General features: G+C 40.5%; 5 protein-coding genes across 19 annotated transcripts; 1 reads left to right on the forward strand and 4 right to left on the reverse strand.

Annotated features, from left to right (window-relative positions):
• Nucleotides 1-769: 769 nt before the first annotated feature.
• Nucleotides 770-95,233, reverse strand: hspg2 (heparan sulfate proteoglycan 2). 15 transcript variants are annotated; one of them, XM_080899654.1, is made up of 88 exons: nucleotides 94,783-95,233; nucleotides 65,528-65,657; nucleotides 65,188-65,238; nucleotides 53,438-53,544; nucleotides 53,226-53,284; nucleotides 52,759-52,931; nucleotides 52,596-52,634; nucleotides 51,449-51,574; nucleotides 51,112-51,303; nucleotides 50,913-51,032; nucleotides 49,698-49,829; nucleotides 49,192-49,336; nucleotides 48,466-48,623; nucleotides 48,202-48,342; nucleotides 47,902-48,065; nucleotides 47,648-47,827; nucleotides 47,258-47,454; nucleotides 46,802-46,949; nucleotides 46,182-46,309; nucleotides 45,866-45,952; nucleotides 45,580-45,638; nucleotides 45,261-45,328; nucleotides 44,957-45,097; nucleotides 44,610-44,783; nucleotides 43,533-43,712; nucleotides 43,325-43,443; nucleotides 43,110-43,221; nucleotides 42,347-42,460; nucleotides 42,039-42,166; nucleotides 41,838-41,924; nucleotides 37,328-37,395; nucleotides 37,137-37,198; nucleotides 36,888-37,028; nucleotides 35,901-36,092; nucleotides 35,516-35,554; nucleotides 34,917-35,021; nucleotides 34,131-34,409; nucleotides 33,976-34,026; nucleotides 33,249-33,332; nucleotides 32,422-32,514; nucleotides 32,246-32,335; nucleotides 31,726-31,956; nucleotides 31,522-31,635; nucleotides 31,301-31,428; nucleotides 30,802-30,888; nucleotides 30,574-30,632; nucleotides 30,240-30,404; nucleotides 30,023-30,133; nucleotides 29,693-29,793; nucleotides 29,411-29,591; nucleotides 27,019-27,078; nucleotides 24,377-24,499; nucleotides 24,020-24,172; nucleotides 23,663-23,823; nucleotides 23,344-23,421; nucleotides 21,204-21,339; nucleotides 20,907-21,058; nucleotides 19,689-19,833; nucleotides 18,594-18,737; nucleotides 17,553-17,687; nucleotides 17,255-17,436; nucleotides 16,917-17,112; nucleotides 16,538-16,717; nucleotides 16,144-16,404; nucleotides 15,856-16,018; nucleotides 15,117-15,214; nucleotides 14,755-15,021; nucleotides 14,522-14,634; nucleotides 14,239-14,386; nucleotides 14,019-14,135; nucleotides 12,436-12,520; nucleotides 12,180-12,324; nucleotides 11,980-12,082; nucleotides 11,767-11,876; nucleotides 11,573-11,681; nucleotides 11,358-11,456; nucleotides 10,962-11,183; nucleotides 10,303-10,547; nucleotides 10,042-10,213; nucleotides 8,845-8,976; nucleotides 8,483-8,539; nucleotides 3,131-3,206; nucleotides 2,955-3,033; nucleotides 2,554-2,601; nucleotides 2,216-2,286; nucleotides 2,037-2,120; nucleotides 1,643-1,746; nucleotides 770-1,079 (listed from the first exon to the last, which is right to left on the reverse strand). In XM_080899654.1, exons 1-88 carry the CDS (start codon nucleotides 94,849-94,851, stop codon nucleotides 907-909), a joined length of 11,235 nt encoding a protein of 3,744 aa, XP_080755780.1. In that variant the 5' UTR covers nucleotides 94,852-95,233; the 3' UTR covers nucleotides 770-906. The 15 variants fall into 15 exon arrangements, with proteins under 15 accessions (XP_080755780.1, XP_080755773.1, XP_080755782.1 ...); XM_080899647.1 differs by having other exon boundaries at nucleotides 33,976-34,029; XM_080899656.1 differs by lacking the exon at nucleotides 35,516-35,554 and having other exon boundaries at nucleotides 33,976-34,029.
• A 4,921-nt stretch (nucleotides 95,234-100,154) lies between these two features.
• Nucleotides 100,155-104,035, reverse strand: agmat (agmatinase (putative)). The gene is made up of 7 exons (XM_080900014.1): nucleotides 103,661-104,035; nucleotides 103,048-103,250; nucleotides 102,778-102,826; nucleotides 102,175-102,370; nucleotides 101,628-101,807; nucleotides 101,394-101,478; nucleotides 100,155-101,283 (listed from the first exon to the last, which is right to left on the reverse strand). The coding sequence occupies exons 1-7, from the start codon at nucleotides 103,963-103,965 to the stop codon at nucleotides 101,210-101,212; spliced, it is 1,092 nt and encodes a 363-aa protein (XP_080756140.1). The 5' UTR covers nucleotides 103,966-104,035; the 3' UTR covers nucleotides 100,155-101,209.
• A 271-nt stretch (nucleotides 104,036-104,306) lies between these two features.
• LOC308407258 (tubulin alpha-1B chain) lies at nucleotides 104,307-107,721 on the forward strand. The gene is made up of 4 exons (XM_080898815.1): nucleotides 104,307-105,131; nucleotides 106,095-106,317; nucleotides 106,404-106,552; nucleotides 106,646-107,721. The coding sequence occupies exons 1-4, from the start codon at nucleotides 105,129-105,131 to the stop codon at nucleotides 107,624-107,626; spliced, it is 1,356 nt and encodes a 451-aa protein (XP_080754941.1). The 5' UTR covers nucleotides 104,307-105,128; the 3' UTR covers nucleotides 107,627-107,721.
• A 345-nt stretch (nucleotides 107,722-108,066) lies between these two features.
• On the reverse strand, nucleotides 108,067-112,522 carry pink1 (PTEN induced kinase 1). Its single transcript, XM_080898835.1, has 8 exons — nucleotides 112,051-112,522; nucleotides 111,254-111,529; nucleotides 111,025-111,128; nucleotides 110,743-110,925; nucleotides 110,391-110,554; nucleotides 110,153-110,280; nucleotides 109,655-109,885; nucleotides 108,067-109,440 (listed from the first exon to the last, which is right to left on the reverse strand). The coding sequence occupies exons 1-8, from the start codon at nucleotides 112,402-112,404 to the stop codon at nucleotides 109,156-109,158; spliced, it is 1,725 nt and encodes a 574-aa protein (XP_080754961.1). The 5' UTR covers nucleotides 112,405-112,522; the 3' UTR covers nucleotides 108,067-109,155.
• A 2,211-nt stretch (nucleotides 112,523-114,733) lies between these two features.
• On the reverse strand, nucleotides 114,734-117,239 carry LOC308408022 (trypsin-3). The gene is made up of 6 exons (XM_080900072.1): nucleotides 117,196-117,239; nucleotides 116,812-116,883; nucleotides 116,247-116,403; nucleotides 115,964-116,102; nucleotides 115,636-115,887; nucleotides 114,734-115,350 (listed from the first exon to the last, which is right to left on the reverse strand). The coding sequence occupies exons 2-6, from the start codon at nucleotides 116,867-116,869 to the stop codon at nucleotides 115,198-115,200; spliced, it is 759 nt and encodes a 252-aa protein (XP_080756198.1). The 5' UTR covers nucleotides 116,870-116,883; nucleotides 117,196-117,239; the 3' UTR covers nucleotides 114,734-115,197.
• Nucleotides 117,240-119,956: the final 2,717 nt, after the last annotated feature.

Consider the following 119,956-nt stretch of genomic DNA (forward strand, 5'->3'; position numbering starts at 1 on the left):
TTAATGTCTCACCTTAGCACCAAGATTTCTTTCTTTAAAAATAAAAAATATATATAGACAGAAGACAAAAAGCACTGCAAATTACTAGTGAATCAACAATAAGCCAAGCTGAAGCAGCGGTACTTATATCCTTAGCTTTTAATCCTTTGTATTTGACGTCCTGAGTTGTGTGCTGAAGCTGCAAGTGACTGTGACCATGTGCACTCCTCTCCCAACGGTTCAGGAAAGACTGTAAGCATGCTCGCAATGAAAAGGTTCCTCTACAGAAGTGAAGAAAGAAGGCCTAAAAGTCTTCAGGTATTAATACAGTTAGGCCTTTAAAAAGCCCAGGACACAGAGTACTAGAACCCAGAAACAATTCTAGGAAAGATGAAGAGCAGTTATGGTTAGTTTGCATGTTTCCCCCCACAAATATAATATATATAATCATATGTATATAAATAAAAATTCAGTGCTGTAAAAACATCTCCACCTCCTTAGGATCTGACCCATCGTAGAAGGCCTAATATGTTTTACTTTTCTCATGGCTAATTCTACTGCTGGAAGTATGTAAACTGTACTGGTTTTCCTGTGTTAATAGTCCTTCATCAAGAATACAACACCGAGGAAGAGAAGACGTGTTAATATTGTCTGAATTTTTCTGTCTTTTTTTTGGTTTTACTGCACACAGATAAATGCATCTTGTTGTGTAATCTTTTTTTTTTGGTAGCAGCAAAGCACCAAGTATGTGTCAGGCTCTATTTGTGTAAGTCTTTTTGTGTAGGTTTGCTGTGTGTGTGTGTGTGTGTGTGTGTGTGTGTGTGTGTGTGTGTGTGTGTGTGTGTGTGTGTGTGTGTGTGTGTGTGTGTGTGTGTGTGATGTTTCTTCAAAGTCTCTATGTGTGTTTGTGTACGTGTGTGCAGCAGTCTATGAAGAGCATGGCTGCACGTTGATGCCATGGGCCGCGTGGGCTTGCAGGTCAATGGCCTGGGCTGGCTGCTGTCCTGGCCGAGCATTCATCAGTGCCAGGTTCCTCACACAGCCCTTCATTCCTGATGAAAACTTCCCTCCTGTCATGGCAGTCATACCCGGGGCTCCACCTGTTGCATGGAATCACACCCACATAGGTAACTTTATTGATTTGCAAATATTGAAGAAAAGCATGTCTGAAACTGACATACTGGAATAAAGCTAGATGATAGATAAACACAGTGAGAAACTATTTCCATTGTAACCAAGAAAAATTAAAAGGTAACGATAATGCTATGAAGGCTAAAGAATTGTGTGAAAATTGTTTGCATGCCAGGAAAAATATGTGAACTACTTTGACACAATAATGCCTCTGAAAAGCTCAATTTTTTTCAGGGAAACTAAGTAGCCAGAAAATCCTCTGACTTGTGTTACAACTCATTATTTATCTGACTGTCTTTGAACAATGACAGCTGGGATAAGTGGCAGCCCCCCTGTGACTGTGCACTGGACAAGCGGTTAAGAAAATGGAAGAATGGATTATTATTTATTATTAATTCATCACTATTCATGTATTATTTAACTTATATTTGTGAATGAATGTATTCAATTGTGCAGTATTTTAGTCCTGTTTTTTCAAATAATCCATCTATATTTTGTCACTTTGTGGACTCAATCCTGCCATTCTACGCACCAAGATATATACTGCCTTTGGTGTTGACCATGAGGCTTTTGCCTTTAGATTGTCCATGTAGCTTGGCTCCTCCATCAACCTGGATATAGCCATCTTTTCCAGTTCTGTGAGAAAAGAGCCACACAACACAAGTTAATTCAAGAAATTATGGAACTCCACAGGTTAATAATCAACCTTTTCAACAACAGATAATCTGACAAAGTTACAGAAGTTACAAGTTATAGTACAAAAAGTATACGTTCATTTGATATAAATAATAGATGTATTCTACTGAGACAGAAAATTAAGTAGCTATTGATGAAAGAAGACAACCACAACTCATAGTGCTTTATTTTATTAAATACATCTAGAATGTAAAAGCAAATGACTGCAGGATAATGAAATGCAATCATACCTGACTGCTGTGATCTTATGCCATCTGCCGTCATTGATTGACCTGTCGGAAAAGATTTGTGCCTCTCCACTTCCCAGTTGGTAACTAGATAATACAAATCATGACCATAATTATGAGTTGTAAACATTTTTTCCTAATCTGCATGTCAGAAGATTTAGAGAATTTCAGAACAGACCTACCTGAAAACAAGGCGTCCATTCTGTAGGCCGAGGCTAATAAAGTCCTTGCGTTTGCCATGTTCTCCAGGTTCCTGGAATTAAATATGTTAGGTCACAACAAGGTCACAGCTTGTTGTGTGACTGTGTATGAATTGCTGAACACGGACCAGCTGACCTGTGGTCATATTGCAGAACAAGCGCTATAACAGCAAACATGAACCAGTGTAGTGAGATCATTCCTGGCAGTGACACAAAATGTTCCATGCAAACTAACAATGTCAAAAGAGGACTGATGATATAGTACCTTACAAACAAAGATACAATTCATTTGGCACAGATGGGAAAAAAAAAGTGGATACCTTTTTAATAGCATGCACCTTTCGCAAAATGCGTGCACCATTGGTCTCCTGAGGAAAATTGAGGGGGTGAGTTAGAGAAGCAACATGCATTTATTTAGTGGTGTCAGAGGGTGCCAGGCTTACAGTCAGCATGCCTGACAATGACATAGCTTCAGCAGAAGATTTGATAGTGTAATGATGAAAGATGTAGTAATGCATCAGTTATGTATTACCGACCGCACTGAAGTCTATAAATGACATGAAATGCTATGAAAATGGCAGCAATTCTTTTCTTTTCTTTTTTTTACAGTCACAGTGATGATTAAGAGTGCTCGAGTGCAGTAGCAAAGTTAGGTTGGGAATGAAAACATGGAGGAGAAATATGAATATAAGGCACAGAACTAGGCAGAACCAGGACTCACCACTCCCTGCCATAGGATCAGGCCATCAGAGGAGCTGGTGTTGATCTCCATTTCAATTGTTTCTGGTGAATCGTGGGCACTTAAACAGTAAAAAACAACAGCACCACAATAATAATTTCACTTCATCATTATATTAATTCATATAAATTCACTAAATGTGAAAACAAATTATTTACCTTCTTGGGAAAATGGATTTAGGAAGTGCAATGTATCCATTATTGTTGAAATGAGCTGCATACTGATAGGGTGAATCTGCAATAAATACAATAAAATAAGCATAAAAACAGATTCAAGTCACAGTAAAGCTGGTTCACCTTCACTTGAACTTATGGTGCCCTCTAGTGGTAAAAGTACAGAGAATTCCTGGTAAAACAGACTTGATTAGATGCAACATTTCTAGACAATTTCTACAGTCCCATTCTTCGACAGAAAAAAACACTATGTAACCATAGTGTAACCACAGGCTTTTTTTTTAAAAAACTGTCTTATTTGTCTGGTAGATACAGCAGCTACTCAACAATGAGACAAACCCAAAAACAGGGAATTTTTTTTCTCACTGACATTTTTTGCCTCTTGATTTAAATTTTATTTTTTTAGTTTTCATTTAGCGCGATACCTCGACTGTACAGATGTTGCACATGTAGCCCCACTCATCTAGGATGGCACAGTACATGTCATTGCTAGGTTTGTTGCATCTCCAAACACAGTCTCATGAGCATGCAGGAGACTTTAGGAGACATACAGTTATTCTAGGAGAGCTTGACAGTGCCGTAGAAAGTCCCTAAACCATCACCAGGACTGGTATCTGCTCCTTTGTGTAGGAACAGGCTGAGCACTGCCAGAGTGCCCTAAAATGACCTCCAGCAGGACACCGATGTGAATCAAACAATGAGAAACAGACTTTATGAGGATGGTCTGAGTGCCCGACATCCACTTTTGGGACCACTGCCCGATTGGCATTTGCCAAAGAATACAAGAATTGGCAGGTCCATCACCGCGCCCTGTGCTTTTCACAGATGAGAGCAGGTTCACCCGGTGCACAGTGATGGTCTTGGGCGGCATATCCATGGAGGGATGCTCTACAGCAGGGGTGTCAAACTCAAATACACAGTGGGCCAAAATTCAAAACTGGAACAAAGTCGCGGGCTAACATTAATATTTATTGAAAAAAAAATCTTCCTCCAGATATAAGAATGAATCTTTTCTTATGGACTCAAATAAGTTTTGCTGGAAAACTGAATATGGAACAAGCAAAGCTTAATACCAAACAATATATATATTAGCTGTATAATACCAGTAGGCCAGCTCTAATAGTAATTTGGTATGGCTTCGCGGGCCAAATGTAATTAGGCTGCGGGCCAAATTTGGCCCGCGGGCCAGAGTTTGACACCTATGACTTATGGCAAAGTTAGTCTCAATGTTATTCTTTATTTTTTCTCAGTGTCTTCTTGAGGGACAGTATGTGTATATGTGTACGTGATATTAAATGAATGTTTAAGTGCAGGTTATTGTGCAGACTCAGCACAGAGCATCAAAGAGTTGATTTGTAGTGTGTCACATCAGTGTGGTGGCAGCTGTCCTGGCAGCCATTTTTGGAATTCCTTAAGATACTATGATTCATATCAGAATGTCACACATAAACACATTGTATTGAATGACACAAAAACAGAATCTTATGAGAATTATAAGCTTCTGCTAACATTCTGTCCACATTTGATAACCTGCTTAGTGATGTGAAATCATCATCAATGTGTGTGGGCAAAACAGAAGCAACTTTGGATTTCTAACTACAAATCCATTCTCTCTTGTTTCTTTTTGTCTTTATCCCACTCTAAAAGTTGGATGTAACAGTGAGACTAAATTCACAACCCAATAGAAACAGATCCAGGTACATTTACAGCAATATTCAAACTGAATACAGGCTGCTGGCCATTGACATGTAGTATACTTGAAGTCACCTGGAACTGTAGCTGTGCTGTAAACAAATAATGAAGCACAGTTTGACCAGAATAAGAACTAGAATCTTTAACACACTAAGATAATAAAATACACAAGCTATTTGGCTGGTAACTGGCAATAAGCCAGAGGACTAATGGCCCAGAAGGCCCAAACGAAACTAGTAATGTCCAGACATCTAGCCTATATTACTTAATATTCATTAACCTATTTAAAAAGCACTTTTGCTCTGTTTCAGGTAAAGTGTAAATCTGCACCTCTGATTTGTGTGATTACATTTTCTCTTTGTCTTTTTCTGCTGCAGCAGCCAAAGTCTGATTTATTAATGACAAACCAGTGGTAGAAGCATCATAACATCAAGAAAACTGGACAGTTAAAGGATTTTTCTTTTTACATAAAAAAGAAAAAAAATGTTTGATGATCTGAAATGTTTAAGTGTGACAAACATACAAATAAATAGGAAAACGCTTTTTCACACCATTGTCAAAAGACTTACTTCCTTCATTCTGTTCATTGACCCCATTGTGGACCACTAAAATTTTGTATACTATGTAGTATATACCTTATTTACTTTATTTATTAAGTTTTGGGTTTGTTTTGTTTTTTTTGCGCTACATTAGACAACATCAAAATAGCGTTGTCAAAAATGACAATAGCGTTGGCATTTTTGTTATTTGTGTTTTGTAATCTTTATAAAAACCTAGAAAAAAACACCTCTTAATCTTTGGTATATGGCGAGGTGCGGTGGACATCCAAGTTTGTGATTGTGTCGATTTTTCAAATCAATACCATGGTTGCATCTACTGAAAATCTCTGTGAAGCTTAAAGCTCAGTGACCTTGACTTCAAGGTCAGAGGTCAACTTTTCTGAAAATCAGAGGAGTTTCACATTTATAACACAGGTATGTCTACTAGGAGGCTGAAGGGTATATATATTTATAAACAATCAAAAACAACAATTTAGTTCCAATTTGTATGGAATTTATTTCTGTAAACATGGTGTTTTAGGTCGGATTAAAGGACTGATGTGATGGTAAGGTGTCCGCTGCTCTGCTTTGAATATTGGTAGGCTTTTTTTTTTTTTAATTTTCACAAGAATTGCTAGTTCCCCCAGAGTTTTGGCCACCCCAGCAATCAGAAGATTCCCTATGAGCAAGCATTTAGCGACAGTGGGAAGGAAAAACTCCCTTTAAAAAGGAAGAAACCTTCGACAGAACCAGGCTCAGGAAGGGACAGTCATCTGCCGCGACTGTTTGGGGTGGGGGGAGTGAAAATTAAAAAAAAAAAAAAAAGCCAAAGTGATAATTATTGGAGCAGCTTAATTAATATTTCCAGTGTAATTTGCTGTTAATATCCTTTTCCAACCCCAGTTTGTGTTTTTATGACTTTTGTCCAGGGTGGAAGATGCCATGCTGGAGAGTTGACTCTGTATGGTCTTTCAATGTTGATACTTGGGAACCTGTTGGAGAGGCCAGGGTTGAAAAAGGGATGCCGTAGAACCTGAGAGGGTGTTATCCGCTGGTGTGGATCCAAGGCCAACATCTCTTTAATTAGTCTGACAAATAAGCGTTGGCCATCTTCTGGTCCTCGTCTAAACATCATTATTTGTTCGAGGTCATCCAGACGTGTCAGTTTTATGTATCTTGTCTCCAAAGATTCATATCCTGTCTCGTATTTAAATTGTTGGGCGGTCTTAAATGTCCAGCGCTGTTGGTTGTAGTTGTAGTTGTCTTTTGTGAAATAGTCTTCAGTATACACGCCAGAATCGAGAACATGATCTGGTGGCTGACCCTGAGTCTCTATGATGAATTTCAAAACATCATAATATTTTTTTCCAGGGTAGAGTGGCACCCCTGTAACAAGCTCAACAGCCACCAGCCCCAGAGACCACATGTCACATGCTTCGTTATAAGGAAGGCCAAGCATAACCTCAGGTGCACTATAACCAACCGTCCCCACACGGTCACCAGGCATCACTGCAGACGCAGGACATGCGAGGCCAAAGTCTATAAGTCTGACTTTGACTGGAGACTCATAGCGTTTTACAACCATGATGTTGCCAGGTTTGAGGTCAGCGTGCACTATTCCCAAAGAACCCAGGTGGGACAGAGCATTTGTGAGTTGACCTAAAATTGGCCTGACTTCGCTTATGGGGAGACGCCGGTTATCCGGGTCCCCTATGTAGTCCCACAGGCATTGATCTACGTAGGAGTTCAAATTTCAGGCAAACTCGCTCTCTGTCAAGGAAAAAGCCGTTCCATTGAACAATGTTGGCGGCATCTGGATCCAACCTTTGCAGCTGCTCCAGGATGAAAATTTCCTTTTTTGCCTGTTCCAGAATATCAGTGCGGTTCTTGTTCACTTTAATAGCCACAGCTTGGTTGGTTTTAGTATCACGGCATTTGGCTACAATACCAAAGCCCCCTTCTCCGAGGAAATCCTCTACCTTGTAGTGGTTTCCCAAAAAGCTCCCTTCAACTATTTCAAGCTCATCTGAGCTGAAGGATGGGCTGGCTGATGTGTGGACGAATACTTGCTGAGAAAATTCAACAGAGTTTTGAAAACTGCAGTTGATTTTCTCTGATCTCTTGCATTTCAAGTTTGAAGGGTGCTGAAAGACCACAGGGTTTTGTGGTCTTTCAGCATGTCAATGCAAGGGGAACTCGTAGGGTTGAAAAAGGGATGCCGGAGAACCTCTAAGCCTTTCTAGACCTTTCTAAAAGTCACACTTTAACACACCTATGCAATGAAATGCCACTGCTTAAATTTCATTATGTTCTCAAAGATGAGAAGATAATGATGCATATGCAAATACTGCTTTTTTAAAGTGTAGAACAACAAAACTTCAAGATGCAGACTTGTGTCAACACTGGCCATCACATGAGTCAATTATTGACCGTTTCTTGCTCTTACGGACAAAAATCTTCACAGCCATGGCACCATGCACATATGCCACTGAGTACATAATATGCTTGAAATACATTCTGACTGAACCAAACAATGATCACATTGTACTTTCAGCAGACACTTTAAGTTGTTAGTGAGACCACAAATATTCTGACATGGAGCAGACTCAATGACCTGACTTAGTTTCAAAGAGGAAACAAGTGTTTTGCTTTAGGTTTTTTTTTTTGGTGTGGTTGTACAAACAGGCAGGTTTTTAGTTTACAGAAACAAGATTGTATTTGTAAGTATCCATCTTACAGGCACAGGCATAATGAGAGTGAAAGAGGAAAAGAAAAACAAGGGGAATTCCACATTTCTATCACTTCCAGAATGAAAATGGTGCAACTCCAATGCAGAGTGCATATATTAGTTTAGCTCCCAAATGCAGGCTACCACCCTATTACCCCTTAGTTTAAATGCAGAATTCCCCTCTCCCAACTTTCAATGGGAATGATAGCCTCAGTTGTTGGTGAGAATAAAGACGCTTGGATTGTGTTTTTGTGGGCATGTATGTTAGGTAAAAGACAGTTCAGGTGGAGCTTTGAAGGGACATGGGGCCCCTCAAACTCAGACAGGGCCCTGTTAGTCACGGTCGCATCAGGCAGACTGAATATTTAGATACTGTACCATTCGCCTCGCTAGACTCCAAATTCCTCAGGGCCTCTGGGAAGCTGACGACCTGGCCTGTGTGTGCAGGATATAGCGGTGAGAGTGCAGGAGTAAGACACGTGTAATCATTTAGGGTTAACCCTCCCAGCACTGCATGCTGGGAGCAAACTGTTTGATGTATAATGGGCTTTATTTTTTGGAAAATTTGAATCACATGTGCTGTATGTTTGTGACTGTGTGTGCAACCATTTTTGCTTTGATGATGTGTGGCTTTGTCTAAAGGATATACATTTGTGTACTAAGCAGTGTAACGTGAGAAGATATGAGTCGCTTTTTGCTCCTGGTTTAGACTGGTTTAATGACAACATGCAGTATTTCACCTGATAATACTTCCTCACAGTTGAGACCTGTGTACCCAGGTGTACACACACACTGGCTGTTGATGCAGATGCCTCCATTCTGGCAATGAAGATTGCTATGGCACGCGTCCTTCACTATCTCGCACCGTTCACCTGCAGGGTCACATATCAATCATGAGTCAAGAAAGGTCACAGGTCAAACAGGTTACTTCTTCAAAAAAGTAACTGAGTTTTGCAAACAAAGTTTTTTGCAGCTGTTTCCCTAAAAATAAACATTTCAAACTATTTACAGAACAATCAGGTGTTCTGTTCTGCATCAAATTTGATGCCACACAAATTATTTGTGCCACTCCCAAAAAAGATTTCTGTCCACTATGAGATAAAGGGGAACATCACAAGCCTGATACCTGCAGGCCTGACAACAGGAGATGTATCACTCCTGTAACACCTGTAACATTTAGCAGTCGCCTCATTGTTCTGACACACACAACAAAACTATTGACTACACTACACACTAACTTCACAAGAAGCTAAACGTTGCAAATCTCTCACATCTCAAAACACCGCTGCAACTCCTAAAACTTCTCTCTCCCTAAACAACTAAATGCCATGTTGTCATATCATTTTTTGATTGATAGTACATTTTTCCACCAATAGGAAAGGCTGGGGGGGGGGGGTTGCTCACAGGCGGAGAGCGCTTTCAAGCGTTTTCCTTATAAAACGCCATTTTTACCGTTTCTTCCCGCAGTAAATATAAATAACGATAGTATTCAGGAAATAAACAAACACGGCATATATTTTTTTATCATAACTATGGTTTTACGTGGCCTATCAACACAATTGAAAAACTGTTATAGTTTTTCAATTGTGCTATAGTCCACACTTTCACATCTCCAATGGTTGTACACGTCATTAACGTGGCTTCACTCCACATCAGCCACGCTTTGCTAGCTAAAATACCGGTGTCGGCACATAAGGATGCTGTCATAGCCTGCCAACGACGTTGATTAGCTGCGTATATACGAATGTGAATCGCATTATTGGCTGGACTATGGGATAAGGTGATATCGTTCTAAACCCATACTGGAGCAGCCAGTCACTTACTGACTAACACTATTTATTTTAATTTCAATTCAGGTTAGATTTCTTTTTGTGCGCAACACAGCTTAGAGGGAACATTGCATGTGACATTTGCTATGTCTTCTTTTAAGCACTCACCTTCAAATCCATCCTTACAGAGGCACTGGTACTCATACTCAGCACTAGACATGCAGTGACCACCATTCAGACAGGGCCGCCGGTCACATGGGCTTCTGTCCACACATTTACTGATAGATCTACTCTCTGTGAAGCTGTAGGACAAATCCACCTTCTTGTTGTTGATGGAAACCTAAGCATGTAATACAAACTAATTCAAGCTTCCACGTGTTCAAATATATTGTGTAACCACATCTCATTTTTAGTACACAGAGATCTCACCTCTCCTATGCAGCCCTTAAACATGTCACTGACATTAGCAGGCTTAGGCAGGATGTCCATGTTGGACACTCCTCCTATGTACATGAGGGTGTGAATATTGAGGCCCTGGGCTTTGCCCGGAGATGTCTTTCTCTCCACTGGACCTTGGTCGACCCTCAGGTGGCCATCCCTCTTGTTCCGCTCAGCCACAACTCTGTGCCACTGCCCCAGAGAGACTGGCTCAGGACTGACAAGTATCGCCTGGCCTGAAAGACAAATACAAAAACTATTAAGTTTAATTTTATACTAATTACAATAAGAAAAGAGTGCCACTTTTATTGATTTAACATTTCTATAACTTCTATATATCATGGAGTGATATTTACAATCAATATCTATATATTATAGCTACTTTTCTAAACTTTTAATCAACTGTAAAACAGTTTCAGTTTAAGTGTTGTTTTCAAGAAATTGCATGCTCAAAATTTTTTTGTTCTCACTCCCATTTCTTCTTGTTGCACATTGAAGCTCTACTTGGAACCTTGTGAAGATCCAACCATGCAAAATACGATTTTTTGCCATTTTTCAAGTAGACTTAAACTTTTAATCGGGACTGTATCACTACCTAAATTGTACAGTTGCTTATTTTGAAATAAAAAATAAATATGATTTCTCTTTACCTGTGCCCAGTTCATATCTAAACTCTACATGTCCCTTCACCATGGAAATGGCGACGAAATCCTCCACCTTCATTTTTTTCCCACCACAGAAGAAGATCAGGCCATCTCTCTGCACTGGCTTGAACTCCAGCTCAACACGCAGGTCATCATGGATGTTGGTCAGAGGAGGATAGGCGATGTATGACTCCTCACCATCAAACAGTGGCGTGGTAACCAGTTCCCCTAGGAGGAAATTAATAAAAAAAAAAAAAACTTAATTTCTTATAGCAGTGTTATAAATAATTATATCTGCATATCACTATGTACCTTACATTTTCATCATGACCATTGTAAAAATATGTCATAACAGCTAGATTTTTCTGTTTTTATAAAAGACAAAGGTATATTTCAACTTACCATCCATGCATTTATCCCCAAATTTGCCAAGATGGCAGCGGCAGTCGTAGCCAAGGCCATTCAGGCGGTTGATGCAAGTAGCATCTGGTCCACAGGCCTCTGAAAAAGGTGTGAAAAATGATGAGTGCAACACTTTTATTCGTTTATAATAATTCCATTAGGAATATTCAGATACTTTGATTCAAATGTGGGGTCAATTAGTGATTCACACCTACCCGAGTGACAGTGGAGAGAAGAGTGGTGCTGACAGTTGCTGCCTGTAAATCCTCTGGGACAGCTGCACTTATACAAACTAGCCTCTGAATCCTCACACATCCCTCCATTCTAATTCAGGATATTACAATTTGTTTTACTAGTTATAATAAAATAAAACAGCAAACAAAGAAAGATGTGGATAGATTTAACTGACCTGACATGGTTTATCTTCACAGGTAGGACAGTTTGTCACACCAGTAGAGCTGCGGTCAAGGTCTTTAAAGATGATTTCCTCACCCTGGATGAATAGCTGACGAATACAGCCTGCATGGTACCAACACTCAGTAAGGGCAAATCATCACACATATATACAGAACCTTTCTCCACAATGTAGTTCTGTTATTTAGTAAAGCATGGGATATCTTACCCACAAAACCAGTCTTAATTCCAGCAGTTTTGGTGAGGAGTGTGTAGTTGGGATAACCACCCACATAAAGCTCCTCATTGAGATCCAGACCCTGGAACTTGCCCTTATTAACAGAAAAAAGACCACATTAACTTGCATTAAAAATGAAGTGCAAATAGCGGATCAGCTGTCTTGCTCAGCTGTCACTGAAACGACAGTACCTGTGAGCTGCCATTGATGGGCTCTCCTCCATCTACAATAATATATCCTTGGGTGAGGTTGCGATGCAGCTCAACTGTGTGAAACTCTCCCAGTTTAATAGGGTGCGGGTCACGTATGGTGGCCATGCCAGAGCCCACATCAAACCTAAGATAACAGAGATTTTAAAAATCCATACATCTTCTTAAGGTCACCTGTCCATTTTTAAATTATAGCAATAGTATATATGATAACAAATGTAAATTGATTTCAACTGACCGGAATTCCAAGCGGCCACCCACAAGCCCCAGAGAGATAAAGTCAGCTCCTGTAGTCCTTCTCTGGCCATTGTAGAGAATCATACCTGCACAGCAAGAAGACACAACACTAGTACAAAGTTGATTCTAGATAATTTTCCCCACATCTTAATCCTTATCCATCTTAATAAGTCAAATAAATCTACTAGATTTATTTAAACACATGATGTTATTTCAAGAATATCCTTGTCTCAGTGGTGCATAATTTCTCTTTTCAGCTGTGCCTTCATTTAATGGCACTGCTTTCAGAGTATTTACACGATATGTAAGTGACTTGTTAGGATGGATATTGGTTGCAGTATCATTCACACAGGAAGTGAAAGAATCAATCCAGTGAAAGCTGGATGGTAAAGCAGCATGCTAGGGCGACACGAGTATAAAGCCAACCAAAGCCATGTTACAAACGGTCCTCCTATCACTAGGCTGCAAAATGGAACCAGTCACATCATAATAGCATATTCTTCTGTTTTCTTTCTCTATATGCTGAAAATATACATGCTTATATGAGGCTCATGGTGAAATGCGAACATGCAATCTTGCATGTCTACCTTTATCTTTACCGAAAATGGATGATCAACATGTTAAAAAAAAATAAGGATACTGTAAAACATGTAATTAATTGTTATTCATTTGTCATTAATCTGAGGCTGCACTTACATAGTTTTAAGATCTTGTAAAGACCTGATCATTTTTATTAATTCCTGTTATGTAAAAACTTTACCATATTTGATCCTCTAAATATATGAAAGCAAAAGATTTTAATAGAATGGTCAAATTGTTCTTGCAGTTTATTTCATTTTGGGTTTTTTTGCTTTGTTTTTTTTGCTACAATTTGCTACCTGATGGGTGGAGCAAAAATCTGTAATGTCACATATAAGTTGCAAAAGATAAAACTGGCAATGATGAAAATTAGAGCCAGATAGATTTCCATCAATGCTGAATTATTTCATGCCCCATTCATTCAAAAGAGAGAGTATAACTACTGTACTTGCAAAAGCAGCTTGACTTTAGCTTCAAATGTGCATTTGTAATATTGTTCTTCCTTATACATACAATCATTTGAAGCACAGCTGATTTGTACATAGCTTTGAAGCGGATGAACAAGACTGGGATGTGAAAGCAGACTTGTAAGCTTTTTTAATACTGATCACATCTAATATTACCAAATGTGTTCTTGGAATCACGAATGAAAACTCAGTACAAAAACATTGGCCATGCACCATGTCGAATCTGTTTCACAGCCCCAAAATCAGCTCTGAGCTGGATGCATTATGGGAAAATCTGATGCAGCCAAAAAGCAATACTGCCAACATCAGCCTTGAGTTCCTGAGATTCTCAAGCACTGAGACTCACCAGCGTACAATATGAGACCTTCCCACCACACGGGTGAGATGTGAGAGAGATGGAAGGGACAGGAGACGCAGTGAAATTACACATGAGGAGATATGAAAAATATACTACACAACAATGCGCAAGATTTAACAAAAAAGTAATGCAAAATATACACTATGCAATTAAAGCAGATTTAAGTATGTACATCCTTACCATCAACGTTATCAGGTCTAAAGTTGACCTTAATATTGAAAGCTTTATAAGCATTTTTGATAGTTGGCAGGGTGAGGTACGACGAAGGTTCCTGGGCAAAATATGGCATCACTCTCTCTGGAAGGAAAAACAAGAAAAAGAATCACATTATAGTTAACGCAGGCTTTTCTTTGGTTCATACTCACAGCTATTTACTAATATCTCAACTCCCCACACTAACCATGGACTTCAAGTGTAGTAAAGGACTCCACTTTGCCCTGCTTGTTTGAGGCTGTACAGACGTATGTGCCAGAATCCTCATGGGTGACCCGAGGAACTGTCAGCACGTTGGCTTCTTGGAAACACTTAGCAGGAAGCTCCCTATCAAGCTACATAAACAAACAAAAAAAATAAATAAAAAGATTTGTACATAAAACACACTATGCACATATTTTTTAAATAAGGTTTTACCAAAGAGAGACTTTAGCCTCAATAATCTATCTTAACAATGTCTGCTAGGCTACCTTAGACCATTTGATATCAGGAACAGGATATCCTGAGGCCACACAAGGCAAGACTGCATCTGACCCAACCGCCACCTCCTTCGTTTTTGGCAGAGCAGCAATTTGAGGAAGGGCTGTGCAAACAAGTTAGGAATTGAAATGATGATGAGTGGGAGCTTAAGTCATTAATATGTTTGAAAGTGCAAGCATCTGCCTATGTGATGAAAGGGAAAAATGTCCCATTATGAACTCACACTGGACATTCAGGACCACTTGAGACTGTACTGAGCCCACATCATTGGTGGCTGTGCAGCGGTACTGGCCAGCATCGGCCTCTGTCACCTGTTCAATCTTCAGCATGCCACCCTTCACTACAATGTGAGGTGGCAGAGACCCACCGACTTTGCTCCACTTTACTGTGGGCTCTGGGTCACCAACAGCCTGGCATTCAAACTCCACAGAGTTCCCAATCATAACTGTCTGCACTGAGGTACGCACATTGATCATGACCTTTGGCAAGGCTGTGGAAAAAATAAATAACAAAGATGAATAAGGTTGGAACTGGTTTGGATAAAGCAGTGTATAGATTAGCGTATACACAAAGGACGTAACAGACCTTGGATTGTCAAACGAGCAGTGTCCTGTGCTTGACCATACACGCTGCTAGCTCGGCAGATATAAACACCTTCATTGCTTTGCTCTAGGTTCTCAATCCTGCAGGAAAAGGTGATTGGAAAAAAGTTTGAACACATATTATAGAACATTTAAGGGACTTGATTATTTTACTTTTGCTTCTCAGTTGTTGTAGAAAAAAAACATTACAAACATATCAACAAACTACACCGTCGTGTAGGAGAGTGTATTTATCACAGTGAACAAAGGCTCTGCAGTTTACTTTTAGCTCATTCCTTCTGTACTAACCTCCTGCCTGAAATAAACACAAGCACACCAAATCCACGTCTGAACATAGTCCCCATAAATTCATCATATTTTTTCCTTGATATGCAGTTTTCATAATCTGCCCTTTAAAATTAAAATCACATAATTGTAACTTGTTTTAAAAATGTTCAGTAGGAACAAATTTACCTTAACAGAGACAATATAGAAAACTCAAAATGCATTAAGAGATTGATTCATGTGATGACTGAATTGATGCACATTTGTTGACTTGTAAAAAATCCAAAGTACACAATATCACCTCACCTTTAGGTAGATCTTTTGAGTTTATTATGTTTAATTTGTTTTGGGAAGACTAAGATGAGAAGACTAAACTTTCAGGACACACAAACATCCACATACTGACACGTTTTTAATTATGACTTCTTTTCCATTTTCATCAATCCAAAACGAATTACCTGAGCACTCCATCCTTGATGTGGCTGTTTGGTGGCAGGGCTCCTCCTTCCTTTAGCCACTCAATCTTGGTTTCTACACCACCTGCTGCTGAACAGGTGAACTCCACAGCACTGCCCTGGGCTTTTACTTCAACCTGTGGTGCTACACGCACTGCCAACGGAGCTACAAAAAGGAAAGAAGACTGTCGTCTAAGTTTTGCTGTGACACAGCACATAACGGTTACAAGAAGAAATTTTCACAAGAAGAAATATGAGTGGTATTTATTTTAGACTACTGGCCTAACTCACATCTGACTGTGACTTTTGCAATCACTTCACTGTTGCCCACTTTGTTGCTGGCCACACACTTGTAGCTTCCAGCATCCTCAGAGGTAGCTAGGTTTATCTGGAGGTCCCCTTCCCTAACCTCAGCCCTTGGCGAGAGGTTTCCATCCAGCTTGGTCCAAGTATAGGTCAAAGGAGGAGTTCCATGGGCCAGGCATTGCAACCTGATCACCTCCCCAACCCGCACAGCCACATCATTAGGCACAGAGGTGGCATACGGAGGAGCTAGAGACAAGAGAGGAAAAACTCAGTAGATTAACTATAGACTGCAAAACTACTTTAAATCCATAGTACACGCATACCCAGACAGACTCTGAAAAGTGACTACAGAAGCAACAATGGAAATACAGACACTCACTCTCTACATCTAACGTAATGGTGACTTTAGTGGTGCCCATGTTGTTGGTGGCACTGCAGATGTACTCTCCAGAGTCTTGTCTGCCAACGTTTTGCAACACCAAGCTGTTGTTCACAAGCGTGTGCCGCCAAGGCAGAGGGGACCGCAGCTTGGTCCACCTGATTTCTGGGGCAGGGAAACCTACCAAAAGACAAAGCAGGGAAATAAATATATTCTTTTCAGCTCGGCTTGAAATGGACACTTTCAAACTGTTTACTTCTTGCAGTATTCACTTAAAATGAAGCTGATTTTACAGGTTTTACCTTTTTATAGTACTACAACATAAAAACTGTCAAAGTGTATTTATAAAAAGGTTTCAGATGAATTCAAAATACATTACCGTGGGCCTCACAGCGCAGTGTTGCAGTTTGACCCTCCACTACAATCATAAGCGGTTCAGGAACAAAGGCCCTGGGCACTGTAGGCAACTGGGATCCTCCCTCGACAATTACTTCCACCCTGGTCTCAGTAGTACCTTCATTGTTTCGAGCTGCACACACATATGTGCCACTGTCTTCTGGACGTGCTGCTAGTATCTGAAAAAAGGACATAATTAAAAGAGATAATATTAAAATAAACAGACAAGCACTGACTTGGAAGCTGGGTCTTTAACTAGGAAAACAGGTAGAAATCTGGATTGGTTTGAAAATTTTGACAGTGGTCTAAGAATATCAGTACCTGCATGACTGCGTTGGACTCCACGAGCACAGGACTGCTCAGCACTACCTTGCGGTTGTTGTCAAGCCTGTGCCATGAAACCAAGGGGCGGGGATCTCCTGAAGCTTGGCATTCCAGGTTAATGGGCTCACCCACCCTAATCTGTACAGGCCCGACAGGGGTTACCGTGGCCACAGGAGCCTCTGAAGGTACATACGCACAATATTGGTATGGAGTGCTGATATTTAAGCAGCCACTAGAGGGAACCATCGTGCAAACCAGTTTGAATAAAGTGCTGAATGACATGCATGCAGCTTACCCTTAACAATCAAAGACACTATGGTGTGCGTGATGCCGAATGGGTTGCTTGCCACACAGCGATAGGCACCATGGTTGATGGTGCGTGCATTGGTAATGGTAATAACAGAACCATCAGAGCTGACTTTGACATTGTCTGCAGAACACAGTGGCAAATGAAACATTAAATTAGCTTTAAAAACTGAAGAAGACATTTAAAAAAATTGTACTCAGTCTACAAAATCAGCAGTAGTAATCTCTTATTCACTGGTACAAAGAGGTATCTAATTACTTCTTTAAGACAGACAAAAGTGTGAACCTTTTTGGCGGTGTGGGGTTTGAAAGAAGTAAAACTTCACGGGAAAGGAGAGTGCTAATGAAAACTCATTTAGAATTTCTCTTTCAGGTTGGGGTGCTGTCTGAACATTTTCTACGTTTGTTTATCAGAAAATACTTTGTATTAGTCATATTTTTAATACTAGAAATGCTCTGTGTGATTTAGGCTAAGAAGCTGCTTGACGAGAGCATGGAGGACGAAGTACACAGAAGCTTTGAATTCAATGTCCCACCTTTGAGCAATCTGACATAATATGGACACCTGAAAGTTCAAAGTTCACAAACTTGTGAACTTTCAGGTTAAAGATTTTTTATTGTCCAATTTAACCGTGGTGGACATGTGGTAACATTTAGAAAAGTTCAGAACTATAGTAAATGTGTGAAAACACCCTGGTTTTTATCCTTAAATCTCAGAAAACTCTCAAAAACATTCAAATATGTTTTTCTAGCCCCCCACGTAAACCCTTGGTTTCACTGTAAAAGCTTTCACTCTAGAAAATATGAATATTTATTGATCATATTTATAAGCAAGTATCAATTTGTTATTACAATAAAAAGGACGCTTTCTCAAAAGCTCCCTGAATGAAGTTTAAAATTAGTGATTAAACATAGAATATATTATGGAGGGTGAACTGCAGCTGTAACTGATTGTAAATAATTATGTCATAAAATCAGTAGTTATTAAGAAGGTTTTGTTCTTTAAAGGCGGTTTGAGCACAGTAATTACCTGGCAATGGCTTGTTACTGGCCAGTTTCCACTCCAGTCTAACAGGCTGGGCTCCACTGTACACATTGCATTTGAAGCTGGCTGACTCCCCTACACGCACTGCAGCGCTGTGGGGTTCAATGGCAATGATTGGGCTCTGCTGGCCTGCAGCAGAAAGCAGTGGTTTTGACTCTGGACAAAATCTCTTTGAACAATCTCATTCATTTAACTGATATACTAGTCACAAAAACATGAAGCAACAGATTCATCATGGTGATGGGTTACACTGGCAGCTGGGAAAGTAACTCAAACATCACTGAAGTCAAGGAAGAAGTGAATGAGGATGAGATCATGGGATAGTTGCAGGGAAAATAATTCAATCTGAGGTCACACTGGGCAACACTGGAAACTGAAAATGGAAAGTTAATTCATGAAGTGAAGCAGTGAGAACAACACCTTCCCATGTAATGCCCTGTTTCGCCCAGCTGCTGACGGATGCTGGCAAATAAAAATCCCTGGTACTGTCAATCTCAAGCATGGTGAACACAGTGAGCTTAAACAATGTGAAAAAACCCAATGGGCTCTTAGATTACTTGAGTCTGTCAGTCAGTCTTTATAACAGAACATTGGAAACAATCAAATATTTAAACTGAGTCATTTTACTATTTCACAAAAAAATATTAGATCATTTGAATATAATGGCAACGGAAAATCAAAAAAAAAAAAGACTGAGCAAAGAAGACTGGAAAATTAAGTGTTACCAAAAAATAAAAAATAAACAGCTGGAAGAAAATTTTGCAACTAATTTGGTTAATTAGCAACAGGTCACTAACATGAGTGGGTCTAAAAAGAACATCTTTTCATAGATTCTCTGAAATAAAGAGGGATGCCAGTCAGCAGAAAAATTATTTGAGCAATTTCAGAATAATGTTCCTCAACGTACAATTCTGAATTCTGAATGTCTCATATTATGGAGGTGCATTAGTGCCTATAGAATGGGCAGCTTGCACATCTGGAAAGGCACCATCAATGCTGAAAGATCCATACAGGTTTTAGAACATGTGCTCCCGTATGATATCTTTTTCAGGGAAGGCTCTCAGTGCCACACAAACTTACGTGAAGAAGACGAAGTAACAGACACAGAGACAGAGGCCTGATGGACACGAGATCCAGAGCTGCCGGGGTTTCCTTGTACTCGACAGATATACTCTCCTGAGTCGTCTGCAGTAGCTGACAGGATTCGTAGCTGACTGCCCACAACCTGCACAAAGGAATCGAGTTGCTTCAACTGAACATCCAAGATGAAATTACCACCTTACATTTACTACTGGAAAAAAAATCAATACACTAATGAGCAAAACATTATAACCACTCACTAATGAAGCCAATATAATTGATTATTATGTCTCAACATTACACGTTAAGCTGAGGAATATATTCACACAAGTTACGGGAAATTTAATGATAGTTACTAACATAAAGTATGCTGTTGTATATAGGGCTGCATATTCACAGACCAGGGACTGAACTACATTTTAAGCAATTGAAGGAAGCCAGCTGATTCCCTTCTCTTTGAAATCGTGTGAACAGCTAACATTTACCAGGGGAAGCAATGCCACCAGGATGCACTGTGGGAAGGATGAACCCTACAGCTAATTTCCCCAGATGAAACTCAAACTGAGCATCTGTGAGCTGCTGTGGAACAACAAGTCTGTCATCACATTGAAACTTAGGGGAGTTAAAGGATTTGCAGTTCATATCTTGTTGCCAGATACCACAAGGCCTGAAAAGTCTATTTCTTGGTGGTTCGCAGCTGTTTTGACAGATGTGTCCATCTAGATTATTTTGTGTGACATGCTTAGTTTTGGAGATATCATTTTTGGAAATGTCAGCCTTTTCTTGAACTAGATGGCATAACTTTCTGGTGGTTAAAGCATTAAAAAAAGTCAGCAGTAATGTCTCGTTCCAAATCTTAAAAGTTTTTCTTACTATTTACTGTTTTTACAAAGTTCTTTTGTCTGAAATACATGCTAACTGTGCATGCATTACTAAGGATTATATATTACTATTACTATATCTGACATAAAAATGCTGACAAAACTGATATAATGGATAGGCACAAAAGTAGGTTGTGCATACACTGGACTTTGGCAAGAACCGCGATCCTTGTGATTGTATAGTATGTACTGTATGCATGTTGAGTGAGTCTAAGTCAAAGAACCAAATTTATGTGCAGTCTGGAAAAGATAAAGGTTATATAGATTATTTTCCCTTGCTAGCATATAAGATATCTCTTATCAAATGGAGGAACAATGACGCACAATGTGTGATTACCTGGTGATTGGCAGAGAGGTGTCCACTAGCTTTAGTCCAGATGACAGGGGGAGGAGGATTTCCTGGCGCAAAACAATTGAGCTCCAGATTGTGGCCTACTTGGACATCAGCTATGGATGGTTGGATGCTCACCACATTATAGCTATGATCAGCTGCAAGGCACAAACATAAATAGTTAAGCTGAACAGTGTTTTTATCTGTCAGAGTATTTATAGTAAAACACAATAAAATGAAATTAAAATTGAAAGTTGTGTCTGAGCCACTGATGACTTTAGTTTGACTACCATGCTGTCTTACCTTTGTGCACACTGACTTTAATGGGAGCACTATTTGAGCCAATGCTGTTGCTGCCGACACACATATAAGTACCCGAGTCGGCCACCTTGATATTAGGGATGAACAGAGTACCGATGTCGGTGCGGTCATTACGAGCCTGGAGAGGACATACAAAAATGAGACAAACTTAGAAACTACATTACCATTCTTTTGTGAAACAATACAAAACAAGCGTTATTTGACTTATATTTGCCTCATATTTGACAAAGATAAATCATAAACTGACAGAGCACATTACTTACCTGTGTCCCTTGAAACAGCACAAATATAACATTGCTGATTGAGTCACATTACTAGCTAAAAGCAACACAAAAGCGCTATAGCATAGGTCTTAAAGACGAGACAAGAGCTGTTATTACTCTAGTTTGTACAGTTGTTTATGAATTTGGTGACACTGTCCATCGTACATGGAAGTGTAAAAAGTAGTGCCAGCTTTACTACGATGTTATGATTTGTTAATAGTCCATGATCAGTGATAATTACAGCACTGTGCACTCATCTTGAGGACTTTTCTTTATATTTTGTTCCCAAGCTTCCAGCAGCCTTCTTGATTTTTTAGGTGGTCTCTTCTCCATTTTCTCTTATGAAGGTCTTTCAAAATTCTTTGAACATTGGCTGTTTTTTAAATCCTTTTAGACCATTTGCAAAGGAAGGATTTTTGTTTTTTAAGCCACGTACCACTTACCAGGCCTAAAAAAGTATCTAGAGCAAATAAACAGTATCTGTTTAGGAACAGATGCTTCAAACCGCTTCAAGAATTTACAAAGAAATGTTGCTTAAGAGCAATATTTCTTGTGTTGAATCATAAGCACAGACTGAACAAGTATTATTGTTCAGTCCCAATTCCCAATTATTGACTTTCAAGCTGGTTTAAAATTGAACAAACTCTGTTTTTGCCTTACATAATGTACCTCGATTTACATTTGCACATTTCAATAAATCACTGTACCTATTTTCAACTTTCCTAGCAAAATATAAAGAAATTTGGGGTGACTCAAAACTTTTTGCACAGTACTGTAAATTTACTACAGCTTACAGTTGTTGATCACCAAAATAATGAAAAAATTACAACATTTAGAGAAGACAGGTTGTGACAGTTAGCATTTTAAAACAGGTCTAAACTTTATATCCACCATCAAATATCTTAAAACAATTTCACCACATATTTATGAGCTCCTGAGACTTTTCAGCTAGCAACTTGACTTGTTTGTACTCTACTCCACATGGCAGTCAGATGCCCAGCAAAGCTGAAAATGAGCTTGTATTAAGTTTGGAAACACCTTAGATGGGAGGAGAAACAGAAAGGGGTTGGTCTGGGGAGGGATTACTGTATCCGGGGGGTGTCAGGGCATCCATGGACAAAGCTGCTTAGCTTCGGACCATTCAACCGTGAGGGAGGCTAAACCGAGCAGTGGCTGAGGCGGGCTGTGGCTCAATGTGTGTCTGAACCCATTGACAAGTTTTCAAAGCAAGCTGTTTGCTAGAGCATACAGAATTTCTGCGTGGTCGCACGGCAGAGCCCGGCTCCCCCTGGGAAAGGCTGACACAACGCAGTGGCTCTCTGAGGCAGAACTAAACAGGCCCCGAAGCCCTTGTCAAGCCGAGGAGGGCCGGTCAGAATCCAGACTAACACAAAACCCTCTGGGCAGGGGGGCAGAGGGCTACGCCTGGCATAGAGAAAAATATGTCTGAAATACCTACAGTACCTACTGTATGCTTAGTGCTGTTAATACACTCAATGGAATGATGGGGTCAACTGGGTGCTGAGAACCCAAACATTTGAGGGATGGTATGATATGGACAGCACAAAAACAGGACACCATGGAATGCCTTTATTATTACAACATAATTTAAAAACAGGTACTGCATGCGAGTACACTAAGAAGTCAACCGGGCCAAGCTAGTTGGTTTTAATGTATTTGGCACCAATGCCACAATGACTTAGTGAGCAGCTGTGACAAATTAACATAGTTTACAAAGTGTGAATCAAGGACACGTTTGATCATGCACTTAGTCGACAATGTGTGAAGACAAGGTCAGTAGAGGACAATGGATGTGAACTATGAGACAAAACAGACAGACGGTGGACAGATGGACAGACCTGCAGGTCCTCAATACGTCTCTGTAACACATCGAGACTGTTGCTTTTAAACTGATGGAAACCGTGAGAGGGAATAGCCTGAGCAAATGTCAGAACAGGGTAGGACAAAAAAAAGAAGAGGAGGAGACAAACAGAAGGGAGGGAAAAATAAAGTTAAGAGGTCAAAATGCTGAAACAGCCATAAACACTCTGATTACCATCGGCACTGGACTTACCTTGAGGTTTTAGATAGAGATAATACAGAAAGGAATATAAATGCGATTACCGTTTTTAATTAAATGCTGTTCTTTCAGGCATTGGAAAGATGGATATAGCTCACCTGAGGGGGGATTTGTCCTCCATTTTTCAGCCAGGTGAGCTTCGGGGTGGGTGATCCCGATGCTCTGCAGTACAACCTCAATGTGTCACCTTCTTGGACTTCTGTATTTTGAGGACTGACTTGGACTTGAGGTAGGTTGCCTAGACCGCTAGGGTTAGAGTCTAACCAAAGAATGCAACATGACATTCAAAGACACATATTGTGATCACAGGAAACTGGAATCATCTGTTAACTTAGAAAACCACTCTATTCCTAAACCCGAACATTGTATTTTGTCCCCAGATAGTTGTGAGTCCTCAAAATGTTTCTGTGGAAACATGAAATAAAAAGGCATACACACTTAAACACAGTGCATACTTTGGACAAGGAGAGAAACCCGCGCTGTGTGCTCGCCATGCGTGTTTAGGGCCTTGCAGGTGTAGTCTCCCTCATCAGCCGCGTCCACTGAGGTGAAGGTCAGTATGCCACCTCGTATCACTGCTCTCTGACTCATTCGGTTACCTGGACCTCCTGTAGGGATCACACAATTACACTAATGTCACTAATGACAAAATCAAAGCAGTGGGGGTAAGTTTTGTAGATTTCTTTTGCTGGACTAGATTTCCTAGAGACAAACACAACATAGCGGAATCTGGTCTTTCTACTTAAATAACTAGAAATAGCTCAATAAACCCTGCATTAAATAGATTAAGAATGAAATCCAACTTATCATACCAATCCATTCGATGGCAGGGGTTGGGTTTCCAGTTACTGTGCAGTGGAACTCTGCCCTCTGGCCTTGATAGACGTTCAGCACTGAGGGAGTTACAGTGGCCAGAGGCCGGGCCCCCTCTGCAGCTACAGAAGGACACAATTCAGTCAAGCACAGCTCTAAAATCTCGCCAGACCTAACATGGAGAAACAGACCTTCTAAATGAATCATGAATTTTTGTCAGGAGACTACAGCCTCTGCTTGACCATCGGGTTATTTTATTACAAACTGTGGAAATGTTTTTACATGTAAGGGAGTGATCAGACTTAGAGAGAAAGTGATGGCCTGTGCCTCAACCCACTTGGCAGCCTAAATCCCCAGTGCAGACAAAACAGATGAGATGTGGCATGCAGTCCTTGGCAGGGCCTCTGGGTATATTGCTGTCTACGCCAGTTTGGCTAGCTTCTGGACTGTGTATTCGATCCCAGGGTAGCAGACCAAAAGAAAGGGCTCTTTCAGTCGGATGGGAGGAGGCTATGTACTGTAGGCTGAAAACTGGGATTTTTGAAGCCTTGGCTAATCTTTGACTCTCTGACCCCAGTGACACGAACACTCCAGGGGGTTCACTGTGGGACATGAGGCAGGCATGACAGTCTGAACACTGGCTTAGCATCTATGAACTGATTTGATTATGACTATAGATGTATTTTATTATTTGTATTTGTTATGTTTTGTAAATGTCACGTCACAGCAAGAAGGCCGTGGGTATGAATCCTCCGTGTGACCTTTCTATGTGAAGTTTGCATATTCTCCTCATGCTTGCCTGGGTTCTCTCTGGATTCCTCCCACAGTCCAAAGACATGAGGTTTGGCTAACTGGTGATTCTAAATTGTCTGAAGGCGTGAATGTGAATGGTTGTCTGTCTCTGTGTGTTGGCCCACTGACAGACTGGTGACGTGTCTGTCACAGGGCAGACATGGTTGCCCCCCACCCACACATACCTGGATTGGATAAGTGGAACAAAACGGATGGATGGATGTAAATGTCTATGGTAGAATCAGTGCAACATGCAATAACACTTAAAATACCAAAAAAGGAAGAAAACCCACCAAAAAACTACTTCTCACATTATTAACATGGGATCTGTCTTAGCAGTTAGCTTTGGTTTTATCTGCCCAGTTTTTGAGATATAATTCTTCTCATCTTTTTTTACTCTGGTTATACTGTATTACAGTAAAGGTATTTCATTTGCTATTCAAAAAGACTAGCAATATCAGTAGTTCCATTAGTTTGTACTATTTTTTAACTAAATGCCAAGAAACATGTTAACCTGCATGTGTTTAGGAAATATATTGAATAATTTGCTAATTATCACATTTTAAGAAGAGCTCAAAAAGATTGGATGTTTTTATTTAACAAGTTTTAGGGCTATAAAAAATACCTGACACTCTCGGCCTGATGATGGTGCTATGTGAAAGGTTTACTGGTGTTTACAAACAGTTGTGAAAGGATGTGAATATGTGTAGTGCTGCATATTTCATGGCAATCCATAAAGAAGTTGTTGAGGAATTTTATTCAAAAAAACATAAACTGAGCACTGAGTGAGTCTGGAAAATAGTCATGGGAATAAGAGTTATTCTCTGGGCACCACAGATATTATATGGAAATCCATTCTGTTACTCGTTGAGCTAATTCACCTGTGGCCACTGCAGAAAACAACTATCTATAATCACACTAGAATTAAGATACTGCTTTAAGAAACAAATATTTTCTTCATACAGTGTTTGATTGTATGAAGCCACTGCAGTATAGTTTAGCCTAAACACTCACGGTGTTACTTGAAGTACACTTCCATCTGAGTATCTCTTCACACAAATGGAAGTGTGGACTCCAGTCTGCTATGCACATTTAGCTATGATGCAATGGGGTTGTGATGAGATGTATTAAGCACAGTATGATGTTTGAAGCCCAGATGACAGTATAAAAAAAGTTTAGCATGATTCCTGAAACGATAGAGGAAAGTGAAGAGGAAAAGAAGGTAAGGATGAAGTGACATTTCCTATATGACATTCTGTCATATAAAACATGCAAGTACACAACCAGAAAATTAGCTGGACAATTATTATTTTAACAAAACATACTTAATTACTTTGTCCACGTTATATTTCATCTTTTTTGGTCATCTGTAACTAGGACGATAAAGCAACTGAAAGGACTCCAGTGACTGAAAAAAATAGATTTTTAAAAGTCTTTTTCTAAATGATGGAAAGTAGACTCTACATTCACAAGGAGATGCCCATTGGAATGAACATGCACTTTTCCCAGCAGTGATGGATCCAAATGAACCAAAAAAGTCAAGTAGGAACCAGTAACACTCATGTACAATCTTATAAGCCTTAATTCTAAGGAGGACACAAAAAACACATTTTTAGCTCTAAATTCGACTTTTTTGATACTTTTTGAACACCACATAAGAGAGCATGTATGCTCCAGGCTATTATTTATGCAGCGTCTGCAGCTGTTGCTTGGGTGGTTGTACATGGATGTTACCAAATCACTAGCGCATCCATGCTGTGGAAGATTAGAGCATGCATGTAAAGGAGACAGAGAGAGGAGGGTCCTTCTAGGGAACCCTGTAGAAGAAATCATGCTCATGCGGACTTACTATGTCTGCGTCCTTCAAACATTTCATAGGATGTGTAAAACATCTGAGTCTGTGAGGCCTCTGGATATGAGGGAGGGAGGAAGGGATGAAGGGAACAGGTAAACTGACAGGTCAGCTTTCTGAAGTAACGGTGGTTTACCTCGCATCTCCTCAGAGACACTTACATCCGTCCTTGCATGTGAGTCGCCGTAGTTTTTCCCACTCGATTGCAAACATCATCACACACGATGTAAACATGTTAAAAAATCATGGGATTGAATTCAAATGGCACCACTTTGACATTTGTTTTTCCATTTCAGCTTGTGGTTTTTTTTAAATTGTTTAAGAATTTGTCACTCGTGGTGCCATTAAATAGCTTCATGCATTCAAATTAATACTTACCTAATACATATTGTGTGAGTCAAGATAGTTTCCAAAATGATGCTTTGAAATGTATCAGTTTTATGCTTATCTAACAATGAGGAAAACCCACTTAGACTTTAAAGTCTGACCACCACATGTGTAACAGACAAAAGAATCATGAAACATACAAACACACAGACACACAGACTCAAAGAGCATCACTATGAGAACTGTTCAGCAACACAAAATTAAGATATACAAAGTAGCCACATGCAGGTTAGTAGCAAGAAGCTGTTTTAAATACAGAAATTTCAGGTGCTAAAAGCCAACATACAGCTTGTGGTCACCCTGAATCTAAAATATATTATAGATGTAAATGAGTGAGGCTGTAAAAAAAAATCTCTTTGTTCTATATGTGATACTTTTAATAACTTTTTTTCTTTTAAACATATTTCACAGTTAATATAAATACATTGTAGTGTACATTACATAATTTTGGTGTGTTTTAAAAAGAAAGTAAAAAAAAAGGAGAGTAAATTAAAAAATATATTTAAAAGCACATTTGTGTATACATGCTGACATGTAGCCTTTGAATTAATAAGAATGAAAAATAAAGAAATCTACTCAGTCGACTGAAATAAAGCCAAAAGACAACATTTAAAGTTTAACCTGTGAAATTTAAAAGTATTTTTTTTTAGTAAAAATACTTAAAATTGTGTGAATGTAAACAAACATCTTGCCATGTAACTGTGTCCACGTTGCCTTTTTTAAAGGTTCCTTTAAAAAGCCACCCAAAATCTACATTTCTTATATATTTGATTTCATGAAAACATTCTAGGCTAACAAATTTCAGTCAATCACAGAATCAAAAGCACCAACAACATTGACAAAGTGTAAATAAAAAACATAATATACAATTGTAGTTGATTTAATACATGCTTTTTTCTTTTTCTTCTGCAGGTCAGATGAAAAAGTCAGATATTGAAGTTTTTAACCAACAAAAAATTAGAAGTAGCAATCAATACAAAGGTGGACTAACACTAAAGGAATGAAACATTACTATTACAACAGTACAGCACAGTTCAACAGTAAATTTAAACATAGATTTAACCAACTGTGTGACTAGTAGCACCATTTTGTTCAACAACGTTCATCATCAGGATGGTAAGTGGAGTAACAAAGCAGCCAGTAGTTTCATGAAGGGACACTTTAAAAGTTGGGTAACACAAATACTCAAGAGTAGTAGGACTTCTTCCTATTCATCCTTTACAGTGAAGTCCTAGTTGAATGTCAGTCACAGAGTCACTAAGCACACATCGTGGCATCCGCATTTCCCCTCGTCTTATGCACTACGCTACACACACTACACTTAAGCCAGGGAGGAGCATAGGAGCACACCAGAATCCAGCACCCTGCTAGCAAAATGTTTGGCGGCACCAACAAGAAAATCTATGAGTAATCAGGAAGCAACCAGACCACCACCGATTAATTATGAAAAAATAAACCAAAAAACAAACAAACAAGAAGATAAAAATCAGCAGTAGCTTCATCAGAGTGTTGGCAGAAAGCATTGTCCACAAATCACATCTCCAAAAGAGATATGACCTTTGAGTGCCCATTAGTTAATCTGTATGCTTGCCCATGTATATTGTGTGTTATATCTTATGTTCTACAGTTTCAGTTATTACCAAACCCACAAGCTGTATTTCTTCATATATATTCCAGGAAACCACATTAAGAGACACAAAAGACTGTAAGTTAAAAAAAAGCAGAGAAGAGAGCTGATTGATTGGCAGCATGAGGTCAGACATGTCATATATGTGGTAACTGAGAGCAGAGGGCGAAAGCACTGGGAGTTAGAACTGCAAGCGCTTAGGAAGCTGTTAACCCTGAGCTGAATGTTTACATCACACGGCGTGAAACGAAAAGCATGCACTACTGTAAGACGACGGACTGGGGTAATGTGTGAGGATGAGAAAGTATGGTAGTCACAGCTGGTATGGCAGCAAGGCGTGATGGGTAATGGAATGCGGTGCCAAGGATCACGAACCTGGCACGTAGAGGATGGCTCTGCCCTCGTCCATGCCAAACATGTTGGAACCTGTGCAAATGTAGACACCTGCATCCTCAGGCTGGACATTCTGAATTGTTAGGATGCCGTTAAAGTCCATGGCACGGTTGGGAAGTTTCCCATTGCCGCTTCGAGTCCAGACCAGAGTGTAGGCTGGTGACTGTACGTAAGTTAGCAGATAAACATATATGAATCTCACAGGGTATGCGTCTCCAAAACACTGTCTCAGTGTCTCATAAATAAAGGATGAGCCAGCGTTACCTTGCTCTGTGCAGTACAGATGAATTGGACAGTAGACCCGACCCTTATAGTCTGGGATTTGGGCTCTTCAACGATTACCTGGATAGGTTTGGAAGGGACACCTGGTGGCAGGGAGAGTTAGATTACATTGACTGTTTAAAAATACTTCAAGAGGATTTCAGAACGCAACACAAGACACCAATTTAAATTTACCACAAAGCCCAAATCCTTTTTTTTCATCATAAAAATCAGTGTTTATTGAACCACAGCTGACATATATTTGGTGTTCTTTAACAGGCAGCATCAGGAAAAACATCTTTCTCTTAATGTGACAGTGATACCCATACACACTTGTGACAACAATTTCAGCGTGGCTCCTGTTAGTGCTGCGCTGGTCTTGGCAGGTGCAGATGTAAACACCGGCATCCTTTGGCTGGACGCTGGTGAAGTACAGCTCGGCTCCTGCACACACAAATTTCGCATTTGCATATATATCATCATTCTACTATACAAGATACGATCATGTCAGTTTCATTTACATTTAGGGTGAAAGGGTTGAATCTTGTACCTTGTCTATGTCTCTCAGCACTGCCGGAGATTGGCTGTCCATCTTCTCTCGACCAGAAGAAATAGTGCGGAGGTGATCCAGACACCTGACACCGCAGAGTGACAGGGTTTCCCTGTGGCACTAGGACTCTCTCTGGATAAATTCTGACTACGAGTGGGGCTGCAACTGGAGGTGCAACGGTCAATATAAACACTCAGGAATTCACTCTGAGAAGAATTTTGTAAGAACAGTCAAAAATTTCATAAATTTCTGAATTATTATGTTTCCTATAGATTTCATGCACAGTTACAGCACAAGGCTTTCATTTATTTTATTGGAAGCATGGAAACGTTACCATCATTTGGACGACACTTCTCTCTTGCCTGTGGGTTTCCAACATATCCAGGAGCACAACTAACAGGCACAGAAAAAAACCCCCGTCTCACAACAGTCCATGGAAAGCAAAAGCACTTTTACAGAAATTCCAGTAGGTGTATTTTAATAAATGATGCATTTCATCTTATTAAGGTTTTTCTGAAATAAACACATGAGGTATTCTCTCTGAGAGTAGCAGTTATCTTACCGTTCACAGTACTGGCCAGTGTAGCCAGGCTGACAGGCAGTACACTGGTAACCTCCATTTCCAAGGCTCTCACAGGTAGGGGAGAACCTGCATAAGTTACACACAAAGTAAAAGTGTTGGTCTAGAAACTCAGTTAACAAGTAATTGGTGTTTACTTGTAATTTTGACTAGACTTAGGGTCCTTTATGGAAGTTATAGTAGTCTTTAAGACTTTGCCTTTTTACAATTGTTTTTCAAAATTATTATTTTCAACAGATTTGGTATTTCATTGCCATGAAACAGCAAAATTATGTTATGGTAAAGTGAAATGTAAGTGCAAAATCAGACACTTTCATCAGGATAATGAAATACGCAGGATTTGATATAAGGCTGTAGTAAACAGGGTAATGTTTCACCAATACTCCAAAATCTACAAGACAGGGTTAATTGCACTGGACAGTTGTCCTGAGCTATAAATAGAGCTGGAATGTAACGTCTTAATATACGTGCCAGAACTTACTGGTTGTCTGGGTCAGTGTGAGGGCAGGCACATGGCTGGCAGTCTTCTGGAGTGCCAACAGTGGGGTCACCAAAGAAACCAGGAGCACACTGCTCACAGAGCTCACCCTGCGTGTTATGTAGGCAGCTCTGGAAGAAGGCAAATACTCTGTTTAGAGATCTTGTCAGGAAGCTTTAATTCAAAGAAAAATACCAATCATTAGCTGATCTGGTGCTTCGTACTGTACAGATGCCGGTCTCCGGGTGACAGGAGTCAGAGTGACCATTGCATTCACAGAGCTCACAGTGACCCAGGTACAAGCCACCACCGGTGCGGGTATAGCCAGGAGCACAGTCCTAAAAATGACACATACTTGATTTAGGCACAATCAGGTAAAAAGGAAAAAGAAAGAAAAATCTGAGAAATTTATTGAAAAAAATATTGACCTGGCAGGAGAGTCCCTGGTATCCAGGTGGGCATCGGCACTGCTCCACCTCGAGGGCCTGTGCCAAGCCGCTGTAGTTGGGCACAGCAACTTCCATGCTGATGTCAGAGATGCTGGAGGAGCGCATCTCTGTGGAGTAGGATGCTCGAATCAGGATGTCATCGAGATCAGCCAGAACCATCATCAGGTGCTCTCTAGTGGCAATCATGCCATCAGGTCGACGCCAATTTTCCTAGTAGGGAGGAAAAAAAATAGGCTAAAGCAATTGGTGTGCATTATGAATAGATTTTAAGAAAAGTGAGTTTTAGCATGTTCAGCTTCAGGAAGATAAGAAAACAAAGGACAGGCTCAGTCGTGGATGGTTTCACTTCAACAAGCCTAAAATTTTCTGTAGTTTTTATCTCTATCTATATATATATAACACAGGCCTATAGTAAAAATTAAAAATATATTTAAATTGGAAAAATCTAACTTGTAATTAAATTGGCTTATAAAATAACTTAACGCTATGAACCACTCACCTCTCTGAAGACGATCTCAAATGTATTCATCTCTCTGCCCTGTTGCCTCCGCTGCCAAGGCTGACGGGCTACCAAGGTGATGTCATTACCCTGAAGGAAAAACACAAGCAGGTGAGCAAATCCTCCTAATGCATATAACAATGGTAGAAAACAGCAAACTTCCCAGAGATACTCACAATAATCTGAACGTCAGCATCATCAAGGAGCGTTCCTCTCGGACCAGCCACATAGGAAATGGTATATTTAAGTTTTCCACCATAGGACCCCACCTAAAGCGTGAAATTTAATGTCAGGTTAATGAGTGTTGCAGTTCTCAAGATAAAAGAGAAATGTGAAACACATTGGTGGCTTCTGAAAGTGAGTTTTTACTGACAACAAGTCCTTTGATAGGAGGATATAAAGGTGTAAACTGATTTTTTTCCAACATGTGAGCATCTTTACATTTTGCAGAGTTGTAAATACATGTAAAAGTGCATTCCCTGAATTTTATCCATGGGAAGGATGTCTAATGGCTTCTGTGATTGTGAAGGTTATTTTTTCCAAGGCCATTAACAAAGAAAGATACCATCAACTTGCTTTATGTATGCTTTTGAAGCCGGAGGCCATAGCAAAGAATGAAAGTCATGACATTGCTGCATCTGCTGCTTTTGTCTCATGTGAGACGTATACTGCCACGCATGTTTTCATCACTTCATCACTTAATTAAGAGAAAATCTAATAACATGATCTCTGACCTTTGCATTACATCTCACTTTACAAAAAGCCAAGCAGTTAAAACTCAAATCATAACATGGCAAAAAGCCCTCACATTTTAATACATAGGAGGAATGTAGGACAGGAAATCAAGAAGCTACACTGAAGGGAAAGGGTGGGGGACAACTGGAAAACTATGGGCATAGGTTTTGTGGACAGGTATGTAGGAATGCTTGAGGATAATAGGAGTGCAATATTTTATGTGACCTCTAAGGGGATGACCAGGAGCGAGCCACGTTTTCACAATTACCTTATCCCCTGTGAACTGCCCTGGAAGCTGCCAGTAGAGCAGACCATCCTGGTGCAAGTTGAAACCTTTGTAGACCAGAAAGTACTGAGAGGCAAAGGAGGAAGGAGAATAAGCCACAGGAAGCGAGCGAGAGTTAAGCAGCAAGATGAAATCACAAGCAAGCAAGCAAGAATTCCAGAAAGTATGCCTGGGAAGTATCGGGGACAAACATAACATGTAACTAAACACTTTGAAGTAGATGTTTTCACGTAGTAGTTTCATTGCTGCCAATCGATAACAGCAGAGCACTTGCACTGTGCCTTGCCTGACAACTAAAACAGCAACTTGCACAGTCAGTAATACGGCAATGACAGCTTAACAAGTGCCTCAATTAGATGGGGATCTAAACCAGACAACAGCATAATGACAGGCCATTATAAAAACCAGTGTTAAGTGGAGAATTACAGTGCACACTGTGACAGCAATGAGTGGGAGTGATTTGCTTAACAACAAAAAATACCTCCATTCCAATTAATCACTAGAATTAAGTCAACTACCCATTCTCTAGTGTTTATGAACTACATGCATTATATTCAGCATTAATGTCGCAAATTATAATTAAGTTTTATTTTAAATATCTGGAAAAAAACAACCCTCAACAAATAAAAAAAGAAAGTTGTTAATTAACTTTAAAGGTTTAAGATTATAATGTACATGAAGTTAGTCACTCAGTCATTCCACTATCTACCTTGCTGGTCCCACCAGTCGTACTATAAGTCTTGCTCACTGTGTTCTTGCTCTGCTGATTCACGGGAGAACCAGGCCCCAAAAAGAAATGCAAGACATCAACATAAGGGTTGCGAAAAATAAACGAAACCTCTTGCAATCTCTGACAGAGTGTACCTGGAGATGAGGAGCATGTCCTGGGGAGTAAGGTTGGGGTCGAGTTGGTCTAACTGAAGCGATACCAGATGGGGAGGGTGGGGGACTCGGGTTACGCAAAGACCAGCGAGAATGAGAGGAAGACGAAGAGGAAGTCGAGACTCGGGAAGTATAGGGAGAAGAGTACGGAGGAAAGGAGGAGGATTTATAGGAGGGAAAAAATGGAGGAGAACCAGCTTGCCCATTGGAGAAATTAGAGAGAAGTGCCCAGACTTCATCATCCAGCTCTCTGACAGCACCCTGAGGGGAAAGTGGTGTACCAGAGACAGGTAATAGGTAACCTGATATATACCCACTCCAAGAGAAGGGGGACCTACCATGGAAACCTTGCTTGACCATCAATAAAAGTGACAAAGTTTATTTAGAAACACCAGGTTATACATGCAATCAGTTTTTATATAGTTACTGTAGATGCTGCCCATGATAGGCTCATTCTATTATTTCCATTCAAACAATGTAGTCACACCAACAAAACACTTAAAAAGTTCTTTCACGTAAGAAACTAAGATTTTGCTATTCATGCCAGAGTTCTCTATAACTCACTTACATGCACACACGCTCATATCTGACGATGTGCTTCTGCTCAGTCCCACTTCATCAAACCCAAGTGTTCATGCTGCTACATCTAATAACCAAGATGATGTTGTTACTTCTATAGATGTCCACAAAAACACTGTGCATCACTTATTCTTGTTAGACAAACGAGTTTTACATTCTCCGATCTACAGTGCAGGTCACACCAAATACCTGACTAGCTCTTTTGGTTCTGTGGGTGTCTTTACGTTGAGTGGCCATTAGGTTCCAGATGGAAGCATCCTTCCTTAGCTGCTCCTCTGGCAAATATGAATCACTCTATTGATGTGGATAAAGTAAGCTCTTTGATCACTTTGCTCACCACTGAGCTGATGGTATTTGCAAGTGTTATGGCAGTGTTATTCCAGTAAAAGTTAAAGTTTATGAAGCTCTTTTAAATGGACCATTAATGATCAATCCACAAGGCTTATATCATGTGAAGCAGAAAGCGATGTGGAATATGGACTTTGATAAAAGTGGGTAACTCTAAGGGGCCTTTGTTTGCCACCTTCAGCTGCAAAATGCATGCACAGCTGTAAAAATGGCATGCATCTAATAAATAACTGTGCCAGTATAGATAAATGATCACAGAACTTTTCAGTGCATATTCACGATATATGCATAACATGATAATTATTATTATTGTACATCAACCAGCGTATTTCAAATGCAGTACAGTTACTTGAAACATGCCAGATAACACTGCACTTCAGAAAAAAATCACCAGATTTTATATGATCTAATAGCAATCACAACATACAACAACTTTATACCTGATCTTTTCGTTTCACACGAGCAAAATGAGAATTTTTCTATAGAGCGTGGAGAGGGAGACAAACACAAAGAACAAGCTACAGTATGTGAGTCGTCACTGGGGCCATCAAATCTATACAAATTATTTTGCCAATATAAATGCTGTTCAGATTTAAAAGATGAAACCACTGCAGGAATGAAGGAAAAGAAATCACGCAAAGATTGATAAACAAGTTCACTCTAAAAGGACTGGCTGAAGCTTGAAGTAAGAAAAAGCAGCAAAAGGGAGAAAATAGTTGAGTAGGATGGTCTAGTTGTTTCTGATGTGTGCTGCTGAGCATGTTTATATGCAGCATGGGGGTGTTTTAACTGTTGTATCTGTGGTATATTCTTTTTAATACTGACCTTATCACCCTGGTAAACTCCTGGAAGCTGCCAGTAGTGAGGCTCCTGTCCCAGGTAGTCAAAGTTACTGTAGGACAGCTGAGTGCCTTCATTGGAAATCTCTACAGTGAAACCAGTGGAAATGCGACTGGTGCGCTGACGGTTGACCAGAGCGAATCCCTGGAAGTTCCCTGGAGAAAAGACTGAGGACACCTACAAAGCAAATTTAAGTATACAAGCCACTAAATAATGCAGTACCACTTAAAAAACATTAATAAATAAGGTGCTTAAAAGAAAAATATTTTGCATTTCCTCATTTTTTAATCGCAAAGTTTTAAAGTGATAAAAGACGCTCCTATTAAACATTCCCACAGATAAGTAATCTCTTTGATCCAAATGCTCAGAGTTCAGACGGTTTTAAACGCTCCACTTCAAACACATTTTTACACTTTCAGATCAGCGAAAGTTGATACCCCTAATATGGTGATGTCATATTCTCATATTCTGGCTGTGAGCACAGAACACCCTTCCACCATGTGCTGAAATCTTTCATTTCCAAGAGGCAGAAAATCAGAAAAAAAAACTTTGCTAAAAGGAAGGGAGAAGCAGACTAACAGGCTTGATACAGACTGCATGAGACTTGAAGGTCTTCTTGCACATGAATAATGAAAGTGCAGGGTTTAATAGAGACCCACTACAAAAGATACATTAAAAAAGGTACCAATGAAGAAAGCAAAATGGGGGAAGTTGCAATAATGAAAAAAAACAGGAACCTTTCTGTCACTCAATTGTTTATTTGTTACTTAATTACTTTGGTGTAGTATGAATGACTACAACGGAGGTCTTTATCAGCAGGAAACACTGTAAAACTTATGATAATACAGTTAAAAGTCCAAGATTTATGCCCTCCATCACATTTTCTAACGCTGCCCAGTAGGCCATATTGGAGTCTTTGCTGGGCCTTGACCCTATCTGTTTTTGTATTTTTACTATTATTTAAAGTCTTACCAGATCTCTGTAGTAGGTTGAGCTGGAGCACTGCTGAGTGACACCCATACAGAAGCAGGACAGGCAGCCATCTTTGTTTTCTTGGCTCAGATGGAAGGCCCCAGTCTTACAGGTGGAGCAATACTGGCCTTCAACGTTCATCTACACCAGCATCAGAGGAAAAAGATACAAGCAGCCCATGCTATAATATTCAGAAGGTGAAAATACCTAAGGAATTAATGCAAACATGAAGTGACGGTGTCTGATCACCTTGCAGTTGCACACACCACTATTGCAGCTTTCATGCCCTCTTTGGTCACAGTTATAGCACTCTGTCACACGGCAGAAAGGTAGAAGATTACAGTAAGTTCTGTATTGAATAGTATCTTTGCAACTTGTATTTTCCTTATAAAAATAAGGCACAGATTTGTTATTTTTCTAGATCAAAATACTGAATTTACCATCACGTCCATTGCCAACTTTACAGCTCTGTCCAAGCATTGGATTACCAGTGTATCCTGGAGCACATCTGAAATAAAAATAGATAGTTAAAGTAAATATTTCCAGTCAAGAAGGATGCAAAAAGTATTAACCTGAGGAACAATGGGGCAGGAAGCTGGGAAGCCTGCTAGAAGAGATAAATTTGATGAATAATGTCCTTTAAGGCATCTTCTTGACCCAAACCAGACCTCAGCAAGAAACAAAGGACTGAGTGACTCAGACAAGAAACACATGTACCATTCTGTTACTCCATTCAGCAAGTATACGCATCTACACAGACAGCTAGCATTACATCAACATGAACCAAATCACCCAGCTTTTCCGCTGTATACTAACAGGTTTTAAACACTGCCTGCACTGGAGATGGATGAAGCACAGCCTCTGATAAAACTTTCAACATGTCTCAGATGTTGATCCCATCTCTCACAGGAGTGTTGTACAGCTGAAAATGAGAAATCTCTTTTTCAAATGAACAGAAACACTACAATTTATAGAAAACCAGAAAAAAAATGATCAAGATGAAAACAATTATTAATCTAAACTCATGTGACAACAAAGAAAGCAGAGGTAGGAATAGTAGCTACTAGGAATAGATAAAAGAGAAGATGCTAAGGCAGAAGAAAGTGATCATTTTTGATAGTGCGACAAAGAAAAGCAAAGCACCATCAGCTCAAGCATACATTGGCACTGTCACCCAGCTCATCCAAACCCGATTTGTGCAGGGACGACTGCTGTCAGTCTTACCTCACCTATCCTCTGGCAGGTCCATAGGTCAACAGCCAAGAAAGCAGACTTCCATGCTATAAACTTGTTTTCAGAAACACTATTCAAACTGTCTACTGGGACTTCAAGAACTTTCCAAAAGGAGTTAACTTAATCTTGTTTTACAGACATCATAATAACAAAAATCAACATACAGTACATCGAAATTGTCATACTGAAAGAACATCATATGGAAATTATAAAAATATAAAACGCAAAGCACAATCTCCAAAAGCAGAAAGCAACACTCATTTTTTTACATGACAATATTAAAATTTTGCCCTTGGATTCTTTTTTTTTATGTCCAAAGCCTTGGACTGCAGAGGAACATTTAGGGGTCAAATTTGAGGTAGCATGCCCATAATGAAGTGAACAAAGTACACATATGAAAGGTTCACATGCTAAGCAATCTCTTCATAGCGGAATTGTGTGCAATAGTTCTGACAGTACTTTGCCACATAATACACTTAAAAATATGTAAGCATCTACATTAAAGACTAAAGGAATAATACACTAAAGGTATCAAATGCAGGACTTGTTGGTTACTGTTTGCAAAAAAACCAAAAAGAACAAAGCAAAAACAAAGCATTGTCCCTTTAAAATCGGCCCCTCTTTATGACTCGACAAGTAAGAGGGAGAGGAATTTTGCTTCAAGCTGTCCCCTGTGGTCTCTGCTCTGTGTGAGCAGCACAGCTCAGCCGTCAAACACACACAGAGAGCAGAGGACAGAACATTTTTAAAGATATCCACTGTGACTAACCTGCAATTTGTTTTTGGTTTGGGATAAAAGTTGCAGCTTAGAAATGTAGCAAACACAGCAGAATAAGAGGGGAGAGAAGAAATGACAAAAAATGGTTGGGTTTCTGCAGAGGAAAACATCCCCCCCAAACACTTTTGTATTAGTCTATACTGTAAACGCATAGTATACCTTTAATAAATTAAAAGTCACTGTAAAATACTGTAAGTACTGTAATATTTGTGCCTTCATTATATTCCATTGATATGATTGTAGTATATATAAATAGGACCAAGATCAGAGAAATAAAAAAAAAATAACTGAAAAAAAATTATACAACAACAACATATTTTCTAGTCATCAGGGATAATTTTGATGGGAATGGCCAGCTTTCCCAAGACAATATGTAGAGAACCTTCTTGATTCCTGCTCTGCTTAGCAGATTTAGAATCTCCATTTAGAAGCCTCAGCAGGTCCAAAACTCCAGATTCAAAATATTTTTTCTTTTTATGTTGGTGTTTTTTAGTGTTTTTCTTCCTAGCAACAGCCTTGGATTTAGTGGGACTTGATGTCCTTTTTATCGTTATGTTCGACTTCTTCTTTGGAGAGGTAGCGTTGATTTGAGCAAGAGTTGTCCTTCTTACTGTTGTTTTAGGTTTCTTGGCTGTAGTAGCCTTAACAGTCTTTGTGGCTGTCACTGTGACCTTGGTTGAATTTTTCGTTTTGTGAGAGGGCAACTTATGAGCAAACTTGTGCTCAGTCTTTTTCTTATCTGGGTTAGAGCTACCTTTGTGAGGCTTTGGCAATTTCTTTGAATCATCTTCTGAAGTTTTCACACTCTCCGGAGCCTTCTTTGTTGCATCTGCTATCACTGTCTTTTTACGGCCATTGTTTATGTTAAGTAGAGCTGGATCCTTTTTATTGGCCCGATCAGACTGTTTTTGCAGCTGAGGGATTTTAGCAGGCTTTGAGTTGTGAGGTGGTGGGTCCACTTGAAATTTTGTGATTGTTGCCTCTTCTTTAACTTCCTTTAGTTTTGTTTGCCTTGGCTGTGAATTATGTTTTGGTGTCACAGCAGCCCTCCTGCCCTCCGGCTTTTTTGTTTGAGGCTTCACTACAGTTTGAGGTGTAGACTCTGAGTTAGTGTTAGGTTTACTTTGGCTGGTCTTCAACCTGACTGTTGATCTTGCTGAAGACTGATTTTTGAATGACCTATTGACTGATTGGAGGTTTGTTGTGTTTTTCACTGATTGGACTTTTCTATCTGTCTTAGGAGCAGATTTGTGTTTGTTTGAGAGGAGACCTGGAGTCGGTATGCTTTTGGGAACAGTGGCTTTACTAGTGAGAGACATTTTAGTAGGTATAACTCTGACCTGAGGCTGAGGTGTTGAGTGCAATGGGACCGCAATGACAGTTGTGAGTGAAGGCAGAACCCTTTTTTCTTGGAGTGAACGGGAAATGTGTCTTGTACGTTTCATCTTGTTCATCTCCTGAGCCAGGGCTGTGAAACCATCTATTAGGATCTCTAACCGCCCCTCTAGTCTGCTCAGACGAGCCTCCATTTCTGTGTAGCTCTTTTCCAGCTCGCTAACTTTCTTGTTCTTCTCTGAGGCTGTCTGCAGACTGATAACGTCTTTCAGCTGGGAGCTGAGAAGACTCTGCTGTTTCTCCATACTATGAATGCTGTCCTTCATATCAAGCGTGTTGCTTTCCAGCATGGTCAGTCGTCGGTTAAAGGAGTTCAGGTGAAGCCGGAGAAGTTGCTGGAAGCTTGACTGTCTGCGCTCTGGGCTTGGAGTGAAGCGTGGTGGGAGTCTGGACACTAACTTTTTGGGGGTGACTGAAACAACGCCCACCCCAATTATTTTTGTTGATTGAGTTCTGTGATGCTGTGATGCAGTAGACAATAAAGCCCTAGTAGGGATAATAGTAGTAACAGGCCTAGGATTTTCACTGTCATCATCTCCACTGCCGTTTAGTTCTAATTCTTTATCCCAGTTGAAATTGAATATTGTTTCAGATCCACATCCCATAGGCAGGGAGCCCTCTGTGTGCTTCTCCAGGAATGGGTCCCCACAACTGTCTGCAGATGGCATCTCTTCTCTTAATATCAAAATAGCAAAATCAGGCAGGGATACAGGCAGGGACTTCATATCATAGTAAATGACAAGATGCGCTGTGTACCCAAGTCACCTTTTCATCTTTGCCATTGGGGTGGCAAAGATTCATTAGCCAGACAGTCCACATAAATGCCACATCTACATTTATGACCAAAACAACTGATCTGTGCAGAAATCACATTAGCCAGCACCTACAATGTGTTTCTATCAGCCAAGCAAAAAGGTGAAGCAGAAGGCAACCTTTGAAAAAGGCTTCTGGAGATAATGTAAAAGGAGAAGAAAGCAAAAGTAAGATATACAGAGGGAAAAAAGTCTATTTCCAAACTGTTAGTTCTCCTTCAGCATATTTCTTTTCTATAAAAAAAAAAAAAATCTAATCTGACTGATGGCATCCTCGTTACCAACGAAGGGAACTTAGCCAACAACAAAGACACAGCATTGTGCCACAGGAGAAATAACCTTAGTGGTCTGTGTCGCATGTGGGACGAAGAAAACTACTAGTAGCAGCAGAAATAACTTCACAATCTGCAAATCAAAACACCACAATACAACACTGAGAACCACCAGCAGCTCTGTGAGGACACAGTACAAAACCTTAAAGATATATTAGAGATCCCATCCCTCCTTTGATATACTTCAGCTACAAAAACCATGAAAAAAAGGGAAATTTGAACCACAGACATGCTTATATCCCTCTCCTGTGAATGAAATCAGTCTGTGCTACTGCCAGCCCCTGGAAACCTTTCTGCCGGCCAGCCAGGTAACCCCAAACACTGAGCAGTGCTTAGACAACCCTGAGAGGAAGACAAAGAGAAAAATAGAGAGATGAGAAATAGAAGAGGAGCAACGTACCTTTCACAGCGTCGGCCAGTGAATCCAAGAGGACAGTTGTCACAGGTCGGCTGGCCGTCAGAATCCAGATAGCAGGTCGTGGAGAATCTGTTTGAAAAAACAGAGATGACGATTGAGAATGATCCTGCCCTGCACACAGTTTACTTTAGCATGAAAAAGAACAAAAAAGTAAACTGAAAATGATTTCTGACATAAACTTACTGGTTATTAGAAGAGATTCCAGGGCAGGAGCAGGGCTTACAGGCCTGAGCACCACCCGTGACAGGGTCTCCATAGAAACCATTTTGACAGCGCTCACATCTTGAGCCAGCAGTGTTATGGAGACATTGCTTTAGGTCAGGAAACACATAAAAAAGGGGTGTGATCCATGGAACAGTTGAAGATATGGCACTTAGGTAGCCACATGTTGGGATTTGCCAAGAAATAATTTGCACATTCCGTGTCAGAGATCAAAGACGGCTCAGCACTGACAAAGGCTACAGAGAGGGGAAGAGTAGCACAGAACCTACCAGACACCTGCCGGTCTCCGGGTCACAGCTGCTGGCGTGACCGTTACAATCACACCTCCCACATGTGCCCAGGTAAAGCCCAGAGGTAGTCCGCGTATACCCTTCGTCACATTCCTGCAGAATGGAAAAAAATGGAAAAGCACCTCAGGTGAGAGACAAGTGATGACAAACAGGAAAATGTCTTTGTTCCACTGCCGGAGCGAGACAGACTGCAATTATCGCCAAGCAGTATTATGGAAAAAATTAAGAGACTTTATTTCTAGCAAGCTTAGACACATCTGTGGTGCCTTTGCTTTCTTTCCTTTGTCAGAATAACTTCAGTAAAATCGAAGGTTGCAAAGTTGCTCGTACCAATTCAAAACAGCAGTTTGAATTATCAGAAGATGGAGTTTGCAGTTTCACATAGAACGGACTACAGAAGCTTGAAGCTAAGCTAGCCTCAGATGAACAACCATCAATGTTTAACATCCTGTTATTCTTGCTTTGATACATTAAACTGATTTAACTGGCAGCTGTAGTTCACTTGAGGGAAAATATTTCCTGTGCAAAACTACATGTATAAATAATTATTGATTTATTTATAAAGAGACATTAGTGCAGATTTTTTTCATTTTCCATTACTTTAAAAACTCCAAAGCAAAAATGCCTCTTTCTGTACAACTAATAACAATGAATAGAATCATAAATCAATAATCATTAGTTGCAGCTATTAAGTTTTTGTCATCTCATCTAGAATAATCTAGACTACTCTCCTCATGTGTACCTGGCAAGATGGTCCTCTGTATCCTTGAGGGCAGGCGCACTCTTCCACCTCCAGAGCACGTTCATACCCAGTTGAGTGAGGAACAGCAATGTCCATCTGGATATCTGAGACACTAAATCACGCATAAAAAAGACATGTGAAGCAGTGTGATCCTCTCGGATTAATATGTGATTTGTGAAACTTTTCCACACTCTTTGAGGAACCTCCCAGCATACCTGCTCTCAGCCAAATTGTCGGCATAGCTGGCTCTGATCATGAAGACAGCAACGTCTGCCAGCGCCATCAGTAGGTGCTCACGAGTACACGGCTGTCCGTCAGCACGACGCCATTCAGACTGTCAGCCAGAGAAAAACAATTAAGCGAAAGTGAAATGTTGATGAGGATTTAGGTTTAGCTAAACTCCCAAAAAACACTGAAACACACCTCTCGGAAGGTCACAGTGACAATTTGTGGGAGACGTGGGAGCGGTCTGGTTTGAGCGTAGTGTTCCAGGAAGATTCCATTGCCTTGGAGAACCACATCTGGCTGACCATCAATCACAAGAGAGCGCTGAAATGGTTCAAAGCTCACTGTGTAGCGAAGCTCTCCGCCATAAGCTGTCACCTGGTAGCAACATGTTGAAAACAAATGCTCATTCGAATCAAATGAGTTTTATTCGTGTAGTGCCAAATCATAACATAGGTCATCTAAGAGCACTTTACATAGTAATATCAAGACATTACAATACAGAGGCAGCACGGTGGCACGGTGGTTAGCACCGTTGCCGCACAGCAAGAAGGTCCTGAGTTCAAATTCCAACATCAGGCCGGGGTCTTTCTGTGTGGAGTTTGCATGTTCTCCCCGTGTTCGCGTGGGTTCTCTCCGGGTACTCCGGCTTCCTCCCACCATCCAAAGACATGCAGCTTGTGGGGATAGGTTAATTGGATAATCCAAATTGTCACTAGGTGTGAATGTGTGAATGAATGTGAGTGCGAATGGTTGTCTGTCCCTGTGTGTTGGCCCTGCGACAGACTGGCGACCTGTCCAGGGTGTACCCCGCCTCTCGCCCTATGACAGCTGGGATAGGCTCCAGCGCCCCCCGCGACCCTGAAAAGGATAAGCGGAAGCGAATGGATGGATGGACAATACAGAGAGAAGCACAAATTTCCTTTGAGCAAGTGTTTGGAGACAGCCGAGAGACATCATCAGTTTTAAACAGAAAGAAACTCCCAGCAGAAACAGATTAGTGAAGTATGGCCATCTGCTTTGAAAAGGTGAGCATTTCAACAAACTGAATAGTGGAAAGGTATTTAACCCCTCCGATACTGTGAGGGGAGTCACAAGACATCCTTGACTGGCTTTGACTCGAAGGTCCAAAAGAGCCTCAATGCATGGATAAAGGCAGCCTTCTTACTTGACAACATAGAAATCAGAAAACAGAAATCACCTTAAACATGCATGCTTTTTTCCTTGTTCCCTGCCTGCTACTCACTTGGTTGTTGTTTTGTTAGTTTTCCTCACCTTATCTCCCCTGAAGTTCTCAGGCAGGACCCAGTAGTAGATGTCATTAGGGAGACTCGAGAAGAAACGGTAGACAACTTCAGAGGAGCCCCTTTGTGAGATGCCTTCAGTGATGGTATTAGTGTTGGCACTATTGGAGAGGGAGAAGAGTTGCCCGTTTACGCCGCCCCGCACCTGAGAGATGCAGAAACAAGTCTGACTGAAGCGTTTGCACATTGCTTATAACTAGAAACAATCTAGAACCTGAAAAGATTTGCTGATACAGCATTAGTGAGCAAACACTGAGTGACATCATGGTGCCAAATATATGTGCTCCTTCTTTTTCCATTCAGAGCTTGGCAGCCCACCTGTTCTCTATTCCAAGTGGAGCTGGAACACTGTTTGGTGACGCCCATACAGAAACACTGTAGACAGCCTTCAGCGTTGGACCCTGATAGGTGGAAGAACCCAGGCTTGCACTCGTCACACAGAGCGCCTGCCACATTGTTCTGCAACGTAGGCAAAGAAGCAAATAAACAAACACAGTCACATATGTGGCCCATGTGCCTGTCAAGCCCTTCAATCCTTTGATAAAAAATGGCAGCAGAAAAACTCAGCCTTGCAGATTTATAACAACTGACGATTTAAATGTTTACCATACTGCAGCCATACCTTACAGCTGCATGGCCCGCTGCTGGAGCTGACAATTCCTCTCTCATCACACTTGGTAGATGGGTTTGCTGCAGGGACAGAGCAGTGGAAAGATCACATATGGAGAAGAAAGTCCACCTGGGAGGGTTCCAGCCACCCTGCACACCTAAGCCATGACCACACACTACAATCTACTGTAACCCCAGGAGGGAAAAACTGATGGGAATCATTGCACAAGATTTAGATCTTCTTGTGATCATACGGCTGGATAACTGACTAGTTCAACAAGCCAAACAATAATGTAAAGGTATTTGGATTTCTTTAATGTAAGTGTACTCACAGACAGGGACACATTTTCCATTAGGCAGAAGAGGGTTACCCTGATAACCAGGAGCACACCTGGAAAAAAAAACAGACAGAGATATAGTAGATATCAAAGTGTAGTTAATTTTAATTTTAAATACATTTGGCATATTTGAGAAACCACCTGTATAATATTGCACCATACAATACAACAGTCATTGTCGCAAACAGCCCCAAGTGAGTCATACAGCTTAATTCATATCCGTACAGGTTCTTAATTACGCTCAGCGATAAGGTACAGGTAATGATATACGTTTCCTCACTTTTCACAGCGTCTTCCTGTATAGCCGGGCCTGCATGCGTCACATGTTGGCTGTTGGTCAATGTTCAGGAAGCAGGTGTCAGAGAACCTACAAGGTCCGCAGAAAGAATAATGAATCAAAATCTAGGAGCTGCAGTTTAATGAGTAGCATGTGAAATGCAGTATTCTCAGTATTCTCGTATCTGGATGAGCTCAGTTTGAGTAGTGAGAAAGCTCAGTTTATTTACCAATGAAACCTTGTTTGAAGACTGTTTCCGCATGCATTAGTCTTCCATATTGTACTGTAGATGTGTTTGAGCATTTGTCTGTGACCTTACCGTCGTGATGTCTCAGTGTACGGGCAAGGGCAGGGCTTGCAGTCATCAGGGCGGCCTCGGCTTGGGTCGCCAAAGTAGCCAGAACGACACTTGTCACACTGAGGGCCCTCTGTGTTGTGCTGGCAGCTCTGTGGTTAGGAGAACACACAGTCAATTCACTCACACAGATGTCACTCAAAGTATATTTAACATTTTCGAGAATATTTTGGGTTTTTCTATTGTTGAGAATTCAATGAGAAGAGTGATACCATTGTTAATGACTCTACCAATAAACCTGGACCCAAGCATGCATGCAAGACTGGAATCATGGGGAAATGTGGGGTGTTTTTTATATCATAACTAGCAAGTTTGGGTTTTGCAGTGAATAATATGCTGGAACTGTTTCTTAGCCTTTTTGCTCCATTATGCATCCACCATGAAACCAACTTCTGACTATTTTCCTGTTTGAATCAAAAGGTGTTACTTGCATATGTGCTGGTAGTGAGGCTCCATAAGCCTTTAAAAAGGACTAAACAACCTATTTTGTCCTGCTTTTGTTTTTTAACCTGGGCTAAACAAATCATCCTCTAATGCAGACACAATTGTCTGACTCATTTTTTTTTTGTTTTGGGGTTTTTTACCAGACATTGTCCGCTGATTGGATCACAGGCAGTAGCATGTCCATTACAATTACAACCAGCACAGGTTCCCAGATACAAGCCACCAGGAACACGCTCGAAACCAGCAGAGCACATCTCACAAGACAGGCCTGTGTATCCAGGAGGACATCTGGGAAAGATTAAAATACAAATGATCAAGCATTGCTTTCATAATGAAACTATGATGAGGCAAATTACAACACTTTGCGGTAAATAGAAAACAGCTGACTGAAAAACAGACTTTTTGTTGTTCTTGTTGCATTAGACACAAAGGAGACTGAGATGAAACTATTATAAATAATCACCAAAGTATAAATATAAAATTAGCCCTTGCGATGAAATAATCCATTTATTACTGTATTGTGCTCTTTACACTACATGTGTACACACTGGAGAAACCCAACAGACTGGGCGTTTCCTCCTTCTCACTTAACGCACCTGCATTCTTCAACGTCCTTAGCATGACCCAAAACGCTGAACTCCACAGTCGTGGTATCCATGAAAATGTCACTGAGTGCCACACTGACCATGTGGTTATCATAGTTGGTGCGGATGCTGATGCTTTCCAGGTTGGCCAAGGTCATCATCAGCTCATCTCGGGTCACAGAACGACCACTGGAGTGCTGCCAGTTGTCCTAAAAATGTAACAATTAGGTTAACTAACATAATGCATGTGGAAGTGCTTAATTCATCTTACTTTTGATCATTATTAGATTATTACTCCGTCATGACCTATAAAATCTTTCTACATTTTCAAAAACACATATAATCATTACATCATTACAAAGTTACCACAGGATTGTGCAGAATATGAACCAGAGCCCTTACTTCAGTGAATCTGATCTCCTTTTGGTTGACCACATTGGGAGGGGTGCCATTGCCTCTGCGGTACACAAGCCTGCGCCCATTTCCAACCAGCGTCACATCTGGCTTCTCCACAGACTCGGACAATCCGCGTGCTAGTGTGTACCGCACCTTAAACTTCAATGATCCTCCATAGGAATCGATCTAAAACAAATGGAATGATTAACACGAATAAGCGTGTCAATTAAAATGAGACTTGTGAATTATTTTCTCCTTACTTTATTGCCCAGGAACTGGCGAGGCAAGGTCCAGAAGGAGTCGAGGTTAAGGAAACGACGTGAGAGGTCGACAAGCTGGAACTCTTCCATCTCCGGGTTAATAAGGAGCTGAGTGGAGGAAAGAGGAGGAGTACCAGGCCTCGATGGGTAGGTAACGTTCACTCCTGGAATTGACAAGTTCAGATTTATTTTATGTTAGCTCTTAATGTTAGGAATAAAAGTTTGAAAGGTATTTCAGCTGACAGTTTATCTGTTCTGTCAGCTTAAACCATACGCATATGGATTAAAAGCTTTTTTTGCCTTTGAAGTTTTCCTCCTCTGTGAACCGCAGACTGATATGGTTGCGATAACGTCCAGTGCTCTTGCAATTTTTAGAGATTCCACCGCAGAAGCAGGACAAACAGCGGCCATTCACGCTAAAGTGACCATCAGGACAGTTGCCTGGAAAGAACAAGTGGATATAACTTATCTACAGTTATCCTACAGTTTCCAAGGTACATAACTTAATGTTTGTTGTTAAAACTGTAGTCACGTTGACGCTGGGCCCAAGGGATGTGTCCGTACCTTGGTTTGGATTTGAAATAAGAGTTAACACTCCATCTGGGATGCCAAACACCAAGCCTTTAGCATTAATGGCCTCGCATGTGTACGCCCCCTGATCTGACTCCTTCACATCACGAATAATGAGGGTCCCACGGCCATTATCACTGGTCACGGTAATCCTGAGAATAGAGAAATAAAACACCATTGGAATAAGATAAAAAGCTTTCCTTTACATCTCACTGTTACAGTCTTAGAAAACATTGTTACACAAAAACCCATCAATTTTAAATGTAATTGCCCAAACCACACATGCAGTCGTCTACGCCTAGAGTGAACATTTCGAAACGGCAACATCTGGAGCTGGAGTACACCACAAATATTCGGGTAATTACAATCATGGGCCTAAAGATGAAGAGTCAAAGCTGAGACGATCAGCTACACTGTCAACAGCCTCCTCACCTGAAACTGTATCACAGAGGAAAATACCTTCACAGAGATTTTCAAATCTTCAGCGACTACTGCAGATGACTTCTAGCTTTTATCAGATATCAGATTGGAAACAGATTGACTAAAAAATAACATTAACAAACTCCAATTCATAGATATTTTAGGCCATTTTGACTGTGTTTTCTCCAAACTTTGAATTATCAGAGGTTAAGAGTTTCTGAATGTGTACACTAAATTAGGTTTGATTATAGACCTGATGAACAAAAAGCACAGAGGTGGTGAATTTCCTATCAAACCCACCTGTTGCTGGTAGGAATGTGTCCCCAGTTGAGTCTCCAGGTGATAATGGGTGTTGGCACTCCAACAGCTTGACAGGTGAATGTTACTGTGGCTCCCCGTGCAACCTGAACTGACTCTTCTGGGGGGCTTGTTACAGCAGGAGGGGCTGTGAGGAGTCAAAAAGGACAAAAAACCAAAAAATAAATGCACATTTACAAAACAGCTGGCATGTCACTGGAATTTGGCGAGTGAAGCTCATAAAGGCCGAGGAAGTCAAATTCTCTGCTATGGACAGACAATTTTCTTTTAGTTCAGGGATGGAGGGCTCACAAAAGCCCTGTGTTTCACTGAATACATGTGAAAAAAGCCTGTTTCACAGAAAATTAGGCAAAGTGTACAAAGGAGGCAATATACAGAGTAGTGTCAGAGAAGTGATTTGCATGAAAATATGAAAGAAAGCAGTTGAATGTGTATGAGAATGAGTCTATTAACAGGCAGATGTGGACAGGCACTGGAGTGAGACTTACTGCAGCCATACTCATCGGAGCGGTCTTCACAGTCTGGCTCTTCATCACACTGGTAACTAGCTGGGATACATTTGTTATCACTCAGGCATTCAAACTGCTCAGGAGCACACCTGTCATCGGGGCCCTTGGAGGCTGCAGTGATGACAAGATGAAAAGTAATAGCAAATTTATATCCCTTCACAACATAAACAGCAGCTTTGAATCAAGGTCAGAAAGGCTCATAGCAATTGCTTAGCACCAGCAACCAATAACCTAAACTGAAACCAATCATTTTTAGCATTATGGGAAAGGTGCTACCCCACCTCTTGCCCTATGGTAGCAGGGATAGGCTCCTTACCCTGAGATGGCTGGATGGATGGATGGATGGATGGATGGATGGATGGATGGATGGATGGATGGATGGATGGGAAAGGTGCTTTTTTGCAGAGTCAAATAAGAAGATGAATACCACTATTTCTGGATTTAATATATGAACCTGAAGGTGTTAATTGGCCTCACTCAACATAAAGAATGATAAAGAAGGACACCTATCATGGATCTATCCTCCTATCCTTAATTAATATGTACACACAAAAAAACGCTGATGGACTCTTTTTCTTCATCAAGGTCACATTCACAGTAAAGCGACTTATTCTCAGTGGCAATACATACATTTGTTGAAAGTTTCGGAGGCCTATGATTTGTTCCTTCTTTTTAAATAAGTGTGCTCATATTCACACGCAAGTATTTTCCTTTGCTTAACCAGTTCTGGGATATGGCGGTGGGGGGTGGAGCCTATCCCAGCTGTCATAGGGCAAACAGCAGGGTACACACTGGAGAGGCTACCAATCTGTCCGAGGGCTAAACCATAGAGACAGAAAATCGTTCACACCTACAGCTAGTTTAAAATAACCAATTAACCTAACCCCATGCATGTCTTTGGACTGTGCGAAGAAGACTGAGTGTCTGGAAATAGCTCATGAAAATACAAATGTCACACAAAACACCCCAGGTGGAATTTGCACCCAGAACCTTCGCACTGAGGAGACAGCGCTAACCACTGCACTATCATGCCACCCACACAATTATTTGAAATAATAAGATGACTTAACAAATCCAAAATTAGATTTAATATTGTTGTTTAAATTTAAGAGACGGACATCAGAGAGGTAAGGGAGCTTTACTTATTCCTTTAAGACAGATTTTTACTGTCTCACAAAAGAAACGGAGACTTACGGCAGTCGGTTTCATCTGAGTTATCCTCACAGTCATTGTCTCCGTCGCAGCGCCAAAGTTTGAGTGCACAGCGACCATTTTTACACTTGAACTCGTTGGGTTCACAGGGAGATGGAGTACCTGCAAAAAAGGCAAGAGGCTGATTAGGGATCATGTTGCTCTCTGGGACTGTTCGCATGTACAGGGCTGCGTTACTCACCACATCTAAACTCGTCGCTTCCATCTGGGCAGTCCCGCTGACCGTCACAGATATAGTCACGAGGTATACACTCTCCAGTCTGACATGTAGCCTGATCCACTCTGCAGGGTCCAGGTTGGCCGGGGGGACGCACTACCTTCTGGGTTGTATCGACTGTGGTGGCAGGGGTTGTGATGATCGGAATAATCGGCCCTATTGAGTATGACACAACTCTTTCATTAGGCCTATGCAAAGATGTACACAGGTGCTAATTACTGTCCCACACATCAAACAGCCATTACTCCAGCATATAACTGATCATGTTAAACTGCCAACCAGTCACAATGAGGCCACTCACCACAATTGAGCTCATCACTCATGTCTCTGCAGTCTTGTCGGTTGTCACACAGGTATTCCATTAGGATACATGTCCCATCACCACACCTGTGCTCATCTGGCATGCAGGGTCTCACACTGGGGGTTACTGTTAGAGATGCAGAGGGGAAGCAGGGGGAGGGGGATGTTGAAGGATCACAGACATGCAAGCATTGACTATGGTACAGCCAAAAAACTACCTAACGTCATATTAAAACACAATTAACAATTTTTTTTTAAATATTTCATTTAATTTTTTTTTTAAAAACTTCTCCTGGAACTCTACTGCAGAAAGAACAACTCAGAAGTGTTGAAAATATTACCAAAATCTGAAAGCTTGTGATAATTAGGGAGCTTTTCAAGAACATTACAAGATTTTCATTAGTGTTTGTGTTCTGGTAACCATAAAATATACCATAGGTTCAAACCAACATGGTAGCTATACAATAACACATTAGACAGATTACATTAGGCGGGCAAGACAACACTGGACAGACTAGACTGAAGAACACAAAAAAAAGAGATTGACACAAACTAAATGACAAAGAGTAGATTAGACATGGCTAGATGGATACAAAAAAATAGAACAGACATATTTGATACACAATAAGAAATAAATACAAGACTGGACAAGAAAGGCTTAATAACGCACAAATAAAGACTGGATTGAACAAACACTACACTACAGTGAACACAGGCTACAAATACTTTGTAAGAATAGATTCGACACACAGACACACAAAGACAGCAAAACGAGACAGACAGATGAATGACAATGCTGTCACCTGAATAAACAAATAAAAGATAAAGTCACCATTTAACTCTATTAGTTGCCATGTCTGTATAGAGAGTTTTGTGGAATTGATGGCAAAAAAATTTAAAAAGCTGCATTCCTAATCACACTCATGCCATGCAAATATACTTTATACTCATTGGGCACTACTGGACTTCAAAGACTAAACTCAGAAGTAGACTCAAAGTCTGCTTCACACTTCTGTGCTTCCATGCAAAACATTCCTCAGACAACGGGACTTGTACACATCAAATTAAAGACACAAATGCTCAACTGTTCTTTCTAAATGCACTACAGTTTCTAACTCACCATGCAACAGGCATGGCAAAATACAAACCTGGGTCTGCTACATGCTCCGCTGAAGGCAAAGGTTCAGCTATAAACCAGAGGGAAATGTTAAGGTAACTGCCTACCCCGCTGGTAAATCTTCATCTGCTGTAAGTATACAGCAAACTCTTGGGTAACAGTGGCACCTGTTTCAGTACTTCTTGAGGTCTTACCTACTCCAAGCCGTCTGAACTGAAAGCCCTGGACCGAAGTGCTGTAGGAAGCAATTGCTCCCTCCTTCACCACGTTGTACAGCACGCTGCGGATCTGTTCCTCATTGGCGTTGTATTCAGATCCCACATCTATTTCCACAAATACATCAACGCCATCCTCTCTTATCTCCTTTCTGCAAAGACCAAAAGAAGGCCAGCTGAGCCTACAGACTGTGTGGCATGCACCGCATATGTTAAACAATAAAGCTTGTTAAAAGCGTCCTCTTTGGCTGTCCTAGAAAGGACTTACTTATTGCTCCTGTATTACTGACTGAATGTCTACAATGCTGCTGGCCTACTGGCCTTGGGTAATACGGAAAAACAAGAAGAAATATCACCTGGCAAGGTAAAAAAATATCCAAACAACAAAATAAAGCTACTTTAAGTGTCACAAATAAATATTTAAATAATATTGTGTATGTTCTTACTTAACAAGGATCACACTGACTGTCTGGACACCTGGAATCTTGTTGTACTCTGACTCGAGCTGTGGAGGAAAAATAAATTTTTAGACACACAGTCACACATTCTTAAATTAGCAAAGTCATAAATAAAATGTCTTTCACCATATAAGGCAGTAACAGTCTTATGATACTGTACAAGAGCGCTATTTAGCACAGTTTATGAGAACAGGACATACCGTGTCCACCACTGCTTCAGAAAGCTCGATAAATTCACGAGAGAAGATTTCTTCGTATTCGGGACCGTAGACCAGGGAGGTGAAGTTGACAGAAGCTCTGTAATAAACTAGAAACACAAAGTGGGGAGAATTATCTGTTAGTTAAACTGCACATTAATATCCAACTATTGTCAGGTGTGCATGTTATAAGCTGCATTCAAGTCACTGTAGTCACGGTCACTGTGATGTGGGATACTGTTTGGAACTTCCTTTCCTCAGGAAAACCTCTGGTTAAATGTTTCAGGAGGTAAAAACTGAAAAGCACGACTGCGGCTTAAGTGAAAGCCACATACAAATTACAGCATCTATTTCTATATCTCAACTGTGACTGTGTCTGTGGCCAACAACCGACACACACTGACACAGTCACACTCCTCCACATACTGAAAAATAACCATTAAATTGTACTATCAACTATTCTGTGGGTCACAGACATGGAACATAAATAATCTAACATTTTTAAGCATATTTAAATAGAGACACATGATAGAAATGAGTTACAAATACACATAATACTCGTGACATTCAATATAACAGGGCCAAAAGTTTGCTTCAGATCTCCTGACTGAATGCTGATGATATCACAGACTTGGAAGGTCAGTAGGAGTAAAGTCACCATCAATACTGTGCCAGCAGCTGTGGAGGAAGAAGAAGAGGATCCTCTGTGAATGACTCTAGAAGAAGGCCTCAACATTCCCTCCTCAAGTCATACATGCATGAGGCAGGAAGGCTGGAGAGCAGTGTAAGGGGTCAGAGGATTACATCAATGGCCTACTTAGATTCCTTGTTCATGTAGTTCAGCAGCTAAAAACAGAACACTTTGCATTCAAATGTGTGGCAAACAGAAGCTGCAGTTAAATCGAGTTTTATGCAACGCAAGCAAGTAGACATTTATTTAAATGAGGTTTTACAGGGTTGAGAACATAACAGACATTCCGGTGGTGATACCGTGCAAGGACTTTAGGGGTTTTCACATAGCTTAAGAAAGCTTCATGTTAAAAGGTGAGAGCATGCAGACTGAGATCCTGCAAACCATGTGCAATGTTTTCAGAAAATGATTCACAGTATATTCATATATTTTACAACAATAGCTTGTGATGATTACAGGAGAAACAAAAACAATAATGGCATCCGGATAGATAACAACAAAATTCTGTAGAAGCATCCAGCAAAGCAATTGTTCTTCACTTGTGGTAGATTATAGGAGCCACACTGTAAAATAATAGCTTCTGCCAGTACTTCACTGTAATTTAATGGGGAAATTAGCTGCATTAAAGGCTTTTGAAACATTCTCAAATTGTTGATATACCCTCTTGTACAAAACAACTATAATGTGCGACTCGTTTTGAGGGAAATATTCGCTATAATATTATGATTACAATGTCACAGGCTTAGCCATGAAACTTAAAATAGCCTGCGCCTGCGGGGTGCCCCATTCTCACACTCCTGCCAACACTTTGTTAGGATGGGCTTGCCAACCTCTGATTTTAGGCTGGTAGTGTGGATTTAGGGAGGAAGTCAATATTTGTACTGTTTCTTGCAGTGAGATGCTATTTGCCGTGCCAAAAGCAAAGAGTCATGTTCTAAGTAGGCATCTGCTCAGCCTCTAGTTAGAAACATACATGCCCAAATATGCATAAAACAATAAATCTGCTCACATACACACCTACTGTGTGCAGCCGCTATACCCAGTCTTGGTGTATATAATTTTCTTCACCCTTTCCTTGTTCTTTGGATAATTGCACATCACTAGACATTCACACTGGCAGCAGATGTACATCATGCTTAACAGCAGCTACCTAATTAAAAGTTATAGATTTCGTGTCTCACATAAAGGCTGTGCGGTCACTGTGTTTAAGAGCTTTCCTCACTTTATGCCGCTAAGTCCCATTTTCCTTCTACACATCGGTGTTACAACAAGACGTCCAACTCCTGGCGAGAAAAGCACCTTTTATGTCAAAGTAAACTGAGCATTGCCTAAGAAAACAGTAAGGGGAACAAGTAAGAACAGCACTGCAGGCTTTAGCACAACCTGGTGTGCTCGCTTTTCAGACTGCTACTATTAGATTTATAGGACCAATTGTTAGGCCTGAATATGGTCTCAGAAAACAAGCAACATCAAAGTTGCTCATCAAAGCGCCTCTTTTGACCCATATATAATCTAATCACTTGAGTGGGTACTTGCTGCCAGGTCAACAGTGGCTTGAAGCCCCATTTCTCTCCGAGCTTGCCGCAAAAAACAGAATAATGGGACTGCCTGAGATCCTTTGATTAGAGCACCGAGTTGTGCCATACTGCTAACGAGGGCCTCTTTCACTCCAAGAGCTCCTGTGGGCAACTTGCTGCTTTCAGCAAGGGGGAAATCCCCTTTGCCAAGCGCCACCACCATCAAAGGTGATGAAACTGTGAGAACAGATGTGACGAGTGGGAGAGAGAAAAAAAGTGTGGAAAAGTAACATTCCATACTTTTAATTCATAAACTTATTTGGCGATTAAAGCTGTTCAGTAGAACTGTGGCAGCTTTGTGCAATGGGCCCCTCTAACACTCAGAGGGCTACGCAGAAGACAAAGAGTTGATTGAGCAATGAGCCCAGCCTGGCCTTTAAACCCCAGCCACGCTGGGTTTGACCTTCAACCCCCGAGGCTGCGCCCAGCACCAGTCAAGCCATTTCCAAAACATGTGGGGGAGAGCCAGATTCTATAAGAACAAGGCCCAAACCACAATGCTCTAATAACGCCAACAAAGATCTTTAGTAACTCCCCTACATGGGATTTTGCTCTCTCTCATCTCAATCTCCTCCCTAGTTTTTCTGCCTATATTTCCATTTGCCAGCTGTCTCTTTCTCATCTTAACTCCCGTAGACACGACCGCTCCTACTTAACCCCTTCGCTGGTAACAAGCCAAAACCTCTGTTTCCAAGTCCATTTATTGCCCTGTGGGGAAATCTAGGGACTTAATTCTGGCTTCATTATTAAGCTCTCCCCATCCTGCTCATCCACAGCTTGCAATGTAGAGATCAAAACCACCACTATATATAAAAAAAGGCTCATTTTCATACTTGTGTTATAGCTACTTAGTATAAGACCTGGTTTGTTGCATTGGAGTTGAACCACCAACATGAGGCTGATATTTCAAAGAGCAATTTTAAAATGAAAGCATGGAGTACATTTTGCAAGTGTCATGGTAACGTCATTTCAAAGACATTTTTAGCAAGAAATGGAAATGTTGTCACTCTGTTACATGATGGAAAAAGCACATAATTTTCCATAGCATCGGAAATCATTGGGAAACGCCTGTAAGACATTTGGAAAAACAAACCAGCTGGACTCAGACACTACATGCCCCAGCTGAGTCTTCCTTGGAATGTTATCTGAGAGTGTGTTTGGAAAAGACCGTGCATAACTGAATGGAACAGGTGAAAGCAGAGTGTGCCAAAGACAAGAAACAAGAGAAAAACAAAGTGTTAAGAAAGAGGTGCGTCAGGACTTACTTTGGTCGTGCTCACTTGGGTTCTGTATGTTCCTCAGATATGAAGAATCCAACCAATGTGCTATAGCAAGAAATGAAGTGCAAGCAGCAGAGAGCAAGCAATAGTGGGAAAAGACGTGACGGGGAGGTCAACACGGCACAAACATGAGCCAGAGGTCAAAGGTCAACCAAGGAAAGCAACACAAGAACAAGGGAAACAAATGAAGTTAGCCAGGCAGGTGCAGAGAGGTTAAGGTTTCAGGAAAGTTAGACAGGGAAACAAATGCAGGGAGAGAGAAAACAGAGAGAGATAATAAGCAGGAGAATTGAAAAGAGAAAAAGTTGTAGTAACAGAAACAGGAAATCAAGAAGAGCCACTACGATTATGTGAAACAGACATATTACAGTGGTAGCAGAACAAAAAATCAAAAAAATCCCAACATAGTTTCATGAGAAGCTGGAAATGTCACCATCGATTTGCTGTGATCAACAGTCCCACTAATCATTACCATCTAAATGTTGTGGATACTGCTTCATGGGACAGAGGCTGCAGGAGGCGTGTGGTTTTATTAACCAGTGTCTGCCAGGAAACACATAAGGAAATCTCTTTACATGACAGTGATGAGGAGAAAAGGTGAGGGGCCATAACTTTAGACAAACCTCTTCCTCAGTCTTTCAACACAAAGAGAATACTTTACAAACAAAGCGCACACTTCCACATCCTGCTCTTCACATCTCAGCTGTCTGACACATACATCCACCCTGGCACTGCAGTAATGCAGGGAGGAGCTGTTTCCTGTTTTCCTTTTTAAATGGAAGAACTGAGCACCATTAAAAGAGTTTTAACTGGTTTTACCCTAAGTTCTCTCCACTGGCATGGGCAACAATGACCACGTTCTTTTTCGTGGTGACTCATTCATTCTGCTTGGGGCGTGCTATGAAATGTCAAGTGAGGAGGCCTTTTGGTTGTTTCAAGAAAGAGATCCAAGTACAAAGGTTGATTTACAAACCATTTACAGGATCTATTCACTATCTTGTAAACAAAAGCACCCTTAAAATGTATTAAAATGCTCCACACAAGCACTTTATACTAACAAGAGAGATTTTTTATGCTCCTCTCCAGATCAATATGAGTCCACTCCATAAACTTCAACAAACAGTAGTAAACAAGATCTCCTTCATAATTGAGTGAGTATACTGGATCCAGCTGTTGTACAGCTGCACATGCAAAAACCATGAGGGTTCTGACACACGTTACTGCAGTTGTGGCATATATTTTAGAAGAAGGCAGAGTTTACAAAAAGAAAAAAACTGTGTTAAGAGTTAAGAGCATTTCTTCAAGTCTAAAATGCCCAGCCAGGAAACAATTGAGAGAAAACATGCCCTACCCAAATGACATGAGGTTTCCCACAAGAATAGTGACCCAAACTAATTAAGGCTAATGAAGCATTTGCTACTTCAAAGTCTGCTGATCTGCTGTGATCACTGTCAGAAACAGAAAAAGAGTGGAAGCCAGAGAGGAGGAGGTAACAGATTTGTTAATACTCTCTGCTCTGTTGTGGGTTGATCGGGCTGAGGTCACTTACTGAGACAGTGCTCACTGTGTAAGAGGCTGGATAGAGAGATATTTGAAAATACAACAAACTAAATGGATCTTTTACCCAACAGGAGAAACATAAAGTAAGTATATTGCTCAAAATACAGTAATTAAGACAACACTCAATCTTCATAGTATAACTTGAAGTCGGTTACACTTCAGGGACATCAATGTGTCCAGTTACGAAGCATAAACAATTGTGAATCCATTTCACTCGCTCTGAGGCAAATGAATGTGACAACAGGTGCAATGGAGAGGAAACAACAAGACAACTACATCCATTTTCTTCCGCTTATCCAATTCAGGGTCATGGGCAAGGCAATCCCTAAAAAGGGAATGGTTTTGTACGTGGTGGCCACAGACCATTGCTCTCTCCTTATCCGTCTAGACTGATTTTTGTATACTTTATCCTTTTGTTAGTGTCCTTAACACCACTGAGACACAGTCTTAAGAGTGTGGAGGAGATGCTTGAAGATGGATACACAAAGTGCAATGGACAGGGGCATAGAATGGCATCAATGCAGCAGATGGACAGTATCGGCTTCTTTGGGTCAGGGGCAGCAGGAGCACCGTCAGGACCCTAGAAAATGACCTTAAGCAAGCTACTGATCTGCATGTTTCTGACCAAACTGCTCATGGAGAGAATCAGAACCAGCACCACAAAGCTTGACTGACGATCGGGACCCTAACCCTAACAGAAGAATGGTAGGTCTTCCACTGTGACTCTGTTCATTTCAAAGATGAGAACAGGTTCACACTGAGCACATGTGACAGGTAAAAAAAGAGTCTGGGGATATCAGCAACATCATCTTGCATGACTGGTTTGGCAGTGGGTCAGTAATGGTCTGGCAAGGAATATCCTTGGAGGGTCAAACTTCTGCTAGGTACAAGAATGAAATCCTCAGAATCATTGTCAGAATTTCTGGGCCCCATGTTCCTCCTGGCACAGCGTCATGTGACCAGAGTGTGCAGGCAATGCCTGGATCAAGCAAATATTTTTGAATCCAAATGAGAACCTCTGGGGCATTGTGTAAATAGTGCCACAGACTGTCCAGCAGCTCACTGATGCCCCAGGCAGGCACATGGGGTAATACACTCAGTAGAGTGTGTCTCATGTCAAGCTGCATTCTCTTGTGGTTTAAAATTTTAACTTTGATTGAATCCAGCCAGAATACATTATTTTGGCCTCCACTGACTTTTGTTACACCAGTTTATGTGATTTCCCTCTGTTTTGGGGGGCCAGTGGATGTATATGAATTGTCAGCAACAGAAGAAGAACTAGTTAAGAACTTAATTAGTCCCGGGAGTGGTATTATTTAATATAGATACTCTCTAGGGTGCAACCAGGAAGCCACTAATCAACTGTGGAGCTTTATCCAAATGAACTCATATCTGGGAAAACCACAGGACAATTGAATACCCAGCCAATAACCACTTTAATTCAGTATTTGGTCTGCAGCACAATTAAACATTTTGCTAGCACAAGTGTAAGTTACTCACTTATGACGTATCGTAGCTTATTTTTAAGCTCATCAAAATGCACAGAGATATAAAGTACAAGTCCTTCCTGGAGAGAGGAAAAAGAAAATCACTCCAGCAGGCAGATAAGCTCTCTTTGAACGAAACCCTAAAAATCTCTTTCCTAAAGAGGAGTGGCACAAGCCAGCTCTCCAAGGCAACTCATTTGTTATTGGTACAACAGAGTGTAGGATCACAGGGCTAGGTGCAGTAATAGAGCTCAAGTTAGTGACTAAGATCATTCAGCAGGAGTCTTTCAGAACTATGCCCACCCAAAATGAATTGCACACAGTCAGAGTGACAATCTGCTGCTTATGAATGGATAGAAGCTTTTGTCACTGATTGAGACGAGTAGGTAAGACAAAGGTTAGTCCAAACGTGTCGTTTAAAACTGCAGCACCAACGTTCGTTTGCTCCTACAACTGTCCTGTCCACAACATTCTGTTTCAAGTGCGTGACCTCCTTGTAGGGCTCCAGCAGTACAACAACAAAGATCTCAGCAAAATAACTGCAGCTGCCAGCGTTTGTCCCTCTGTGTAAGTGCCCAAGAGGCTCCGTGTATCTGACACACTCTTGCAAACACACACACAGGCAGTGCCACTGAGACACACATACCAGCTGACCATGAAAAAGCATGAAACTGAGTGGGTGGCCTGGCACTGCTCAGGCCAAACTGACAAGACAAGCTACATTACCCTGATGTATTGTCCACTAATGGTGCAACATCTGCTCAATTTGACAGATAACGGAGGAATCCAAACCTATGTCGTGTTTTTTTCAGTAAGCGCTCACTAGTAAATGATTAGAAGCAAAGCCAGGTGAGGCTACACAGGAATGCAGTACCCTGTCTGTGAGTCTCCCTCTACTCACATCAGTGTCAACAGTATACACACACACACATGCACACACACACAAATCACAGCATGTAGATCGAACGCCAATGACAGGTGAGTCCTTGTCTAGCTTATTTAAACAATGGATGAGAGAGCTAGTTTAGACAGCAGCATTAGATATTGATGTATAGCAATCTCAGCACGACAATAGCTAGAAGCCATCTGAGTTTCTCAGGGCTGAGATGCTGTTTATCATGTTTACACTGACATATCTTTTCACCACTTGCACTAACAAAACACAAAGAAAAAGAATGACAGCTAGTAGGATTGTTGACAGAGTGACTTTGACATGTATTGCTTATCTCTTCTATTTTTAATATGTTGTTGTCTTTTCCTTTTTTTCTTCTTTTTTTTGCACAGCAAAAGATAAAAAAAAATATTATATAATTTCTGAGTACATCTCAAGACTTCTTTAAAAGGAGGCTACTTGGACAAATACAATACACTATAATACTGACATGTTCCTGAACCATTGCAATGAGAAATGTACTTAATGGGACATATTACGGTTGAAGTTGGTCTACTATGGGACTGCACTGGGACCTACACCAAATGCCTTCCACTTGCATCTGTGGAAAGCACAAGGTGGAAAGAGCGCACCTCCCTTCCTTTTCATGCGCATACATGGAAAGTTGTGGAGGTGTGGAGAATAAGACTGCAGCATAGTACAAAACAGGAACAAGAGACAACAGACACTGATAAAGTTTTTTAAAAAAGGAGCTGAGGTGGAGGGGGGTTGTAGCTGGACTTCTCTGAGAAGTCAGAAATTAATCAAGCATAATATTCAACTACTAAAAACAAATATTATTTGTTATTCTGCATTTTAATCAAAAACTAATAGTCCATCCTTGCATTCTCTTCCACTTATCCTTATCAGGGTCGTGGGGGAGGGATGGAGCCTATCCCAGCTTTTATAGGGCGAGAGGCAGGGTGCACCCTGGACAGGTTGCCAGTGTGTTACAGGGCTAACAAAGAGAGGCCGACCATTTGTGCTCATATTCACACATATGGGAAATTTAGTAGAATTACCAATAAACTCAACCCCACTAACTGCATGTCTTTGGACCGTGGGAGGAAGTCAGAGTACCTGGCCCACAGAGACATAAGAGAACATGCAAACTCCACACAGGTGGAGTGGAACTCAGGCAACAGTGATAACCTCCGAGGTGCTCCAAACAATGTGCTTTACTATTTTTTCTTGGATAACAACAACTTACATACATATTTACAACAACATAGTGAATTAACCACTAGAAAATAATGAAAATATATTTTGCTGATTACTAGTACTGTTAAGCTGGGGCATAAACCTTATTTTTAGTAATGGTTAATTACCTTTATTTATTTATATAGAAAAAGAAGTGGTCTGCCATGTTTTTTCACCCTGGTCTAAGTATATTTAAAAATAATAATTCTCAAGCTTTTTACCCAAAATAAACACTGTGCAGAGCGTAACCCCAGCGGCCTTTCGCCAATTACTACACTATTACAAGCGAGTGGCCTGGTAACCTTTGTTTCCTTATGTCCTAAACAAAGTGGCCAATATCCTTAGAACACTGGGAATGTCTGTAATGGAGCCAGTGAAACAAGGAAAGGCTCTCACAGAGCAGATAAGCTGGATTTACCTCCTCAGAGTCCCAAAGAAATCTCTTTGGGACTCTGAGTTTAGAGGTCACGATGAAAGGTTAGGAGGACATGGGACACAGTTTCCATATCTCTGGAAAAGATTGCAGACTATGATTAAGAGGGAGACAAAGAGCAACAATACACAGAAGACGGTTCACAATAGCTCTTATTTAAGAGCAGTTTCAATTCCAGATGTTTTGCAGGGATTCATTTTACATGTCTGAGACAAAGGGAATTGGAAATTCCTTAACCACCATCAGCAAACAGTCACACAACAGGATACAAAGCATAATGGGGGCATCTGTACCACCAGCGTCTCGCCATTTACAGAAGTGGAGGGGGAAGGAAGGCACAGGCTTGGGTGAATTGTCTGGACAGCCAACAGGACAGAGACACTCAGCAAAGTATTCAGGATTCAGCACAGGAAACAGAATTTCCTTCCCAAGGCAGATTTACTCAGATCTATATATGGCGCTAGTCTGACTACACTAATCTTACCACCATGGTCATACTGGGGAGAATGCAAATGTGTCCAGGCACCTTTGAGATAAGGCAATATAATTAAGAAAGCACCAAATAATCTCAACTTTCTTTTCAACAGCTACATTAAAAGAAAATTGACTTCTATGTGAAAACAAAAGCAAGGAAGTTTATGGAACCAGAGTACTTGGGACTGTTCTTGACTCATTCACGCTCAAAATGTTAACACACACAAATGGAAATATATTTTCTCATCCTGTACTGTGAACAGAACACTGATTTGCTTTGTCTTTTATGACTTTTAGATATTTTTTCTCACACAAATCTTTCTGCCATTCTCATTATAAGAGCAGCTCAGCGTGCTGCAGAAGGCTGGAGTACAACTTAGGCTGAAACAAGCGGCAAACTGTGTTTATGGGGTAAAAATGCATTCCCTTTAACTATGTCTCAATCAGTCAACACTAAACAAATACTGAAGGTTGAGTCAAAAAGTGATTCAACAGTCAGTTAAGCGTTGCTAGACTAATCTGCTGCTATCACATGATGTCAACACCACACACATTAATGCTAGCCGTGTCAAAATATCCTCTGGCACCTTTAACTGGCCTAGATTCTGTGAGGCCAGGCAGAATTGCTATTTCTGTGAGTGAACCACATGATGCTCTTATGCTAGCTTGCTACCAAAACAATTATTGTGCCCTGATGTAATTAGCTCCACGAATTGTTGCAAAACATAATCTATTATGTGTCAGAGTCTTTTGGACATGACCTTTTAGTTCACTGGCTCTTCATATGGAATCTACTTTTGAATCTATGGTATTACTGAATACAATTTAATGTTCTTTTCATAAATTCTGGTCCTCATTACAGTCAAACAGGATGATAAGTTATGGTATGCTTTAGGGCCACAGCCATACTACTAACCCAGATCAAAATGGCTGAAGTTATGGCAGCAAATTTCTATCTTTTACATATAGTGTATGTAGATCTAAAGACTTCAGCTAATTGAGTGTCATGTGAGAACTAAAATTAAAAGAACTTTAACCTATTAGCTCCCTTGTACCTGTGATTTCCGATTGCATGCAATTTCCTAGTGGATTCAGGGAGTGTCATGTTTGCACATGCAGACAAGCAGTCAGCAGTCATTACTAAACGAGAGTACTTACTAATCTAAAGTGAGAAATGGCAACTTTGGGCAATGCTTGGACCTAACTCATTGCTGTCACAAAATAGAGTGTTAACACTATAATTATGGGAAATAAAATTAAAGCACATATAGGATGCCATCGATCAGTGAAGTTTCATGGTGAACTATAAATCAAAACCTGAGCAATGGATATCTACGATGCGATTCCAGTTATCCTTTGACGTCGAGCATTAATTTAGCTACAACATCACAGCTCAGCAGTTAAATATAGTATGCTACTAGGTAATACTCTTAAGGCATCCTTTGTGGCTAACCCTGAGTAGCATGCACACATGTTCAGTGAAAAGGTCAGGTAACAGTAATTCTTACTTATTTTGCTGTCTGCAATGAAAAGCAACCCATGGATTGTAAAAACTATAAAACACGGACCAAGAACAGCGGCACACGTAAACTTTAGGTATGATTAAAGAGTCAGACCATCATGCAAAGTTTATTATGGTTCCTGCATTATTATTTTCTGAAACTATGTGCGGTGATATAGTGTGTTCCTTGAACAGAATACAAGTCTGAATAAAAATAATGGGGTAGAGGTGCTTTCCCGCAGTTTTTATTGTTCATTGGGCGTTTATTTATCTTATTGTGCTGTCACCTTCCCCAATGGTTAAAAGGATGAAAGAGGAGATGTTTATGTCTCACAGATAAAGCCAAGGCCCTGTGTTATGACCAGAGTCTGGCAAGCTGGCGAAGAGGGAGGAGAGGATGTAGCAGGATGTGGAGGTATCATCACTCAGGCACCGACAGACATTATGCACAAGTGTGCATGCACAAATGCACGCAATGACACACGCGCGTGCACACGGTGCTACTGGTGCACGTCAGAGTTGCAGATGGGGGAGCTTTAGAGGGCTGAGTGATCCACTGCATGTAAACAAAATCTGTCAGAGTGGATTGTTAGATCCACAAGATTGTCTCTTCACTTACTTGTGCTATCAGGCCATGGTGTGCTTCCATATTCCTCTCCACTGGGCTGGTCTTTGGAATGAGAGAAACAGAAGTATAGGTCAATGTGCCAATTTGAGGTGAAGAAAACATGCTTTATTCAATTATATTTAAAGTAGTGCACCAAATCTCCTGGAGATCTATATTCCCCTTAAACAGTCGGAATCTCGCAAGTCACTATAAGACGAATCTCTGAACAAATATTTACCGATTTTCTGTTTTGGCGTGGGTTAACAATCTTAAGAATTTATATTGAAAGCATAAGTGGTGTGAATTAAGAGCAGCTGTTGTTTTGTGGTTATTCAGCTTTTACCAAACCCACCTCCTGACGCTTCATCAGCTGCAAAGTCCTCATCATCATCCAGTAAACTCTGAGATCCCTGGACAGTTTTTTCTGCCTCCAAATCTTCTGGCAGAGGAACCTCTCCCCATACCTTGGAGGCCTGTGTCACCTGCAGTAAACACAGAGTGATTAATAAGGGTTAAAGTCTCTTGGGAAAAGGGTTACACCCAGTGCTATACATGAGCTCTGGAATTGTGCAGAGAAAACAAAAGCTGGAATGGGAAATGGGGCATTGTGATCTGTTTACTTTAATCTTTTATTATCTCTTTTAACAGCATGCAAATAAAAGTTCACGACATCTAAGTTCTATTTTTTTCAGTCCACTCGCTTAAATTCAAAACATGGCGTTTATGTTTTTTCCTCATGTAAATGTTAATGCGACGAAATTCACAGCTGACTCCAAATCCAATGACAAGCACAGGAATACCTGCGTAAGTACACAGGCACACACACAAATAAAACGTATTTCCGAAAGCCAGAAAAAACAGCTGAAGTTCAGATCAGAATGACACTAATCTGTTAAAGTATCCTTTACACTCTGTTCTCCAGGCTAAAAATATATGCCACATACCACAACTAGTCCTTCAAAACTGACTCTGTACCCTGGAATCAGGAAATAGTCAATCAATAAACCATCATGTGCCCTCCAGCACCTCTAACCAAAACCTTTCTTTTTGATAAAGTGTTTGGTAAGGGCTGGATCAGGTGACCCTGAATCCTTCCTTAGTTATTCTGCGATAGGTCTAAGCTGCTGAGGGCTTCCCATGATGCACATGAGTACTTTTTCTTTGCCATCTCCCGGTCGCAGCAGATGGCCACATCTCCCTGAGCTTGATTACGCCGGAGGTTTGTTCCTGTTAAATGGGAGTTTTTCCTTTCAACTGTTGCCAAAGTGCTTGCTTTTATTGTAGGCTCTTTACCTTACAATGTAAGGTGCCTTGAGGCAACTATTGTTGTGATTTGGCTATATAAATAAAATGGAATTGAATTGAAACATCAAAAAGTCATAAAATGTCAGCTCAAAAAGGAAAAGTGGCTTTTTATCCTGTTTACCACAATTTGCCATGTTAGTGAGGTATGTTAGGATAAATGTATTGCTTCACACTGTGCCTGTTCTCCTGCTGTATTGCTCATAATCTAAAGATTTATTAAATATGGAACTTGATAAAGTGTTAGTACATTCACCTCAAGGGAGATTTGAATACCCAGTCCACATCAGAATAATTCCACGTGACCTTTTCCTCAATTATTAAACTACAGACTACCAGCCTCAGGAAGTGCAAATTCTTTTGCAATATTCTCTTTATTGCATGACAACACATAGAAAATCAAATAAGCATGTAGCCAGAATAACGTCCTCCTGCAGGACACGTGACAGACACATCAGACACCTCACTGAGAAGACACAAAGCTTTTCCAGCCATTCCCATATCCTGATCATCTTGATAAAGTTTACTATGGCGGCCTGACTGGAGCACAGTGTGGGTTTATTATCTCTGCTCTCAGCATCTCAGCATGCAGACTGCCCAGACACTGGCTATATGTTTAGATACGACTCTGGCAGGATGCCACCTCTGGCATTTCCAGTAGGCATGGCACGCCAGTTCCTATTTCCACCCAACTCTGTCATGGTAGTTTTCCCATTTGAATGGATCCAGCTAATAAATAACTAGATCTAACCCCCCTAAATCCTCTCTCCCCTGACTGAACACCCTTACAACAACAATCCCGGGCCATTTTCAAAAGCAAACTGCTGACTAACCAAATTCTTTTCAGAGATGCCGACCAGCCAACCATTGGTGTGATCATCTCCCGCTTCCCACTCCCTTGGGATGGTGTATGATCTGGACATGCTGGATGCCATTTTGGGTGAAAAAAAAAAAAAAAACCCTGAACAAACTTACAGATGGCTGCATATTCACACCTGATCTAAAGCTAACATGCTGAGCCACACTTGTTTGAGAATGTCAGCCGACCTCATCTTAGGCAGAGCTGAGAACTCCATGTGAATGCGCCCTCTCACTCCATTCTAGTTCAAAAGCTAATCTGACCTTTAGTCTGAGTCTTGAGGTTGAGACATGTCTGTGGTGTTAGAGTTATCTCTCCCTGGAGATAAAGCTCTTGACGGACTGTAATTCTTCAAACCCCACCCCACCCAGAGGACAAACACCTCAGAAGCTCTCCTGACTCTAGTACCTTGCTGTGTAAACACATTGCTCTATTAATTTGTTTCAATTTCCAATAAGACATGGTAATCAGGTTAGGCTTTAAAAAAAAAAAAAAGTAGGCGTCGACATAAACGCACAGGAAGTGGCCTAGATACACACAAAAACACACATGGACACCTTTCACATATAATATTTACTTATAAATTACTTAAAAATATGCAGCACTGACCTTACAAAACCAAATGGTAGTAGCAAAGGGAAATGATGGAATCCATGAATAATGAGTGGCAGGTGACATGGGACAATAAAGACCTTAAGCTGTTTAGCATGAACAACTGATGATGACGGCAATGAGTGAGAAGCAAAACCTTTTGAAAAACGATTGATCGCACCACACAAAAAGTGAGCCAAGAACCTTTCAAGACTGAAATACTGTCAGCTGTCGTTGAGTCTTGCAGCTGGAGGCCTGCTATCACCTCTGGTTCTCAACAAGTAATGCCTCCCCAATGCTAATATTTGCACTACAAGCCCTTTTATTCATCATTCAAGCATTTCATCACAATTTTTGGTTTTTTGCATTTTTTTTTTGCATTTTCATCATTCTGTGCTGATGAGTTTCACATTAACGTTCCCATATTAACCTCCTCGTCTGCCCTTTGATGAAAACTGATTGGCACTTAGTGGTATTGTGCTGCCTGCATGCCAAATTATAACAAGCGTGAAACTGTGGAAGGCAAAACAGCACTGCAAACTGATTCTAATGCAGATAAGTAAAAAACTCACAAACACTGGCATTTGGTACCACGTGCAAACAAACACGGTCAAATACGGCCTTGCATGAACAGACACACACTATCATACACCCACACGTCAGCATTCCCGTCCTGGTTACATCTCAGTGATATCCAAAGCCTGTCAGAGGAAGCGTGAGAAGATTTCTTCAGGGATTCAGTTCGCCCACTCTGTTAATAAACCCACTGATGCAGCTGCAGGACAATCTGTAGGAAATGTCTTAAAGGCACAGCCAGTGTTTTACAGTAAAAAAAAGAGAAAGAAATTGGATTTGCTCATGACAGACACGAGTCTCCCGCAAGTGATGCTCTCTCATTAAAATGTTTATTGATAGCAGCTGACACTGTTTGTTGATAGCAGCAGCACAGGTTTAGCATTTAAATCACCTCTTGAGCTCACACAACCTATCAGCCTTTGTTCCCATGAGAGCTTGGGATATGCAAAAACAGAGAAATGAAAGCTGGAAAAAAGGCAGCATTGCTCATTCCAATCAATTTGATCCAAACGCCAAGTTGTGACCTTTTATGCAAGCAGAAAACCTTCACAAGATGAATTCTCAGCCTACTTGACCCTCCATCTCCCTTTACCCACCACACCTTCTCTTCCTTTTACCCTCTCTAATATCTGCTTGGGCTTGAAGTAGCAGCATGTACTAAGCAGGAATGGAATGTAAACCGTAGAAAGCTTCAAGTAGATGAAAGCTTGACACATACTGACTTCTTTTAGATAGGGTAGGTTGAAAAAGGGCCAACCAAGCACAACCGGGCACCAATGCAGGCTGAGTCGTTGAACTCCCTTTAGTTGACCCATTGTTATCTGAGGAATAGGTGTTGTGAACAAGCAGGCCTACGCTAGATCAGGTCTACTACAGCAGGTAAAAATATGTTGTATGTGCATACAAAGAAAACAACATGAAAAAAGCTACTGAGAGAATAAAAGAAAATACATGATTCTCATGCTACAGTTAAAAAATATTAAGATGCTAAATCTACTCATCTCAAAACATAGATATGAGGGAGGTTTTACAACATGCTTGGCTGAGTGTTGTGAAAGAGTGATGAAAGGAAAAGAGGAAAAGAGATAAGCCCAAGAGCACTGTTCCTTTGCACACCTTTGACTACAAATCTGTGTTACTAGTGCAGGATTTTTATGTTTGTATGATACAAATTTCTACATTTAACCTGCGTAGGAGTGGTCTGTGATTTGACAAACTACCAGTTCCGACAGTAAACCTCTGCTTGAGCCCCTACTGGATAAAGCACTTGCACAATGTGGCCCTTCTGCACTCAGCAATACATTGGTATTTCTACATGGTTTAATCTAATGTGACTGGACAGGAAGGAAGTTTAAGGAGCCCTTTGACATTATTCACAGATTGGCTTTTTAAAGTGTTCAGTGACTAATGCTGTGGGTGGAACAAACACACCAGATTTCTTCAGAAGAGATGAATAGCAGTGAGAAGGAAGGGGCCCAGAATAGCATATGTCCACATTTCTGAACACTTTTTCGGAGTGTCTGCTTGACCATCTTCTGCTTCAGTTATATTCTGGTAGCTTGAATGAGTCATAGATTAGCATTAAGTGGCTAAATAAAAATCATCTGAAAATGGATTGGTACAAAGACTGGACTAAAAATGAAAATGAAAAAAAAAGGAAAAACCTTCAGAAAACCTAGATAACTATTGCTCAAGACCAGTTAAGGCAGAGCTTCCCAAAGTGGGGGGGGGGGGGGGGGATGACAAACGCTTGGACACTAGTTATGCTTTTTACATCCACTAGGGTCCGAGTGAGTAAATTTTAACAGTGATGTTAGCACAAGCAGCATAATATGTAAGAAAAATTATTAATCAGTTGCTTCTGCAGCAGTCTGTTGCTTTTATCTAATGTCCATCCCTTTATAGGAGGGCCAAACATTCCATGTGGCAAGCAACTATGGCCTCGGGCTATCATTTGCCACACAGCCTCACACACACGCCTTTCCCTTTAAACCAACCCTCACTGTTTAGGGAGGCATGTCAGAATAAGCATCCAGCCTGTATAGACTTGTGTACATGGTGCAGCTAAACAGGATGAGAAAGGATATCTGCACTGTAGGCAACTGGAAAAGGTGATGAGCTTTTCCTTTGTTGTTCCCATGGAATTAAAATGGAGGAGTCATCACTGAATACATGCTTACAAATATTCCTTACTTTTACACCTTTCATACCTGTTATTTTGGTCTGCTCAAGTGCTTTAAATGTGACTGATGCTAACTGATTCCACTACATCGTTAGATGTTCAACATGGGTTAAAATGTTTTTCTTTTTGTGTGAATCTGAATTGGTTCAAAACAATATCACTCGCAAATTGGATAACATACTGTATTTCGGGCTAAAAGGTCAGCCTGGCGACACCATGACCAGACATGGAGCAGAGATTGCAAACCAGCCGTGAAACAAGATACCCCAGCCTAATGCTAAATGAAATCCTATCTCTAATGGTCTTTTTGTCAGCCTCAGTGACAGCAAAACGACAAGACTTGGAGCCTTGCTACTTTTACTCTTTATTTATGTTGTATTGTTGAGAGTTTAGAAGAAACATACTCATAAGACTTTATATCAAATCATCAAAAAACTGCATAAACACTGATTTTCTCAAATTTTCTTAGGTAGATGTAAGTGATTTCAAAACCTATATTGCATTCCCAATGTGGCTGGGATAATATAGCATGACCACATTCCCCCCAAATAATCCTAGGCGTGAAAACCTAACAGACACCTAAAGAAACACAGTAATTTCAATGATCACCCCAGCAGGATGCTACATTAACAGACCACCTAGAATGACAGCCACTCCTTTTTTCAATGGTCAGTCCTGAGTAACTCCAAAATTAATGAACAAAAGCTCAGCAAACCCCCCCCCCCCCCCCCCCCCCCCCCCCCCCCCCGCATTGGTATGGTGCAGGTATAAAGGAATGCATGCATACACTGCCTAACAGTTATCAGCCCATTAGTTATGCCAGGAATTAAACTAATCTGTTTTAATAGGCCAGTGCGGTAAGCGAGAAAGCTGACTTTACTGGATTGGAGGTTTAGCTCCTGGTGTGCTTATTGTGAGAAAAATGTGCCAATGAATGTTTATATGCTCATGGGCAGAACACAAGCAGTAGTAGAATACTTAAAAAGGCAAATACAAAAACACCATCAAGTCCTTGCCCACCAGAGCTGCATGTCACAACATAAACACTGCAGCAGTGCATGGTCTGAAAATAGTGCATGTGTTTCCGGTAACATTTCTGAGAGTGTTCTACAGGGAGGAGGGGAAAAAGGGGCCAGTTCCCCCAGACGACAGCTGACAGGCGAGGTGTTGAGACCTGTAGCAGCTCAGAGGGGAAGAGCAGCTCTAGCTTGGCCAGCCCTGGCCTGTTTATTTATAACAGAAAGAGCCCCTTTGAAAGCACTGCTGTGTCACTTAAGAAGTCTGCTTTTCTTCCCACTGGGGAACTAGGAGAGATCAGAGATCTGAGTTGCCTGAACATCTAGATGACTCTAAAACACAGCAAAAGCTCAGGACAAATATCAGATTGAGCCTCAGTACATATGCAATATAAAAACTATTGATATCCTTGCACAGTATTTACCTTACAATGTAGCCGATAGTTTTCAAAACAGCCATTCCACTATTATTAACTCAAAGGTGAGCAGTGGATATGGTAACTTTAATGAAGTAAAGGAGCTAATCTAAGGGAAGGTAAGTGAAGAAATCTATGCTGTGATATCGCAGGATGAAACAAAAATCTCAGCAGCACTGGACATAATGTGCCACTAACTGCAAACATTTCTGTCACTAACTTTCTCTGCCAATTTACTCTTTGACAGCTTTAAAGGTAATAAAAATAAGAATTACAGGCATATTTCAATCGACTGCAACACTCTGGAGGACGGCGAAGAAGACTTGGACAGTTTGCAGTATTTTATTGATGAGTGTTTAGCAAACATTCAACACTCCACTAGTTAGTTTAAACATGACCACCCCGAGGTTTGTCTCATGGAATGTATGTGGAATCGGTTCCAGGGAAAAGAGGCTTAAAATTACTAACCGATTAAATGGCTTACAGGCAGACATTGTCTTTCTACAGGAGACTCACATGTTCAAAACATCTTGTACACACACTCACTTCTCCACAGTTCCCTCACACGTTCTCAGCCTGTTACAACTCAAAACAAAGAGGCGTAGCCAAATTAATTAGCAGAAAAATAAACTTCACTGTTAGCAACACTATTACAGATCTAGAAGGCAAAGTTTATAAAACTTAATTTATGTATTCAAAATATGGATCTGTCATATGCTGTGGGAGTGTCTGGTCGGGTATGGTCCAGGTTCCTGTTGTCCGTCCCCTAGGGTGGAGTTGGCCAGCTCATCACCTGCTTCCAATTTCCGGGGCTCCATCTAGAGGGTTTTTAAGCCAGCACTGCCTGCTACTCCTCGCCAGTTCGTCCTGCTACCACCCGTGGTAAACCTGGCCTCCTCTATGCTCAGACTCTGTGTGCCTGGATCGTGGGTTAATGTGTCCTCCGTCTCCTGTATTCTCCAGATTCATCACCCGTCGTACTCACCAGCAGTGCTGGTTCTGTTTCCGTCCTGTTCTCCCATCTGCCCAGAACCCGAGGACCACACACTCATCTTCTCCTCAGCCTGCCCTCCAGCCCGTACTTCAACCTCCCTGGACACCTTGGAACCTGGACCAGCCTCCCCACACTCTCAACCATCCCTGGAACGCCCCCCACGGCAACCCCTTCCCCGCCTAATAGCCGGTGTTTTCAAGTAAGCCCAAGACTCTCCACTAGTACCACTCACCTCTGCCCTTTAATTGTTTCCCATTCAGTAAAACCCTTCTCCTGTGTTTGCAGAAGTTCCCGCCCGTGTTCTCCCTGTGTTCTACGTCCGTTTCTCCGCCCTCGGGCCTCCCTCAGTTCCTGCGAATGATTTCTGTTAGACCCAGTCTTGTTCCTTTTCCTTTCAATAAATTGTACATAGTTCGAGCAATTGAGTCTGCTCTTGAGTCCACTGCATCCTTGTTTGTGACAGGATCTGTGTATCGCTATGGTCCAGAATTAGCAATGGCGAATTCCTTGGATGTCTGAAACTGAAGTCCATCATACAGGAACTATTCAATCCCAGTCAACTGAATCTACAAACGCCAACTTGAGTAACAAAATTTTAAATATCTGTACCCCAAATGGTTATCAAAAATGTGTAAGATATTGTTTAAAACTGACGAATTACTTTCCATCCTAACTGTGAAGTGGGAACGAGATCTTTCCATTGGTCTACATCAAAACTTCTGGACACAAATAGGCTTAAACACCTTCAAAATGACTAAAAGCCCCAACTTAGAACTTATACAATACAAAATTCTCTACAGAACACACCATACAGGACAAAGGCTGTTCCAAATGGGCCTTACATACTAATATGCACCTATTGCAAAGACAACTCTGCTGAGACCTATATGTACTCTATGGTCCTGCAGGTCTGTCCAGAGATTCTGGCAGAGGATATGCGAAGAGCTATCCGCACGGTTTAGTTGCAGTATCCCAACCTCACCCAAGCTGTGCATCTTAGGTGACATATGGAAGCAAATGCATCACATATACTCCTTACTTCCTTATCCATCGCCAAGAAAACTATTCTCATGAACTGGAAATCAAAAAACAGCTTATGTATCAGTCAATATAGAAATGTACTTCTTGATCACATTAGTTTTTAGAGAATGTCTGCCTCTTCAAAATACCAACTGGATGAATTTGTCCCTCACTGGTCCCCACTTATCAATTCCATTACTTAGTGGATGACTGTAGTCTCTTTTCCCTGTTTGCCTTGCAGATGGATAAGGGTGGTCTCTGGGACTACAGGTGTCTGGTGGCCTTCTAGGGACTGGAGAGCTGAGGTTGTGGTTTTGGAGTGTATGTGTGTCTACCTCGGTTAGTGGCAGTGGAGGACTGAAGCAGGTGTTGTCTAACGGTCTTGGGATGTGGGGCCTGGGGTGCTTGTGGTGGCAGGTGCTGGCCCTGCATGGCAATGCTGGGGTTTGGGTGGTTTTTGGGTGCCTGGGACACTGTTCTAGACAAATATCAGGGTGGCTGGCCTCTAGTGGGGTCGACTGACTGTTGCCTCTGGTCCTCTGGGACTCTCACTCTTTGGCCCTCCTTCTCTTGCTGGGATGGGCGTTTGGTTGTCGTCAAGATGAGGGGCATTATTGTGGCTTCCCAGCCTCATCGATTTGTGACAAAGACACAGGCATTTTAACACTCTCTGTTTCTCTCTCTTACTCACACTAGAAAAAGATTGTTGATTTATGTATCTGTGTGTTTTCTAATTTGTGTGTGGGTGAATGCCTGTACAAATGCCTGTACAAAATCCCCCAGAAATCCAGTGAAAGGTTTTTAAGATATTTTAATTTAGAGGAAAGCATTGGCATTACTAAGCCAAGAACCAAGGTGCTAACATGACTTATAAGATGTCTTTTTTAAACATAGATTATAATTAGTTGATTTAAAGGTTTGCTTTCTAGCTAAGCTTTAGAAAGGAAGTGCCTACACCTGTTTGATGGCTCTGAAATTAAGCACTGGCTTCCCTACGCTGAATGCAGTAGAGTTGCCCTCCTCGCTTCCTCTCTTGCTCATTCTCACCTCAGGACCAACTAATCTGACACCACCTGTTGACTTGGCCACACTTACAATGTCCCACATAATCACAGGCCAAAGCTAGATCAGTCTGTCAGCTTGCCCAGTACACTTTTCTCCACAACACTGTGGTACACTACATTGTACCGTGTAGGAAAGGCACTTCATGCAACCATTTCTACAACTGAAATTTAATCTTTAGAGCTGCAACACATCCACAGCTTCTCAGTGAGGTGCAGAAAGTAAACATCTGCATCTTGACAATAACAGAGTCTTGAATTTGTGAGCAGAATAGGCTTTTGCCAGGAAGGGAATGACCTCCAGGTGTCCGGGCCTTAGGGAATAGTTTCATGTCAGTAAAGCCACTTTCCACCAGTTCCCAAGGTCATGCTCTTTGGCAATCTCATAATTAACTGGGCTTTGCAGGGAACCATTGTGAAGTTTCTGGAATGAAAGACAGTTGCAACATGTTAAGCATCTCATACTGTGAGTTTTGAACAGTCCTTGTTCAGAGACCCAAGATACACTTTGAGCTCAGAACATCACAATAAAACCTGTCTTTGTTGGACACCATCTGCACATCAAAGTCCCGTTCCTATTCTTTTTTTCCCCCCACAACAGTACTAACAGTACAGTTCTGTTAGCTTTGCCAAGGCCTATATTAGGTCTACTGAAGTGATGGGCTGTGAGAACAAAATATTCTTCCACAGCTGTTTATGCCATTAATATAAACATAATAGGGCTGAAGCATGAAAGAGAGCTGTGCTCCCCTCCAGATGTTCTGTGCTGCAGAGCAAACAAGACACTGCTGTCTGATGTTGACAAAAATCATCAAAGGGTGCAAAGAGAGGAGAAATTCAGAGGTTAACCTTGCCTTTCAAGAGCCCGCCCCTCCATTCTAACTTGGAAATTACCTGGCAGCTGTTTTGGCAAACCTTCGCTCCACGGAAAGACCAAAAGTGGGAGTAGACAAGGAGCATGGTAGGAAAAATCTGATCTGGCCTTACTTGCCGAACAGCGCAAAATATCCATGAGCAATAAGAAAAGGTTAGCTTTCATCACAGCCCACACAACAAGCACGAAAGGGGTTCTCTAGTTGTTAAAATTATTATAAAATAAATATTGATGGGAGTATCATGGTCTTGGTACCTGCAGCCAGCAATTAAGAAGAAATTTGAAACATATTAACACTATGAACCATTAGTAATGGGCAATTTGCAATCGAGATCATCTGACACTTCGGCGACAGATGAACTCATCTTTGTCTTCAGGCATAAACATTATTCACTGTTACCGTAGTTACATTTTTTCTAATATTGCTTGGGGAGTACTCCTGCTGTCTGATTATGCATGAAATCCCTACTTCATTTGGTGTGCATGATGGGTGAGATGAAAGGTTTAATGTCTATATCAACATGCACTTGTGTGAAAACAGTGAAAAAGAAGACTTTACTAAATGTAAAGACCTGCTGTAAAATTAGAGGGATATTTAAGTAAAGGTGGCCCAACTGTGCCTAGGTTAAGGCTAAACTCTGTAGCAGATTAATTAATTAACTTTATTCACATGAAAAAAAACCTGTGACTGAACATTAACTCAGGTAGACAGTCATCACAAATACCTCTACTATGAATCCTCTCAGCCATTTGCATAAAGTATGTTTTGATAGAACGGTGCTATCAACCAGTACCACAGCACCAAAGTCATTTATGTTGCTGTCATTTCTGTTCCAAATGTCAGCATATTTTCCAAGTCATCTGCTCTTGTTTGTTTGGATCTGGTTCAAAACACCAGTGTGAAGAGCACACAGCTCTCATCCATTGGGAGATGTGGTAAAGGTTAAAAATTCAGTTTCACTAGTTTTTGAAAGAGCAGCTGCTCATGACTAACATCAACCTGACAAAAAAAACATCAGTTTGTTAATGCAGCTAGTAATTCTCAAAGCTGGAAGTGTGTGGCTTCATATATCAATGAGCTATGTCAGCAAGAGTGAATGAAAAACGATGAGGTAGGTGTTTAAATCTATGTCAAGGATCATCACTGAGTGAATTCCCATGAGCTTAGACGGGAGGTCTAGGCGGAGAACAGAAGTGGAATTCCGGGGGGGATAAAAATACCTCAGGAGCTGCGTAGCTGCAGGTGTTATTACACCCCCCTCCAAAGGCCCTGCAGGGCCTCTAAAGAACAGGGTCTAAGGGGCATCTTCAGATCGCTGAGCTGTTTCTTGTTGTTTCCATCACTTTCATTAATGTTTTAGATGTTAATTGCATAAAAAAATAATGATTAGAAGTGGAAAAAATTGCTAGTCACTGCATATTATGCAGAGCTAGCTATTACAGAAGTGTTCAGGATATTTAAGTTGTGCTTACTTTCCTGACTTTTTTTTTGGCCAGCAACTTTAAAGAAGCTTTTGTGTAAGACTCTTGCTTATGTAAAACTCTACACATGCAGTTTCCAGATCAATCATCAGAGAGGTTGGGTACTACAGTAGGCAGTCTGCTGCAGCAGTTGGCAAGCCCCTTACGCTCCCATCTGAGGTTAAACCTGGAAAGCAACCAATAAATTTGAGAGAATCCTGTGAGAGGTAGAAGGCACAGCCAACTATTGCTCAGCATAGTGCACACCCACATCTGCATGAAAATTAACTGAAGATGTCTTTAAATTGGTAAGCTTCTGACAGTGATTCAGTTAGAAGGCAAGAGACAGCAGCTCTGGTCCACTTTCCTTTTTTTCTCTGCATAGAACAAAGTGATTTAGTTTTTTTTTTTGTTTGTTTTGACAGTGTGCAAAATGACCAAAAATAGGCATGAATGCTTTAAGGCAAATCCACCCACAGCTTGCCTAGCAGAGATGTGGCCCTTAAGCTTCAGTCTAACAAGGGACTTTCCCACAGGTTGTCTTCTTTGTCTGATGAAGGAAGTCATTTATTTCCCACAACCCAAGGACAGAGGCAAATCTTAATCTTCACTTCTTTAACCACAGCCTAAAGCAGAGAAATGTGAACATTCCTAAAGCCAGTTATTCCAAATGGCCTGAGAAAGGGAATCAGCTACCCACTACACACAGCATAAAATGCCTTCAGCCCGACTGGCCTTCACTATTTTCAATCACAGTTTTATTCTCTGGATTCAAATTCTCTCTGTCACTCCTTGACAAAGGATCAAGGGGCAGGGCACTTGCCAAAAAAACCAGCTTATCTCCTGAAGGATGGTTCAAGAAGAAGAATCAGGGGAATCCCAGAGACTCCTTAGATTTGTCCAGGTGTAAAGAGCTTCTGTTTTGGCCAGAAAGAAAGATCCAACCATATACATAGGATTAGTTTACTTGGCTTGCTCGGGTTAAACACTTGTGATGGTCTTATGTCTCCTTTTTTGTAGTATTTTATTATCTTTTTGAAGTCTTCTAGATCTTTAAAAGCCCATAAACATGTTTTCTAGTTCTATTCTGATTTGAGAGTTCCCATGTTAATGGTGTGAATTAACTAAGTAAAAAGATACTGGCTCAAACTAACTAAAAGTTGAGCACTTGCAAAAGAAGTTCCTTAGTGTTTCAATGCTTTAGCAACAAGTATGGAAATCCATGCCAGCTCAAACCTTGGTAAGTCTCAGTGCAGACTTTGGCTAAGCAAACAGAGAGTGCAGGATGAAGATATGGTTATGAATGAAGGCTGGGGAAAAGCTGTTGGACAGGAGATAAACAGTAGTCCATTCATTACTTTTGTCCAAGGTCAACAAGGGCCTCAACTAGAGCCTCTTGAGATCTTGTTGAGTTTTCTTGCAACATTTGCATTCACAAAAACAAAAGTTATACATATTCTTCATTTTATCCATTGCTTTTATGGTTTTACATTGGTGGCGATGGCAATATAAAGTAATTATTACTGTATTCTGTTATTGCCTTTAATGTTTTTTCTCAGACTACCTATCCTATTTAACCTCAGGTAAAACCTTTCAGCATGAGTCATGCTTAAAAGCTGTGACACTCTGTATTTTGTTACTGACTGTATCAGCAATGAAAGATTTAGTATATTAATGCACCTAGACTGGGAATGTTCCTGTCTAGACTCTTTCCCTGGAGTGATAAGTCACCCGTCCATCACGCAAAAACGAAAAAGCAGGTACTGATGTGGGTTGAGCTGTCATGATACACAAACTGATAAATACAAGTAAATGAGTCACTCTGAAACACAAACAAATTAATAAAATTAGTCACTAAATGTCAGAATCTCAAACACATCTGCCAAACCAAATGCACAGAGATCAGAAAAAAGTAAACAAGTAAAAACATATAATTGTAAAGATACTGAGTGTGATAAAGTCTTACTGCTATCCCATTTTCCCTGATGAACTTAGAGGAAGGAATTCCCCCAGAAAGAACCACGCCTGCTGGATCTTACGCTTAGAGATCCAGATAAAATCCCTGAGCTAAATTAAACACTTCCTTTACTTCACCTACCCTTCCTCCACAAGATAGATCCAAAAATAAAGTGCCTGCGTGTTCGCAGCAGGACAATATCTAAATACAGCAGTAACTACAGTGTAAACAGACAAAAACAGCAACAGCAAGTTCGTACTGTGTGCTGGAAAATTTAGCACGTCACTTTCACCGGGAACAGCAAATATCCCCATAGTATAGAAACATAAACAGTCTGTGTGTTCAGTTTAAACAGTGATGTTAAGGTAAAACCCACAGATCACCAATATCACCAATGGTGGTTGCTAAAAAATGTAACATTAGGCAATATCGGTTTTAATACCACTGCACTGACCAGTCGTTCACTTACGGTGATATCGCAAATCAGTGCAAATTTTACGCTGATGTTAGCTCTAAGTTATATTTGTATCTTTTTTACTCTTTCACTCAGAACAAATTACATTAGTCAGCAAAACAGCAAAAAACTTAGTCAGCTATGAAGACAGACTATTCATTGCATATTGCTAATGTGCAACATGGAATGTTGAGTAATAATGAGTAATAATTCCATTTTTGATTCACTAAGTCAGGGGTGTCGAACTCCAGGTCTCGAGGGCCGGTGTCCTGCAGGTTTTAGATCTCACCCTGGTAATTAAGCAAATGATTAATTATTTTACCAGGCCTCTGGAGAACTTCAAGAGGAGATGTTGCGGAGATAATTTAGCCATTAAATCAGCTGGACACGTCTAAAACCTGCGCGACACCGGCCCTCGAGGCCTGGAGTTCGACAAATGTGCACTAAGTGGAGCAACAAACAAGCAGCAAACGTATGTTTCTACATTAGTGACAAAATATTAAGTAATACTTTTGTGCTCTTCATGTATTATTAACTAGGACTAAAATATAACATCACCCCGCTTTCCCACAACAACTCATTGTTCACTGTGCATGGAGGAATATATCAAATGGGCTACAATCCTAATGATGGCCATGTCGATCCATCTACCTTTCACAACACCTGTACCTGTTTGTGATTTTTCTCCATCTCAGAGCGTGATGTTTTAAATCAGTGCTGCAGAAAGTTTACATATATATCAAAGACTTAAAGGTGTTTTTGGCCATCTTCCAACCAGACAACAAACCTGAAGGCCAACATGTGACAACTGTAAACAAAGTCTGGGAGTACTTTTTAATGGTTGATGGATGAATTTCACCAGTCCTCATAATTCAACAACAGGCCCTTATTTGACTGCATGCTCACACCTACAAAGACATCTGTTTGCCAGGACTTGAAGCAATAATACAAGAAAGCAGAAGGTCTAACCTGCCCATTCATTGGAAGCAGATGTGAGGGATCTATTTCCTACTATAATAAAAGGTAATTATAGGCAAGGGGCCCTGTGTGTTCTTATGAAAACACAGGGAGCAGTGGTGGTTAATCAGCAAAGTGAACCCGTCAGGTATATGAGAGAAGCCAGTGAACTGCAGCCTGTTCTGTGTGTGACTCATCACTGTCATAATGGACAGGTCAGCACAAGCCGGCTGACCTTTCAAGGGGAAAAAAAGAGCAGAATAAGGATCATTTAAGACCCAGCTTTCACCGGGGTGATTACATCACTCCCTGTGACCTTTGTGACAGTTTACAATAAAGCTATACTTCTTCATAAAACGAGCAACAACACAATCTTTGCATGAATAAGAATCTAATAATACAAATATTTCTTTTGCTTGCATTTTTAGTCACATCACTCTATCATCTGCTTAATTCCTACCCAGGAGGCAGAACAACAGCAAGATGGGCAATAACCGACAATGCCTGCTATCCTTGAAAAAATAACAAAAAGTATATAATCATATTTATAATAAATTTGTTGCTCCTCATAGTTGAGACATGAAGTCTTTTTTTTTTTTTGCACAAATGCACGAGTTCACAACTCTTTCATCTATAAGTACCTGTGCGCCTTTATTAGATTATTACAGGATTCATGAATTATTAACCTAAGTGGCATGTTGTCAGTGTTCTGGTGGGATGAGAAAAACTTATTAATCACTAAGTTTAACTTCTTAATTCTTCTTTTGGAGAAAAGTCAACTTTTGAGGCTTTTTTATAAATGTAACTGATGAAAAGGAAAAGGGTGGAGTGCCCAATCCGGGTCAGGGACGAGTTCTTGCCCCAAGTGGAAGAGTTTAAATCTTATTCACGAGTGACGGGAGAAGGCAGCGGGAGATCGACAGACGGATTGGTGCTGCGGCTGCAGTGATGTCTGGATTGGTGAAGAGAGAGCTAAGTGTAAAAGCGAAACTCTCAATTTAGCAGTCGATCGATGTCCCTACCCTCACCTATGGTCACGAGCTGTGGGTAGTGACCGAAAGAACTCCCTTAGAGATAGGGTGAGAAATTCGGCCATCTGAGAGGGGCTCAGAGTAGAGCCAGAGGTGGTTCGAGCATCTGACAAGGATGCCTCGTGGCACCTCCTGGGTGAGGTGTTCCGGGCATGTCCCACTGGGAGTAGGGCCCCAGGGCAGACCCAGGACACGCTGGATAGATTATATCGCTCGGTTGGCCTGGGAACACCTTGGTGTCCCCCGTGGGCTGCTGTCCCCACGACCCTGCCCCGGATAAGTGGAAGAAGATGGATGGATGGTAACTGATGATTCCTGATTCCTGCTACTGCAATTAAAAGTATTCACAAAGATCAAAATACCAACCCAGATGGATGTCACTTGCGTCTAAAAAGACTTTGGATGTAAATGACGATTTTTTCTGGTCCTTTTTAAAATGTCCTAGAGACTGAGCATGGCTAATGCCTGACATTACATTTTTGAGTGGTAAAACCTATGATTCATGCAGCGCATTTAAAGTGCCGAGCAGTTTTAAACATTAGTACCAACGCTTTGTGCTAACAAAAGTAGTGTGCAATGAAATATACAACTTTTTTGTAACGTTACTGGATCATTGACCTGACAGTCAGACAGCAGAGTTCTACATCAGGACTTTTTTAATGGTTAAATGACAATTGTTATGTAGATTTAATCTATAGATCACTTGGGTATGAGATATTACAAGAATATTACAACGGGTGCAACAACAATGCTGAGCCACTGCATCCAGAGGGCATTGGGCACCTAATCCTCGCCTGCCTGGTCAGTTCATTCCAGTAAACAAATAGGAACGAAATAACAACTCCACTCTCGTTCTACTGTTATCACTCTCAAATTTTGTTTTCCATTATCCCTGCACTGGGAAAGCACAGTTGAATCAACAGACTGAGGTTAGCCATGTGCCCGCAGGCAAGACTGACGTCTGTGCCAGAAAATCTGACTGCAGTCTGGTGTTTGGGCCAAATCTTATTCCCTGTGTGCCCCCATCTCCACCCCTTCTACCCATGACAGGGTCATAACAGAGCCTCAGCAGGTGGAGCCTGGTGGGAAAGACGGAGGCTCTTCATCATGACACAGTTTAAAGAACATCCTCAATGTGTTCATAGTCCACATAAATCACTCAAGCCCTTAGTTCAGGGGAAGAACCATTTAATTACCCCCCTTAAAGGAATAATTGCCTGACTTGGCTTGAGATGCTGCCTGCATGACGAAGAACAAAAAAGTGAGGCCTTTACCATATCTGATGTTTATAGAAAGAACATCAAGGGCAACTGAGATTTTTAATTTAGATTAAAAAATCCAATACGTTTACCTCTTGGGTTCATGAAAAGAGATCAAGAAAAATATCTAAAATTGAACTATAAGTGTAAAATCAAATTATGTGCACAGATTTTTTTCTTTAAGTGACACTCAACAGCTGCCCTTCCTGCAACTCAGTCTTTATTGGTGCAGTATTGCAAAGGCACAGTCGGTGGTCACCAGCTACTTGCTGGTCTTAACTGAACATGGGCTGACTCATTCATCCACTATGTCAGAAATTAACAGTGGGCTGGGTTTTTTAATGTGTTTTTTTCTGCATATCCTCTGACTATGCCATCTCTGACTGAGGGGCTGTAACAGTCCGAAGTAAATAAACAAACTTTTTAAGCTGACTATTTATTTAGATGTGCTCTCCTCCCACGGACTCAACAGATGGTTTGGTGGAGAGAAGATTATATACAACCACTTTGGCTTAAAACCACAAACATTTCCTTGCCCTACCAACTGTGTTACAAGGCCAACCTCCAGTTTGAATAAGCCTGCCAGGTACACACTGTCGAGCCTCAGGGCACATGATAGATGCTTAGCTACTTTAGTCAGCATGGTTGTTAAGCAGACTTTCTCATATTTGGGCGTGTGTGTGTCGGGGAGGGGGGGATGTTAGTTGGCAATACACCACAAGAAAAAAGATAAAATCTAAAAGGTTTTTCTCAGCTTCTTTTAGAGGGTGATCTGGAACAACTTCAAGAGAAATGTACTTCAAAATAATTAGAGGGCTCAGTGGTGATAGCTTCCAGCAAGAAGCTGTGATTTTAATCTAGTGAAACTCTCCGCCACCTAAAGGTCTGACATTATTTGCTATCAATACTATGATTTTCACTGCTACATGTATTTACATACAGATGAGTGTATAATGTAAGGCTATTACACTAACGATCATGTCTCATTATGTTAACATCGCTTGTTGGAACGGGGACCATTTGGTTATTTATTATCAGTTCAGCCACATGTCTGGTTAATTGTCCTGTTACCTACAATAGCTACCAAGTGTTAAATTCCTTTATATAGCTTTTAGCCACTTGGGGATATGCTCATTGGCAGTGGTTTCACAGTCAGATCTCTCATCACATCTGGATTTACAAACCAAGATGGTGACAATGAAAATGCACATCTCGGGGATTAAAACAGGTCTTCAAAAACCTTAACCGATTCTATTAAATGCATTAAAGTTTTCATTCTTACAGTACTTTTGATATTCATTATTATTATTATATTTGCAATTACAGTGGTCCCTCACTATAATGCAGTTCACCTTTCACGGCCTCGCTGTTTCACGGATTTTTCTGTGTGCAATTTTGCATGCCTTTTTTTTTTCTTCTTTACAGCGCATTGTGTTCTGCATCATGATTGGCTGTAGACCATAGTCAATCTCCTCCGTGCCGTGTCCCCTGTACAGCACAGAACGTGTTCAGCTTCTTAAATTTACATAAATCTTCGATCGCTAGCAGTGTGACTCTGAAGTTCTGTACTGTATGCTTGTAAGTTTTCTCCCCAACAAACACAACAATGTCGATTAAATGTTTTGCACCGTCAAAGGCACCTGCGGTAGCACCCAAAAGGCAGAGGAAGATGTTAACCATCGCACAAAAAGTTGGATTTCTGGACATGCTAAAAGAAGGTGGAAGTTACCATATTTTTTGGATTATAAGGCACATTAAGCGAAACAAAACAGTCAGCCTTTACTCAACTCATTCTTCTTGCTTCCTCTACTTCCATACCATTGATTCATTAATGTTGAATTCTCTCACAGCTGCTCTATTCCCATGTTCTGGACCTGAAAACAGGGTTTGAGCTTTGGTTTCATTCTATAATACTGGACATATTTTTCCACAAAGGTTTGAACGTTGAGGGTGTTTAAACAAGAGAGAAACGTGTGAGCCTTAAAACAGTTATAATAGTTGTGAAAAATAAAGTTTGCCACTTCCTGGAGTTCACCCATCGCGGGTTATTTCCTGTGATAAATGAGGGACCACTGTATAATAAATGTGGTTATAATAAACAATAAATATGCGGTTAGGATGTATTATTTTCTCAACTCTGGTTTGTAGAAATTTGTAGAAATATATATAGCTTTTACATTTATTTAACCTGAGATCAGGTCATAGTCTCTGTGAGCGATTTTCACGTTTCATTAAGAATAGTGTATGTGCATATGTAAGCATGTCTATCAATGTCTTTTTCCATTACAGCAGAGTTTGGCTTACAGTGGGGATAACACATCTTCAAAAGCTGCAAACCTGAAAGGAAAATATTTTCACCCAAGCAGTGCTACTCAGTTAAAACATGCTGTGATGGAAATTCAAAAGTCATATACAAGCTGAGAGAGAAGGAATAAAAACAACAAGTGCTTGTGCTGGTTGTAATTAGATCCAGGGGAATTCATTAATCCTTAGTTCCCGCCTGTTATGTGCCAAGTTATAAAAACTAATAAGACCTTCAGTACAGCTTTGCAACTAGAAGCTGTGACCAGCCAAGAGACACTACAAGTGAAGTCAGTTTCATTGTGCAAGAAATAAAAACTTGTGAAATGTGCCTCTGTGTCTTCAATGCATGATAAAAAGGTTCAAAGAGGAGAGACGCTGGAGATGCAGAAATCCAGGACAATGTCAAAGACTTCAAATTGTGGGGATTTTTAGCTATAAATTAAAAAAGCGGATTTATATGGTAACTAACACACACACACACACACACACACAGAGGTACATCTGTGCACACGACAGCCTGGGTAAACTTTGCTTCAGAGGAAGCGGGGTCCTCTTGTTCTGTAGACAATTCATGGTTTTATTTCCGAAACAGGATGATGACTCAGCAAGGGACAAAACTTTCAGACCATCACAAGCCATTGCACTAAAACAATGGAGTGCTGGAAACCACTTAACTACAGACCCATTTGTTTTCAGAAAGCTCTGAAAATATCTCATTATGGACCAAATTGTCCTGTCCAAATTGCCTTCCTTGTTCTTACAGTAAAAGGTGTGCAATAGGAGGATAGAAATTACTTCTTTATAGCAAATCTGATTTACTGTAAATGTTCATTCGCCACTGCAAGGTGAAAGGATTTGGAGATTTGAACAATGCATGCTATAAGTGAGTGAGCAGAAAGAATAAAGGACATGCAGTAAAAGAAAAAAAAAGGAAGAAAGCTCCCCTGAGAACAAGAGTTTCTCCTTGTGTGAGCATGTGTTTGTATCAGGCAAAAGAGTTGTTATGTCTTGTGGGATAACAGCTGACGTGATAACACACACCAAACTGGTCCTCTCCTGTCTCTGTAGATTTATTGTGGGGCACAGCTGAGGCCTAGTACACCAGAACTCAATTCTTCTGTAAAACCAGATGTAATGTTGTCATAGTGTTAGAAAATATAGAAAATATTGCAGAAAAAATATCATTTAGACATCGTATTGTCACATAGATTTTCCATTGCTTACAATTTTCAGCATTTTCTGCAGCACACACAGCAGAGGATCACTGCCGATCATAGTTGGAGGTGCTGAACCATGCATTGTCAAGACAATAAAATATTGCTAGAAAGTTAAAGAAACATAAATATAATTACAATAAATAGTTTGCATATGTACATCTATTTAAAAAATCCAGCAACTGATTTTTTGTTCCTTGAAACCTGGTATCTGTCCAAAAAATCCATTATCAGTTATAATCAAACTTTAGCAGCAGTGGCTTGAAGAGAAGTGCTGCATGCAAAAGGTATCAGTTTTACCCAGAGATATCTGAATCGGCTTGTTTTTGCAGGCATATGATTTAGTCGCAAGTTTGTGGTTGAAATAATCCCCTGTGTTTATTCAATCACTAATCTCTGTATAACTGATGTCAAAAACAGCTGACTTTTAATATTTCATGCAATAATGACAGATATAAATGTCTTAGATAAATTGGAACACCTGATGTCATACTGAAAGACTGAGGCTAGACCTTTAATTATGACTCAAAAGTTTATCTTCATCAGTTATTGCTCATAAAATAAAAGCAACACAGGACCAGCAATGTTCTTGCTTTGCATGTGATGTGTTTTAATAAGATAATTATTTCCTTCTAAAAATATTTGTTGTGGATCCATCCACCCATCCCACCATGCCCAGAGAGGCCTTCTCTGTAACCACTTCCTCCAGGCCTTCCGGAGGACCACTGAGGGGTTCCCAAACCTGTTGAGAGATGTAATCTCTCCACTGTGTCGTGCATTTGTCAAGGGGCCTCCTCCCGGTAGACACCCAGGAAGCATCCTAATCAGATACCAAACCACCTCAAGTGACTATCTGGCTAGCTCTAGGGGAGAGTCCAGCAACCCTTTGGCGGAAGCTTATTTTCACCGCCTGTATCCTAATTAGCCTGCTAAAAGACAGCAGGGTTGAGTTACTGCCATCAAAAACACACTTGAATTAAATGAAACTTGGCAGAAAGGGGAAGCCAATGTTTGCCCATTATTTACCTTTCAGTGAGTCATTCAAACCCCCAAAGCCGAATTCCACTTGCCGACCTCCCTCTGCGAATATTAAGGGTTTAACAGCAGCTTAGGTGGTGAATTTGCATCTTCTTACAATAAAGTCTTGCAAATGGGGAAGCCTTTTTGTTTCACATGTAGAGACTTGCTGCTGAGTAAGAGGAAGTGAAGCCAAGGTTCTGCAGGTTAGCTCTCAGAGAATGAGAACTCAGAGTTGATAAGACACCACAGGGTTGGACTTTTATAACCATTTAACTGGATGTCAGCTACAAACCGGGCTTTTAAAGAAAAAGGGGTAAAAGGTTGATAACGATCTCTTACCTTTGTTAATTACCAAAGAAAAAATGCTCTGTTTCCTACACACCAACATGCAATTGATAAAAAGGGCACGGGGTCCCATCAGAGTACTTCTATATGTTGGGAGGGAACAAACAAGACAATGGAGCCCCTTTAACCAAAAAGTGGAAGTGATTTCCCATCACTCCCTCTGAAAAGACAATGGCAGATTCAATAGGGCACAGGCTATGGACCACCTTCAAAGGGAGAGTGCAATGCAGTAAAGTTAGCATTTCAATGAATCTGTAATAAGTGCAAGCTTAGGTCCAGCCCACAGAAAAGCCAGTGAAAAGACTGAAGACGACTGTTTGAGATGGGGGAATTGCACAGACTTGTTACCAGTCTATTCCAAACCTTTTGTTTTGCATGTTAGATTTAAGGCTCAGTATTTCCACAGGAGTAATCACTGGCAGTAAAGAACGGCAATTTAAAAAACTTGCTTGTGTCGCAAAAATGAATTAATTCCACAAAAACTGGAGCACAATATCCCCTGGTATTAAGTATTCCCCGAACCGAACCAATCGATCTCTTTCTTAAAAGTTGAAATGGCAATATCTATCATATTTTGATGCACTTCTTTTTGTACAGACTATGAATGGTGTAAGGATAGCAGGGGGGAAAATCAGACATGTAATTCGCTGCCCTGAATTACTTTTTGGCCATTACTAATCTTTATTGCTTGTGGTCACAGTGCTGACCTCACCATGAACTCTGCCGGTTTTATTGCACCTGTGGCTCTATAACTCAGGAGTGAAGAGAGATATGTACAATATCAAATGTAGAGTGATCACGCCTTTTAAAGATTCTGGTCAAGGAATCCTTTAAGTACTTGTTACAGTGAAAATCGGGTCAAATCACAGACTTCAGTGTGAGTGTGAAGCAATAGTGTCAGGAATCTTGGTTGCTCAAATATACTTTAGGGAGTAATTAGTCTATCTAAACTTGGGCCTATTTATAAGTGTTCAATGGTGTGTTGAGCAAAAAAGAACACAAAAAAACCAAATGTGATAATAAGAGAAAGGAATGATAACTTATGACACCTTTTAACACTCACGTGTGGAAAGTTTTTGTTTTGTTTTTTAAATTAAAATCAGATTTAAATGTAGATTTGCACTTTCCCAGATAGAAGCTTTGCATCAGTCTGACTATGATATATACGTGTGATTTGGTGATTTGAACCAAAGCCATCCGCATGACTTCTTCAGAGGAGGAAACGCAGAACAAGTCTGAATGTAAAGAGATGACTCTAGCTACAACAAGCAGTAGTCAAAGTACCAGAGTCTCATGTCAGCACATGCACAACGTTGCTGCTGTACCAGCTGAGGTGCAGCTGTGTTTGGATTTGGCTCTTCTGTCCGACATGAAGCGACATTGGGCATGAAAGCACAGCACTCTACAGCCAAGAACCACAGAGTATCATGAAAAGACATTAGTAAGTGTCTGTGTGAAGTTGTGCCCAGAGGATAGGGTGGAATAAAACACCCTTGTAAATTTTATCAACCTAAGGGTTTGAAGCAACTTTTGCAGCATAAATTTGTATTTCAGAACACAAAATATACTTGATACTAACATTTTTAATAAAATACACAAACCAGATTCTAGGAATAACACGATAATAATAACCTACATTTACTGCAAACCAAAGGTTTAAAAAAAATCCCAAACAAAGTGGCTAACTTCAGATGTGCGGTGAGATTAACCTGTAGATTGATAAAAGAGTATGCCAAAATTTTCAGCATATTTTAGGTTGTTGTCATCTGTAGATGCCAATAGGAAAAAGCTCCCTCAAAGGGAAATGCTAAACAGAGAGGTGAACATTAAAGCCATGGGAGAAACTTTAAAAAGCATTGCAAACAGGGTGATTTTAAATTGGTAAAAAGTCAATGAAAAACTAAAATGCTGCAAGCTTTAGACCAGATAGTCAAATCAAATCAAATCAAATCACTTTTATTGTCACATCACATGTGCAGGCACACTGGCACAGCACATGCGAGTGAAATTCTTGTGTGCGAGCCCCACAAGCAACAGAGATGTGCAAACACAACAACACAAACGAGCAAAATACAAGAATGGCCAACCTGAAACTAATAAATATATGTACAATATATAATAGTGTATGCATTTCTGGATGTGTATACTAAATATTTTCCTACGTGTGTGTGTGTGTGTGTGTGTGTGTGTGTGTGTGTGTGTGTGTGTGTGTGTGTGTGTGTGTGTGTGTGTGTATACACATTTTTACAAATTAAATAGTAAAAAATAAATAAATAAATAAATAAATAAAAAAATAAAAAAAAAAATAAAAAAAATAAAAAAATAAAAATAATAATAATAATAATAAAATATATAAAATATACAGAGTTGAATATGTGCAAAACAAGTGGCATTTATATACAGTGTGGAGTGCATAATGTTGAAGTTCCAGTAGTGAAGCTGAGGTGTCTATGATGTGTTCAGCAGTCTGATGGCCTGATGGAAAAAGCTGTCTCTCAGTCTGCTGGTACGGGACCGGATGCTGCAGAACCTCCTTCCTGATGGAAGCAGTCTGAACAGTTTATGGCTGGGGTGACTGGAGTCCTTGATGATCCTCCCCGCTTTCCTCAGGCAGCGCTTCCTGTAGATGTCTTGGAGGGAGGGAAGCTCACCTCCAATTATCCGTTCAGAGCACCGCACTACTCGCTGGAGAGCTTTGCAGTTGTAGGCGGTGCTGTTGCCATACCAGGTGGTGATGCATCCAGTGAGGATGCTCTCAATGGCACAGTGATAGAAGGTCCTGAGGATGCGGGGGCTCATGCCGAATCTTTTCAGTCTCCTGAGAAAGAAGAGGCGCTGCTGCGCCTTCTTCACTGTTTTGTTTGTGTGTACTGACCACGTAAGATCCTCAGCCAGATGTACTCCAAGGAACCGGAAGCTGCTCACTCTCTCCACAGCAGCGCCGTTGATGGTGATGGGGGTGTGTACTTCTCTGCACCTCCGGAAGTCCACTATCAACTCCTTTGTCTTTGCGACGTTGAGGGTGAGATGGTTGTCTTGACACCAGTGGGTCAGGGCGCTGACCTCCTCCCTGTAAGCCGTCTCATCACCGTTGGTGATAAGACCCACCACTGTAGTGTCGTCCGCAAACTTCACAATGATGTTGGAGCTGTTAGTGGCTGTGCAGTCGTAGGTGTAGAGTGAGTACAGGAGAGGGCTCAGTACACACCCCTGTGGAGCACCAGTGTTCAGTGTGATGGGGGATGAGGTGATGCTGCCCAGTCTGACCACCTGGCGTCTGTCAGACAGGAAGCTAAGGATCCAGCTGCAGAGGGAGCTGCTCAGTCCTAGATCCTGCAGTTTCCTGTCCAGCTTCGAGGGAACGATGGTATTGAATGCTGAGCTGTAATCTACAAACAGCATCCTCACATACGTGTCTCTCTTCTCCAGGTGTGACAGGGCAGTGTGTAGTGTCAGGGCTATGGCATCATCAGTGGACCTGTTGTGGCGGTATGCAAACTGTAGAGGGTCCAGTGAGTCGGGTAGTGCAGAGCAGATGAAGTCCCTGACCAGCTTCTCGAAGCATTTGCTTACGATGGGGGTCAGGGCTACAGGTCGCCAGTCGTTCAATGAGGAGATGGTGGAGGATTTGGGTACAGGGACGATGGTGGCCATTTTGAAGCAGGCTGGGACTACAGACACATCAGATGTAATTTCATTACATAAAAGCAGGTCTACAGGAATGAGTGTTAGGAAGGGATTTTAAGGAATTCACTGATTCTGCAAGACTGAGCTCATTAAACAAGTTACAAAGCCAAAGGGTCCTGATAGCAAAATCATAGTTCATGAAATATTTCAGAGTAATTGTAAATGTAAAGGCTGTGATGCATGTCTGTTCAACCTGTAATTATCTATAGACTCGATGAAAACCCTTACAGAGAAGCAAATATTCTCTGTGAGGTGGAAAAGCAGCAAAGGACGTGTCAGGCCAATGAAAAGGTTATAGCAAAGCAGCATGACTGATTGTGAAGACAAACACGTGAAAAGTTCAGGTAGCAGTGGCTAATGTAGGCTATGAATAAATAATGAGGAACTCTGCTGAACTGTGAAACAGAGCCAGGTTCGGAGTCCTCGCCTCTTGACCTCTATACCGTTCCAAGTCACACTTCGCTGCAGAGTCAACAAATGCCAGCTTCCTGGCCTGCTCTCCATATGTGCCAATGTGCTTGAGGGTGGGGTGGGCCAATTTAGTGCAGTATTGTCCCATCAACCAAGATGGCCTCTCTCCTGGGACTATAATTCAACAATGCAGTGTTTACCAAACCTAGTCTTCAAGCAATTATGTGAATGTGTCCAGGGGGCAGGCTTTCCCTACTGTTCAAACTATGGAGTGGAGTTGGTGTTTGCACTGCTGTGCTTTTCAACTCCCCAGAGTCCTCATTGATTCTGAATGGGAATTAAACACCAGGTAGCTGGATCTGAAATGACAAAGCACCACACAGACGGCCGACCACTTCACCAAGTCTGCATGGCACAAACTGACTACACCATCGAATCAAACTGTCACTGCATAATATTTAGTAGGGGGATGAAGGGGTCGAGTTACACGCAGCAGAAAAAGACAACAATTCAGACCAATGACACACACACACTTCAGACTATGTAGTCATAGCGATCCAAGCTGCCCTTCCCCCGCCGCCCCGAATGAAGTCAAGGAACACTTATGACAGTCTATACTGGGAGAAATTTCTGTACCAAAATTGTCAGTGGTAATGTCACGGTTAGTCTGATGTCATACCCCCAGAAAGCCAAGTGACCTCCCAAGCTTACATATGCTTAAGAAAGACATAATGAAAAAAAACAGTCATCATTTGTTTCTTATTAAATATGAAGCTGTGTCGATGTTTGGTTCGCACAATTCTTCACACTTTTACTGCTGCTTGTTCACAGTGGGATATGGGTACTCTTTTTTATTTATTTAATGGATAACTCTCACCCACTGAGTTTTTATTGACTTTGATTGTCTTGAGCTGTTGCGCATAAAGCTGACATTCCAGCACAAAGGAAAGAGGATCTCGTAGTAACACCAGTACGCGCGTGTGCTTAATTGAATCAAGAGACAGTTCGCCTGCTGGAGTTCAAAAGCATAATACCAGAAACAGATGCTGTTTGCGGTTACAGATAATTCAATTATACTGGTGTTGTTGGCCTAACAGTCAGCCAAGGCTGTGGTAAAAGTGTAGAGGCCATCTCATGTTACCTTTCAGTGACAGAACACAACAGGTGATAATAGCCCTCTGGAGCTGACTTCTATAGATCGATGATATTGAACATACATAACTTATGGTGACACTGAAGACACACGCGATACATGTTCTGCCACTCCAAACGAAAAGCTCAGTGCTCAATAGCATGGCATCACCGGATGTAAAATATATCTTAAAGTCATGAAAACTTCAACACTACAGCTTTTCAAACGTCAAGCGTACCACTGCTCACACACCAAGTCCCGCATGTGAAAGATTTATGTCTGCTGACCTGTGCAACTATGTCCCATCATTCAAAAAGGATTTGGTTTAGATCAAATCAACACAGAGATGTCACAGATATTTCAATCGTGACAGCTCTGTTTATTGGAGGGCATAAAGGTGAGACACCAGACGGGATTTGCAAAGGGTGGGGGCAGTCTATTCTCAGCCGCCCGGTAACGGTCATCCTCTATATGATTCACAGCGCAGACACAGAGGCAAGAAGACAAACAATATCTTAGGCTGCAATATCAGTAATTAATCAAACAAATATATTCAACACTGTGTGGACTGTACACTCATTTGTTAGTTAGTTACCAAGCAAAAATATTTCAACTTCATATTTGTTCCATTCATTTGTTGTTTGCTCTCAATTGGACATAATGAGCAATACCAAGCCAGTTTTACATCCTAAAAACTGGATCGAGTAAATAAATGAACAAATATTCAATAAAGATAACTGCTGGCTACTGCCTTAAGTGAAAACAGACATAGGTAAGAAATTCTCAGTACAGCACATTTTTGTACCTGCAGTCGCTCTTGAATACACGTCAATGGTAATGTTGAGGTGAATGCATTTCTTTTTCCTTTTGAATAACATTACTGAAAACTCAAGCCATCACCCTCAAGCGACCTGCATCTTTTATTCTCAAGAATTCCAGGCTCTCCAGGACAGAATAAAACACTCAGCCTAAATGTGAGAAGACACAAACTACCAACTACCACAGAATTCTGTTATTTCCGGTTTTTTTAATCATTGTCAAACATTGCATATCTTAGTTATAACAGAAAGCCTAGGCCACGCAAAATGGAGCCTCACAAAGTTTAAGAAGGTTTAGGAGTTGAGTACTCCAGGGAGACTATGAATAGCTTGTTTCTATGGACAAACTTAGCCCGGCTCGGAGCCTCTAGTTTGTCATATTACTTCTAAAAGCATCTTTACAGTTCATGCTGACTGGATTCAGTTATACAGCCCACCTGCATGTGAGCAACCCGTCGCCACACATTTACCCACAATCAACACTACTATCAACATATGACCTTTTAATAGGATACAAAGACACTGCTTCTTAACCTTAACTTGATTTTGGGGAGTGGAATAAATTGTTTGTATATTTGAGTTATGTAAGCAACTGATAAATAAAGTCGCCAGTGGGGAGTTTAAAAGTAAAATGAAAGCGTAAAGAGAAAGTTTGAGCTCACTTACAGTAAAAAGCTGCGATGTGAGTATGAAAGTGAGGATAAGTCCACAGATCGAAGTGGTCAGAGTGCCCATTTTCCACCGACCCAGCACAGGCTGTAAATGCTTGGGGAAAGGGGGGAATACGAGGGTCCTTCACGCCTCCTGGCCACTGGAACGGTGCACCTATTTCAGACTTTTCTTCTAGAAACCCGACTGCTCCGCTGCGTCCCACGCCCGGTGGGACTTCATCAACAGGTAAAACGGATCCCTTCTCGTGTTTTTCTCTCTTTTTCTTTTCAAAAAGATTACGCAAATAAAAAAGATCGACACTATGGGGCTTCTTCTCCCTTGCACTCCGAAACTTGGGACTTGTGGTGGGTTGAATGCAGCCTTGCAAAGTCAATGGGAAGTCCTGTGCGGAGAGTGCGCTGCCGAAAAGTAAAAGGCGGAATGGAATTCATGGAGTGCTCAAAGAGAGTACAACTAATACCACTGTGGGGAGACGTCGCCGAGAATAAAGTGTGTGGTGGTGGTGAAGGACGTTTTTAAGTCTTTACTCGAACAAAAGTAGCAAAGCACCACTGTTCCAATACTTTAGTATCCTGCAAGTAAAAATCCAAAAGTATTCCGGGTAATCTGTAAGAGTGCAGAAATTACTTGATTTCCAAAAGAACGAATTCGGCACAGTGGCTCAGTGACAGGCTTTGATACTGAAGTGGAATTTTGAATGGGTAATTGTAGGACTGATTTGATCAATTGTTGGAAAATTCAGTTAAAATGTAATTAAAAAAATGAAATTCTAAAGTACATTAAAACTGTTTACTGACCATCTGATTCGTGTTTAAATGAGGACAAGTGTAACAGCGTAGTTAATTATTATTTTATTATAACACATATGAGTTACTTTTTGTTTATTTTTAAACTAGCTACACATCTGAATTATCCAGAAATAAGTAACAAGTTTCAGGAACAACACCTAACCTAAAGGGATCTGTTATTTGTCTTTACCTACTGGGGGACATGCTAGTGCTTCATATATATATATATATATATATATATATATATATATATATATATATATATATATATATATATATATATATATATATATATATATATATATTTAGGAGACGCATTCCTGTAACAAATTCCACTCACTCAATATTTACTGACAACAGTAAAAGCAATGAAGAGTGCCCATCTGTTTGCAGTCAGGACTGGTTCAATTGGTTTGAAAATAAAAGTGTTGCTGCAGAGTTTATGAAAATATGTCGCTTCAGTTCTTGGCAATATATTTGGGCTTTTGTTGCCCTCTACTGGAGTTCTAAAGTGCAGCACACCGACTTCCCAGTGCAGAGATACCCCCACAACCATTTAACTGCCTTGCGTTGCTGTGTGCTGTGTCGCTGGAGACACGTCCCAAATATAAGCTTGTTTGTCAGGACTGAAGTCAGTAGCTGTTTGAAGGACTGGATGTCTGCATCCAACCATTTAAAAGAGTGATACTTTATCACTCTGAGGTTTGAGAGGGCAGCTGTTGCCAATTAAAAGCTAAACCCTGAATAGAGACAGTTATGGGCTGCTCCAGTTTGCTCATGAAAATAGACTAAAAGTAGATGAACAAAATGGGCTCATCATGTTTGGTTGGCATCTAGCGAATTTGACACCTCTGAGCTCCTATCCAGTCGAATCATTTACTGTACAAAAGCAGTCTTCTAAAAAATCAATTCTGTGTCTCATCTTGGAATATCAAAAAGATGTCAAAAGAAAACAAAACAAGGTGTGGAAGGGTAAATACACCAGAGACCTCACAGTAGAGCCAGCCGCGCCTAATCACACGTTTGAGACACATGCAAGGAGGGACAAGGGATTTAAGTTGTTTTATGTTGTCAGAGGTCGCATACCAAAAGTGTTGGAAACACTGCTGAAAGTTATGATAAACTTCCAAACTTTTACTCAGTGAACTCTTTTATTATACTGTAATACCATAAACACCACCATTACATAAACTAAATGCTACAGCATAGAGGATAAATAACACCTAAACTGCTGCAGTTATTCCAAGAGCAGGAATTTGTACCAGTGCTCTATAGACCCCTCTAGCCTCTTGGATACAAGAGGGAGCTTATTTCTGGGTCTGACTGGTCTGACTATGAATGTTTATAAGAGGCATCTCACTGACCACAGTGGTGTGATTTAGGGACTACTCCCTTGCTTGCAGTCAGCAGAAAAGTTCTGGAAAAATCATGTGAAAAAGTTAAGTAAAAAATGTCTTAACCCATTATTATAGGCCTCAAAGTCAACTTAACTTTCAACAAACTGTTTAGTTGTCTGTTTTGTGGCCGTGTTGGAAACGCCAAACGAGTCCTCTGTGAATTCCGAACGTGTGTTGGTGTTCAATAAAGTACTGTTTCAGCAGCATGTTTATGAAGCATAATGCCAGGAGTATATATACATTGTATGTAATTTCATGCCTTTGAGAGTTTTATTTTGTAGTTGGAGAAGTAAATAAACAATGGATTGAAAACTATTCAGAAGTTAAGATCAAGTCTCTCTTTTTTTTTTTGTGTCCGACCCTTTAAAACCTGTAGCTTAGCAGTGTTGTTTGTTACTATGTATTGTGATATTACTGTAACTGTGATACAGTGAAGCTGGACTGTTCAGCTGCAGATTACAGCTGCCAAAAACCAACAGACCAGCCAGAAAAAATGAAATGATCCCTCTCTCAGCAAGGGTCAACGCCCCTTGGAGCCTGATGCAAATGAAGTTATGCTGAAAGAAGTTGGAGCACACATAGGATGCTCGTCCCAATCTTTTTCATTTCATCATAATATGTATGTCATATCTTTCCCTGCCCTCTGCTTCGATTGCACCAGATAAGTCCCAAGCAGCGTTTTGTTAAAAAAGTGCTGTTGGTAAATTAGAAAGATGGGAAATGAGAGTAACTCCAGAGTCACTTTGCAGATTACAAGTTGATTATCCGCATGTATAAAGCTACATGTCACAAAGACATCAAGACTTTATATAGTAAATATTTTGCTAAGAGAACTCAAGTTCATTTTAAAAATGACAAAATATTAAAAGAAGTAAACAAGCAATAAGTAAAAACATATATTGCAACTCTGATAATCCTACAAAATTACAGTCTGTAGATAGATAGATATTTTTATATTGTCTGTTTTACCCTTTTATTATTTGTTATCTTATGTGCAGCACTTTGTGATTCTGTCTAGAAAGGTGCTATACAAATAAAATTGCGCATATATATATATATATATATATATATATATATATATATATATATACAGTGGGGCAAAAAAGTATTTAGTCAGCCACCGATTGTGCAAGTTCCCCCACTTAAAATGATGACAGAGGTCAGTAATTTGCACCAGAGGTACACTTCAACTGTGAGAGACAGAATGTGAAAAAAAAAAATCCATGAATCCACATGGTAGGATTTGTAAAGACTTTATTCATAAATCAGGGTGGAAAATAAGTATTTGGTCAATAACAAAAATACAACTCAATACTTTGTAACATAACCTTTGTTGGCAATAACAGAGGTCAAACGTTTACTATAGGTCTTTACCAGGTTTGCACACACAGTAGCTGGTATTTTGGCCCATTCCTCCATGCAGATCTTCTCGAGAGCAGTGATGTTTTGGGGCTGTCGCCGAGCAACACGGACTTTCAACTCCCGCCACAGATTTTCTATGGGGTTGAGGTCTGGAGACTGGCTAGGCCACTCCAGGACTTTCAAATGCTTCTTACGGAGCCACTCCTTTGTTGCCCGGGCGGTGTGTTTTGGATCATTGTCATGTTGGAAGACCCAGCCTCGTTTCATCTTCACAGTTCTCACTGATGGAAGGAGGTTTTGGCTCAAAATCTCACGATACATGGCCCCATTCATTCTGTCCTTAACACGGATCAGTCGTCCTGTCCCCTTGGCAGAAAAACAGCCCCATAGCATGATGTTTCCACCCCCATGCTTCACAGTAGGTAGGGTGTTCTTGGGATGCAACTCAGTATCCTTCTTCCTCCAAACACGACGAGTTGAGTTTACACCAAAAAGTTCTACTTTGGTTTCATTTGACCACATGACATTCTCCCAATCCTCTGCTGTATCATCCATGTGCTCTCTGGCAAACTTCAGACGGGCCTGGACATGCACTGGCTTCAGCAGCGGAACACGTCTGGCACTGCGGGATTTGATTCCCTGCCGTTGTAGTGTGTTACTGATGGTGACCTTTGTTACTTTGGTCCCAGCTCTCTGCAGGTCATTCACCAGGTCCCCCCGTGTGGTTCTGGGATCTTTGCTCACCGTTCTCATGATCATTTTGACCACACGGGATGAGATCTTGCGTGGAGCCCCAGATCGTGGGAGATTATCAGTGGTCTTGTATGTCTTCCATTTTCTGATGATTGCTCCCACAGTTGATTTTTTCACACCAAGCTGCTTGCCTATTGTAGATTCACTCTTCCCAGTCTGGTGCAGGTCTACAATACTTTTCCTGGTGTCCTTCGAAAGCTCTTTGGTCTTGGCCATGGCGGAGTTTGGAGTCTGACTGTTTGAGGCTGTGGACAGGTGTCTTTTATACAGATGATGAGTTCAAACAGGTGCCATTCATACAGGTAACGAGTGGGGGACAGAAAAGCTTCTTACAGAAGACGTTACAGGTCTGTGAGAGCCAGAGATTTTCCTTGTTTGAGGTGACCAAATACTTATTTTCCACCCTAATTTACGAATAAATTCTTTACAAATCCTACCATGTGAATTCATGGATTTTTTTTTCACATTCTGTCTCTCACAGTTGAAGTGTACCTCTGGTGCAAACTACTGACCTCTGTCATCATTTTAAGTGGGGGAACTTGCACAATCGGTGGCTGACTAAATACTTTTTTGCCCCACTGTATATATCTATATCTATATCTATATACACATATACACACACACACACACACACACACACACACACACACACACACACACACACTCTTCAGGTCAACAACCACTGGAATATGTTACCATTTTTTTAAATGAAATTATACAGTTTGGCTGATTTTATAGGCACTGTGTCTGTTCTATCATTTTTGTCAAGAAAATATGGCCAATAATGTGTTGCCAGACTGAGATTAAAGTTAGCAGTGCTTGAAGAATAACCCATAATCACAACCCATCCAGAGAGGTTGGAGAAAATTATAAACCCATGCAAGCATGGGGGAGACAACTACACACAGAAACACCCGGGAGACTGATGAGACAGCAGTATTAATCCCTGTGACACTATGCTGCCCTTCAAGAAAGGGAAAAGATAGGAAATGAAGACGGGTAAAAGAAGAGGAAAAAGAAGGTTGGTTGAAAAAAAATATTGTATTTTTTTTGAGTTATATAAAGGTGTCCAAGGCCTACATTTCAGAAAAAGTACAATTCTCTCTTATAATAGCTGCTGTTATATAATGCTAATAAAATACAGTACTGTGCAAGCCTTGAGTCATCCCTCCTTCTTTCATATTTTGCATCTAAGCCAGACTTTGACATTTTTAAAGTGGTCATTTGCAATAGTTACAATAGACTTCGTGAAGGTCGCGTTCTGTTCAAGGAACTAGATTAGGATGATTTGAGTTTTGTGGCATTTTGAGCCATCCTTCTTGCAGCAGTCATCAGAAGATGTGCACACTGGTGATAAAATGATGGACAGCAACAATAGTCAGGTATGCTGGGCCATTTAAACAATGCTCAGTTGGCACTACAGGGCCCAAAGTGTGCCAGGATGATATTTGTGTTAACACCTGGAGAACACACATTTCAAGCATTAGAAAAAACATGAATTAGTAACCAGTTTTCATATCGTGAATTTTGAAACCATAGACATGTAACATTTTTCTGAAAGGTTGAAATAAAAGCCTTTTAAGAAATGAAATGCTCCTGCGCAGTATATACTGAGTTTGTACAACAGCATAAACAATGCAAGAGTGCCAGGCACTATGACTGGATTGTGATATCAGAAGGAAGAAACTTGTTTTCAGCAGTCAAGGTAAATAAAGACACTTCAAAAATAATATTTCCTTACGTATTTACTAAAAGCAGCAGTTAGTTTAAATCACTGACCGGTTTGTCTTTCTTGCCTTAAATGCACATTGGTGAATACTGAATTTCACATTTCTGTACACCCAAACAGCACTACACTTAAGTTGTCATGGTCTTAAAACTCATCTGCAGCACTGCACTGTTGAATGAGTGCAGGATTTCCTAATGAAGCCAATACTTACAGAATCAAAACTTGTGTCCACTGCGGCATACTCATCATTTTGTTCGCAATTTATAAGACAGTAATTACCCTCAGATATTTTAGTGTCATTCAAGAGTGCAAAGCATGACTGTACCAAAATTTGATTGTCCGAGTTTTTCCAAAACTACACATTTTATTCTCTTCTATGCTCTCAGTATTTATCAATAGTACTTAATTTTTGGGAGAACACATAACATTTCAAAGAGGAGGTTGGCCCCAGTCAATGCAGTGTTTCCTGTTGACAGAATGAAAGAAAAAAATGAAATGAATAAGAGGACAAGAGGGAAAAAATACATTAGAAAGAAAATTGGAATTTCAAAAGAATTTAAATGTTAAAAAAAGCACCTGTGGTGTCGTAGGGTGGTGACACCTCCACTAGATCACATCCAACAAGGTTCAGACCATGGCATCCCCGAATAATCTCAACTCCCTAAATCCAATCGTGACGATTGATTGAAAAAATGAATTAATAATGCAGCAGAAAATACAACATTTCCTTGCTTGGTGTATGTAGTTTTGTTTATATATAGCTAGTAACTAGTATAGTAAACTTTGAGGTGTCTTTAGCACTTTGATTACCTGTATGGGAGTGAGCCCTGCTATCTCAGGTGTGCCTGTTCCAGGAGCAAAGCCAGGGTCAAGAGCATCAATGTCAAAACTGAGGTATACTGGACCTTTGCCCATCTGATTCCTGACCTCATCCATTAAAGGCGCAAGAGATTTGAACCAACACTCTTCCACTTGCACAACACGGAAGCCCTAGAGGAGTAGAAAAAACACATAGTAGCCTTGTTATGAGAAAATTATTTTGAGACATATGGCATCTCCGAGTCAGCGCCATAAAATGCCCTTGTTCTAGATGAAAGCATTTGCATCTTGTTGTCAAAAAACAAGCACAATAAAGATATAAAATATACCAATTATTAGCATAGATTCTTGCAACTTTATATTAATCCAGTTATACAGCATTTACTCTCCAGACAAAATGCCAAAACCATTATGTTGAATTTATCTGAGGCATTTCCCTATGGGGAACAAGCAAGTAAAGGTTTATTTATCCAACGCCAAAAAATATATGCTACATAAGCATGCTTTACACACATGAAACAGTAACCTAGCAGAGTACCTGTGCCCGACTCCATTCATATGAGTCGGCAGAATAGCCTGAACCCCGAAGGCCAATCTGGACCACTCTCTTGCAGTCCAGTAATCCTTCCTCCACACATCGTCTGAATGGAGTCCCGTGGCCTATTTTCTCCCCCAATACCACATCACTGGTGTCAGCATGAGCATCCACATGGATCAAACCCACTGGGCCATGCCTAACAAATTATCACAGGAACAAGGGCATGGGGTATAAAATGGTTAAAGAGGAAGTTTATCAGTGGCAGCTATATATATTAACTGAGGACTCTTCCTGCATTCTCAGTAAACCCAATTCACACAAAACAGTATTCTTTCATTTTATTGCATTCTCAGATTGTAAAGTCAGTGAATACAAGAATGCATAACTCAAGCGACACCTGAATCATGCATTTTTGGATTTGTAGGCTGTACAGTTTTGGAAGTTTGAGGGAAAAATGCTTAATAGCCGTGTTAAGACAGTTCAACACAGATCAAAACAATGTTTATTGTATCCTAAAGTGTGTAAAAAAGTAGCACTGTATCAGCAGTCTCAACTTCAAATAATTTGCATCACATGTAGTTCCTAGGAATAAAGCACACTTACTTCTCAGCAACGGCTTGCAGGATTGGGTAAGCAATAGTGTGATCGCCACCTGCAGACAAAACTTCCTTAAAATCCAACCTTTGATCAAATCTTCTCTTTGGTTTATAGAGCTATCTAAATGGCTAATAATTGAACATGTATTACAACACTGTGCTTTGTTAAATATTTACTGAGCTATCCTTGACTATCTGTGCAACTGTCTGAATAAAATGTGAGCAAGGGCACTTTTAGAGCGTTTTCTTCACCTCTAGAGATCAGTTTTCTTCTCACCCATAGTTAGCGGGATGCAGCCAGTGGCCAGGATCTTTCTGTAGGCCTCCCTGATGCGTTTGCAAGTGTCTTTCAGGTCATACACATTAACGTTCACATCCCCAATATCAGCAACCACGAGGGACTCATAAGGTGCTGCCCTGGTGCCACTGTTGTAAGCCCTCAGCATGGCCGACTCAACTCTGATCTGTCGTGGGCCAAACCTGTGAACCAGGATGACAGCTATGATTGTTCAAGCACAATGGCTGCTGCTTGGATTTTGCTTTTTTTTTTTATTGTGACAATTTTTAACCTTGATGGCATGAAAATAGTGTTTACTGTACACAGTAAGGTATTGGGTGGTCAAAATGAATTTGGACGTTTCAGCTTTTGTACATTCCCTGCAGCTGAGGATTTCTGTTGCCTATATATGTGTCAATTGTGTACAAGATGGTCTGTGAAGTTTTGCACAACATGAGGATAAGATTAATTTAGTCACTTTAATTACAAAAGTGAAACTTAAATCTATCTTTAAACGCCTGAAAACATCAGCTTTGTTATGCATGCATCCAATGACAGTCTACGGAGCAGCAGGCCCATACGTTTAAATATTAGCTGCAGAGAAAAACACTACCTTGCGCCAGGTCGGTTCGAGGTCCCGGTATCAATTGGGACGCCAACAAACGCTGCATCAAGCCCTTCTGCGGTGTCCTGGTAAGGTAATTTGGCCATGGTGGGGATCCCGGCCACCCTGGCAACAAACTCGGCGCTCGGTGGTACATTGTAGCGTTTCCCTGAGCATTGTCTGTTCGGATTTATGCAAAGGCCTCGTCTGTCGCTGCAAAGAGCCAAAGTCTGTCGTGGCTGCAAGGCGAAAAAGTCCGCTGCTGCAGCGGTAATGGTACGACTCAAATGCAAGTTTCTCCGAAGCGACGACATGCCTGCTAACTTGAGCGTAAAGTTAAGTTGTGTCAGCAGGCCTTTAAAGGACTTCTGCTACTTTAGTGCTTTATTGTATGCTCGTAATATTTTGTTTTGCGTCGAGCAGCGTAATGAAAAAGTATAGTTGAACAGTATTTATTTAACTTATTGATTTGCACTGTACACACTGTGATATTGGATGCACAAATTGATTCTTATTATGCAGGTTAAGTAATGCACATCTTTGTTAGGCGACTGATTAATTCATTACTTTTCTTATAGGTCTTATAAGTCACAGCATGATTCGGAGCCCTGAAGGCAGCACGAGTCTGCAAATGAGTAATCGAGGGAGAAACCAGCTGTGACCGTCTATCAGGAAGAGGACCAGCGTTATGAATGATTGATAAACAAAACTATGAAGAATACATATAAAGTAGTTATAATACTCTCGATCGACAGAATGCGAGTTCTATGATTTTTGCTAATGACTTCATTAAAGTAGAATGTAGAAGAAAATATATAGGGAAAAATGCAATATTACAGCTGTGATAAGATTGAAATTTAAAAGGAAGCCAAATTTGTAATTTCAAAGTTACTTTTGCTCCTGGACACGTCAGCCAAGCCATTTGTTCAATGTACACGACCACATAAGTGGAGTTCAACGGCTGAAGTATTTGTCATTTTCCTGAATTAAGCCTTTTTTATTTTATTCTCTCGGATCTCCAAACAATATAGCTTCCATTGTGATGCCGTGGCTTTACTCAAGATAACAGGTTTCTGGCTAATTGCATTGATTTACACAAGCAAAGCGAATACCCCTTTTTATTTATTTATTTATTAGAAAAAGGACATCCGAGGGTCTTGCCTCCTACCAGATTTTATGAAATTCTGCTCTCTTTTTTGCACAGTCCTGTATTATATTGTCCTGCATAATCCTACCGACTCACGCCTTAGCGGAGGAGGAATTAGCTCCCGAAAGCCTCTTATCGCACATTGGAGGTTCTGAATGGGAAACAATTACTGCGCCAGACGGAGAAGGATTTTCAGTTTGTGCACTTCACCTGTCCTCCTGAAGAGGCAGAGCGAAGATCGTCATCACAGCAGCCTCAGACACCGAGCACCTCAGTCGCAGACACTCCTTTGGCTTGTTTCATTACATTGCATAATACCGACAAGCAATCATGGTAAGCGAGACCTTAATTTCTAACATTTGACTTGCTTATTTGTTACTGTTTAAGTCTAACATATGTGGAAATTAAACTAGGTCGTTTTTTCAGATCTGTTTCTTTCCAAATTACTGCAACCGTGCTTGTTGCCATGCAGTATTCCGCAGCTTACTGTGATCATACATAATTGCGAATAGAAATAGTGTGAGATGTCGTCAGTTCGTTAAGTTCGTACTTAAATGATAAATTACATTCATATGGAAGAGCCTGATCCTTATCCTACACAACTCCTGTAAATCATCTTAGTCTTCACCACTAGCCTTGTCCACTTGCCTTCCATTGGCTCCCTTATCAATTTCTGAACATGATCTCCAGCCATTTAACACAACGTGTATGTAAATGTATGTTACATAAATGCAGTGTCCTCTTTTCTAAAAAATAATTATGTCAGTGACATAATACACCATATTGTGTTTGTGTGTTATATAAAACTAAGCCATCCCTAATATCATATATGCTTAAAAATATACCATAAAATCAAATACAGCACAAATTGTGTTACATATAACCCCAGTGGATGATCTGAATGTGTCTTTTTAAAGAGCCAGCACACTGCAACATGTCTGACCTAGATAATCCTCTCTGTCTACAGTAATCCTGCAGTAGGCAGTTTTATGTCGCAGCACAAAATGCATGGGCTTCTGTAAAATAAATGGCAGACTGAGACTCAATCCAAATGTTATAATAGAATATAGAAAATGTATTATTAACGGTTTCTTGTGCAAGGTAGGGAAAATGTAATTTAAGCAGTTGTGTTAAAGGCAATTTAAAATACAGTGATTGTTTCATTTGTGAGCCCGATTAATGTGTTTTATCCCTCCTTTTTTTAATTAGCAAAAACTGTTCTGAAAACTGGTTATCTTCAGCAAGTGGAAGACTCGTCTTTGTTTTTAATCCAAATCTTTTTTCCCCTTATACTAGCGTGAGTGTATTTCCATCCACGTTGGTCAAGCTGGTGTCCAAATTGGCAATGCCTGCTGGGAGCTTTACTGCCTGGAACATGGGATCCAGCCAGACGGTCAGATGCCCAGTGACAAAGCCATTGGTGGTGGAGACGATTCTTTCAACACCTTCTTCAGTGAGACTGGAGCTGGAAAGCACGTTCCCAGAGCTGTTTTTGTCGACTTAGAGCCCACTGTCATCGGTAAACTTCTAGAAATAAACTTATCGCTGTTGCCTCTTTAATTTGTTAAAACCCTTACATAATTTCTTAATGGTGGTTTTTTGTAGATGAGGTGCGCACTGGGACCTACCGCCAGTTGTTCCACCCTGAGCAGCTGATCACTGGCAAGGAGGATGCTGCTAACAACTACGCCCGTGGACACTACACCATTGGCAAAGAAATCATTGACTTGGTTCTGGACAGGATTCGTAAACTGGTGGGTAAATCAGAGCAGAAGAATCCTGCATAAATGACCTAACTGATGGGTATATCTCTTATCTGGTTGCTGTCTCTCCCTCTCTCTCCTCAGGCTGATCAGTGCACTGGTCTTCAGGGCTTCCTGGTGTTCCACAGCTTCGGCGGTGGCACCGGCTCTGGTTTCACCTCCCTGCTGATGGAGCGTCTGTCTGTCGACTACGGCAAGAAGTCCAAGCTAGAGTTCTCCATTTACCCAGCTCCCCAGGTGTCCACCGCTGTGGTGGAGCCCTACAACTCCATCCTGACCACCCACACCACCCTAGAGCACTCTGACTGTGCCTTCATGGTAGATAACGAGGCCATCTACGATATCTGTCGTAGGAACCTCGATATCGAGCGTCCTACTTACACCAACCTGAACAGGCTGATCAGTCAGATTGTGTCCTCCATCACTGCTTCCCTCCGCTTTGATGGTGCCCTCAATGTTGATCTGACAGAGTTCCAGACCAACTTGGTGCCATACCCCCGTATCCACTTCCCCCTGGCCACCTATGCTCCAGTCATCTCTGCCGAGAAGGCTTACCACGAGCAGCTCTCAGTGGCTGAGATCACAAATGCCTGCTTTGAGCCAGCCAATCAGATGGTGAAATGTGACCCTCGCCACGGCAAGTACATGGCCTGTTGCCTTTTGTACCGTGGTGATGTGGTACCCAAAGATGTCAATGCTGCCATTGCCACCATCAAAACTAAGCGCTCCATCCAGTTTGTGGACTGGTGCCCCACTGGTTTCAAGGTTGGCATCAACTACCAGCCCCCCACTGTGGTTCCTGGTGGAGATCTGGCCAAGGTCCAGAGGGCTGTGTGCATGCTGAGCAACACAACTGCTATTGCAGAGGCCTGGGCTCGGCTCGACCACAAGTTCGATCTGATGTACGCTAAGCGTGCCTTTGTTCACTGGTACGTGGGTGAGGGTATGGAGGAGGGAGAGTTCTCCGAGGCCAGAGAGGACATGGCAGCTCTGGAGAAGGATTATGAGGAGGTGGGAGTTGATTCTATTGAGGGTGAAGGAGAAGAGGAAGGAGAGGAGTACTGAAAGGGTCATGAGGGATTATACAGGAAACTTCAGTGTGTTCCTAAATACATTCCAGTCTATTTATTACCCGTTTGACTTTGTTCAGAGTATAAATTATTAAAATGCTAATATGGCTCTGTCTTAAATAAAGTTTCTGAAAAATGAAGTCTTGTATCAAACCTTTTTTTGCATAACAACACCTTTAAGTTGTGAGGGATTTTTAGAGAAACAATTTTAGTTTGTCCAAGATCACATGGAAAAATCCAGGTGAAATCTGCTTTGGAACTCCAAGAAAAAGACATTTAAGATCAGGCCGCAACTTGTTATTTCACAAACAGTGCTAATAATATTCATCATCAAAATTTAAAAAAAAAAAAAAAGTATGGATATTACTATATCACCAATACGAGTTATTTATTTTGAAAATATCTAAAGACAAAGGAAAGAACTTGAACAACCACTTCAGGGCTCTTTAACACTTTTATTCTGAAACACTGCAAAAAAAACGACATACATCTAAAATCCGTCTTATAATCTTTTGTAGGAAGCCATATACATGCATCCCTTTCATTCTTTTTGACAGTAGATTATCCTAATATGAAGGATTAAGTCCCAATATTTCAATTATTATGAAATCTGTATATTATATTAGCTGAAAACCTCAGCTCTGAACAGGTGCATAACATGAGCATAAAGTGCAAACAGCAGCAATGTGGAACAAAGTCAGATCCTTAAGATTAATTAATTACTCATGCATGACACATCAGGATCAATGTGATTCATATGTTCTAGCATTTAGGACAGGTCTATGTTCCTTAGCTGTGAAATATCAGTGTACAACTGACTGCAACACACATATCCACTGACAACCAGATCTTCAAGGGGCAACTTTATGTCCTACTTGTGAACCTTTCACTTGGTCTTACCCTACACAGTAGAGTCTAACTTGATCTGTATTGACCTCCACATTTACTGGTACAAAAAATTTTCATAGTTGCAAAAATAACTGCATGAATGTGAGTTTTTGTTTGTTTTTTCCCCCACAGGCTGATTTGAAAAAGTGTATCATAATTTGGAAAACAAAATATCCACTCACATAATAGAATTTCTTGCTGCGAAGCAACTCAAATGTTGGGAAAAATTAAACACAATCACTCCCCAGCAGCCGTCTCAGTAATCCACAATGCATTGCACGTGTAAGACAAACTGCATTTTTGTATGATGGGTACCAATAACACTTGAATGTTTGAAGTGCTTGAATTCCTGCTGATACAGTGATGATGGCAAGTGAAACATATTCACAAGTATGTGAGAAATGCAGATAAGTAACATTAGCAGCATTAGAGGACACAGGTTTGAGGGTCGGGTTCTTGAAAAGGGAGAATTACACCACTTGGCAATTCATGATAAATAATCAAACAATACCCACAGCCATTAGATGTTACAGCTAAAACAATAAATACCACACATACAGAAGTCTGAGTATTGAAAGCAATTTTAAGCCCCAGTTTATCCATATCAGTGACTCTCAGCTACGTGTTTGAGTTAATCTAGACAGACAGCACGCAGGCCTGGCTCTGCTCTCGCCCATAGAGGAGGAAGCCTACAGCAGTGCGCAGGTCCTCCAGCTCTAAGTTAGCCAGGAAACTCCTCTGAAGCTCCGCCTCCACTTTGTTCCCACTGGGCCCCTGACAGCCCTTAAGGAGAACCACAGCAGACTGGCAGAGCAACCAATCAGCCAGCTTCCTCATGCCCACACTGTCCTGGTTAGCCAGAGCCTTCCGACCCCAGAGGCTCAGATGTAGCATGTTAGCTGCCACACGGGCAGTGGGGCGCTGCAGGGTATGAAGAACATGTTTCAGTAGTGGAATGGTAGAGATGCCTCTCAGGTAAATCTACAGAAAATGTTAACTTCACAATTCCCCTTAGTGTTGAGAGAATTGTGATTTTTTTTAGTTCAATGTTTCGGTTTAATAAATGAAACTATATTGTTTTAGCTCTCTTTTACTGAAAACTTAAATATTAAACTAAACACAGCCCCTTCTTTACCTTGTTTGGGTTCCTCCTGAGAAGTAAGCGTATCACGAACTGCACATCAGCTGGAACACTGGAGGGTAGAGGAGGAAGCTGCTTCTCCTGGTAATTCCTGCTCTCCAGTCCCACTGCTCGATAGAATGGATTTTGCTGTCCAAATATCTCGTAGGAAATGGCGCCCACGGCCCAGGCATCTGCCTTGCTGTAGTCAAGCACCACACCACATCCTGGAACTGCAGTGGCCACCTGATGGCAGAAAAATTATGAGAAATTAAAGTGATTAAATATCTGGTTAACTGCAAATTATCTATTTATATGAATTCTTATTTATCTTAATGATTCATTTCAAAACACAAAGATACAATTAGGTTACTTGAATGGTATCCAAGTGTCACCTCCGGTTATAACCAGAGTGGAGGCAAAAGTCACAAAATTCAGTCTTAATAGTCACCAATAAGAGACGGCGCAGCAACTGTGGCTACTCAGTTACAATAAAGACATTTTTAATCTTACCTCCGGAGCCATAAGTGAAGCATTCCCTCCTTTGCTGACCCAAATGCTGTTGAAGGGCAGCTGCAGACTAGAATCGCTCTGGGCCAGACAGCATCCAAAGTCAGAAATCACTAAACGGGGGCAACCATCTGCATAAAGGACAAATCAATATAACACCGGTGACCCAAACAGACCTCAAGCTGGCATAGTTTACATTTGGCTTTAAACTGTTCTGTTATTGACAGAATTTTGTTCGGACCTGAGTCGAATTCCAACAGCACGTTGTCTGATTTTAGATCCCTGTGAGCGACACCCTCTCTGCACAAATGGTCAATCCCCTCAAGGAGCTGCAGCACCATCAGAGTGCCCTGCCTGCGGCTTGGTGTGGACATTTCCAGGTACTGCCTCAGTGTGCATGGATAGCTATGACACAAAAAATCTGTGAAGTTACTGAATAAAAATGACCTGACACGTACACTATAAAAAAAAACCCAACAAAATAATAAAAATCTCTGAAAACAAAGACAGTGACTTTTTTTTATTTTTTTATACACAATGTTTCTAGCACACATACTGGGTTGGACTGAAGTAGGTAGGAAGGTAGGTCTTACTTCTTCATGACCAGGAAAAGAGTGCGATTGTTGCCCAGGCCTGTAGGGTTAAGCCTGGGTGGCAAAACATCTGGATATTCCTCCTGAGCACCTGGTAGCAATGGAACATCTGCAGTAAAAGCCCGGTACACTCGGATTACATTAGGGTGTGCTGACACTCTTTTGGGCAGGACTCCGAAATGTCTGCATGTAGAGAAATCACAGCCATTCATTAGTACGTTTCCTATCCTTAGGTCACCACTCTGAGGCAGGAATAAAAAGAACTGAGGTTATAATACTTACCCATCCAGAGTAATTTCTTCTTTTTCCTGCTTTAAGGCATGAGGACCTGCAGGGACCAGCTCCTGAGACATAGACTTTAAGATGGCCTCACTTGATGACCCAGCCTGCAAACAAATAGCAAAATACCCGTCGGTACTGATGTGTGGCTCTTTTTCGTTTGTTTTCATACAGAGGATTAAAACCTAAAACAGATGTGAAATCATTATCAAACCATTAGTATACTACCCACCCCAAAGTTCCACATCATCTTAATAGCAAAAGGGAAGTTCCTTAGTGAGCAGCATGTCAGAGATCGAGGTGCCTCAGCTTCCACTTCACCTTCTTTTATCTGCACCAGGGAGCATTTTCTGGCACTTTGCTTTGGAGGAGCAAACTGAGCTGCAGCCTCATACACAGCTGCATTGGAGCCTTTCCCAATCTGGTTCCCTAGAATGTAATCCTCCAGTTTATATCCAGAGGTGAATGGCTTAAATGGACTCTGGAATTTCTTCTTTCTAAAAACAGCCTGCAGGGGAAAGCAATAACAATAATAATAATAATAAGCTACACAAAGATATGTTCATATCAATCACGTGCTATAAACAAATTTAGTCAAGAAAAAAAAGGAAAAACAATCAGACTGTATACAACAACTTTTTAAAGCCCCCAAATGTACCTACACTTGTTATAGACGCAGCTAGAGACATATTAAAATAATAAAAAGTAAATTAATGCAAGATTGCAACCAGGTTATCCATTCAGGCCTCAGTGCAAACAGCATGAAAATTAAAGAACGTACACAAATCTTGGGTCTATGCATTACCGTATCAACAAAACATTCATAAATGTAAAAACAATATGCAGAATTGGTGAAGATACAAATAAACAAACTTTCAGTGAAAAAAAACCCCAATACGGCAAATAACCATGAAAATAAAGACTAAAAGAAAAACGACTACTAACAAACCACTTTGTCAGAAGCTACTACACTTAACGACTTAAATGTCGCTTAGGTACCCTACTGTGACCTACTTTTAGATACCATACCTGGATCTCCTGGCATGTTGAAGCACTCTTTCTGTCATCCTCCAACTGTTGTTCGATAAGCCCCACACCGAGACCGAAAGCCAAAAATACAGCTCTGTTACGCGGGGACCCGCCAGCAAACCTCCTGAAGCCGGCGGACTGAAGCTGAGCTGCCAGGCCTTTCAGAGAAGTGCGGTAATAGCGGTACCGAGACGGCAGGAAAGCCTGAGGCTGAGCGGTGCGGACCGACGGGCCTGCACGGAAACGGTCAGCTCGGAGCTTTGCTGCGAGTCGGCCACCGGATTTCAGGAGACCGAGCTGAAAGACCGACCGGCCCAACTCGAGTCCCCGGCTAATAGCGTGTTTCACAGACATAATTTACCCGGACAGGTAACTTAAGCTGCTACAACGAAGTTTTACTTCTGCCTAGCTCTCTACGCCTAGCTCTCGAAAGGCCCCACAAGAGGACAGCGTTATGTAAACAAAACAATAACTGCTGCTGCTGAGCATGCGCAAACCTTTAGACTGTCTTCTTTTCGTTTACCGGAGGGTGGCGTTTAACGATCAGGGGACATATCAGGGTATAAACACAAATACATTTAATCATGTCACAAATACAGGATCACTAGAGGTTCAATTTATGCTGGGCTGCCGAGCACACTATATATTTTAAAAAAATGTATAACAACCCAGTCCCCAATGGCATTTAAAAGGTTGTTTAAGGCCTGACACAAAAATGTTTGAGTAGTTTCTCCCTCCTTAACTACTCAAGGTGATGTAGATTTTTTTCTTTTCTTTTCTGTTTGTTTCTTTTCTTTTTTTTCTTTTAAAAAGTCATCCAACTACCCATGTGGATACTTATTTTATTAGAAAACTGACAAAAATTATGGCTTGCCTATGTGGTACAGACCACCCAAGAATCTGTTACTTTGCACTAATTAGTGAATATCTGTATCTGTGCATTACACCTGTACAGTTTATAAATGAAGCCTGCTAATTAGGTTTGCTGTTGTAAGTGTTGTCAGTTCATAGTTTTGTTGTATGTTGGATACAACATGTTAATTTAGTGAATTCTGGTCAAAAGGAGGGTGAAGCTTTACCATGTCACTGACATGTTGGCCAGTGGGTGTGCAGCGTCCCTCAGTTTCACAGTCCTGATATAAACTGGTGAAAATGCTCAGCCTGAAGCTTCACAACCTGACTTCTCTAAACATCAAGGTGACTATATCCATCTTTTATTTAAAATGTATGTTGTCTTGATGCATGCTCAATCATCCAGGTAAGTAAATCTCCAAAAGTTGATTCTGTTCATCACTTGGATGAGTCACGAAATGTTTCTCCCACGCTACGTCCAGATGAACAGAATCAACTTTTGGAGATGAAATGTATGATCTCACAAGAAATGTGTGGCTCAAATAAGAGATATTTTAATCATTAATTCATCACTACTAAAATTATTAATTTAAACTTAACAGTTATGCAACTACAGAGGAACCACACAAGTGTACAAAATCTGTAGCATAAGACTATAAAAACAAATTTAGCTTCCATTAATGCTTATAAAAAATTGGACAAATGGTAGCATTTGCTTGATCACATGATCAATGCCAAACCTGTAGCATGTATAGTTTATCTCTGAAGTTCCATTGGGTAGGATCCAGTCACCTTACTGTAAACAACAACAAAAAAAAGCAGAGAGAATGCCCCTGACAGGGGTGTGCTTTCTTTTCTTCAGCAATACGTTTTGTTTTCTTCCAAAGTATGAATAAAAAATTAACCATATAATATTACAAGTTCAAATGACCACCTAATCCTTTTTGGTAAATGTAATTATCACACACACACACACTTTTTTAAACCTTATTTTCATTTTGTGTAGATCATTGTTTGTTCGTTCGTTGTTTGTTGTTAGTTTAGCACATGCATAACCAACTAACTAGATGGGGTCACTGTGCCAAACAAGGACACTGATTTATAAAAGTCTTCATTTAACAATCATTTCCACTGGACCAGGATGTATCATACACACTTACTGCACTATTTTCAACTTATTCGTAGTCATAATGTTTCACTGTTAAATTATAGTTAACCTCAACAGGTTCACATGAATTTCCCAGTAATATACTTCCCAGCACGCCATTATTTTTAATCAGAGCTTTTTAGGATATGTTATAACTTTGTTAGGTTAACTGGCGTAGGTGTGAATGTGAGCATGAATGTTTAGGTTTAGCTTAACAACAGAAACCAGCACCAGAGAGAAGCTGTAATTATTCAGTGTGCAGCAGGATAGCTTCTATATTTAGTTGTTTAGATACAGTACCCAACAACTTGATTAGGCACCCAGTGTGAGGTTAATGCCACAGCTGCCCTAAGTTGCTCTATAACACGAGTAAACACTTTCCTAAGGAGTTCTTTATGTTTAAAACAAGACCCGAGTTCAGTGAAGTCGATAATTTTGAGTTTTAAACAGGTTTTTGACAGATTACTAAAATATTTGTTTGTTTGTCTAGCTGCATTATGTAACCATTTGCTATGTGTTTTATGAACATATAAAGGTCAGCTCTTCTTTGTGAAGAAAAATTGAGCACTTTGTTGATTTTTATATTCTAAGCAACTTTTGGACATTTTGGACTTTGAACACAAGAGACTGATAGAAGCATGATACAGACAATCAGCATCTTCACTGTCACTGTGGATGGGTTAACCTTTTATTCCATACTAGTAGTAGTAGCAAGTATCACTTGTCAGTTTATAGACCCAGTGCATTGGTAAAATTGTTCTTAAAGCTGCACTAATTGAAACTGTCATATTTACAATGAAGCTTAAATAAAATATAAGAGGTTTTGCTTGTAGTAACAGGCATAATAGGAAAATTGATTCATGTGAAAACAACAACATTGGTGATTTTTCAATAGTACTATTCACTTTGAATGATTAACACAGTTACTAATTATACTGCTATAGTACCAACAAAAAATAAAAAGGATATCATAACAACAAGTCTTTCTTTTATTATTCCCTATCAGAAAAAAGAGTGACAATCAATTAATTATAGGTGCAATATTGACATATTTCCAGGAACATTTTAGAAATTCCTAACGTTAATATTTATTCATTTCAGGCCCATCTGAAAATTATGTTCATTTAACTGTTTTTGAAAAAAATCGCTCATGGTGTGTTGTCAATAACCCAGTTAATCCACTGAATATAGCTCCTGACTCTGGTGTAGACACCAGGGTAGTACTGATTTGCACAGCCAATACCCCAGGAGACAATGCCCTCAAAGTAGCCATTGCAGACAAGGGGGCCCCCGGAGTCGCCCTGTGGAGTACCACAACAAATCAGGATTGTTTTTTGATAATAGAGCATTTCACATTCACCCTTAAATGGAAAATGTTAAATATTATTAAAATGACACTGAAATTATATGTAAATCATCACTGGTTAAAATATATTTTATAGCATATATAACAGGTGTCATTTTGCCTATAAATTTAAGAGGAAATATTCATTTAAAAATAGTATTACTCTACAAAATGCAGTTGCTAAGTAGTAATTAAGCATACCACAAACACAAAATAAATCATGTTTTCCATGAATGTATACCTGGCAAGAGTCCTTTCCCCCGTATGGAGATCCAGCACAAAGCATACCTGGTTTGATCCTGCCCCAGTAATACCAAGTGCAGTAAGGTATTTCTCTTACATCCACAGCACGTAGCACAGGGGAGAGGGTGTAACTGTAAACCTGTGTCACTCCCCAGCCACTCACTATGCAGGTGCCACTAAAGGGAGGGGTACCTTCATCAGGTATCAGAACTGGCTGAACATAAGCATTCAGCTGTGCTGGTCTGCTAAGCTGTAACACAAACCAAAGTTAGGGTGGTACCATTGTGAGATCACATTTTTTGTAGCTAAGTACAAGTCCTACTTACCTTAATAAGCATGATGTCATTCTCATATGTCCTGAAATTATAATTGTGTACATATATCTTTGAGACATTGAAGATCTGTTCAAATCCCTCTGTTTTGATCAGGCTGTGCTCACATAGCACAACCCTCATAAAATTACTCCTGTTAAACAGAAAGAGACAAAACGAAATGAGAATTTCACATATGTTCTTTCAAAACAGACCTTTTTCCATCAATAATTATTAAACATTTTCATTAATGTTTATTAGTAAAGCTGCAATCTTGCTGTATGGTGTCAGTACTTACGGTCTCCAGCAGTGGGCAGCAGATACCACCCACTCTGGGTGAACTAGCGTGGCTCCACAATAGTGATCCCCGACCTCAGTCTGAAGGGATGCCTGGTATTTGATAGAGTATGGTTCGACCTCTTGACCCCCGATGATCCTTCCTGTATTCTCTTTCTCTGTGACGAAAGACAGAGCGAATCAGACAATTTGTCTCTATATTTTACGTTCTTTTGGTTTACAACAAAAAAGATAGATTGTCAGGGTAATGTGCCTTAACAAAAAAAAAAAGCAGAATATTCTAGTAAGTTTCTTAACTTAAAGAAGTCCAGTTGTTTTCGTTCCAAGCTCCTTATAATATTCCAGTTCTGTATTCATTTCTACAGTATTGTCTGGCTTCATAAACTGAGTCAGACAGCAGTATTACAGCCACGTCACAGAAAATTTCTCCTGATCGACTAACATGTCTGTTTTTGTCAGCTGTTTTAAAGTCTTTGTGTATTAGTCTTTAGATCTAAACATTGAGACTAGAATTTCATATCCTTTGCTAAGTGTCTTGGAATGAAAAATTCAAAGATATAACTCACGTGAATTTACTGAAAAAGACAAAAGAAGCAGCACAGTAGTGATTGCCACAGCAGCCATATTGTAATTGATACCTGTAACACAGAACAACGACAGCTAGCAGCTTCTATATACATAAATTACTGTCATTTTAATTGCTCGTGCTAATGAACTATAAATTATTTGCTTAGTTTTGCTTAATTTGGTTATTTTGCTTTGTTTAAAAACTGTATCGCAACAATTACAGGATCAACAATATCTTCAAAAGCACTAAATGACCATTTAATTCAATTCTTTTGAACAATGAGCTTTTATTTTTAAAATATAGTGAGACTGTGAATTATTTTTAGACAGTTGAACATTAATTACAATTTCACTAAAAAGGGTTAAAATAAAAATTTGCTTACCTGAAAGTCTAGACACAGGAAGCTTCAGAGTATCTCCAAATGATGAGACCAATGCTCTCCTCTTTCTTTTTATAGTGTAACTATATCCTTGTCAAGATCTTTTGTTTAAATTATCTTTTCGTCTTGTTGTGTTCTGTAACCATCTCACGCTCCTACAATGAAACTGACCTACAACCTGACAAAGCTAGGGTGTTCTCTTGTATTATGCCCATTTCTAAGCTCAAGTTTTATACTTGCAGTTTTTAGGTTGGCAACGCCTCTACAGGATCAACAATATCTTCAACAGTTATTTCTCTATTAAATGTTGATAATGTTTTTAATGAGATGAAATTAGATTGCAATAGTTTCCACGATTATGTAGGATATAAAATAATAAAGTTAGAAAAGTCACACTGGCAAGATTAACTTCATTTCAAAACTAAAAAAACACAAAAGACAGAAGCACTTCCGGTTTCTATGATTCATTTTATGAAAATCTAAAAAAAATCAGAATCTTATTTAAACATCTAAAAATTTCAAATGTATTAGTTGAGATTTAAATGAAATAACTGGCCATCACAGACAATGATAAACAGTTTACTGGCTAAGAGTACATTGCTAAACTCTGGCTTTATGGTGTTTGTATTATTGCAGACTAATAGAGATAAAATACAAACAATGGTTGGTATTATTTTCCATGAAGTCTTCGACTTCCTCCCATAGTCCAAAGACACTTAGACTAAGATATCCATAGGTGTGAATGTGAATGGGAATGGCTGTCTGTCTCTCTGTGTTAGCCCTCTGAATGGCTGGTGATGTCCAGGATGTACCCTGCCTCTTGCCTTACGGTAGCTGGGATAGGCTCCAAACTCCTATCAAACTCCCTCCCCAAGCCTAAGGATAAGCGAAAAAAGAATGGATGAACAGAATATTAATTATAACCACATGGAGACTTTGTCGTGTTCAAATTTTTCAGAAGGAATTCAGGAGAAATATCTGTCCTTTAGAAAGATTTAATTTACTTCAGCAGTTGAAATTACAAGTTTACTTCGCTGGAATGCAATGTGATAATCTGCCTCACACCAAGATGATCATGGCTAGACAGACACACAACACACTCCCTGCGTAGTCTTGATTATCTATATTATCCATTATTCTTCAACCGATTCTAAGGCCCAGTTAAGGACATCTTCTTCAGACTTCTTGACCCAGAGAATATTCAAACCATCATCATGTGTGTGTAAGCATGCTGCAAAAAACCCTCTGCACTCAACGTCACTAACAATATTTCAGCCCAGTTATAGCGTTGGATGAAACTTTTGACCCTCAAAACATAGAGTGTACATTGTGTTCTTTTCATTGCAATGGGGCTTAGACTATACTCAGGCTCTCTGTTGTACCTCACCTTCAGGTTCTGTTACACACAACTTTAATATGTCAGTGATTTATGTCTTTAACTGGAGTACTGCATGTTATAATAATAATAATGTGGTTGAACAACAACCTTTCATAGCACTCTCACTTTGTGAGACTGTTTATTATCTTCAATACATGCATTGTTACCTCTTTACTCCTATAGACGCCACCTAAACAGCTAAATAGCTACTGGTACCCCAAAAGAAACCTAAGTCCTTGAACTTTTTTGTGCATAAACACAGCAAATAGTTTAGTAGTCAAGGATCTGATTAAAAGGACTATATTTCGTGTGAAAGTCTTATTCATTATTTCATTTTCTTGGATTAATACTAATAAAATAAACAAAGCCATGCCTAAAGAACACAAAATGTGTAACTGTCCAAACACTGTAGTTCACCTCACTGCACCACTTTAAGTTCAGTGCAATCTAGATTTCGAAACTAGTTTCTAGGAGCTTAACCTTTGTGCAAAATTCAAAATGTATTGATGAATAGCTGAGGCCACCTAGTCCTGGCTTCTTGCCTTTTAAGATCTATAATAAATGCCAATGTAGCTGATTTTTGGATGTCTCTTTGGATCTGTAAATTGCAGTAAAATATGATTTCTTTCCTTGTTCTGTGCAATATTTTTGGTCTTTGGTTTTTGCACAATATTTTGGTCTCAATTGAATTACCATCCCCACCCTAAATGACCATAGCCCCTCCACCCTGATTTATTTATTTATATTATATAACTGCCCTTGTATACAGCCCCACAATGTTTCAATGTTTCTACACGTACAGTGTACAGTATATAGTTTACTCACATATATGTATACATATATTGTTTTTCTTTACTTTTGCACCTTTGTGGTCCAGCTACCCAATTTCGCTGTGCAAGAAATTGCACAATGACAATAAAAGCTCTAAAGTCTAAAGTCTATGTAGAGCAATTAAAAAGTTAATATTGTGTTTGTATTTGTATTTTTTATTCATTGCAGGTTAAATATGTTAATATATGTGTGTGGTTTAAAGTAGATGTTCACTAGTAGAATTTACAGCTATTGAGCTAAACACATTTCTAAGTAAAGATAGATTACATAAGGTTGAATCAAGATGCCAGTACTAGGGATGGGTACCGGTATCCGGTGCCATGATGGCACCGGTTCTGACATAAACGGTAGTAACCAGACCGAAAAGCAGCGCACATTTCGGTGCTTTATTTCGGTGCTTTTTTTTCCTGAGATGTCATACACTTTGAATTCTAGCCAATCATTTTACGTTTCCGAGGATAGTAGGCGGGTCCAGGTACGTACGTTCTTTTAGAGCAGAGCTACAGATTAAAAATGCCCAAGGCGAAGCGGTCAAAAGTCTGGCTGTACTTCACA

The sequence above is a fragment of the Rhamphochromis sp. 'chilingali' genome (assembly GCF_963969265.1).
Source record: "Rhamphochromis sp. 'chilingali' genome assembly, chromosome: 12".
Lineage (NCBI taxonomy): Eukaryota > Metazoa > Chordata > Actinopteri > Cichliformes > Cichlidae > Rhamphochromis > Rhamphochromis sp. 'chilingali'.

Excerpts from the sequence above, each read along its gene's own strand:
- hspg2 (XM_080899647.1), bottom strand. The coding sequence starts at position 94,851 with ATGGGCACTCTGACCACTTCGATCTGTGGACTTATCCTCACTTTCATA. Across the intron at positions 47,455-47,647 it reads AGGAGATCAGATTCACTGAA|GACAACTGGCAGCACTCCAG; the intron begins GTAAGGGCTCTG and ends TTACATTTTTAG. Across the intron at positions 3,034-3,130 it reads AAATCCATTTTCCCAAGAAG|TGCCCACGATTCACCAGAAA; the intron begins GTAAATAATTTG and ends TTACTGTTTAAG.
- agmat (XM_080900014.1), bottom strand. The coding sequence starts at position 103,965 with ATGTCGTCGCTTCGGAGAAACTTGCATTTGAGTCGTACCATTACCGCT. Across the intron at positions 101,479-101,627 it reads CAGGGCTCACTCCCATACAG|GGAGTTGAGATTATTCGGGG; the intron begins GTAATCAAAGTG and ends GATTGGATTTAG. Across the intron at positions 101,284-101,393 it reads ACCACCCTACGACACCACAG|GAAACACTGCATTGACTGGG; the intron begins GTGCTTTTTTTA and ends TTCTGTCAACAG.
- LOC308407258 (XM_080898815.1), top strand. Across the intron at positions 106,318-106,403 it reads CTTAGAGCCCACTGTCATCG|ATGAGGTGCGCACTGGGACC; the intron begins GTAAACTTCTAG and ends GGTTTTTTGTAG. Across the intron at positions 106,553-106,645 it reads TGGACAGGATTCGTAAACTG|GCTGATCAGTGCACTGGTCT; the intron begins GTGGGTAAATCA and ends CTCTCTCCTCAG.
- pink1 (XM_080898835.1), bottom strand. The coding sequence starts at position 112,404 with ATGTCTGTGAAACACGCTATTAGCCGGGGACTCGAGTTGGGCCGGTCG. Across the intron at positions 111,530-112,050 it reads CAACATGCCAGGAGATCCAG|GCTGTTTTTAGAAAGAAGAA; the intron begins GTATGGTATCTA and ends TTTCCCCTGCAG. Across the intron at positions 109,441-109,654 it reads TCAGGAGGAACCCAAACAAG|CGCCCCACTGCCCGTGTGGC; the intron begins GTAAAGAAGGGG and ends CATACCCTGCAG.
- LOC308408022 (XM_080900072.1), bottom strand. The coding sequence starts at position 116,869 with ATGGCTGCTGTGGCAATCACTACTGTGCTGCTTCTTTTGTCTTTTTCA. Across the intron at positions 116,404-116,811 it reads GTCTTTTTCAGTAAATTCAC|AGAAAGAGAATACAGGAAGG; the intron begins GTGAGTTATATC and ends CTTTCGTCACAG. Across the intron at positions 116,103-116,246 it reads GCTGCCCACTGCTGGAGACC|GAGTAATTTTATGAGGGTTG; the intron begins GTAAGTACTGAC and ends TCTGTTTAACAG.